Source organism: Callospermophilus lateralis, unplaced genomic scaffold (genome assembly GCF_048772815.1).
Source record: "Callospermophilus lateralis isolate mCalLat2 unplaced genomic scaffold, mCalLat2.hap1 Scaffold_113, whole genome shotgun sequence".
Taxonomy (NCBI): Eukaryota; Metazoa; Chordata; class Mammalia; order Rodentia; family Sciuridae; genus Callospermophilus; species Callospermophilus lateralis.
The window spans coordinates 4,241,254-4,385,432 of NW_027511570.1; the positions used below are offsets into that span (position 1 = coordinate 4,241,254).

Below are 144,179 nucleotides of genomic sequence, written 5' to 3' on the forward strand. Positions count from 1 at the left end.
TTGATGCTCTCAAGTAAGGTTTCTCCTTTTTTAGGCTTCCAGAAAAGTCGCTCATTGCCTGAACTGCTGTGCTTCACAGGCAATGTTTTTCAAGTCAAAAATAGGAGAAGAAGAGGGAAAAAAATTCCCTACGTAAAAATGAGGACTGGTTTGTACAAAGAGTTGACAGGAAGGATGTATTTAAAGGAGAGATGCAAACTTTCCACTCCTTCCCGACCGTTGCTCTTCCTACCCGCTCTGACCTTCTCCCTCCGCTCTGGCTACAATCTTAAAAATGAAAACTCCTTTCTCTCCTTCTGTGAATGTTTTTGGCTACTTGCATGTTGAGATGCCTGGTTTTCTTTTTTATTTTCCTTTTCAAGTTGAAAGCAAATTGACATAAGGTTTCTCTGGGTTGTTATTTCCACTAGTATTAAAAATTCCCCTTTTTTCTAAAGGATTTCTTGGCTCTGCCACACACCCAGACAGGCTCCCTCAGGCTCTTTAAGAAGCCACTCTGGGATCAGCTTTAAGAGGGCCCTGGAAGGCTCCACCTGTCCCCCAGATTCTTTTGGGGGCACATTGGAGAGTCAAGTCTCACAGCTACAGATGATTTCCTGCCCATTCTAGACATTTTCCAACAAATAGGTGGGGTAAGAAATGATTTGACATAATGGCCATGACTCTGAAAGCATAATTTGACCACATGTAATTCCTACCAATGACATGCCAGGTGGCCTGGACTAAGTCATTAAACTGGGCCCTTGTTACAAAAGTAAGGGGCTACCATTTAACTATATCACAAAGCAACCCAAGAACTTAAGGCATAATTTTCCCTGCAATTGTCAATCTTTTATGTCTCCTAAGGGCTTTCCTTAAATTAGCTCTGGGTGAAAAATCAAATGAGGCAAAAGACAACTCCAAGTCCACATTTTGCAGGTTCTAGCCTGTCAACTTGTATTCTTCCAGCAGAACCTCTCAAAAGGTTTTGCATTGAAACCCATAACATCAAGAATCAGTTTTGTGTTGACATTCACTCAATGATGTCACAGCAGAGCAGTAGAAGAGAGGAAATATCCAACTTCTCTGGAAGAATGAAATATCCTTAAGAACAAGAATAACAGGTTCATTTGCTTTTGTCCTAGGTGTGTCTTGTTGTAAGTCCTCAGTGTGGATTTAGCAAAGACTGGCCCATTGTTCATGTTTGTACAATGATCATTGCTGTTGCTACTTGGATTTTTCAGAGCATATCCTTCCTCTGGTTTTTGTATATTTATTGATGGACCAATAATAATGAGGAAAGCATGACATGTATTCTGCCCGGTTGAAAGCACTTATTGGAAAATATTAAAAGGCTAAAATTAAAAGGCAAAAGGAAATGGACTCAGAAGTCTCTAATTCAAGGGAAATGGGAGGCTGGGAGGGACGAGCTGTGGTTGTCTCTCTGGGTAAAATGGAAGCACAAAGTCAAAGGTTTCTGAGGTGGTTGAAGCCTCACACTCATCTTGTGTTTTTTTCTAAAAGGAAAAACTACATGGTTTCCAACACTCAAGAGTCTTTTATTGAAGAAAGTTTGATTTTTTTCATAGGAGGTGTTTAGCCTACATTTTTCAAACTAAGTGAGATTCTGTGACGTATTCATTCTTTAAAATCAAATAGCTATTCTTGGACTCCGCACTGAAGAGAGGAAGGTGAACATATCCTCTTTGCCATTGACTATTGCTTTCACCTCCATGCCCTTAAGCAGGCCTCTAAATAAAGACAATGAAGAGATACTGATTAAAGGATAAAACAAATCAGAGATTGGAAGGAAGAAGAGACGATAGCAACAAAAATTTGAAACTAGATCAGAGAAAAATATTCAGCCTTTGGTTTTTGAGGATTGGCTTATTTTACTTAGTGTGATATTCTCCAGCTCCATCCATTTACCTTCAAATGCCATAATTTCATTCTTATTTAAGGCCGAGTGATATTCCATTGTGTATATATTTTATCTACTCGTCTGTTGAAGGGCACTTAGGTTGGTCCCATAGTTTAGCTATTGTGAGTTGAGCTCTATAAACTTTGGTGTGGCTGTGTCACTGTAGTATGCTGATTTTAAGTCCTTTGGGAAAAAACCGAGGAGTGGAAGAGCTGGGTCAAACAGTAGTTCCATTCCATGTTTTCTGAGGAATCTCCATACTGCTTTCCATAGTGGTTGCACCAATTTGCAGTAGGGACAATTAAACACATATCATTTTCATAGGCATCATTTGCTACTGGCACAAAAGAAGCATTTTATTTTGTTTTCAAATGAGGCTGCACCAGGGAGGAAACATCTAAGCTGAAAAGTCCCCACAGAAGATAAATTTGCCAGGCAATTGTTTGCACTTCACACAACTGCAGCCTCCCGGTGGCCTGGAACACAAGGTTTATTGCTCATTGGTGCTGAATGCTCATCACAGGTCCCAGGCCGGCTCTGTCTTCTTAGTTGCTCAGAGACACTGACTAATGGCACAGTTTTCATCTCGAATGTTTCTATTACCTTCTAGAGGGAAAAGGAGATTCTACAAGTGCAAAAACACAGAATTGGAAGACGCTACTGCTTCTCAATCTCAAACAGCCCGAGATAAGATAGATGCTTCTTGCAATAAAAACACTTTAGCTTCATGGGCAAAAGCAATTCCAGGGCCTGATCATCCTCTCTATTGCTGAATCCCCTGCATGGATTCATGTGGCATCCAGTTTATTCTTTCATTTAAAAAATAGCTTAGGAAAAACAAATGCAAGGATGTGGTTCTCTGCCATAAGCCTGGGCTCAAAGTTCCCACAGTAATGAGACAGGGGCTTGCTTCTGAAGTGCTGAGGCGATGGCTGTTGGAATATGAGGCTGCTGGCATTAGACTATCACTAGCAGAGATTTTTAAGAGATGTAATATCAAGGAAACCACAGACTTTACTTATGAAATTCTTAACTGTTCAGATTTCCACCCCTGAACCCAATTCCAGGAATCAAACCCAGGACCTTGAGTATGTTAGGCAAGAATTCGATCACAGAGCTATACCCTCAGTCCTGTTCAAGACTTAAAAGAAACCCTAAACTCTAACTTTTGGTGAGCAGAAAATAGAAGGTGTTGCTAAAGGAGCAACAGCAAGTTGGTACGGTGGAAAATGACTTTCTAGAAAGTAGAATGAAGGGCTCTGGGGTGGGTGGTGGGGAATGGACTGGAGAAGCCCTCTCAAGGAGCCAGATCAGGATCTAATCAAGAAAATGTCCTTATCTATAGTGCAGGGGCCCTCTAATGTCTGCCCATCAGGATTTCTGAAAAGGGATGGCTCAGCCCAGGAGTTTAAGTCCAAACTGGGTAAAGAGAACTCCCCGCATCTGAAAAGAAAAGAACACGGTGACTTGTAAGTCTTCCAGTGGTCCATTTCCAGATGGGAGTGTCTGCAGGGCCTGAGCTATCTCTGTTCCAAATGGCAGTGTGTGGGCTTAGGATGGAGTGGACGGGAAGAGCTGCAGAACATCTGTATGATTCCACTGTCATTGGGATCTATATCTGGACAATACCTAGGAACTTCCGCACAGCACACTGAGATCCTGGATTCTGAACCTGATGCCATGACTGGATGAGACTTTTGTGTATCTCCCTTCAGAAAGAGCTGAGTGCATTTTGTATGTGGGGAACAGAGTGTATCAAATATGAGGTGACCAGAGAAGTGGAACAGGGTTATGTATTTATGCTGTTTACCAAATGTTTCTGGATCTCCCCTCCCCTTCCTGTTCTGAAAATATGGTGGTATGACATTTCATTCTCTCTTGGAGCCAGATGGGAGTACGTGGCTAGTTTGGGCCAATAGGTTATGAGATGGGGTGACATTTAACCTCCATGTGAGGATCTTCCTAGAGCTCTTTTCCCTACTGGTGTGGCAACAAAAGCCTGCTTAAGATAGTGACTGGTCAAAAAAGCAATCCTAGAGACATTACCTGACTTCAAATTATACTACAGAGCTATAGTAATAAAAACTGCATGGTGCTGGCCTAAAAACAGACACATAAACTAATGATACAGAGTAGAAGACACAGAGACAAACACACAGAGATAGTCACCTGGTCCTCAACAAAGGAGTCAAAAACATACATTGGAGAAAGTGTCCTTTTTAACAAATGGAGCTGGAAAAACTGTTTATCTGTATGTAGACAATGAGACTAGACCCTTATTTCTCACCCTGCATGAAAATCAACTCAAAACAAATCAAAGACCTAGGAATTAGATAAGAAATTATGTAACTCCTAGAAGAAAACATAGGGTCAATACTCCAACACACAGGCACCGGAAACAACTCTCTCAATAGGATCCCCAAAGCTCAGGAAATTATGTCAAGAGTTAATAAATGGAATGGCATCAAATATAAAAGCTTCTGCACAGCAAAGGAAACAATTAAGAATGTGAAGAGAGAATCTCCAGAATGGGAAAAAAAAATCTTTGCCAACTACTCTTCTGACAGAGGATTAATATCTAGAATATATAAAAACTAAAATACTTTAACCCAATTAATAGGTGGCAACTGAAATAAACAGATACTTTTCAAAAGAAGAAATACAAATAGTCAACAAATATATGAAAAAATGTTCACCATCATTAGCAATTAGGGACATGCAAATCAAAACTACCCTGAGATTTCATCTCACACCCATCAGACTGGCAGCCATCAGGAATACAAACAAATAAATGCTAGAGAGGTTGTGGAGAAAAACGAACACTTCTCCACTCTTGATGGGATTGTAAATTAGTACAACCTCTATGGAAATCAGTATGGAGGTTCCTCAAAAGATGGGTCATGGAACCACCATATGATCCAGCCATACCACTCCTCAGGATTTATCCTAAAGAATGAAACTCATTCTACTATAGTGGTACATGCATACCCATGTTTATAGTAGCATGGTTCAAAATAGACAAACTACGGAACAAGTCCAGGTGCCCATCAATGAGTGAATGGATAAAGAAAATGTGGTATATATGCACAGTGGAGTTTTATTCAATCATAAAGAAAAATGATATATCATTTATAGAAAAATGGATGAAACTCAAGAACATCAGGTTAAGCAAAATAAGCCAAACTCTTCTGAGGTCACGTGTCATATGTTTTCTCTCAAATGTGGAAGGTAGACAGGAAAAAGGAAAGAAAAGTGAGGGGGATATCTCATGAAATTTGAAGGGAGAGCAATAGAGTCAAGGGACGGAGGGAGGGAGGAGAAGAGGGAAAAGGGAAATACTGGGGAATGATATTGGACAAATTATGTTATATGTTCTATGAATAGTTAACAACAAATCCCACCATTATATACAATTATTATGCACCAATCAAAACATGGAAGAACAAAACACAAAAATGCAAATGGCTAAATAAGCAAGTTCAAATTATTTTTCTTTGCTAATAAAAAATAAATACTAATAAAAAATAAGAGGCATTAAAAGAAAAGAGAGTGGCTAGTTTGTCACATAAAGTCTCTGAACAATGACAGTGAGTGGAACCATCTACAGACCTGCAGTGGAACCATGGTGTGAGCCGATAATAAACTTATCTTGTCGCCATCACTGAGATTTCTGTATCATTCACCAACAGCATGACTCAGCCCATCCTGATACCATGAAAGATGGCAGATGTAAGACAAATGTCAATCATTCCTCTTTCCTTCTTCCTTTGCAGTCAATGATAATCAATTTTGATTCTTTCCTGGACATCCTGGAGAGTGACTAAGAATCCTCCTCACTCTCAGTAGATGAGAGTTGACATTCAAGATTTACACTCTTTGGCCCATTGACTTTCAGAGGTTTAGGGTAGAGAACTATTTGCTTGAATTAGTGGAGGCAACTATTACAGGTGCACCTAGAGACTCCAGGTTCCTTTGAGACAACGTCTTTACCAACCCTGGGTTTCATGATTCCGGAAGGCAATTGTATAGGTGATATATGACCCTATGGCATGACCAGCAAGACCAGTCCTCCTTGAGTGTCCTGAAGTCATGTGTAACTGGACTTCAAATTAGACACCAAAGTGGGTTGCACTCGGCACAGAGGTCCATACACTATAAGGAATGGGTAGCATCGGCACTATACTCACCAGGTTGTTTGGGGAAACAGAACAAATCCCGGGAAGCATTGAATCTAGAAAGACCTCTGAGCCAGCTTCTTTCTAGGTGTGCACATTTCCCCCTTTGAGTCTCAATTTCCTTATGAATAAAATAGGGAAAGTGATAGCATCTACCTTACAGAGTTGTGGTCATAACCAAATGACTGAGGTACATGAGAGTGAGCCTGCCACGTGGAAGGCATGTAGGGGATGAAGCGTCAGGAGATGCCATTGGTGCTCGGCCTGGGTCCCCTTTCCAGGCTGGAGCGCTCCTCCCTTAACTGCTGTGTTGACAGTTAATCACTAACAGCTGTTCCCTCCCATTCGTAGCCCATGTCTGACTGATAATGGTGCTCAGAGAAAAGCTTTGTTTCCTTGAGAGGAGAAATGCACAGACTTCTTCTAAAGCTGATTGCTTGCTCAATGTTCTCCATTCCATGCACGGATTCCCCATACCTTCACAAGTCTTCCTAAAAAATACACTCTCAAAAAAATTATTTGAACTGGAATCCTGCCTCAGACTATGCTTCTAGGAATCCCAACTTAAGACAATTAATAACTATGTTATTATTTTTAATATGGTGATCAATTGATACTTTACTATTAATAAAAAGTAGCAGACCCTTAAGACTGTGAGGGTGACATGAAGTTGGTAAAAACCATTGAGGGCCGTCATTTTGAGAAGATCCTGGCATAGCTGTGGATGAACTCCCCCAATCAAAAAGGTCTCAAAAGTTTCCTCTCAATCTCTGCCTGGAACTATTGGGGAGAAAGCAAACATAATGTGTGGGTGACACACATTATGATGGGTAAGGCAGCTGCTGGGAATAGACCCGGCCAAGGGAGTTCTGGATGGTTCTGCTAGGTTGGGCACATTCCACAGAAATGGCCTTTCTCATGACATTGGTCTCTACGAGTACATGCAACTCTGGGAACTAAGGACTCCCCAAGGGACTTTTCCAGTGAGGAAAAGACTTGCTTCATTTCTGAATGTCCTGTTTCCTGTTGGTAGGGCCAGCTCAAGCTCCCGTCTCAGTGAGAGGGCACTTTGGCCAGGCTGAGACTGACTTCTCCCTGAAGGAATTCTGGGCTTCTTGTGGCCAAGCATCAGAGCAAGAGAAGGCATTCAATAACACAACTTCATCATGACCAAGGAGCTTCCCTGGAGTAGAGGGTGGGTATCCCTTGCTCAGTCAGAAGAGACAAGGATCTGTCACTAAGGCTCAGATTTGGGGGGAGGGCAGTTGAACTGTAGGTTACATGCACATGTACAAATATGACATAATGCATCCCACTTTTATGTACAATTATAATGCACCAATAAAATTACTTTTTTTTAAAAAAAATTATTTTCATTATCTCTCCACCCACTTCTGAATCTATACCAACATGGTGACAGAAGCCATCGGTTTTGCTGACCCTGCTCTGAGAAAGGCCAATAATGGCCTTAAAATTGATGAATCCAATGATCATTTTGCAACAGGGACATTTTTTACTCTCTCTGTATCATGTGGTACTGGCAGCCACTCCAGGACACCTGCTCTGTTCTGACTCTCCTCCTTATGTCTCCGCATGCTACACATCCTGACTCACCTCCCTCTGCTCATCTTCATGGCCACAGAGCTCCCCTGGAACCTTCCCTCAGCCAGTTCTTTCTTCCAGCCTTCATGATTTGTCTGAGTGAGCTCATTTACTTCTACAATTATAACTGCCATTCTACCAACATTCCAGCCTCTCACATGAACATCTCCACCTCCTATCCCACATACACAAAAATCCCAACCCAGCCTACTGGACCAAATCCATTATCTCTTTCTTTTTCAAAGGTGCCATTTTGCTCCTGAATTAGTTTTCTGCACTCACCTCACCCCCTATTTACTTGAGCCAGCAACCTGTGAGATGGTGCTACTCCCTCCCTCTTGCTCACCCCACATGCTCTTGGGCCCTGAGTCCTTCTAATACCGCTGATATCTGGTAATGCATGTTGGTCACTGTCTCTAGTTCATACCACTAACTTGCAGTTAAATTATTGCTGCTATCTTTGGAACATATGCACCCCACCCCCTCTCCATCCATATTCTACCCAACATCATTATAATAATGAAGACTCGGTGATAACTTAAATCAAGGACTAATTAAGTCAATCACGAACTCTTTGAATCAATTATAATATACCCATACATATATGTTTTAGGTGTTACAAGTTCTACATATAAAATATATATGTTTAAATATTTATGCACATATTTATGCCACATGCTTATATACATAAAAGCATTAAGTGAAAGGCAAAATGTTAGGGTAGTCTATTGGAAGATGCAATTTGCATATTGAGATTACAATGTTTACATGTGCATAGCAAAATGTTTCACAGTGCAGACAAAACAAGAACAGGATTTCAGAAGAGGATCTGGTAGGAGACTGTGTGTGTGCATGGTACCTGTGGTACTGGGGATGGAACTCAGGCACATTCTACCGCTGATTTACACTTCCAGCCTATGTTTTTATTTTTTATTTTGAGACAGGGTCTTGCTTAGTTGCCAGAGTTGACCTTGAGCTGGCAATCCTCCCACCTCCACTTCCACAGTCACTGGAATTACAAGTGTGCACTACTACGTATGGCAGGAGACAGTCTTTTACTTCTTTCTGCCATTCCATAATGTAATAGGTTTATATTTTTATTTTTAAAAATGCCATGTTTTGTGTTATGGGAAGAGTCACTGGTCTAAAAGACATAAGGTTAAAACTTTTGTTAACAATTTTTTTCCAGTGAATAACAAATCCTTTAGAGTTTTTTAGTTGGCTGACAGTTATATTCTACGTGCAAAATGTATTTTCTAAATACAATTGAAAATAATCAGTAATATCATTATACAAATACTGGAAAAAAGCACAATATTCATCTGCCAAAACAATAACAGATTTCAATTATTAAAAACTGGTAAAGAAAGGAAATAAAAGAAATTTTAATGAAACTTTGGTTGGCTTGCTTTATCTTCTATTTCTCTACCTGGGCCTCTTGAATTATATTGTGCTAATAAAAACACAAACAACGGTAACTAGTGACCTGGTCTCAGAAAGCAGACTAAAGTGACAAGAGAAAATGAGGTGAAAGAACGTATAGAAGTATGATCTACAAGGCCTTGGATTAGGTACAAAAGTGTTCTTTCATCTCTGAACATACCTTAATATTTACCAATGAAATAGAGCAGAGAAATGTCAACATGCGAGAGCGCCGTTGGCCAGAGGCTGACAGAATGCCTGACTTCTCGAATCACAGAACAATACAATGGATATTCCAGAAAGGGCCATCCAGTCATTGCCCACTTTCCTCCCAGGTAAGGACTCCACAGAAAATAATAGTGGAATATAAATACAGCTGGAATACAAAAACAGGTGCTTTGGACACCAGAAATATCAATAATAGCTATGGTCTGATTCCCTCATATTTATCTCCTGGACTTTCTGACCCCTCCCATTAATTTCACCACACCAGATAGAAATCAAGAGTTGACTTTACTCACTAAGGTTAAAACCATCTTCTCTTTTAGACCAGGCATCCTCAGAAGGACTGAAGCAGAAAGAAGGGCTTCTGTCACCTGTCCTTATTTGCTCTTTGAGTCACAACTAAACTGGAGGAAGATGGTAATCCCTAATTCTTCCCCTCTTGCCTACAAGAATCTTACTTCCCTTTTTATTTTTTTATACAACACCATTATTTTAAGGTATAGCCTTATTTATTATTAATGTATAGAACTATGTATTTTTGATATACAACACAATGTTTCAATATATGTATACAGTGGAATAGCCAAATCAAGATAATTAATATATCTATTACCTTGAATACTGTGTGTGTGTGTGTGTGTGTGTGTGTGTGTAAACAACACTTAAAATGTACTCTCTAGCATGTTCAATTATATAACATGTTATTATTAACTATAATCCCTGGTTGTACAATAGGCCATCTAACTGAAATTTTGTACCCTCTAAATCATAAGGTATAGTACTTGTTACAGATGGTAACTTTGTGGCGGCCTCCTATTCAGATGGAAGGCAACTGTATTCCTTATTTTGTTGTCTTGCAAACATTGAATTTGGAGTCTGTGGATGGTGTGGTAGGCTGCCTAGAACCACAAACCTCCACACTTATGACAGAAAGAATCACTGGCTTCATGGCTGGGAGTGTTAGTAAGTGACAGCTCTTAAGAACACTCTCTCCAAATCCTTGCCTTATACTCACTTGGGCCATGGTCCCTGACTGAGCAGAGCTGCATCCAATGGCTGGTAAACACAAGGGTAGAAAGGCCACACACTTTTCCTCTACCAGGCACCATCTGAAGAACCATCCTTGCTTCAGGTCCTACTGTGGGTGGATTGTGACCTTTGCTGCGACTGTCCACCACTGCTTCCTTCCCTCCTTCGCAGCACTTTATGCCGAGTGCATAAACTGTCAAGATACTTCATACACTCAAGTCTCCATTTCAGAATCAAGTTTCCTGGGACCAACCAGCCATAATGCCCCAAGCCCAATGTATTAATTTCTACAAAAAAGGATCCAAATCTGAGTGTTCTCAGATGGATAAACTCCTACAAACGATTAGCTCTTCATTTGAAATGTTAGCAATTAATCATGATCTAAAACACAATGATTCTTTCAGTGCTATAATTCCATAATGATTTTACAAATCTGTGCTGATTGATGACTCTGATTTCCAGAAAGACACTGGGGAAATAGATTCCATCTATGATTGCATTACTCTCTAATCCATTCTTAGAAATTAGACCAATATTTATTTTTGACACTTTTTCTAGGCCATATGGGTTGCATATAAGTATAAAAAAATAACAGCTAAACCAATCCCCTGGGGACCATCATTCCCTTTGGGGTGTGAAGGTGAGTGCTGTCAGTCAATGCCCATCCATTTCACAGGTATATCCAGCTATGCAAGTTCATGTTAAGTTCCATCTACTCTCTCAATGAAGCTGGCCGTCAGATTCCAACTGTCCTTTTAAGTCAAGACCAAGGTGAAAACAAAAAACCAGGTTGGTCTGTAACAGTGGGTTTTCCCTGACACTAATAGAGAAGAATGCATCTCTTGTTTTATCTGTCCTCTTTTTCCTTGTTCTCCTTCATGCACAGCTGACCCTTCCATCTGAAGTTCTCTGATTTGAAGTCAACAAACTGAGCGATGACAATCCCTCTCAGCTGCCTAAATTTACTCCACCTTTTTTTCTTTTCTTTTCTTTTCTTTTTTGGTGGTATTTTCTTTTCAATGGCCCATCTCTGTTCAAAGATTAACTTCCTTCTGTAGCCATTGCTTTCCATCTTATATGTCACCTCTTCAATTCCTCATACCCTTTTCTCACCAAGGACAGGCTACCTTGCCTTCTCTGATCAAAATGATTGGAGGCACTCACTGGAGCAAAGACAACAAAAATAAAAGAAAGGTCTGTGAGAGTTTCAGGAAATGAGGATAAATTGCAAAACTTACACAATATGAATGAAGGACCACAGGATTAGATGGCACAGAAAAGTAAAGAACCCAGTGATGGCACAAAATCAAACATAGACTCCAAGTTTCAGTCTCTCCATCTATAAAATGAGCATAATATCCCCTAGGAGTTTTCCAAGAATTAAGTGATGTCACATATGTATTGTCACATATCCTTGGCATAAGTTCAAATAAATGGTCCTATTTATATCTGTGCATGGTGATATTAATGAACACTGTTGATGTACTGCAATTATCTTACTATTTCCAAATTACATATTTGGTGAAAAAAACAAAAAAAAATTATTAAAAAAATGCTGTGGAACCTGGGATTCCCTAAAAATGTCAGACCACCAGTGCCCACCTTTACTGCCCCCTGTTGGGTGGTCAGCAAACTGTGCTACTCTTCAATAGACAAATATGGCCTCTGAAAGATTTCTTCCTCCATTCAAAAGGTATCCTTAGGTCATCACTGTTTGCATCTGTTACAAAAAAAACAATATCAGCCCAACTCCCAGAAGGACAGGGTCAGTAGCTGTTTCAGAAGGATGGGTAAGTTAAATCACAACCCTAAAGAACTGCACTTGAAGACTGCAAAAGCATAAGTTCCAGGGGTGGCTGTATTCCCAGCCACATATGCCACCAAGAACACATACCCACAAGTCAATATTCCAAAGACTGGCCCATGTGGTCAGGCCCTGGCCTGTTTAAAAACACTACATCAAGATGAGACAATGCTATTAGCTTCCTGACAATCAATAATTATGAAAGAACTCTCTATTAAGAACAACCCACAGCAAAGATAAAGGAAACAACAAAAAGTGGTTACAAGGATACAAAGAAACAGTTGCAATGAATTACCTTTCATTACATAGAAATGGGGTTTTGAATAAGTCTTTAATCTAAAACCACCAGGCAGTGGCATACCCTAAGCATGGAATCCAAGCTCTCAGAACATCTGCCTTGGAGAAATAGTGGGTTAAATAAATAACACAACTGGAATGGTCCCAATGACAGTGCGCAACCTGGAAAGTATGTGCCCTGCCCCCAGACACAGCCATTCCTTAGCCTCAGCTACATGCTGCCCCATGGAACTAAAAGGCACAGCCAGTGGTCAGAAGCATAACCCCAACAGTCAGCATCCAGAATTAAAGGCCAGACTTTGCCACTCACTGGCTGTGAAATCTTGGGTAAGCTACTTAATCAGTGTGTGCCTTGGTTTCTATTCCTGTAAATGGGACTAATAATAGCACTTAGTGTTTCACACTGTTTCTGGGACTAAATAAATTAATGCATGCAGTGTACTTTTAAAGATCCTGGGCTGTGTAATTACTCAATAAATGGTACTAAGACAAAAAGGCAGGTTCTTGGTCATCAATTGTCTCAATTTTTAAGAAAATTCAGAATCAGAATTTCTTTTTAGGTAAAATATTTTTAAGTTAGTAAAAAATCTGAACATTTCAAAATCCTCTGAAAGCCAAAAAAAATAAATTAAATTAAAATGTTTAAAAAAGAATGTTTCTGTGCCCCCCCTCCCCGGCTTCCAACTCTGTCCCCAGCAATGGGATCCCTAGAGCACAGTGACTGAGAATTAGGAGTAGCAGTAGAACCTGATGGGAATGCCAAATTGCAAACAGCCAGTCACAGATGGCCCTCCTGGCCAAATGTAACAGAAGAGAGCACTCTCCACAATTTAAATGAAGTCCGTAATATACAGTGGAGTATGGGAACAATGTCTCCATCTCTGTCCCCATGGACTTCATTCAAGGTCTTTAACATTTGCCATCATCCATCCTAGACAGGAACCATATTGACACAGATCAAGTCTATATGCCAAAATGGCATTCATTTCCTTCCTTCCATTTTCGAAGGACAGTTCTTGCTCAACAAGTCTATAATCCACAGCAGCTGGCAAGGTTACCGAAACACCAGACAGTGGATCAGCAGGCACCAGTCACAGCTGCACATCTAAGTGAGACATTAAATAAATAAATGAAAGAAAAAATGAGTAAATATCAACATTGTTGAAAAACACCTTGAAAACACACCCCCCCCACACACACACAGAGCATTAAGAAAACGAGTTCTTCTCTTTAAAAGACTAAATGTCTACCCTTCGTTCTCCATTAATACTGTTGATCCATTGTCTTTTCTGCCATTACTTAAAGTCAAACAGACAGGTTTATAATGCAATGCCAGTTCTTTTCTATTCTACTAGTGAATATGCAGCCATCTGCCTCCAATCAATGATGGGGCACATGGAGATGGAGCAATGAGATATTTTTAAATTAGAATTAATTAATATTTTTAAATTAATTAATTCATGCCAAGGACTTGGCGTTTGGAGTATTTCAGGGTGAGGGGAGGACAGAGGGAGGGGAGAGCAAGCTTGCTCTCCTGGTAAATAAAGAGATTTGCCATAATCTGGATTCTAAAACAAACGCTTTCTATGAAGCATCCTGTCTGCCCCCAACAAGCTGTTAAGGGCATGAAAGCAAAAATTGCAAGGAAGATGATGTCTGGCTTTTGTTAATTATTTTTCCAGACTGTGAGGACATGTTCTTAAAATGCAAACAAAACTAAATTTTTACCTTGAGAATGATGTCTACAATTGCTAGAGGATTTTAAATTATTAGTGCTTTATTAGATTAAAATAATTATAGCAGGTTACTGAAATAAAGAGGAGATTTGGTTCATTCTGAGAGGCAAGCCAGTCCATTGGGGAAGAAAATTTGATATGGATAACAATTTAGTTTTCCTGTAAAAGGAGGAAAACAGACATGTGGGCATTGTATGTGTACAGCCATGAGGGAAATGTCAGAAGGGAATTTTCATTGAAATCAACCTGTGTTGAGCTTCAGACTGTGAAAGAGATTTGCACTTCTGGAACTGTAGGATTTATGGCATACTGACCCAGAAATCTCACACTTAGATGTTAAATGTTGCTTATTTTTGCAGCCAAAGTGTCATCTCTAGAGGACTTCTCCTTGTCTTACACATCCCTCAAAGCTAAAGCCAAAAGGAAGACATCTAATTGTGTTGCATAAAAGAGGAAAAGAAGCAACCATTGATATTAATGTGCAGACATGTGTTTTGGTTTTTAATAACCTGGTGTTTACACTTTGCAAGTTTCATTTGGATTTAGAAATTATTTCTTGATAATTAAGCTTTCGATTGCTCACAAGAGACTGTCTTGGTAAACATGAAATGGCTTTCTTATAGCTCTACTAATATCTGTTTTACCTAAGGAGACCAATTTCTATATTTCTAAAATGAGAAATGAAATCGCAGTGCAGCCTGAGACATACAATATGGAAACCCCACTAGAACTGAAGCCCCATGTCCTCTACTCACCCCCGAAATAATCCCACTCCATGGGCTCTTCCCCCAGCTGACCTCAACTTCATTCCCCAAGGAAAAAGGGAGAAAGCAACTGTTACATTTTGTTTTCTTTTGCTCCAAATAATAAATTCAGGGGTCTCTTCCACCAGGGTCTTTGCTATCAGCAGTTTTCTGTTTCACTCGCTCTCTGAGTCAAACTTAAACCCAAGCCCTCGTGACTGACTGTCTTTCGCCCTGACCCCTTGGCTCCTGGGAGCTGATCAGAAGACAGATCGCATTGAGTCTCTGATATATGTAGTGACCTAGCTGTCCCCCACTCCTAAGAATGTATTTCTAAAATGCCTTTCTCTTCAGCATCTGAACACTCCACCGTGACCCAGTCAATAAAGGACTTGAGCCTGTCTGCCACCAACTACTTGTAATCTCTTTGCAATTTGGGTCAGGGACCTAAAAGCCATCTCAGTAATTCTAACCATGACAGGGGACTCAGGGAGAAAAAAAAAGTTAAACTATCAAATTAGACCATGCTATGTAGGAAAGTACTTCTTAGTGCCATCAAAGAGTCACTGTTAGTTTTTATAGACACTAGATGCTAAAAAAAATCTCAATTCCAAATAATCAGAAAACTTGAATTACCAGACAGTGGTGAGGATGTTCCCCAAAAGACAAGTGCAAGTTATAAAAAGAACATTCTAAAAGTCAACTCACAGGACATGCATGCCAAAGATTTGATAGAAAGCCAATAATTAGCACAGCCATGCCTACACACTCCTTAAGGAAAACATTTTAAGATAATATTCCAGATGATAACTCCAAAGCTCTGCCACATCCTAGAATCTTCCTGGAAATATAGCATTATATTCCTTATAGTTTTATTCTATTTTCTTTGGACTACCTACTTCATAGAATTATTAGAGGAATCAAACCCGATGATGTACAAGAATGATCTTTGAAAGTGGAGTGATAAACATTAGATGTCACTGGTTCTAATAAGTCTTTAAAATTTAGTAATCAACATATGTTGTTGATGGCAACTACATCAACGCCTAAGCATTAACCAGAAATGTCAGCTTACCATATTGCCCCATTCCCCAGGCATTCCGGGTTAGAGTTGAACTGAAAATACATACATTGAAAGCGTATAATTATATCGCTATTTTCGCATCCTTCTCAGCAATGTGTGTTTCAAGGAAACAGCTTTAATATTGTTAGGGTGCAAAAGCTAACAAAGGAGACCAGCCCAGGGATTCTTCCTGAATTTTCCTTTACAAATACATTAACCAAATGTATCAGGAGGAGGAAAGAATTGCATCACTCCTCAAGAACAATTTAGTACTGAAAGTTCTCTGCTGGAACCAACCTTCTATAAGCCAGCTCCCAGTCTGTTTATGTCTGTGTCCCCCTCCCCAACTCCCAGAGATCCTAGGGTGTATGTTCTAACATGAAGGACTCAGGAAATGCTCCTAGAGTAAAGCAGAAGGACTTTGAGAATGTCTCCTGCCCATCAGTTACTGCTCTTAAATAACAATGGATCATAGATCTTTCTACATTTGTTTCCAGCCTTTCCGTTTTTTTTTCAATTCTTTCACTTCTTACATACAAGTACTTTTAGCGAATCTTTTCTTAAATACATACAACACATAAAGATAACATTTGTTATATATCATTTTTAAGGCTAAAAATCTCTTCTGCTCTATATTTAATGTACAATCATTTGACAGCTCTCATTTAAGACATAGGTGAGATAATCACCCTTAGTTTGGGGAGTTTTGTTGTTATCTTAACCTCTATCTCTTCTATCTGGCCATCAAAACCAGAAGAGAGCAGGATTCAGAAGACTACCATCACCCACCTACTACCAATATCATCCCAGGTATTTTCCAACCTCACCTTTAGAAGCAGGGGTAAGTCTAGAGGGGCCCTGGAGGCAGCCAGAAATGCCTTCACAGCTTTTCTAATATGAAAACCTTTTAAATTAAACATGGGGAGGCACTGATGTTGAATGATACAGGCTCTTAATATTTAATTCTAGAAATATGTTTTAGCACAAGATCCAGCCTTCTTGTACACAGGTGTCTTTCCAAAGCATCTTTTTAGCAAAATAATAATGATGATGATGATAACAACAATAATAATAATAATGAGGAGGAGGAGGAGGAGGAGGAGGAGGAGGAGGAGGAGAAGGAGAAGGAGAAATCATCCATGCTGTTAAACCTTTAGATAAAAAAGAAAGAAAAAAATGCCATGCCATGCAAGATGCCAGACCCCTTTGGAAGAACTCCAAAGGACTGAAAAAGGGTGAATTCCTTCCCCTGGACACCGACTGACAGTTTTAGAAATATTTTCTCTTCATTGGAGTCTAGAGATCTGTCTTCGGACACCAGCTTTTCACTTCTGCTCAGAGATCCATTGCCCAAAATAAGATTGTCAAGTTGGTTAGATTTATTACAGAAACTCTGAAAAGGACCAGCACCAATGTCTTTTCTACTTGGGTCCAAAGGAGCCCCTGATATTTTCTTTTTACATAATATGGAATCAGTGATCTCTTGCAAGTGGCTGGTACCATTTTTTTTAATTAATCCAAGGGCTGAGTTCCCCAACTAGTTTGTTTATTCCCACTTGGACTCCAGCAAACCTCAAAAGTTTCCTGGGAGATAAAGATTCAAGACCCTTCCTTTGACGTGTAGTTAACAGGCCCTTCTGTCCCTTGCAGCCCCATCTATGTCACAGGAAAGACAACTGCCCTTATTTATCATTGGAAGCTTCCTCCAGGCACATGTAACGTCAGGAGACAAGGGGAGACTCCAGGGCTGCAGGCAGAATAGAATAACCAACATTGATCCGGAGAGAGTCTGGGGACTCCTGCTCTGCCCCAAACCACAGGTTTTCCCGCCTTCCCTGGGAATCACCCAAATCTTTCCACTCTTCCTTAGAGTTGGCCAGGGAGATTCCGGTATCCAGAGACAAGGAGTGATCCGAGGGGTCCCAGCACCTCCACCGAGACTGCAAATCTGGAGTTCAAGGCCGCGGGCTGATCCTCGCCCGGCCCTAGTCCCAGTCCAGCTCATTCATTCCGGCAGGTCCCTACCTTCCAGCCCCTGTGGCGCTCCCCAGTGGCGTTCGTCCGCTGCCTGTCCAGCCAGTGTCTGCTCACACCGAGGCCGACCACTCATTGTTTTTAAATCTCAAAAGTAACCCCAAGAGATTTTTTTCTTCTTACTTTTTCACACTCCATCATATCTTATTCCTGTTAATTAAAACAACCCTCTGTTCCCTGCTTCCTCAAAGCGTTATTAAGCAGCAAGCTCCACGAAAGAAAATCAACCCCCTCCCCATCATCCCACCTACAGCCAAGCCACGGCTCAGCCACCATCTCAGAGGCCCGGCGCTGATATCTCTCGGTCCCCAACCCTGATAGGGGGGCACCACCCGGCGAGCGGCTCCCACTTCCCTTCCAGGATAAAGGCCCTCTCACCCTTCAGTGGATGCCATGATCTGGGGAACGCCCCCTCCTCTTCAGCACAGTCGGCAGCAGCTAGCGAGGGAGCGAGCCGGCGCTGGGGTGAGCTCCTGTGTGCGGGGGAGCGGTATTTAAGGGGGAGCCTCTCTCCGCCCTTCCACCCCCCTCCCTGGTAAGCCCTTTAGCGCCTCAACGCGCGCCGGAGGCTCCTGCGGGCGCTAATCCACGTCCTAGCTCTCCACTGCGCGCCTCCGGCGCTCCCCGCTGCAGGTTGCAGTAGCTGGGGTGTTTGGAGGGTTCAGAGAATGCTTTCCCAAAAACAGCGCTGTCCCCGGGGGCTACAGGAGTGCGCGCAACAACGCTGCGCCCCTGCCGCCACCGCTGCCACCTGTGCTTTGCTGCAGGGCAGGCTGGCGTGCCGAGTGGCGGGCACCGAGAGTGGTGGCAGGGGGGAGAACAGTGAATGTCTGTGCGGGGGAGTGTGTGCGTGCGTGAGCGCGTGTGCCGGTGTGTGCGTGCAGGGGGAGGTGGTGGAGGCCTCTGCGCCCTGGCTCGGTGCCTGCTGGGGAGGGATTGCAAGGTTTAGCCCCGCCAGAGCTGAGGATTTACAGGCGATCCCTCTCTATTTTCATCTAGAGCTGACATCAGGGCGCCGCAGCCTCAAGCGACTCCTTTAACCGCCACCCCCAGCCCCCATCTCGAGACGCGGTCCCCTCCTCTGCCATTCCGCCCCTTAGCCTCTGGTCATAAATTAGCCAAATAAGAAAAGAAGCCCGCAGGTCATCCATTTTCTTGGGCAAAACATCCAAGGATGAATAGACAAGTGAGGGAAATAACAAGAAAAGGAGGGGGAGAAGCTTTACAGATGTTAAAAATAAATCTCTCTCTCCATGTACCTCTTTTCTTCACCTCCCTTCCCATAATCTGGGTCCAAAAATCTTCCTCCATCTTTCCTCCCCTCTTCTCTTTTATTTCTGCATCACATTCACTCTCAGACTTTTCAGAATTCTTCAAACTCTGCATTGTCTTTCAAGGGGGAAAAGAGTGCTTTAACCACATCTTTATCCTTTATCCTGGAGCATTTAATTTTGGGTACTTTCCTCTCCCAAAGAATTTAGGTATTGTTTAGTCAATGTGTTTCTTAAAAATAATTTGTAAATGAAAAGGGCTTCTTGCACCTTGGTTATTATGCTTGACAGTTGCCTTCCCATAAATCCTATAGATGTGTGACTTTGTATCTGAAGTTGTCACGTGTGCATTCTGTCATTCTCCCTTCACCATTTAGGGATTTTCCTTCCCTTTCTGCTGAGGTGGCAGCTGGAGAACAAAGCCCTGAGGATCTCTCCCAGGAGGCCTAGATATTAATGACCCCAGCAGCACTACTCTGTGGCCAGCACCCCTTTAAATTGAGCCTGAGTGAGCCACTCCGTGTAATCCTTCAGTATCTGCATCAGCAAAGGGCAGAGCGGTGCCATTCATTAGTACTCCCTGCCCACAGCAAGACTCCTAAGGCCACGTAAACCCCGGGTAAGGAAAAGGACAGAAAAGGAAGAAGTTGAAGCTGTTTTCAATTTTTAAAACATCTGGTTGAAACCCACTCAATTACATTTTCCATGTTTGAGGAAATTCAGATATAGATGGGAGTAGAAATTTCAGCTTGCAACCTTCTCTATAGATGACAGTGTTTGGGAACCCTGACATCACCTCCTACATGGAAGAGACATTTGCATTCAGCTGCCCTGGGGGACCTGGTTTATTAAATCATATGGACTACACCACAAACAACTCTGGCTAAGAAGAAATTCTTTCTTGGTCCCAGAGGGCTCCTGCCATCGTTCACACCAGCTCATTTTTAACACAGACTGGAGCAGTGATTTCCAAAACTAGCTGCCCATTAAAATATTCTTAGAGAGTTTTTAGATATGTAACAAGGCTAAGGCCTCCTGTTAGAGATTTCTACACCATCAGAGGGATTCTGGCTTGGTTGTTTTTCAAAATATCCCCAGGTGATCAATTCTATGATGCAGTTAAAGTCAGGAATGGTTAGACTAGAAGCCTTCAGTATATTAGAGAAGAGTCCAAAAATAGGACTCCAAAAAAATAGTTGGAGCAAGTTGGTATTTAGCCTTTGAAAAGAGAAAACTCAGAAAGATATGCTACCAAGCTGAACTTCTTGTCTTCATATACAAGCTGTTAAAATCTTTTCAGTCCAACACTTGTGTGTTATTCTAGACAACTAATATGCAATGCTATAAAAACAACACAGACCTTTCTTCTTACGTGCCCACGGAACATGAAGGGTAAGCCATGAAGGGTAAGCCGCTGGGTAAGACTCAGCTCTGGGTTAGACAGACCTGCCTTAAATCACCCCCTGCCATGGATTAGACTCTGTGTCACATTAGTCTGGGCATTTCAGATTCTCAGCTTCCTCATTCTGAAACTGGAGAAGATAACAATTGTTGTCATGAGGATTTAACAGAATAACATGGGAAATGTTTAGCTAATATGTTGCCTGGCATGACAAGAGTGCTCAATGAAGGCCACCCTGGACACATGGGCACTGCAGCATGCACCCAACTTATCTACCACTTATCTAGCCACTAGCCTTCCTACCTGAAGTATGACCCTGCTGTCTCCTTCCAATCCCCACAATAAACTTTGAGTCTCCCAGCCAGCAGTAAGTGGATGTGACAACAGTAAGAGGCCACCTTTGCGCTTTTGAGCTTTCTAGCCTCTCTTAGTCTCCTCTAGGAACACTTATGGCAAAAGCGGAAGAGGTAAGGTGTTCTGACATTTGCACACAGATTTACCTAAATCTAGCTCACTGGTTCTCAAACATCAGCTTGAATAAGAACTACTCCACAGGACTGAATACCAAAAAGTCAATATACTCTAATCTGATAGGATTTTAAAAATGAATTTTGACCTTAGGGAACTTTTTCTTTTTTGTCTTTTTGATTGTTGACTTAACACCCAACCCAAGTTAAAAGTTCTAAGGGATGGTGCATGCCTATAATCCCAGCATCTTGGGAGGCTGAGGCAGGAGGATCATAAGATCAAAGCCACCCTCAGCAAGTTAGTGAAGCCCTAAGCAACTTGGTGATGAGACCCTGTCTCAAAATAAATCATAAAAAGGGCTGAGGATGTGGCCCAGTGGTTAAGCAACTTTGAATTCAATTTCTGAGGAAGGAGAGGAGAAGAAGAAAGGGGTGGGGGTGGGGGGTAGGAAGAGAGGAGGAGGAGGAAGTTCTATAGAGCTAAAGTAGTGTGTAAGCCACTTTGTGGATTTGTAGTATTACTATAACATTCACTGAATGCTCCCTATGTGTACAATGAACCTTATATACTTCACCCTGTTTGACTCTTAGAGTGACCTACAGAGAACAAACTTATTATCCCAGTTTACAGAGGAGAAAACTGAGGCCAAGGGAGATTAAGAAATTTGATCAACGCCACACAAATAGTGGTTTATCAATCAGGATCCCAGATAAGAAAAGATAATCTATTCAATTGTGGTAAATGTAATAAAATGACCATTTAGAAGAGTATGAAAAAGATGTGGGGAAACCCTACGGGATAGGGCAGACTTCCTGATTTGTTAACAGTGAGCCCCAGTACCCAGCCTGGACCTGAAGGGAAGTTATAGGAACTCAGAGGGGTCCTGCATGCAGAAATCTTATAACATGAGCTGAGACTTTAATGGCCAAAGCAACCCAGTGGAAGGGAACCTGCAAGTACCATAATCCCAGTTACCTCCTGTTCTTTGCCCTCCGGGGTTCCCTACTGGTCAAACCCAGCTGGAGGCTGAAGGACAGAAAACCCATTGAAACAATCCACAGGCAGCCCTTGCAAACTCCCCTTGCTGGAAATACACCAGGATGGGAAACAGTGGGAAGGGGACTCCAGGGCCAATAGCAGAGACCAGGGTTCAAGTGCAGGCCACCTTCCTTCAGGACCTTGCTTTTAACCTCTCCACTGTGTAACCTACAATGATAATAATATTGGAAGAGGTTGGCCCCATAACATGCAGGAACCTCTCCACCATGGGGTTCTCTGGCAGAGAAACAGACTTGGTCAGAACACCTACCAGAGATCAGAAAAGGGTTTATTTAGACCACGGAAGAAGTGACTAGGTGGTGTCTAAAGTTGCAGTTATAAATTCTGTAATTCTCAGTATTCTTCTCCAATTATTATGGGAACCTAGTTAAACCAAAAAGGAGACAAAATCTTTCTCTTCTTCCATTGTTTCAAATCCATGCCCTGCCTTGGTTCTCCCTCAGATGGCTTGAGATTGCTTATTGAAACTCTAAAGGGGAAGGATTTGGGGGACTCCTAATATAGCAAGGGGGAAAAGCCCTACACTGCTTTCCCATAAAAGGCTGATAAATAAGACCATTTCCCCCCTTGTGATGACAACAGAGGAGAAATGTTTCAATGTTCAAAATTTATCAGAAGAAAATGACCTAGAGAGAGAAGTTAACGGCCAAGTGACCCCAGGGTTACCCGCTCAGAAGGGACTGTCATTTGTAATGTCTGAGAAATACAAATTTGACTTTTCCCTCTAGCTGCAATTACTGTTTCTTCTGCCTTGCTCTTCAAGATGACAGTCATTCTCCAGAACTCAGTAATGAGAAAATCACCCACCATCAGCTCATTAGTTAAGACATCCATGTTTGTGGTTCTTTGCAAAGTCAGAACCACCCAGGGAGCAAATTAAGTCTTTTCCCAGTTTCCATCCCAGCAGGTGTCCTGGTAAAGCAAGCCTGGGCTTTGGAGTCTAAGCAGTTCAATATTGAATCCCAACTCCTGCACAATTGACATTGAATGGATCACCAAATCCCATTGATCCTAAACTCCCTCCTCTGTAAAATGGAAATAATTCTTATAGCTTTGAAACTTACATCTGTAAAACAGACATCATGGGACCTAACATATAGTTTGGGCATACTAAAGATCTGTGCTCTGGCCTTCCCAAATAATTGAGAATCTATAAGTCACCTGGTCACCTGGACTACAAGACTAGACACATTTCCCCACCCCACCCCTAACAGAGGGAACTGTAGGAGCCCTTTCATCTAAGACAATTGACGCAAGTATGTTAATTTTAAAATATCTGAAACCATTTTGGGATGCATGAAATACATGAATGAAAATTATAGTACAGTGTTGCTGTTTTAGAGGAAAGATACTGAACTGTTCTCAGATAGCATTAGCTCTGAAGCCAAGAGCATGCAAGAGAGAATCTGGATATGTCTGAAATTAAGCTGAAAGTGAAAAGGATTTAGAAAGAGAAAAGAGTTCAGAATGATAATGAGTAGGAGAATTTTAAGTGGTGACACCATCATCATCATATTCAGGATGCTCAGGTGGACACAGAAGTTATAATATGATTTTCAGAATTAGACCACCCTGAGAACAACCAGCGTAACCATGTGTGGAACAATGAGATTCAAGCTGACCTCATCATTCTCTCTTTCCATTTTGAAGTACCTTGAATACGTCATTTGATCCTCTGGGCATCCGTGAGTACAGTAATGACCCTATCCACTGGGATCCTAAAAGAACTAAATAAGGCAATGTCACCCAAGGCATTTAGTACAGTTCCTGGTACATGTGATACTCACCACCACCTTCACTATGTCAGCTTCCTGGCTACCACCACCTTCTCTCAGATGACTGGTGGCGCTGCTTTGCTCACAACCACATAGTACAGCTAGGCATTAGCCAGCCTGTACCCATTTGTCTGCTTGTGGTCACTGAATAGGAATAAAGGAAATCATCCATGTCATGTGTGTTTGGAGCTTTAAGATATAAGGTGAGTTCATTCACTCTTTTCTTGTTAAGATGCATTAGCAAAAGAAAAGTAAGGATGTTCTATTTTTACCCCACTTTCTAAGTGATGAAAAAAAAGAGAGATGTTACTTCATAGAAATCTCAATTCAGACTGAGAACTTGGTCTAAATATAATCTCTTCAGGCAGAAACCATTTCATTAAGCAGAGAGCTCCAGAACATTAAAACATTCGATTGTTACGCTTAGTGGCTGATTAATTCTAATAGAGTGTGGATTTGTTTCATTTACTCGGTTTAGATGAGGGAGGAGAGGAGACAATGGGAAAAGATGAATTGTGAGTTCTCAGCCGATCATTCCATACGTCAACATTTCTAGTACAAGATGGCTTGAGGTTTGATGTCAGGGTTAACGCAAATTCTTTAAGCCCGCCATAAAAAAACCACAACATTTTGAATTAGAGTGTCTTTTTTACAGTAGCTTAATTCTTATATAATGTGGGATGAGTGTTGTTGCTGGCATTTTAATAAGTACCCCTATTTCCTCCTCATCATAGCAACCATTATTGGTTTAGCATCCTTCCTTCCTCTTCCCTTTGTCCCATGGGAACATCACAGTATTAGTTAGTGACATCCTCATGATGAACAAAAGGGTGGATGGTTTATCTTGGGGGGGGATTCCTTTGCTTGACAATAGCTCACTGTTAAATGCTAGGATATTTGGATAGAAGACTGAATCAAGGACCCAAACCAGGCTCTGTTGACCTCAGAAAAACCAATGACATGATCCTTGTTCTTTCTCTGTTCACTTCTTTATAAGATGACTTGGTGATATCCAGAGAGATTATGTATCCAATCCCAAAAGGATCATCCTTATAAAGTTATTTTCTTTAATAAAAAACAGAGGGAGAAGCCAGTCAATTTAGTTCTAAATTGAGATTATAGAATCAGAGATTCTTTTTAAATCAAAGGCTGAAGAATTGAAGCTTGTATTTACATAACTACAGTAAAGAGTTATGTAAATAGGAATTTATCCCAGTAAGTAGGAACTTATCCCAATTCACTTCAAAGTATCATTTATTAGCACCTGAACAGTATTTTATTTGTAATGCTCTGACTCCCTTTCCACTGAAATTAAACACCTTTTCCTGAACTGGGCATATTTAAAGATCAATAGCATTCTTTCTCTTTTGTGTGAAATCACCTGGTTCTAGAAGCCCTAAGTGCAGGAATATAACAACAGTTTTTGTGTCCCCCAATAATTCAGTCTTTTATTTTATTCTTCACCTGAGAAGCTGTTCCCTAATTTTATCTACTGATTCCTTTTTTTTTAATTGACAAAGGTCTCCATCAAACCTAGCCCAAGCCACTGGATAAACACTGAGTGAATTGGGATACAAACGTGAAGTGAGCCCTAAAAACTTAGCCATTGAGACAGTCTTCTTAAAATGCTGGGCCTCCGCTGCACATCCAGGCAGAGCTCTGCCAGGGAAAGCAAGCCCTTCTGCCAAGAAAAGCAAAGAGAGACCACAAATTGCTACCAAACCACTCCAAAATGTTCTCATCTTTCCAACAGCGCTGAAAAGATAAACTTCCCCAAGCCCTAGGGATTCAAAGTATTTCACTCAAAATTTTCACAGGATCCTAAAGAAGGAGAAAAAAATGCAGGCAGGAGTGAAGATAAGTGTCTTACTTTGCATCTGACATTGACCCTTGGCTTTCTTCCTGTCTCTCCTCTCTGCTTCATTCAAGATAATTCCCTGTTAGAACAACATGCATTTGGGTCGATGCAAGGAGTCTTGGTGGTCTTCATTCATGTTCCAGTTTAGAAAATAGCAAAACCCAAGGTCAAAGCCAAGGGCTATCCTTGATGACTTGATGGCCTCACTAATAATTCCTAGTGACATTCTAGGAATTCACAGGGTTTGATATGCACAGTATGGTCCTAGCAGTGCCTTCTCATCTGGTTTTCCCAGCTTCAAACCTGGCTCTTCACCAGTGGCTCCATCTCCAACCTCAGTCCACTGAGGAGGTCACATTTTACCCCACAGCCTTATTAGTTTTCTTTCTTTCTTTTTTTGAATATTTAGTTTTTAGTTGTAGTTGGACACAATATCTTTGTTTTATTTATTTATTTATTTATTTATTTATTTATTTATTTATTTATTTTTATGTGGTGCTGAGGATTGAACCCAGGGCTTCACACACACTAGGCAAGTGCTCTACTGCTGAGCCACAACCCCAGCCCCTGCCATACTGGTTTTCTAGATAATCCTCAGACATGCAAGGAGCCCTCCTTCTCAAGATCTTTGCACATGCTCTTCCCTCTGTCTGGAATATTCTTCCTCACTTCACATCCTTGCTAGTAGTTAACTCCCCAACCCAGCCATCACCTCTTCAGGGAACAAACCATGTGCATTCCCTTCAGATTAAGTCAGTTCCCCTGGGATACATTCTTTAGGCATACTCTACTTTTCTCCCCAGTACTTACCATGCTTTCTAACTCAGCACTAAATCTGGAATTATGTGACTGATTGCAAGCACCTGCTTATGTTGTTGGCCACCTTCAATGTCCCCAGTCCTTGGTGCACAGAAGCACTCAATTTTTTTGATGAGTGAGTGACAAACAGGTGGAATGTCAATGAAATCACAATTCTTGGTTAAATTCAGGATGGGAGAAGTTTTTATCAACTAACATTCTGATACATAAAGTCAATGTTGAAGGTCATTAAGTTTTGAGCAGATGATGAATTTGACAACATGAAAATCCTTAAATCCAAAAGGACTGGGAAGATTCATATTCAAACCCTAAACTCACAACTCCATGGTATAATGGATACTGTACTATGAGGGAGGATTAAAGGCTGCAAATATCCTACTTGTTCAGCTGAGCCTGGTCCTTTTTGATAAGTTCAACCTGTACCACCTTTGCCCAATCCCACTCAAGTGCAGATAGGAAAATGTATTTTAAAAGTCACATAGGCCCTTTCTCTTTGTCTCAGAAGTGTATCCAGAGGACTCTCACACAATCCACCCTTGCTCTTAATGTTCTTGGTTCTTTTATCCCTTGGTCCCCATTTTTCTGTGCCCATCCTTTCCTATGGCTAACTGCACTCCAAGCTTATTTCTACAGGCTTGGACCTGAACAACATTCTAGAACTCTCTTTTCTCTCTCTACACCTCATAATATTTCTTATAGCTGGCTCTTGAACTCTTGTCTTCCCCTCCTGGAGAGTACCACACACAGCAGCCAGCAGAGTATGTGGGCCAGGTACTGCTCACAGGCTTGGCTACCAGGTGCATGGTCCTGCTGGAGCATCACATCATTGCACTCCATTTGCAGATGAGGACCAACTGGGGGATTGACACTGTGGGGTAGTGACAGAGCTTAGACTTGAGCTCAGGCTGGGTTTTCTGATTGCTGCCATATGTCCAATACAGTCCTCCTGAACTCCTTTTAGAATTCCATTTCCATTTTTTCATTGTCCTGACAACATCAGCTGAATGTTCACAAATGAACAATAAGAAGCCACATTATTAATATTAGCATGTGAAATCCACCACCAATGGCCTCCCACTTTGATGGGCCTTGCCTTGACTGACAGGCCTGACCTGTCACTGTAATGAAGGTTTCATGGTGAAGAATGATTAGTCCCTATCCAACACAGTCCCCTTTATGCTTAATTTCCCGAGTTTTATCCTTACTTACACTACCTTTCTGTCTGCCACTCGTCTGGAGATTTGAAGTTTTAACTGTACTGTGACAGGTTGAGTCTTTGGGAGACACTGCAAATAAAAAGTGGACTAAAGATTCTGTCTTTTTAGTCCCTTCCTCTTGATTCTGTTGTCATTTATGAATACAATGCGAGTTGGTTCCTCTACTACCCATTAAAGATAAAGACCACCTCAGGTATAAAACCTATCCATTCCCAAGGAAAGTGAAGGTCTTGCTTAAATTGTAGTGTATCTAAATTTTAGGTGTCATTTAAATTGTATCATATGGGACACAAAATATAAGTAAAATCTACATGATTTAGGGAGGACATTTATGCACATATATATGTACACAGCCTCCATCCAAAGACCACTAGAAACTCCTGAGGTTGAATGAGCTTCTCAGTCCGTACAGTGAGGGACAGTGTGTGTCACAGAGAACTGAGAGGGATATCATCAAAAGTGTCTTGGAAACAACTTACAGGATTTTGACTTCTAAATGATTTGGGGGAGGTTTGAAGGAGGAGTGGGGCTCAGTTCTGGATTGGAAGCTGTCAGAAAGTAGGGGTACTTCTAGAATTGGCCATCTTAATAGAAGACTGAGACCAAAGCTGTAATTGACAGAGAAGGAGCAGTGACTCATGTTAAATCCCTGGAAAGGGAGAGAACTGGTATTCGTAAAGTTTGCATCGTGGTTACACAATATATGAAAGTGGTATTCTTTATGTCTTGATCAATCCCGGTCACAGAATGACCCAGAGGGATATTGGCATGAATGAAGGTTTGCAAATGGATACTAATATGTGCTAAAGTATTTACCTTCAAGAGGAGAACACCACAGCCTAACGAGGCCTGCCATGGACACCTAAACACCAGAGCCTAGCTGATAGAATGTCACTGGTCAGGGGCCACAAGTGTAATATGCAAACAAAACAGCCACAAGAGGAATTATAAACAAACTCTTCTAGATGAAGCACAAGCAGCTAGTCCCTGGTATTTTCTGTTGTGTCTCCTGATGGCACCTATTCAGATTCTCTGAATCTCCCCAAAGGCCTCCTCAGTGGACAAGCACTTCCCCAGCACTTGCAAGATTTCTTCCATGTCAACTTAGGGACACTGGACCTATGCTGAAAAATTTCCTCCCCAATATGGTTCTGGATTAGGGGTGGGGAGAAAACAAGAAAAACTCTCATGAGATTTGGAATGGAAAGTGAAATAACCGCTGTTTTCACACTCTGGAAGTTGGTAGAGCTCATCCAACACCAAGGCAGTTCATACACATTGTCACTCCATGTCACTCCCTCTGCTGGGATGGGACAGCAACAAAACCCACAGCTTTTCCAGCATCCTGTTCTGGCTTTTAGGAATTTGAATCAGGTGAGCATTCGGCCACATGCTAAGGATACCAACTTCTCCTGCAAGTCACTCACACCAATGAGGTTGGGGGCAGCAAGAGACACACATGGGTTTCTGTTTGTCCTCACAGGTTCTAGTTTGTCCTTGCTGTGTCAAGTTCACATCCAGTTTTCATTCCCAACTGCTGGCCTGGTGGATTCAGGACCAACCTGGAGCAAAGTCTTCTCCACAAGTGCCTGGTGTTATGTGGTGAGTATAATCCCTTACTCTCTGTGACTCTTAAGAGTTCTGGTTGACTGACAAACCTCTGGCTGATGTCCACACCAGATTTCCAGCTGTGAGTCCTATCCTAGAATGCAAGGTGGGTGTTATAAAGAGAGATGGAGAACATTCCAACAGCATTCAGACACAGCCAAGGGACTGGCCCATTATCTGGTTGTTTTGTTCTGACTTGAGTCTTATGAGATACAATACTCATGGCTGGGGTAGGAAGATCTAGGGGTCATTGCAAATGGCTATGGGGATATTAATCACATTCCCAGGATTTGGGGCCAGAAGAAGCATCTAAGAACATCCAAGTCATGGCAGAGATGACAGTTCTGCGAACCAGAACTGAGTGGTAAGGCAAGAATGGAAAAATGATGCTATGCAAGTGAAGGAGGTGTCAAAAAAAGTGGGGAGCATGATGGTTAGGTGGGGAGTCAGAACAGTCAGGCAGGAGAATGTGAGAATGGACCCCCATGTGTGCAGTGTCCATGGAGGCAGATGTGGAGGCTTTGGGGTGCTGTGCTCAGCTGGATAACTCAGGCCCTGCCAGTATTGTGGGAACCCAACCACATGCCATGTGTGTTAGTCAGTTTTCCATCATTCTGACAAAATACCTGAGACAGATGGCCCCTAAGGAGGAAAGATTTATTTTGGCTCCCGTATCAGAGGTTTTAGTCATGATCAGTTTGCCCTGTTGCTTTGGTCATGACAGTATGGCACATCACGGCATGAACACATGGCAGAGAAAGCTGCTCACTTCACAGTGGTATGAAAGCTGGGAAACAGAGAGAGGAGAGGAGGGGCCAGGATTCCAATATTGCCTTCAATGACCTGAGGTCCTCCCACACCACCTCCCAACAGTGCTGTAGGCTGGTGGCCAAGCATTTAACATGTGGGCCTTTGGGAGATATTTAGGATCCCAACCACAACTCCATGTATGAGTCCATTGGTTTCTACAGTATCTCCCTATCATGCAGCTACCAAGATAAAATACCAGGACCTTATCATGCCGATTTAACATCTGCTGAAGGGCAGGGAGGGAGGCTTAAGCAATTTGCCCAAGATCACTGAGGAAAAAAAATGTTAAAAGACAGGAATTTGAATTCAGATCTCTTTAATTCAACTTCCATTACACCTTTCAAGGCCCAGGTCTTCTGGGCTTAGAACAAAGTCTTTGGGTGACCTGATAAATATCCGTAGAATCAAATCTTCCTGCCTCAATCAAAGATTCACTTGACTGCAACCTCAGATCAAGCCTCTGTCTAATTCCACAAAAACTGTGAGAAGATAAATATTTTTTGTTTTAAGCCATTAAGTATTGGATAATTTGTACTCAACAATGGATAATGTATTGCTCTTGTATGAAGCCGTCAAGATGGAGGTGGGGGTGGTGAAAGGAAGAGAGTGTGACTCAGAGAAAGCCCTAGGAACACCAACCAAAAGACAAAGTAGAAGTAATTCCCTTCTGACTGAGGGGTTATGTATAAACAAAGAAAGGGAGGCAGTTTGGGAGGCAAATATGTCCGCTATTCCAACCTTGGGGCCAAAGTCCTTGAGGCTGAAGTTCTCTGAGACAAGTAAAAAGAACAGTAAAATTCCTGTTTGGATCTACAGGCAGAGAACATATCCTCAGATGCCGTGTAACAAGTCTGGGTTCCCCATTCTCATGTGGTACAGAAAAGACTGAAAAGTTCCCACAAACCCCCAAGGGAGGAAGAAAGGGTCACTAAGAGTCTAGCTGCGCAATCACCATAGAAATCATCTCTGTGGCCATGAGGCCAAGTAATCCAAGCCAGGATCAAATAGGAATCACCACCATATCTCAGGAGTGCCAGTCCCTACAGAGCTAAGGAGATGCCAATCAGCACCTCCTCTGAGCCCCCATGGAAGTCAATCAGCACCTCCTCTGAGCTCCCATAGAAGCAGGAGAACACAGTACAAGTTAAGCTAGTTATAGATCCTAACACTAAATATCAACAAAATGCCCAGGATGGGAAAGATATGCCACATGCACCCAGGAACCATCATGAAGTCAGGAGTCCCCTCGATGGTCCCAATGTTCAAAGGCACTTGAGCTTCCAAGTCACCATCTTGTAGAAGAGAAAAATGGAAAGGAGGAGTGTGCTACTTAGCTTTCTGTTACTGTGACAAAAAGCCTGAGGAAATTAGCTTAAAGAGGAAAAATTTATTTTGGTTCAGGTTTTCAGTCCATAGTCAACTGATCCAATGGCTATGGGCCTGTGGTGAAGCAGAATATCATGGCGGAATGACATTGTGGAGTAAAATTTTGTACTTTATGGTAGCCAGGAGGAGAGAAGGGAAGGAAAGGGCCAGAGACAAAATACATTCTTCAAAGTCATGACCCTGGTGACCTGTTTTCTCTAATTAGACCCCAAATCCAAATGTTCCTGCCTCTTCCCAATACACCAGATGTAGGGGACCAAGCCTCTAACACATGAGCCTTTGAGGGGACATTTAAGATCCAAATCATAACAAGGAGAAAAGATAAAAGAGTAAGTCACCCCCCAAAGAAGGTGTTAATGGGAGGATCACATAAAGAATCTACAGGATTGAATTCAACTTTTTCCTCCCTTATCCAGTGGGAAGCAGGTCTGGGGCTGAGGAGGAAACACCCATGTATTATGGAAAACAGGGAGGCTACAGGTCCTTGGCAAACCTAAATCTGATGTAAGCGAACATGTGGCTTCAATCCAACTACTCTAAAACAAACAACAAAGATTTATTTTATTTACAAAGAAGGGTTTTAGACTGGATCTAGAACATGAGAACCAAGGGCACATGGAAGTCAGCTAGTCCCTGGTGTTTTCCTGTTTGTGTCACCCGATGGCACCTCTGTCTTTTTTCTCCTAATCTATGACTCACCAAGCTCCAAGAGTTGGTCTTGAAAAGACAGCGTGGTCTTTGGCACACACATTATTTGGTACCCTTAGTTCTATATTAAAGGACTACAGGGAGACATGGCTCTGACACACGTAGCCCAGAGACACAGTACGCAGGAATGAGAGCACAGCACACCTGTTTTGTAGGTCAGAAGCCAACCCTTGTTTTATTGAAATGTGTACAGGAGATTGGAAAAGAAAAGGACCAGACTGCACTGTAGCAAGGGACAAAGCATGTGCCACATCCTAACTCAGCCGTGCCAGATGTCCTGTAGGCAGCTCTTTGGAACTTGGTTTGGCTGCAGCCTTCACAGAGGCTTTGTGAAGCCCAGAACTCCTCAGGTCAACCCTCAACCAGAGGTGACCATGACATTCACCTCACTGAAAGGTGGGGAAGGCCAGTCAAACCAGAAGGTGTTCTTTGAAGAAACTCAGGTCTTGAAAGCTCTAGGATCTTCCCAGTGGTTTCCAAGCAGGCAGGAAGAAGGCAGTGGCTACCAGAAACTGAGCTCTACTCACCCCCCACTGAGTTATGTCCATGAAATCAGAAGCCCTGGCAGAGCCAAGTTCATGGGCAAAATCCACACTTCAGATCCACACTGAGTCCTGTAGCCCAGGTACAGACAGGTGCGTGGAAAAGCTCCCCAACAGGCCTGCAGCTGGCTCACTTCATGTTCCTCTCAATCCAGTCTTTGAAAGGCAGCACCTTGGTAAACGCTGTGGAGAGGCTCTGACTACAAGATTTATCATAGCTCCAGCTGACCAGCCCCACCAGATGTCAGCATGGCTCAGGTGATGCCCGGCCGGGGAAGGACATAGCTGCAATGCCCCCGGTCTCCGCCATGCAGATGTCCGAAGGGGCACTGGAGTCCTGGCTGGCACAGAACATGTTGTGGGTGACACTCACGGGGATGCCGTGGTCTTCATGCTGCTCCTCACACAGCAGTGAGTCCACCACCCTGACCACCCCAGAGCGCAGCGTGTCGTTCTTGAAGCCAGGGCTCCTCACATCTGCCAAGATGTTCCAGCCAGCCACAGTGAGGTGGGACTCCTGGAAGGAGATGCTGAGGTCCCTAGTGGCAGTGAGGCAGATGGGCTGGATATGGGTGCTGATGCGGGCCTTGTCCAGGAGCTTCAAGATGGCGATGTCAGCATCCAGCAGTATGGGGTCGTAGTTGGGATGCAGAATGATGGCAGAAATCTATCAATACAAGGAATGGATAGCAATGGTGAGCATCCAGCTCCATGGTGAACAAGGACAGTCAAGTTTGGGGGCTAAATTATTGGGAGAATTGTTCAAAAACCAGGTACCATTATTTGACATACTTTGCTCAAGAAATCTTAAAAAGTAATTGCTCTGTTTCCAGGACTGCAAACTGAAATGACTACTGGAGTCTGTTAGATGACATTAAATAAGTGGAGTATTCAGGTGAAGCTACAGAGAACGGGAGCACACACACACCCTATCTAAAGTGGACAGAAAGCTGGGTGCAGCGACCTGTGATCCCAGTGACTCAGGAGGCTGAGTCAGGAGGATTGCAAATTCAAGGTCAGCCTCAGCCATTTAGCAAGACCTGTCCCAAAATAAAAAATGAAAAGGACTGAGAATGTATTTTTGTGGTAAAATATCACTGGATTCAATCTCCAGTATGTATAAATGAATAATAAATTAAAAATAAATAAAATAAATGGGCAGAGGCCACTTCATTCCAGCTGATCGCTGCCGTACAGAAATGGGCCAGCATTCTACATTTGCCAGAGCATGGACTTCAGATCTTTAATTGAAACATCTTAATTTTTTAATGGTGGTAAGTAACTAATGAAGAAAATATACATCAGCATCATCATGTTCTGTTACTGGAACTGTGTTTGAGCACATTTCCGTGAGAAACTCATGTCACACTCATCATGATATATGGGTCTCTCTCCCACTAGTTTCAGTAAAGGGCAAACTGTTGTATCCCCCAAATAGATGGATAGATAGATAGAAGGATAGGACGAGAGATGGATGGATGGTTGGACAGATGGGTAGGTGGATAGATAGATGGATGAATGGACAGATAGATGGGTGAATAGAAGGCAGGGAGGGACGCAGGAAAGAGAAAAGCATTCTGTAAATTGATGAGAAATGTCTTGGATAGGATTTGTCTATGTCCTCAAAGCCTACCAGGTAGTGCCCAAATGCATTGGGTGATTAACTCTCTTTTATCCTCGAACTATTTGTTAATCTACTTTGAACTTGACTCTGTGCTAGTCTGTGAGGGTCTCGTGACATAGAATGTTTATGGAAAAGATGGTTTTAGGCCAAGCAGGTATTAAACAAATAATTTCACTAACTTTTAATTTATTATGAGCTACTAGACAAATTATATGTGTATTTTACTTGGAAGTAATTGAATTCTTTTTTTAAATATTTATTTTCTAGTTGTAATTGTACACAATACCTTTATTTTATTTATTTATTTTTATGTGGCGCTGAGGATTGAACTCAGAGCCTCACACGTGGTAGGTGAGCCCTCTACTGCTGAGCCACATCCCCAGCCCAGTAATTGACTTTTGATAACCATGATGATATATGGAGGTTGTCTTTTACTTTTAAAAGAAGCAAAGTGGGGAAGGACAGGATGGCCTTTCTAAATGCCCCTGGTATGTGCCAGGCCCGGGACTGGTACTGACATGCTAAGTTGACAGGGCTGACATGGTCCTGCTCTCCTGTGCTTAGAACTGGTTTAGTCAAAGCCCTGGTTTCCAAGTTGAGCCCTCCTCTCTCACCTGTAAGCTTTGGATGGTCTTCTCATCCCAGTCATCATCCCGGTAAAACTTCCCCAAGACGCATTTGAGATCTGCTGTCTTGATGACGGTGACCTTCCCCGGGTCAGTAACACAGTGGATGGCCACCACCATGGTGCGCTCGTTCACCAGGGCGCTGCTGCAGACCAGAAACCATGCGCCCTTGTGCAGGCCCCCATCGTGCACCCCACTGGTCCTCCTGTAGATGGCTGCTTGCCATGGCCAGCGTGTCCCTTGGGTCTTCAGAGAAGTGACGTTCTCGATTTTCCCACAGACTATGGAGAAAGCACCAGTTCAGTAATACCAACTTAGATATTTCCATCCAAAGGGGAATGCATCTCTCTGCCAGGAGAGCACCAACTGGAAAGGTGGTCCCATGGGTCCAATGACCACTAAGCCATCTCACCTGGATTTCTTCTCCCTTTAAATATTGATCTAAACACAGTTGGTTATAAAGTCGAAGGTTAAAATTGGAGGTTTTATAGTAAAATGAAACCAAGATTATGATCCCAGGCACTTACTATCAATAGGACTTGGGTCAAGTGACTTAATCTTTTAGAGTCTCAGTTTCCTCACCTGTAAAATGGATAGAGCAATATTAATGGTCTCATAGGGTTCCAGAAGACTGAATGAGATGATGTATGCAGACCCTCAAAAATATCATGACTGTCATGATACACGTGAACGCCATGATCTAAACTATGCTGTTCTCCTTTCACAAAGAGAGAATGGAGAAAGGAGCTGGGTCCTGTTCTAGACACTTCCATTTATTATCTCAGTAATCACCATCTTAACAGAGGAGGTAATTGATATTTTATTAATTAATAACAATTACCTAATTAAAATCACCGCAGGGTGGCTGTGAAATGGAGCTTAGGGTAGCCAAGATGACGTAACTAGAGGCTGCCTAGCACCTCTAACCCCCTCCCCACTTGCTGTTTAGATCCTGCTCTCTTCCTCTTCTCCCAGTAAACATGATAGAGTTATCCACAGAAAGTATGCCCCTAGAAGTTCATGAATCCGCTTCTCCTGGGAAGTAAGTTCAAGCCAAATGAAGACACTTCTAACAAAGGGGTTCCAGGTATCAACAAACTAGGGAAAACCATGCAAGTCCACTCCTTTGGACAATGGGACTCTCTGCAGACAACAACGTGAATGGCTTTACACAGGCCGCTTTGGAAACTGAAAGATACGGTCACTCAAAGATGAGCCTTGATTCACTAGGGATGCAAGATGGGGCCCGCCCACTCCACTTCCCGGTCCTCAGACACATCCTCCGGCTGCTGCCCAGGCGGCGGTAGAAGGGTGAGAGGCACTCATACTGGAGCTGGGTGTGCAGGTGCTGGTACCCAGCGGGCAGGTCTCCAAAGGGAAGGGCTGGCTTCTTGGTAGGGGCACCCTGCAGCTTCTCCTTGCTGAAGGCCGATGAATAGAGCTGGTGTAATGGCGTCTCCCTTGGTCAGAGCACATGGGGCCAGAGAAAGAGACTGTCATCCTGGTCCCTTTAGCACCCATGCCAGGTCCCATGTAGATATGTGTTTACAGAAGAAGAGGAAAATATCCTGTCTCTGTCTCTATATCTCTGTTCTTTTGCTTCCTTTCTCTTCTCTCTCTCTCTCTCATACACACACACACACACACACACACACACACACACACACACAGAGTACCCTTCACCTCTACCACTGAGCAAATTCTCTCGTACGTATGCCGCAATCTTTTGATTCCTCCATTTCCATTTCTGGCATGCTTCCAACTGCCTCGGATTTTAACCAAAGAGAACTACATCTGACATAATAGCTGCTATGCAAAGACACTACACAGGCACACAAACAAATTTAATTGTGAAACTAAATAGAAAAGGGAGTTAATTTGAATGAGAGAATGCAGGCGTACTTTTTTTTTCCCCTGCAAACATTATCATAATGGGGCAATATTAGGAATTGACTTGAACTAAACTGTGTTGATACAGTAGCTTGCTTTAGCAATTAGCAGATGTAATTAGTTCACCTCACAGAATAGAAATTTCTCTCAGGGTACATTGATTGGGAGAAATATTAAGTGTTGTGTGTAAATGTGGAAAGGGATATTAAATGATCCCTGAAGGTGAAGGCCCCAGAGACCACTCTGGGGTTCTTGGGGGAGATATACACACATTGTTCTGCTTTGTGTTCATTTTATATTGGTGCCCACTGAGTGACAAACTGAAATTCCTTTAGGAATCAATGTCTTCATTCCCATTTGATGAATGGAGAAGGGAAGCCCAGATAGGTAAGTGAGAGTGCTCACAGGCACACAGGAAAGGAAGATGGTTCCTGAGACCACCATGCTTAGCTGTCATGACTTCCATGTGGTGTCGCAACCACATCAATTTGATATCACTGTAAGAAATTATTTCATGCATCTCTATAGAACTTGGATCTGAGCAAATATTCCACCTATATTGATTTCACTCAACAAATATTCCTATCATGGTTCTAACCAGGTCTGTAATTCTGGGAGCTTCTGCGCTTGCAAACAAGTTTATCTCTAGGCCACTGAAGGTTCACACTGCCTTTGGGGGCTCCCCAGGTGAGCCTGGCTGTTGGAGATAAGTAGAACCCCCACCCTCCACTTCAGCAGCCTGCCTTCCAGAAAGGTACTGAAAAACCGAATTTCAGGTTTGCTTCTCATTTACATGAGACAGCAGGCACGTTGCCACCTAACCTCCCATTAAAATTGTCTTAAAAACTGCGTTTTTTTTGAGAGGGGTTCCTCCTCGAGATGTCTCTTTGGAAAGAACAGGGGGATTCCACTTATTGGAGAGTCCAGCCCAGGGAATCACAGAGACCTGAAGACAGGGCTGAGTTTGAATTCCATTTGCCACCATTCCAAAGGAAATGTCTTGCCTAAAAGGAAAAGACTTGAGAGAGAAAGAGGAAGGGTCAGATGCTGACGGGCATCCTCACCAAGGAACACTCCAGGGCGAGCCTGGTCACTCGAACTCATTATTACTAACCCTGACAATAGCTGCCTTTAACAGGTGCTTGTATGTGCAAGGTGTTTTGCTAAGGGTTAGTCTAGTGCATAAGGGAGCAGACCCTGGAGCCAGATGCTGAGTTAATGTCCTGGTTTTGCCACTTCTAGCAGTGTGACCTGGGGCAAGTTACTTTACTTCTCTGAGCCTTAGTTTACCCATCTATAATAAAAATGGTAATAAAAATCTGTAATAAAAAGAATAATGCCTTCCTCAGAGGCTATAGTGAGAATTAAATGAGCCTAGACATGTGAAGTACTCAGAAGAGCAGCTGTACACAGAAAACATGCAATAAGTGTTAGCTATTCATGTTGGATTTAATCCTTACAACAATTCCCAGAGACTGCTATAATTATTCCTGCATTTCAAGAGAAGGAAAAAAATAAAAGGCTCAGCAAGCTTAGGAACTTTCCTAGGCATACGTAGAACTAAAGAGGGGCAGAACCAGCTCAGGAACCCTTGACTGTTAGTCACTCCAATGTTTTCATTCAGTAAATATTTATTGAGTGTCTTCTACATGGCAGGCACTGTCTCAGGCACTAGAACAAAGCAGACAATGCTCCTGTACTTGTAACTTCTGTATTTGGAATGGGGAGACAGAAATTGAACACGTAAACCAAGACAACCGGTAGAGTGGGAGCTAAGATGAAAATGGCCAGAGAACACCAGGTAAAAGAGTCGGAGGGCAGCCTGGGGTGGTAAACTTGATAGTTTTAAAAGGGCAGCCAAGGGAGGTCTCTCTGTCAGGTAAAAACTGAGCAGAGAACTGAAAGAAGGGAGGCAGCGAGCCTCGATGGGATCCTGTGGAAGAAGTTTCCAGACCAAAGGAGGCACAAGAATAAAGTTGTACAGCAGAACTGTGCTTGGAGAGAGAGAGAGGAAGCCTTCCTTATTGGAGCAGACACAGTGAAAAAGAGGTGAATAGAACTGGGCCTACTGCCCCTGCACCCCAATGTGGTCTTCAGAGCTCACATTCCTGATGGCGACTGGCCATGCATCTCTAGTTTCTGGACTCCACCATCTCCTCTCTCCATTACAAGAACCTCTGACTGCCAGCTGGGGTGTAGGAAGGTGTTCTTCCTGATGCCAGCGCCTAGAAGCTGCCACAATTCACACATAGTAATTTAGGGAAGACTCAAGTATGACAACCCAGTTCCTCAAAGACCATCTGAGTGTCTTGTTTCTCACCAATCATCTACTTTCCCATGATCCAATAAAATTTGTCCATCTTCCAACCTTTGCTACCTCTTGGCCAAAGGCAGCTGGCTAATGAGCTTCCATGGAACAAGCCCTATTCTTTCATGACCATTTAGCACTAAATGTCCCTAAGAAACCCCAACACAAAGTAGAGAAAGGAAATAGGAGAGGAAATCTCCATTACCCTTCCTGACAGAGTCTCACCTTGACTGGACCTGCATTGGAAGAACTCTCCTTCTCACCAGGTCTGAGACCTTTGGCTCTCGGCAGGCTGGAAAAAAAAAAAAAAAGCAGACAGGGTCGCATCATCTGTTTTCAGACTCACTGTTCACATGGCTCAGTTCAGATTCATCCCTAACCCCCTTTCTGGATACCACGTGCTCATTCCCCAGACTCAGAAGCAAGACATGTCAGCAAAGCTCGAACAGTTCGTTTAGCAAAAAAAGCATGCTGCCTCTCTCCTAAATGGACAGCTTTCTCTGAAGAACTCTGATGCCTCTGAAAAACTCCTCCACCTAGGTGATTTGGGGCCTTGACGATTAAAAGATAGGACTATCTGCTTATGCATCTAGCATTAGCACACTTGATCAGAATGGAATAAAATTCAAATGGAGTCCTAATATATTGCCCATACTGGGAATGAGAAGGTTCTCATTTAAAACCAGGCAGCAATGTCAATCATAGATAAGTCTTGTGTAATTGATTTTTTCCAAGTCCTTTCTCTGCTATTAAGGACCCCAAAAAATCTCTAGAAGACAACTCAAAGCTCAGTTTAATTTTTCTGAAGTCTCCTTTTTTTTATTTTTCCACGAGTGAAAAGGAGTCCTTCCCATCTCACTTTCCCAATCAAGAGCAGCCAACATTTGTCTAATTAGTGACTTAGAGTACTTTAGTTGTATTAATTTGTAAGAGTTGACAAAAATCTCCAAGGACATATGTAACACCGTTCCCATACTTAATGAAATAAAACATCAGAAATCTATGCTGGTGGGGATGAAAGTCATTTCTGGCTAAAGTCTAAAGTGATTTATTCCTTTCACAAATCATTCCCTTTCATTCCTTTTCCCATGATTCAGGTTGTTGACAAACACCCAGAAGGGAAAGTAGAGGACAGAGGCAATTATCTGGATAATCTAGGACAAGAACCCGCTTTTCTTCCCAGTAAACAGCCAGATCATTGTGACTGTCCCCCAAAACAGAGGTGCCGCTAACCAGAAGCAGCTAGAAACTATGCACCCCCACTGCAATAGAAATGGTTGCAACCGCTCTCTATAACATTTCATTTCTCTGCCTCCAACTTACATTTTGCAGTTTACTACCTGGGTTGCCTTCCTTTGCATTTACCAATGCCTGGTAAGTTACACCTCTGTAATTTCCTTCTGTCTTCCATCTGAAATGTCATCCCGACTCCCATTTACATCCTCAAATCCTCCCCAGCCTTCCAGACAGGCCCCAATTCTACCTGCTTCATGCAATTATCTCTCTTTCAAGAAACTCCCTCTCTCCTTTCCTGAACTATCCATTTAGTTCCTACAGCTGTCTGTTGAGTGTTCAAAGATCTACTATGTTAGTCTTGAAACATCTTAACGGGTCTCACTTCTCCCATCATAGGCAGCCAGGGAAGATGAGTCCATTCAGTTTTCACCTTGGATCTGCATATATAAACCTCAGCCCTATTGTTTTTCCTGAACTGTTCTGTTAACTATATCACTCTCCTCCATCACCTCAAGATGCTGTGATTACAGTAAGCATGTCCTCCCTAAGTCCAGAAAAAAAGAAGCAAATATTTTTAGGGATGGTTTCCAATCTAAGAGATAATGTAGTTCAGGAGAAAACTTAAGAGAGGAAGGGACCCCCCACCCTCCAACACACACATAGGGGCTTAAAAGAATGTATTAAAGCTATCAAAAAGCACAGTAGCTCCATCTACCCCTATAGAATCCTGACATACCCATAAGTTACCTTTTATGCAGATGAGCTGTTTCCCTGACCACTCTCCATTCTGTTGGCAAGTTCTCTTCTCATTGCCACTAAGAACATAGGAGTTATTACAAAAGAATGACACCACAGTGCCGATTTTTACAGATCGCCCATTGAGCAGTCCAGGACCTCCTGTTATTTTCTTGTACCCATTGACTGGTCCCCCAAGATCTGAGCAGTTTCTTTCTTCAAGGACTAAAAGTGAAAAACAAGAGAAAAGAAGAACTGTTAAAAGTCTGAGTCATTTAACTTTAGAATAGAATCTTTTCATTATTTCATTGAATTAAAAATACAGTGATATCAAGCCTGCTAACAGTGTGCGCAAAAGAATTACCAAGAGAAATCTCATAATAGCAAATGCATGTATTAGACACGTCTTTCCTTGTTTTAATGATTTATTCTCAGATGGAGAAATATTTCATTCTAAATGTAAACAACTTTGACACAAATCTGACTCTTACATGATATCGTTCTTTTTTTTTTTTTTCAAATTATAGGAGCTGGGCAAGACAGGACAAGAAAAATATTTCACCTAGATTTTATGATCAGGATACAGGCATTATTAGTTTTCAGTGTTGTATTATCTCCCTCATTTCCTATTGCTTGAGCAATTAAATTAGACTGTTCAGTTTCCTATTTATGTTGTATACAAAAAGTAGAACTGCTTAACAAGAATACATATATGAAATAAATTTAAATCTTATATTTCATATCAAGAAAAAAAGTGTTTCAAGTTTTAGTTAAAACTACTAGAGGACAATATCATTGCAAAAATATTAAAAATTCCCCCTGATGCCCAAATGTAACTTTTTATCTGTATACTTAATATTCTTAATGACTTAAAGTAAAAATGGCATCCCCAGCCATTCTGAGCACTGAACAGGATTTTAGATTTAATCTGGAAAAATTCTGTTAAATAGGTAACATATTTTTCTCATACAGATTATGGCACAATACTGAATATGACCTGTCTAAGGAAAGAGAATGAGTCCTCCAAAGAATTCAACTGAATTTGGGCACTAATCTATCAGTTTCCCTGGTTTCTTTTTAATCATTTCTTCTAAGACACAGGCTCATTCCTATAAAACAGTTCTTGGGTAATGCAGTTATGCATTTGACGTACTTTCCTTCCCATAACTGTCCCAATTATCTTCCAAGCAACTTAACTTGCTTGCCTCCAGGCAAGAAAAGAATCTTCTTTCAAATAGCGCTTTTAAAACATTCAAGAATTAAAAATAAACAACTTTACCGGGTGCAACTTGGCAAGATTGCTGCAATTAGCCAACTGACTGGTTTGTCTCCTCTAGGATTATCCATAGCCCATGTGGCAGATGATCAATAACACTCTGTGTGCTTTGGGGGATTATGTAATATGAGTGATTTCCCTGGTGAGTGAATCCAAAACTCCTATTTTTAAGTGTTAAAAAAGGGACCTCACTGAGCAAGACTGTTTAAAATACTAAAATGGTATAAAGAGGGCAATGTGGCTTTTTTATGCTTCAAGTGGTCTCAGAAAACCCTAGTACTTATATTTTCAGGAATCCCTCTCTGATGGGAGGGAGAGGGAGAGGAAGCAGTACATGTCACCTCCGTGATGGTGCCAGCTTCTTTTAGGAGATGCGTTCAGTCTGAACATATATCCCAGAGGGTGACCACTGGAGCTCAGAGACCACAATAAAAAACGTAGTGTATCCTGCCTGTACATTTAAAATAATGGAACTTGTTGCCAACATAAAACTTGGGAGAATTCATACAAAAATAGGTCTCACTGGGTTCTCACACAATTCAGATCTTCAGTCTCCCAGCCTGCCTCCCCCAGAGTGACAATCACCTGGAGCTGAGAAATGGCTCTCTGCTCACCTGGGAGCTGCATTCTTCACCAGGCTACCTGGCTCTGGCAAGTGTTTGAATCTGTGGCTAGTTGCCTATTGAGTGGCTATGATTTATGCAGTTCAAGCGTAGGTCCTCGTTTGTTTTGAGCTTTACTACAGCTCGTGGTCAAAAAAGATTGGGTGATATTTAAGGCCATTCCTGGAATACTGGGAGAAAATGAACGAGACTAAAGCTACATCAGCCTCAGCAAAAGATAAATCTTTTCTACTGATGGTTTTGATAGGTGAGCCTGATAGTGGGGTTGTCTTCCCCTTGAAAGAAAGCTCTTTCATGGTTTGCTAGTCTCTCATGCCCTGGGCTGCCACAGCAGGGTTCTCATGAAACACATACACACACACACACACACACACACACACACACACAGAGTATTTAATGTGGGCTTAAATACTAGGAATTTGGGAAAGTTCTTGAGCCCTTGGAGATAAAGATTTAGGACAATCCAGGTCCTTTGTTTCTCTTACTCAGGAGGCTATAAAAGAAGACTTAAAGAGAAATTAACTTGGAATACACAAATACCTCTGTTCAAGGGAAAAGGATGCCACTAAACATCTGCAATTCTTAAATGCAAACAATTTTATAACTTGACATTTTTGAAATCAGATCATAAGTGTAGTTTTCACATGGAAATTTCTGTACAACTTAAATTCAATATCTTAGAATGGAGAACTATGACAACTATTATTTGGTTTTAAGTTATTGCTTGTGGAATGTCATCATTAGGATAGAGCAAGTAATGCTTCTATGTTAGGATCCAATGGAGTGTTCAGGGGACTGAATACTTGTTTCCCCCTCAAATTCATATGTCGAAATCCTAAGCCCTGATATCATGGTATTAGGGAGAGGGAGTCTTTGGGAAGTGATCAGGTCGTGAGGATTGAGCCCTGGTGTGTGAGATTTTTGCCCTTATTGAAGGCAACTCAGAGAGTTCTCTCTCCCTCCTCCTCCATGTGAGGATACAGCAAGAAGACAGCCCTCTATGAACCAGAAAGCAGCCCTCACCAGACAGTGAATCTTCCAGCGCCTTGATCTTGGACTGCCCAGCCTCCAGAACTGTGAGAAATAAATGTTTGTTGTTTAAATCACTCAGTCTATGGTATTGTCTTGTAGCAGCCCCAACTGACAAAGACAGAAGGCAAGACTACGGCTGAAAATCAAGGGAAATATAGACAACAGAATCAGATTTATAAAGGGTCCAGCAAAGTGATCATCTGACACTACTTAAGAATATACTTTGTATACAACCAGGGATATGAAAAATGGTGCTCTATATGTGTAATAAGAATGGTAATGCATTCCGCTGTCATATATAAATTAAAAAATGAATTAAAAATGTAAAAAATAAATAACTCCACTGATACATTCCAGAAATAAAAGACAAGATTGAGAACTTCAGCAGAAAACCAGGAATGCTGAAAAAAAATAACCTAAGAAAAAAATAAAAAAACTGAAAAATTTAGTAACAGAACTCAGTGGATGGATTTAATAGCAAACTAAATAGAACTGAAAGATAGCTTATAAGAAAACTTTCAGAATGAAGTTGAAAGAGACAGGAAGGTGAAAATGTACTCGAAAATCTAAGAGGTTCATAGGACACAGTGAGAAGGTAAAGAAATACATAATTAACATTCCAGGAAAGGAGTCAGAGGGGAGAGGGAGGTGGGGGGAGAGGGAGGTGGGGAGGAGAAGGAGGTGGGGGGAGAGGGAGGGAGGGAGAGCAGGAGGGAGGAAGAAGAAAAAGAAAAAGAGAAGGAGGAAGAGAAGGAGAAGAAGGGGAAGAGGAAGAAGATGATGGAGGAGGAGGAAGAGAGATGACAATGGTCAGAAACAATGTGCTAGGAGATAATAGATGAAAACTTTCCTGTACTCATGGAAGAATTTGTCCTACAGATTCATAAAGCCCCAAAACAGACAAAAGTGAAAAAATAGATATATGGGAATGTTTTAAAGCAACCAAAGTGGAGACAGACCAAGGGACTTGAAAACCATACTTTCCGATATTTGAAGTCATTGCTGGGCATGATGGCACACACGTGTAATCCCAGAGACTCAGAAGGCTGAGGCAGGAGGATCATTGGCTCAGCAACTTAGTGAGGCCCAAAATAACTTAGCAAGACGCTGTCTCAAAATTTTTAAAAAGGGAAGAGGAGCGGTGGCTAGCAATGTAGCTCAGTGGTAAAGCACCTCTAGGTTAAATCTCTAGTCCCCCAAAAAGTGAAAATTAAAATAAAATAACAATTGTAGTCATTATCTTTACTGATTTTGCTTCTTTATACTTTTATCAAGTTTTACAATCATAAAGTAAAATCATAAAAGTTTGTTTTTTTATTATTTTTGTTGTTGTTTCTGTTTTTATTTTTTTTTAAATATTTTATTTTTTAGTTACAGTTGGACAAAATACCTTTATTTTATTTATTTATTTATTTATTTATTTATTTTTAGGTGATGTGGAGGATTGAACCCAGGGCCTCACACATACTAGGCAAGCACTCTACCGCTGAGCCACAACCCAAGCCCCGGTTATTATTGTTTTAAAAAATCAAACAAAATATTTTTGAGTGCTGTCCATTAAACATCTAAATCTAGCATAAGTGTTTTGTGCCTTGTTTTTTGGTCCAACTGTCTCTCAGTCCATGCAAATCTCTTTAATATTTTGTATAATCACATTATACAATTTCGCATGAAATCTCTTAAATAAGTCTTGTAACTAGATTCTGGTAGAAAAAATACTGGCCTCTAGGATCAGATAGATATGAGTTCAAATATTCATCTGGTTCCCCAGAGTCTACAACAGCAGGCACTTAATAAATATTTGTTAGGGGTAGAAGGAACAAAGAGTGAAAGTTTTTCAATCTTGTACTTAAGAAACTAAGAGCTGGGAACCATTTAACCTCCCCAACCATTGCTTTTCTTAACTATAAAATAAAATAATAACACTTACCTGGCTGGGCTGGTTTTGAGGAGTCACAGAAATAACACAAAGTTTCCTTTTCCCTCATTTGCCTTTGTTTACAAAGCACTCAATGTCTTTAAAAGCCAGTTCCCCAAATTTAATACACCTTAAAGAGCACTCCAGAGAGAAATCTTAATAGCTCATTATTAGACCTATTCAAGCACAACACAGCCTTCCGCTCTAATTCCTGGGCTTTTGGTAATGTTTACCCGTGATGAACATCCAAAACTGTGTTGATTCAGACTTCTGGGTACCAACCAGGGTGTCTGTTCATTTATTTTGTTTAATCTTACACAATAAAGCCTTAAAATTATGTTCCTATATCAAACAACCCGCGAGGGTTATTCTTTCTCTTTCATTTTCTGTACTTTCCAAAGCTTGCATACTCCCTTGTGATGTTTTTTTGAAGAGAATTCTAAAACTTTCTCCATCCTTCCTTCTCTCTCTCCCAGTTGACATCTACCTGGTGGGTACATAGACTATCTTCATCTCATCAGAGCTCCTCCCTGCGGTTAGGTTTCAAAATGATTTTTTCGCCCCTATGTGTTCTCTTTTTAGAAACTTTTGTATCTCCCCATTGAACAGATTCATGATTCTTTCTGTTTGATTTTTCAAGGACTTTAGGTTTCATTTCTCCTCAGCTGGATGGATATTTTCAGGCAAAGCCAATTGAGAATTTAAAATATCTGCAACCTTGGCCCTGAAGGAGCACCAAACTCCTGCTTTGTGAAATAAAAGATTGCATGATTAGTAATAAATAGCACATTGCCCTGTTACTTTTGGAACTCAGCCTGGGGACATTAACACACTAAGTTTAGCATGCCCCCACATGCCACTGCATGAACAACAGCAGTCATCAGAGGTACATTTCTCTGGGGTCTTGTTTCAAATAAGCATTTCAAGAAAGCCTTCTCTCTCCCTCTTTTCTTTCCCAGGGCCATAGAATGAGGAAGTTCTCTGAGTTCACTTCCCATGTGATTTCACACATGACTACTACGTGAAGGTTTTGTGATGGCTCTTGTCATGACCATTACTGGTGTCCCAGCCACGTCCCCTCATACTCACAAGTCACACATCCCTCACCTTTGACATGTGATAGCTGGGGCCTACAGCCTTCAGAGGGTGTCCTTGGGCATGGCCATCTGATTATCCAGATGGGGGGGGACTAAAAAAATACCTAGAGTTCTGTCCTCCTCCCAGGCCCACCCCAGGCTCACCTGTAGCCAATATGTGGAAATAGAAGAATGCAATCCCTGTTCTTTGAGGTTTGATTTAAATTCCCAGAACCCCCATGGGGGATGGGCTGTGTAGAAGATTACTTGAAAATATTCTTGCTTGATGTCTTCCTCTTACTTATCTTGACTCTTCCACTCCTTGCTGGTTAATCACAGGAGTAATCCCTTTAGTGAATCACCTGGGCCCATAGGCTTGACTCAGGTTCTGTTTGAGGGAGAAACTAACCCAATACCTATCTGTTAATTTCTTAGCTGGGCATCAGGGCCTCTCAGGTTTCTTCTCCATGGCACAGGTGTCTGTGATGAGGCCCCAGAGAGGCAGTGGGCTCAGCGCCAATATGGAGCCTACATGCCTTTCAGCATTCCTGGGTGGTGACGAAGCCTTAAGAAGGCTGTTGGGCCAGGCAGCTACAGGCTGGTCCTTAAGACAGCCCCCAGCTTCCATGCTTGCTCCTGGGCTCCAGCCCAGCCCCACAGCAGCCAATCTGCTGTACCTGAAGGGAATAGGTGATCTGAGGCAATGAGATTCCTCAGACCAAACAGTGCAGACCAGAATCTACCATCAGAGGAGTCTCCTTGAGGATTTGGCATGGTCCATGTTCAAGACTCTTTTCACAATCCTGGGGTACCAAAGACGATTCAACAATAATTGAAATTGAATCTCTCATGATTCCCTGAATTATGGGGCTTAGAGTTGGATTTAAGATGATTTAAAGCAAATAAAATGTTATCTTTTACTCCCCTGAATGGAACAGTGAGAGGCAATACCTGTTACAAAGGCACCAAGTGAGAAGGCTAGGTCCAGAGGTCGGTGAGCAGGGGACATGGCGATGGAGACCTCAGAAGGCCTGTCAGATCAACATGCAGATGTCTTCAGGAAAAGTGGTTCTTCAGGGCACACAAATAATTTAGCTTTTCTGTACCCTCTAGTCAGAAAAGTAATATTGAATGTGACAAAAGGAAGTCCACATTTTTCATCCCTAACCCAGGGAGTGGACCCACCTTCTGGCTGTGGAAAGACAATAGACCTCTTTTTCCATGATGTCTCTGTTCATCAGTATATTCCCGTCCATAAAAGTGATACATTTTCCTAAATGAATCTAAAATGTTAATATGATACACTAGCCCCCCACCCGCAAGGCATATTTGTTTTCTCCTTTTACTTAGGTCTGCAAGCTGTAAGATCATATTTGGAGACAGGAGCTGTTTATAACCTCTTAGGAACTAAAGAATCCAGTTGCTGCTTTGCCTTTTGGAAGCCAACAGGTTCACCTTTCAGAGAAGGACTGGGGAGGTGCTGCTGCCTATTGATTTGACTGATCCCTTTGCCTTCACATGAAATGTTTAATGAGTACCTCCTCTATTCCCGGCAGAACAGGACATGGGAAGAGGTTTTTCTTTATCTTGAACATAGGACTTTTTCATTTAAACCCAGAAATACAAGTGACATCAGTCCAGGATGATTACACTAAAGTACTTTAGATATCTCAAGGCTTTCCTTGGCCTCCTGTAAGCAGTTATAGACAAAAATGGTTGGATACTTTACTTCCAGCAACTTATTCCTCAGATCAGAATCTTACCAGACAATATTTCTCAATCAGCCAGGTACGGTGGTGCACACCTGTAATCCCAGCAGCTCAGGAGGCTGAGGCAGGAGGATCACAAATTCAAAGTCAGCTTCAGCAACTTAGTGAGGCCCTAAGCAACTTAGTGAGACCTTGTCTTAAAATAAAAAGATAAAACAGGCTGGGGATGTGGCTCAGTGGTTGAGCACCCTGGGTTCAATCCCTGGTCCAAAAAAACAAATCTTAATCAAATAAATTCCTCATGGTTTAATTAGAATTTTAAGGAATGTTATTATAAGAAATCCAGTTTTATTTCCTCAGGCTGACTCAACTCACTCTGACACACACACACAAAAAAGAGAGAACCCACAGGGTGGGGGTGGGGAATGTACATAATGTTTTTCATTAGCATTAATTTATCCTTACTAGTGCCTTTCTTACCTGTGCTTCTAAAAGTACATCAGAAGATAGGACCCTAACCCAGGAATAAAATAAAGGTGATCACAGGGTCCTTAAATAAATTAAAATAGGGTAAGGGGGGGTCTCAGCAAATACTAGTCAAGCGTGAAATTTGACTGTGGCCTTGGTTGCAATGAAGATGTCCCTTGGTGTGATTGATTGAACTGTCTGATCCTGCTGTGTGGTGTGACAGAAAACCACTTATCTATAGATAGGAAGCCAGGTGAAGTGGAACCAGGTTCTAATCTAGACGCTTCTGCTGAGATTAACCACGGGGGCCTTGTTGGAATTGGAGTTCCCAGTTTTTATCACATTTGTGTTCTCCCTGAGTCACTAGACAGAGATCACCCCTCAACCAGGGCACATGGTGAAGCTATGGCAGTGTGGCCAGTACATCAGGGCATACAGCCAAAGATGAGACAATTAGAAGAGAGATGCTTCTTCGTGATGGAAGCAGCCATGCTCCAATTGCTGTCTAAAAGGGCTAAATGAGCATTCAAACAAATCTTTATTATTGGCTTCTCTCCAAACATCCATGGTATCTCCACTCACTCCCTGACCCTAGAGAAGAGGTGTGTGTGTGTGTGTGTGTGTGTTTGTGTGTGTGTGTGTGTGTGTGTGGTGGGGGTGTATACAGATTATAAATAAATTCCTGAGTCTAACACTGTTTTTTAATCAGAAATGCAAATGATTCATATTTTGAGAAACCTTCAGATAAGGCTAACCCTTAAAATTTATGTTATTCATCATTGATCAAAGATTTATCTAAAACTTTAGAGAAGCCACCAAATAGTGATTTAGCTGAATGTGATCACTGATCTTCTGGGAGAACATGACTAGATCCTGGGCTCCCCAACACCTGCCTAAGCATTATATCTGGACGTGTCTCCCAAGATGTTTCCAGAAGAGACCAGTGTTTGAATTGGTATAATGAGTACAGGGCTTACCCTCTCCAATGTGGGTAGGCAGCATGCAATCCACTGAGGGCCTGAATAGAACAAAGGAATGAGATGGAGGAAGGGAACATTGTGTTCTCTCTCTGCTTGGCTGGCTGAGCAGGATATCCACACTTGGTCCTCAGGACTCCTGATTCCCAGGCCTTCATGCCTGAACTGGAAACTACACCACTGACTCTCTACATTAGAGCCTTCAAATTACTAGCTCTCCTGTGTCTCGGTTATGGGGGTTCTCAGCCTCCATAATCAGGTGAGCGAATACATAGATGAATCTCCTATTGGTTGTACTTCTCTGGAGAACCAGGGCTAACAGAGCTCTCGAGGCTCTACAAAGTTAACTCTTCAAGAAATACACTTTCAGAGAGGTGTCTGAGGTTAAGTTCCCCCAGAAGTAGCATGTGAGACTAGGTTTTGAGTACAAGCAGTTTATCTTGGTGGCAATCCCAGGAAGGGCCAACATTGGACTAGGGAAAATAAAGACCATGAATTTCTTAAGTTATCAAGCAAGTTATCACTGGGGAGCAACTGCGAATCAGTGCCATTTAGCAACTCTGGGAAACAATGGGACATGCCTCATTGTTATCCCACTCAAGGAGCAAGATACCAGTTCTCACCTATGGAGCACCATCAACCCTTTGTTGAAGGATGATGGGAAAAGTACTAACTCTACACGCCTCCAGGATGCCCATAGGCCAGAGGATCTTCCCAGCTGGAGAAGGTCTCAGGCAGGGTTGAAGAAACATGAGGGCAGGAGCCAGTTGAGCTGGCACCCACTGGAATAGTGTGAGCATAAACAAGACCAGTCACTTTTTTTTTTTGTATGAGAAGGGGAATGATCTAGTTTTTAGAAATATCTAGTAACAAAGCATATTAATATTTCTGTAACTTACAAAAAAGAAATGTTCAGCGTTTCCCCAGTACTCACCCTTAGACACAGGAGAGCAAGGGAGAGGTCAGAATAAAATTAACAATCTTTGCAACTCTAAAGGGGCCTGTGTTTGCTTTCTTTCAATCTCTATTCCATCTGCTGGTCTTCTCTTTGGGATTGTCCTATTTCTACTTCTAAATAATTTTAACCTAGTTATGATTGCTGATGTCCTCTTGGACTTTGGAAATGGTTTAGCAGCGATTTACGAAACTGTGAGTAAAAAGCATACATTTCTGTGGGCAAATTGTATATTGATGAAATATTTATGTCAGCCTGATAACCAGCTGAGCGGAAAAAGTAAGTCAGGATTCTATTCTGCTTTTTTAGAAAGAGCTGAGTTTCGGAGCTGTAAGATTATCTGAGAATTAGCTAGGGAAACAGGGCCAAAGTCAACAGAGCCCATCACCCCATGATGGAGCTGGTGGCAGGGGCTGGGGACGGAGGGACATTCGTCTCTATTCTTAGCATACTCTTGGGATCTACTCATTCTCACTCATCACCCAAATCAAGGGAACCACTTGTGACAGAATTTTGGTTCTGTTTGGAAAAGGCATTAACTTTCTCATTGGGGCTTTGTCCTTTCTGGAAACCTGATTGAACGTGAGGCCAGTGCTCAGAGACAACCTTCAGATGGCCTTTTAACTCTTCCTCACTTTCTCCTGTTCAAATTATATTTGAGTTCAAATTGTATCTAGACAAAACCAAATACTTTTTACTCACAAGAAGGTCTTCACCAACGAGGAATAATGACACCCACTGATGATGTCGTCTGCACTGAAATCTCTTTTCATCCCTTTCCAGCCAATGGCATCCTGCCTCTGTGATGCTTTCCAGCCCTTTGCGGGTGTGAATGAGACACTACCCATGTGAAATTATGCTTGGATTGCACACACTGCTATTTATTCATCCCGCAGCAATTTGGAGGCTGAGGCTTACAATTAGCTATTTGATCTTAATCAGGATTGTCTTGGGCCTCTGGTACACTGTGTCTTTTGATCACTACTTTTCCTGTGTTTGGATGGCCTATTTAATTGGATAGCTAACACTGCCTGTGCCTAAGAGATAGGTCAACTTTGACAACTTTTCAGAAAGCTCTAGTCATTTTATTCCTTGGTCCCAGTCAACCTGGCACAACCCTGTTTGACAGAGTGAATGGGTAGGATAGGTAACATACCTGAGTGTTAGAAACCTAGTGGTTCTCCACCTACTACATTTGCTTGGTAATAATAGTGATCCTGGGGTTTCTTCAAATCTCAGAAGGTTTCTGAGTCAGCTCCAGGGTAGAGGGCAACTCTAAACTACCGGAAGAAATGTCCCTCTGTGGTAATCATAGTTAACATTTTGAAATATAAGAAATGTTTGCTATGGAAATGGTTGTGGCTCAGTGGTAGGGCGCTTGCCTGGCACGCGTGAGGCACTGGGTTCAATCTTCATCACCACATAAAAATAAATAAACAAATAAAAGCATTGGGTCCATCTACAACTAAAAAAAATGGCCTGAGCTACACAACTCTGTTTCAATTTGAGGTTCCTTGGCTGCTGGGCACATCCAAGTCCTTTGAGGAGATTCTTCTGAATGTCTGGCTTACAAGATGCACTCAGTAATCCTCACCACCCCTGTTGCCACCACCAAAGGCCTTCACTTCAGGAAGTTGTAGCCAGAAACTATGCAACATGTGACCCTTTCCTCTACTAAAACTAGGCTCAGATTAGGCTAGTTTTATGGCTTTGCCCAAAGGCAGAGAAAATATAGGCCATGCAGCTCTGCCATGTTTCCCCAGGGCCTGGTACACTTCATGGACACTCAGAAGTGTTTGGCTGGATGCATCTGTACAGTGGAGATGACAGAAGTACCTACCATGCAGGAAGTTGACAAAATGAGCAGGCAATGTCCCATGAAGCACGGAGCCTGGTCTATATTAGGAATGGAGAGAATAATGACTATTGCTGTTCTTTGTACATGGATACCAGCAAGAACATCCTGTTCTTAAAGAAAAGGAAGCTTTTGCCTTCTGGAGCAAGAGAGAGAGAAGTAGTGAAGGATCCAGGAGGCAGGAGCCTTTAAGGAAAACTGGGGGATCCCTAGCCTCTGTCAAAGGGCTGGGGTTCATCTCAGGGTCAGTGATGACTGGAATGTGTTATGGTTTGGATGTGAGGTGTCCCCCAAAAGCTCAAGTGTGAGAGAAATTAAAGAAGGTTCAAAGGAGAGATGATTGGGTTGTGAGAGTCATAACCCAATCCATGAATTAATTCCCTGATGGGATTAACTGGGCGGTGAATGAAGGCAGGTGGGGTGTGGCTGGAGGAGGTGGGGTATTTGGAACTTGGCTTTGGGGTATATATTTGTATTGGCAAATGGTGATATCTCTCCCCCCCCCACTGCCTTTCTGGTCATCATGTGACCTGCTTCCTTCCACCACACTCTTCCGCCATGTTATTCTGCCTCACCTCAAGCCTGTAGAAATGGAGCTGGCTGTCTATGGACCGAGACTTCTGAAATTGTGAGCCCCCAAATAAACTTCTTCTCTTCTACAATTGAGCTGGCTTGGTCTTACAGTCACAGTGGCAAAAAACAACTAAAGCAGGATGTTTGTTTCCATCAGAAGTTAATTCTGCAATGCTCTCATCCTTCATCTACAACTTGTGCCCTCTTCCGAGCCTGAGGTGGGCACACAGCCCCTCCCAGCTCTAATGGATTACCTCTTAAACTGGGACCCAATTAAAATCGGCTTCCTCCATTAAGCCGTGCCTCAGTGACCTCATCTGCTAAAGCAAAGCCAAGAAGGCCTTGACCAGGAGCAGCAGATGAACACAAAACTGAGTAGAATTATGGAGGCTCTGGCCCTTCCATGCTCCAGGGGGCTCCCTCTCATGCTCTGAGAGGCATGCAGGCTAGAGAACAGTTTACATGGCCTTTTCTGCATTCTTGGGAGAAATGCTGCTATGCTAAAATACTCACTGACTAGCCAAATGCACCCTTGACAAGACAACCTCAAGCACCTTACCCTGCATCCAACAGCAATGCTTTGGTTAAGAGGCCACAGAGTCTCTGCAGCCCAGCAGAGTTCATAACTTAGATGTCACTTGGTCTGTGTAGACTTAGGAACAAGCATTGATCCAAAAAAAAGAAAACTTTCCCTCTGAGCTACACACATACACACACACACACACATACACACACACACACCTTGACAATTGTTAAAGGGCAGCTTCTACTGTGTTCAGTAACAGTTCTTATGTTTTGGATCTAAATCCAAATGGATGGTGTCCCTCTGAATATACCAAAAGGAGTTCAGAGGTTCATTGCCTTGTTAGGAAGAATGAGTGGGTGGGAGCCCCAGATACTGTGTACGAAGTCAGCAGTCTATCAGCTAATTGTCTTCCTGGGGCTCCTCCAGTCTCAAGGCTCTGGATCATTAAGTGCTTGTGAATAATAACTATGGATCCCTGAGACCATTCTCCATAGAATTACACTCATAACTCTTATACCCTCTTATGCCAGGTTATTCATTTCCTTTTTCTTCCCCATACCTCTAACAAAACTGATACTCTAAAACCCAGGTCTCCAAAATAACCACAGGGACAGGCACACATCCCACCGTGTGTTAAATGATGACTACCAAAACCCCATGAGAGAACAGAGGCTGGTCATATAACACAATGCTTTGGGTGACCTTCCTCGGAGTACCCAAATCCAGTTCCTTCATGACATTCTTGCATTTATCATGTCTGAAAATCCCCTCTCCAGGCTATCCTGGTGGCAAAGGCTCCCCAGTCATCACACTCAATGGGCATATCTACCCCTGGGACCCAGGATTTCTTATGACAATAACACCAGCAACATCTACTTGTCCTTTTAAAACCAGGTCTTTCTTGCCTGTGGGCTGATGCAGTGGTAGCAATATTAAGGGTCCAGCAACGACTCGTGAAGGTCAACTCAAGAGGAAACTCAGAAAGTCTTTAGGGAATTTTCTTAAACCACTGGAGCAGGTGATGAATCCCTTGCTCTCCACTTTTTCATAATCATCACCTTGTAGAAACTAGTGTTGTTGCCATAATGCCTTATCTGGAGAATCCTCTGCTATCTGCCAGAATTTCAAACAACTTTAAGACAGGGCCAGAAGCAGTCATAAGATTCACAGCTCTTATTCCTCAACTCTGCCTTTTGTGGGTCCCACAAACACCCTAAGAGGTATTTGGTATTATTTTGCTAAACTTTGTAAATGGGAAAATTGAGGCTCATGGAAGTTAAATGACTTGTTTAAGACCATCTGGCTGGTCAATTTCAGATTCAGTGTCAATCCAAGATCTTTCTGACTACACATTCCAAGCACCATCTAGCAGAAGTCAGAGATGGACCTGTCTTCCAGATACTGAGGCTAAGAGAGGTCTTTGGACCTGAGACAAAGGCAGTTTTTCAATACCTTATTGGAAAAATGTCAGAACCGTCTGCATTAATCCAGTGAGCACACAGCACCTTATTTACCTGTCAGTCGGGGAAGAGATGATTGCTACCCACTAGGGGTCTCCAAACAATCTCACTTGCATCAGCATTAATGTTTCCATGAAAATCTCAAAGTTCCCAAACACTTATTCCAATGAGAAATGTGGGGCACCTCTTTGAAGCAGAAGGAGACAGTGTGCCTCTCATTCTGGCCTCCTTTCTTCTCAGTCCTTGGGACAGGCCAGTGGGAAACCTTCTGGGTCTCCAAACCCAAATGAATCCAGATTCACCATTTTCCCTTAATTGGTGGAGCCCGGTTTGTTTTGTTCAAAGGCGCGTCAGAGCCTGCAGTGTGAGCATTGTGCCCCCAAGATTTAGCCCGTTTCATCGTCCTTCATTAGGATGCACAGGGGAAAGCCCGGCCTCGTCAACTGGGCCAGAGGAACAAAGACAACATGGAAACTGGAGCAGGCGATGAATCCCTTGCTCTCCACTTTTTCAAAACAAGACTCTGACCATTTTCTTGAGGACTTATTTTGTCGTTGTGTTCCATACAAAGAAACAGGAAACTTCAGAGGAAAGAAGGGGTCTCAGTTTCTTACATGGTGGCCCAGGGAGGCTAGAGGTCACTGAGGGTGTTGGCAGGGGGTAAGTCTGGCCTCAAGGCTAAGGAAGGACCACTCCCCTTGTCAGGGTTCTGAGGAGGTCACTCAAGAGCAGAGGAAAGTTTTACCTCCTTGGAAAACATTTTAGGGAATCTGAGGTTGGGGGGTGGGGGTGTAATAGCCCTTGATGAGTGTCCCAGGCCTTTCACACCCTCTTGACCACTGGGACGAGGCCAAACCTTGCTGATTGTTTCTCCTTTAATCCACCACTTCCCAAAGTCTGAACAAGAACTCTCTCTCCTCAGACCAGTGGAGCCCCCTGAAAACACACCCATTTCCATTTTGACAAGAGTAGACCTTTGTTTCTGAAATGCAGATCCAAATTCTTATTTCTAGGTCTGGTGCTTATAATGAATGGCTCATCTCGTAGATTGGTAAAACCTTTTCATGACCTTCTTGGCAATCATTCTCAAATCTTTAAATACAAGTACCCCCACTCGTACACTGCTAATGGAACTGCAAATTGGTAAAACCACTCTGGAAAGCAGTATGGAGATTCTCAGAAAGCCTGGAATGGAACCACCATTCGACCCAGTTATACCACTCCTCAGCATATACCTAAAGGACCTAAAGGAAGCATACTATAATGGTGAAGCCACATCAATGTTTATAGCAGCTCAATTCACAATAACCAAGCTATGGAACCAACCTAGGTGCCCTTCACCAGATGAATGGATAAAGAAAGTGTGGTTTATGTACACAATGAAATATTATTCAATCATAAAGAATTAAATTATGGCATTTGTGGTAAATGAATTGAAAACTATCATGCTAAGTGAAATAAGCCAATCCCCAAAACCAAAGGCCAAAATGTTCACTCTGATATGCAGATGCTAACACACAATAAAACAGGGTGGGAAGAGAGAATAGAAGTTTATAGGATTAGACAAAGGGGAATGGAGGAAGGAAGAGGAAATGAGAATTGGAATGAAAGTAGAATGAATCAGACATAATATTCCTATGTTCATATTCGAACACATGACCAGTGTAACTCCATATTATGTACAACCACAAGAATGGAAAATTGTACTTCATGTATGTATAATGTCAAATACATTCTATTATCAAGTATATCTAAAAAGAACAAATAAATAAATACATGTACCCTTTGAACCAACAGTTCAACATCTAGAAATTTATCTTACAAAAATTTTTTGTTCACATGTAGAGATATCCATTGCAGTTCTCATCATAATAGCAAAAAAAAATTTAAACAATATCAAATCCATCAATCCATCATAAGAATGTGATGAATATTTGATAGCGCATTCATGCATACAATGAATACTCAGGAATCGTTTCATGGACCCATCTGGAAAAAATATCCATGACATGGGTATTGAAAGTGAGTTGAATGATTGTATGTATTCTTGAATGCACTTTGGTAAAATGGTCTCTTGACCTTGGCACCACTGGCTCTGGGCTAGATAACTGTGGTGGGGCTGTCTTGGTTCATGTAGGATGTTTAGCAGCATACTGGCCTCCACCTTTTAGAAGCCAGCATTGTCTCCTTTACCCCCACAATTATAACCACCAGCATTGATTAAGGCATTGCCAAGTGCCACCCAGGGGTGGAGATGAAGGGCAAAATCACCCCTGGCTTAGAACCACTGGCTTAAAATAAGGATATATGAAATCATAGGTTGGAGCAACATAGAAAGAAGTTCACAGTTTCTACCAGTGGTTTCCCTGGAAACCAGGATTGGTCAGGGAAAATAGTATTCTCTTTTTATTTCACACACCTCTGTATTATTTGACCTTTGGTTTCTTCTGCAAGGAGGTAGAAAACCTATTTCTATTGGACCCTACTTAAGAACATGCACATGTATAAAGTTAGTTTATATCAAGGACTTTCCTGAGAATAGAGAGACTGATGAGCCATATCAGGAAGGAAAGACCTTTGAAATGACTTGATCATGGGACACAGTGGTCACCAGAGCTCACCACTCAATCACCTGGAGTCCTACCAAGCCACACTGCAAGAGCCACCATGAGACATGATGAATTACATGGGAAATGTGCAATTCTCACTTCTGGTTTTGGATCTGATGAGGAATGGCATCTTGCATCCTCTGCTTTGAATCTTTCATATGCAAAAAGGAGCATCTAATTTTCCACAAAGACTTGAGTGCAGCATCTAGAAGTGGTTTCCTCTTATCAAGTTTGATATCACATAAATCAAAGACAGAAATCTTGTGCATCCTGAGCTCGGTGCTCTTAAAACTAATTTTTAAAAATAATTGCCTAGTCCAATTTGAGCATTTGAGAGTTTGGGGGAATCTGAGAGTGCTTGGGTTTCTTCTTCACTTTGAAAAAATTCCTTCTAGAGAGATTGTTCCAGTACATTGATATCCTCATGAGGAAAACAGAATTAATATTTTTTCTCTTTTCTGCTTTTCTAACTGACAGATTGCTCTGAAAAAAAATGACGAAGATCTGTTCAAAAATTATAAGGTAAACTGCCACAGCTAATTTTTGTGATGTTTCCCCCACAGAGTGCATTAGAACTCATGCCAAACTTCCTAACAGAAAAAAAATAAACCTGCATCTTATAGAAAATAATAAACATTCAGACCCCCATAAGGATGCTAGCAAATGACATATCAGATTTCCACTGTGAATATCTTCACCCAGCTGTAACTGCGCCGTGCTGAGGAATTATGGTTTTTGAACTATATATATATAAACTGGCAGGGGAGAATTCTCTTGCCCATCTATGCTGGTGTTTTAAAGTGATTTCAGATACTGTATGAATCAAGTTACAAATCAGTACCAAATGCCTTATTTTACATTCATTTTTCATGATGTTTATTTTTTCTTGGTGGAATAATCATGCTGAGAAATCCATATTTGATTCACACGCTATCCAGGCACATTTTAATCATAACTTTGGGAAGAATTAAAACAGCTTCTTAAAGGCATCTGGTCTTATTTGGTGATGTTTCACTTCTTTGCAATTTTACCTGTTTATCAAAGCCCTCATATTGTGCAGTCAGTTCCTTGAATTCATTAAACATTCCCTTTAAGCTACTCTAGCTGCCACCATGTCCCTTTGAATCTAAAGGGTCAAGGTCCAGCACTGCCATGAGAAGAATAACACCACATACAATTTCTTGATGTAAAGAGAAAGCCTTGGTTCCTTGATTTGCCTGCACACAACACAGCAGCCTCAAATGAGGCGGGGACCATGGAGCATCATTTTCTAAGCCTCTCCCAGAGTCCCACTCAAACCTGCCATGCCACTCCAGAGCAAGGGATGCTTTCAGCAGAACTCAGTGGCATAGTCAGGGACCCCTCCCCATTCTGCAATATTGTCTGCACCTGCTACTTTCAGAGAACTGCCCACAGGGATGAGAACCACATTATCCACCTGCACAGAAAGCCAGCGGGCCCAGTTCATGTCCCCTAGTTCCCCATGGAATTTAGCCAATGACTCACTGTTGTGTGGACAGGACAGCCCAGTCCCCTAGCCTGCACTTCCTTTATATTCCAGATTTCACTACCACTCAACACTGGGGCTGGTATTTCACCTGAAACCTGACACTTACTTAGCTTCATTCCCTTCCTGATTCCTTGTCCCCTCCCTTATGAGCTTCTCTAGGGAGCTTGACCTTGAAACCTCACTTGTACACTCATTCTCGTCTCAGGATCTGCTTGGAGGAACCCTGCCCAGGGTAGAAACTGTACTCCTTCAGCTCTTCCCCAAATTTTGACTTTTCTTGTTCTGCACCTCTCATCCCAGGGTGATGGTTTCAGTGCATGACAATTTTGGGTCTCAAACTTCTATTAGCACACAGGACATACACACGGTTTTAGTTATCAGATACCCCAACCAATTATTTCTGGTTACTGGGATAAAATGTCACAGTCCTTGGGACCACACATTCATGGTGCTACCACATGCAGCCGTCAGCATGACACATCCTAAGGATAAGGATTAGATCTGTCAGAGGCTTGTTCACACTCAGCACATTCAAGTCTCTCTTCTCTCTTCTTGGGTCTAATAGTGGAGGAAAATCACATGCTGATTTCATGTTTTGGAAGTGCATTATTTTCTTGAGTTGGTTTTTGCTGTTTGGATGACTGGGGGTTATTATTGCACAGCTATAAGACTAGAGAACTTGAGTGGTTCAATGTTACAGTCATGACATGACTCAGGAGCTGGGAGTATAGGTCAGTGGTAAATTGCATCCTTAATATGCTGGAGACCCTAGGTTTTATCCTAGAACAAAGAGGAAGGGAGGGGAAGGGGAAAGGGAAGGGGTGAATTTGGCTCAGGCAGAAGGTTGGGCCAGGGCTTGAATGGTTGAGAACAAGGAGAGCTGTCCTGGATATAACCAGCTGGATCCTCCTCTCTTATGTCCCACCCCCTGCACCCCCTTTCTTTCCAGACCTGCCCAAGAACTACTAAAGGAGGTTGAAACAGGTCTCACCAACTCGGGAGAATCTGCTTCAGAGAAAGACAAGGCGTCCTCTTTCCCTGCCTCTCCACACTCCCAATGCACAGCAGTCCTTCAGAAAACATTAGTTTGTGCCTCAACAAACCTCATCTCATCCTTATAGGATACCCATGTTATTTGCCGCCCAATTCAGGAAGCTTTAAGTGTGAGTGAGGATCTTATTATATTTAGACAAAATGCACACACTGAGACAGACTGTCCACAGAAAACTGGAGCTTGTGGTCACCTTACATATTGACCATGCTCCATGTAGGGTTTCAGACTATCCCACACCACATCGGACCCATGAATGGTGCCCTGGAGGACAATTCGAAACTCCAGACCTTAGGATGGACAGGGAGCTCAAACCCTGAACCACAGGAGAGCTGACAAAGGTGGCTTTCTACAGCTGACTGTTTCCTCGGTGTTCCTGAGCTCTGAATAGTATGTGAGACTGCTGTGTCTTTTTTGAGAGGTATTTGCAATAGGTTTGGGCTAGAAATGTCAAGGGGCAAACGTTGGTACTCCAGCAGCCCTGCCCTTCTGAGGCCACTCAGTTGTATCCACACCCTGCGCCATCTTGGACAGAGAGTCCTAGACACCAAGAAACAGCAACCCCGAGAGCCCCAAAGCCCTCCCAGGCCCACCCACGAGGGTCCTCAGCTCCACCCAGGAGGCATACTCACGGTTTTCACAGCGCTGCCCGGTGTAGCCTGCCAGGCAGGCACACTTATAAGATCCAGCTTTGTCAGGGAGGCAGGTGCCGTCATGGAAACAAGGGGACGAGGAGCACGCTGTAAGACATAAGGCGTCCTAAGTGCCACTGTACATCCCTAAGTGCCTCCTCTCCAGGCCTGGAGGCTTCTTGACGTCTTGGTGGTTTTCTATTCCTTATACGGAATTCATGTTACCCTGACCTGCTAATGCCTAAAACACGTAGGTACTCGTTACATGTCAGAGGTTGCTGATATTATTCGATCTTTCTGAGGCCCCCAGAAGGCGACGCTAGTCTGAGGGGCATAAGACAAAAAATAAACAGGAGCACTGGGTTCTGTGGCTCAAGCCTGCAAACCCCAGTGACTAAGGAGGCTGAGGCAGGAGGATCCCCAAGTTCAAAACCAGCCTCAGCAACTTAGCAAGACCCTGTCTCAAGATAAAATCCAAAAGGGGCTGGGAATGGGGCTCAGTGGTTAAGCACTCTTGGGTTCAATACCTGGTACCAAAAAAATAAACTGGAGCATTAAATAAATGAAAGCAGAATCATGCTTTGCATCTCTTGGATGGGTAAGCATCCTTGGGTAGCTTTAGATCACCCTTAAAAAAAAAGAGACAGTCACTGGAAGATAATCTTTATGACACCATTAAAGGTGTACTTGAGAATCTCCAAACATATGTTCTGTAGCCATTAGTCCTTGTGATGTTGATATAAGTTCAACTCAATAAAGGTTCTGGCCTCACATGTACTGGGGAACTGCTCCTGGCATTAATGGTAATTAACCAAACTGCTTTGCTGTAGAACCTCTCAGTTTAATGCCCTATGCATTATGAAGTTCTAAGAATGCACATAACATTCAGTCTTCCCCAAGCTTATCTGACCTCATAACCTGCTCTTTACAGAGCACCTTAAGGACTATATTTTCTACAAAAAGACATTGAAAACCCCTATGCGTGTGTTATCACCATTCCTACGTTGACAGAAGAAATGCATCCCTCGATTCAGTGGAACAAATCTGTACTGAGAGCTTGCTCTGTGAAAGGTACCAGAGAGACACAAAGACAAATAGGAGATTCTATTTACCAGGTCAAGGTGATGTAAAGAAAAATATACAATTGTAACCCAAAGCATGGTGCAGTTAGTGTATTATCAAAAAAGAACAGAAAGTGCTACAGAGTGGTCATAAAAGGGCAAAGTCACAGCTCACTGAAGCAAGAGAAAGGGTTTAGCCAAGGATGGACAAGGTGATAGGGATTCTGAAGCATGGGTTGTGATATGCAGGTTTGAGACAGGTGACCCTAGCCAGAGGCAATAATGGATATAAACTGACAAATGGAGTATGTGAGGAGCAGAAATGGTGCTGGCTCTTTGCCAGGGCAGGCCAGTGTTCCCTAGATTCTTAGGGGAGCAGGGAGTCGAGGAGACCATTTCATAAGAGGGAGACCCTCCCTCCATCACAGGCACACAGGTTGGTGAGCCACCACTGCCCCCAACCAACCTCCCTTAAAGCTGGCTCTGCCTGACAGACCACCTCACAGGGGACCAGCAGGGTGTCATCAGGGACAAGGACCGACCACCCACAGCAGCAAATCATCTGGAACTCCCAGGCCCTGCACAGCCCCATGGGGCCCGGCATGGACTGGAGACAAGAACAACTGCTGAGAGCTGCTGTGGGCATCCTGCTAAGGGACAGGCAGATGAATGGAGGGGACTGCAGAAACCCTGACTCTACCACCACTACCACTACCCCCCACCCCACCCCCTTCCACCACCACCCCACTCCCCCACCCCACCCACCCCCGCTTACCTAAGACTCACATCAGAACTTTCATCCTAAGGGAGCCATGATGAGGAGAAGGCCATCGCTAGTTTGTTTTTATTATTATTCAGTATTTTTAAAAACTTAACCTTTGAGCCTGAGCTTATTTTGTAAAACCGGCTGCAATCTGATCTCAGAACAATGAGAACCAGGCTGATTCCTTAGGACTGAGTACTTCATCTTGGCCAAATCCTACTTCCAAATACGCCAAAAAGAGCAGGATTTAAAGTCAGGCTTGAGCTCCTCATCAAGTTTGTCAGATTAGTTTAAGACTTTCGAGACCTATTTTACAGATGACTAATGGAGGCCAAGGGTACACTTGGGTTGGCAGCTACTGGTGCTTACTGTGCATTACACTGTGCTAACCACTTCCTCTATTCTAGAGTCTTCTTAAGGACCAGCATCTATTACCATCTCCTTAACAATAATTAGGAAACAGAAGCCCAGAGAGAGAGAGAAGAATTTTCCCAAAGTCACACGGCTTGATCTGCCAAGGATCCAAGGACAATATTCTTTACCATAGTGACCCCCCACCCCCGTAAGCTGTAGCGTCAAACTGCTTGCGTACAAATTGCTGATTGCACCATTATAGCTGTGTGACCTGGACACATTATACAGTCTCTCTGTGCTCTACCCACATTATTTATATGAAGAAGATAAAAATTTCTAGTTCTGGTTCCAAAATACGCCTTGCCATTTCTCTCTCTCCCTTTTTTTTTCTCAGTGTGTAGGTTGCTTCCAAGAATGCAACATGCTAGGTTTTAATAAGTCTGTGCAGGGAGAAAGGACTTACCTGGAGCAGATTTTACTGGAGCAAACCATAAAACGCTACACAGTTGTCTCTGTGGTCTTTACCTGTGATCTCCTCGTAGATGGCATGGAAGCCATCAAAATTCTTGGAGCCATCCGAATGGAAGAGGATATGGAGCGAGGAGCCCATGCTCCTGATGGGAGCCGGCCGCTCGTTGCCACAGAAAAGCTTGATGATGGGGCTGTCGCAGCTGTCTCCATCACGGACCTCCACATAGTTGTACTGGCACATGTAGTCAAACTCCAGGCTCAACATGACAAACCTGTGGGTGGAGAAGATGACAGAAGAAACAGGTGGGCCCTGGGCAGTGCTAAGATCCTGGGGCCTCTTCAAGACCTGCCCTTATGGAGATGGATCTCTGCTTTGGAAGACAGACAATAAGCAATGAGAGAGCAGAAAAAACAAACAAACAAACAAACAAAAAAGGCAAATTCAGTGAATGCTAAGCGCCATGAATACAATGAACCAGATAAGAGCATGAAGTGAGAGTCTCATCTCTGACACTGTGGTCAAGGAAAACCTTTCCAAGGGACTTAGTAGACCCTAGTAGAGAGGAAGCAATGCGATGAAGCTAGACCTGTAAATGTCCTGCCTAAGAGTGGTCCAGCGGGGGAATCTGTGAGTGCACTTGGCATGAAGAACTGAAGGAGAATTCAGGATACCGCCAGGGGACATCCTTGAGTGAAGGGGACAGTAGCATGCTGCCTGGTGAGGGGTTCAGATTTGATTCCAAGCTCAACAGGAAGCTGCTAGAAGGTTTCAACACGAAGGTGCTGTTGGAATTTAGGACCTTTAAAGACCACTCTAGCCACTCTGAGAGGAGGAGACGGTAGCAGGCAGAAGCAGAAGCAGGAACCCCAGTCAGGAGCCTGGACAGAATCCCAGTGAGACACGTGGTCTGAGTAGAAGGGGGGCTCTGGGGACAGAGGGAGATGGGTGGCCCCGAAATTATTTTACAGGCAAGAAAATAGATTTTGTGGTAGCCTGGCAGGTGACAGAAAGGGAATGACTGATGAGCTTTTAAGCTAAATATTGTGTATATGCTTCCAAGTGTTTTCATGATTATCATTACTTGGGGCCAGAAGGCCCAAGTTTAAATATGGAAAGAAATCAGGCCTCTCTCCTGGGCTGGTAATGTGCTTCTTAATCCTTCAACATTTTATTTTGGGGGCTATTTCTTTTTGGATCTTCTCCTGGATCTTGGAGAAGCTTTTTAGAGGCTCTGAGAGAACATCTATCTTGGTCTCTCAGCTGCTGAAATGTTAATATGCAGCATTTAACACCTGCCTTAGCATCCTGGGAGACCCAGTCCTGAGCCCCTTAAGCAGAAGACTGTGACCCCCTAAGTTCCTCCTAGAACCAGCCCTCCTCTGAGAAAGCCCAATTAATCAGCTCACTCCCAATCCCCAGGTCCTCATGGTGTGGGACACCAGCTACCAAGGCCTGCTTTGATAAGGATGGAGAAGGTTTTGCTGGGTCCTTCCAATTCAGGGAACCATGTTGCTCCTCCCGGATGGCAGAGCTGGCCTGCGGGAACTCAGGGTACATTCATCCCCCCAGAAAATGTTTGTTGAATGTTGTACCCTACAGGATCAGGAATCTCAATCACCTCCGGCCTCACCACAACTAGAGAAGGGAAAAACTAAGTAGAAATCTTAGGGGTGATGCAGCCACTCTGCTACCCTGGAAGAAAAGAGGGAGGTATTTTTCAGGGGTGAAGAGTAAAGTGTTAATGGTGAACTTGGTCCATGCCACTATGGTCTCCTTGATGCTTCTCAATTGTGACCCCAACCCTTACCTCAGTTGGATGATAAACCCAGGTTTGGCATGAATGGTCCACTCGCAGTGAGCATTTAAGGGGTAACTCTCCAACAAAATCTGACCCTTTGGGACTCGAAGAACCTGGCCACATCCTGAGAAGAGAAAAAGGATTGGGATGGGGAGATTGGGGTCAACACAAAAGAGATGGAGAAAGGAGCCTTTGAACTCATCCCACACCCCTTAGAACAGAACAAAGAGGGAGAAGGGAGAGGGAAACCAATATTTTTTTTAAGCATCTATCCATGTATGAGGCCAATTGCACAAATCAATTCATTTAATCCACCCAACAGCTTGGGAAGGGAAGTGCTATCATCCCAGTTCTCCAGTTGGGGAAATAGATCATCAGAGAGTTAAATCAATCACTACTCTAGTCTATAGGTGACTGAGTGGAAACTCAACTCTAACTGAATATAAAGTCCAAGCCACTGTATGGTACCACCTCTCCAAGACTGAGCATGACCTACCGCCTAGCTGCCTCCGCTTCAAAAAGCAGACTCTCCCTCTACTCCTCTCCCTTGCCCCCTGCCATCCAGTTAGAAAATCTCTGTGAACCTCTCTATGACCATCTATGTAACAAGTGCCTCTGTAATAAACATGTGGAGGGAGAGATGATCTTCAACCACTTGGACAGTATTGATGGTTTTCAGGTTGGTTTTTCTCGCTCCCAAGTACTTTTGCTCAAACTCTTCTGAAGAATACCAATTTTAAAAATGAACATTGAAAACATGGATCAAAGAAGGGCTCCTGGCTTAAGAAGAAGCGGGGTCCCTAGGCCCTCCACCCTCACCTCCTCTAGTCCCTTGAATTACCTCCAAAAGAATCCTTAAGATTTGAAAAACACTAATTTTCTTTTTTTAAAAAAATAATTTGTATTGTTGGCTGTTCAAAACATTACATAGTTCTAGATATATCATATTTCACACTTTGATTCAAGTGGGATATGAACTCCCATTTTTACCCCGTATACAGATTGCAAAATCACATCAGTTGCACATCCATTGATTTACATATTGCCATACTAGTGTCTGTTATATTCTGTTGCCTTTCAGATAAGCACAGATATGGAAGATGCACTCTATTTTTACAAAAGAGTGAGGAAAATGTCTTCAAGTGATTTTATAGGAAAAAATTATTTGGGTCATGTGCATAAATTATATTCCTTAACTGAGGTTGGCAAACCGTGAGGGGGGTCAAATCTGGCCTACTCCCTGTTTTTGTAATAATGTTTTATAAATAAAGTTTTATTGGAATACAGAATATACATTCATTCATGCATTGCTTATGGCAGCTTTTGCTTTACAGCAGCAGAGCTGAGTACTTGTGACAAGAGGTAGGAGGCCCACAAAAATAATTTTTTTTATCTAGACAATTACCAAAAAACAGTTTATCTATCCCAGTTCCATACAGAAATCCAGACTGACGTCATAAAATAGAGATATGCAGTTATATCCCAACCCTTCCTCAAAAAGGTATAAAATCTCATAGCTAAAAAGAAACTGTTAATATCAGTGGACATTGCTCCATGTCAAGATGGCAGAAGAAACATGCCCACAGTGTCAGGCAGAGAGCCTACACTTCACTTTTGGAAAGCTGGAGCCCTGAGTAAGGCTTAGTACTTCTGTGAAAACTACCACTAGGTTGCATAACACAATAGCTAAACTGTGGAACCAACCTAGATGCCCTTCAATAGATGAATGGATTTTTTTAAATGTGGCATATATCCACATTGGAATTTTACTCAGCAATAAAAGAGAATAAAATCATGGTATTTGCAGGTAAATGATGGAGTTAGAGAAGATAATGATAAGTGAAGTTAGCCAATCCCCAAAAACCAAATGTTGAATGTTTTTTCTGATATAAGGAGGTCGATTCATAGTGGGATAGGGAGCAGGAGAATGGGGGGAATAGACAAACTCTAGATAGAGCAGGGGGTGGGAGGGGAAGGGAGGGGGTATGGGGTTAGAAATGATGATGAAATGTGAGGGACATTATTATCCAAAGTACATGTATAAAGACAGGAATTGGTGTGAACATACTTGGTATACAACTAGAGATAGGAAAAAATGTGCTCTATATGTGTAATAAGAATTGTAATGCATTCTGCTGTCACATATAAATAAAAAAATTAATTAAAATTTTTAAAAATAAGAAAACCATCTGAAACCAAAGTGTGCATTTAGAGAAGTGTGGTTTTACTACTCTCTTCTGGCTCTAGCCTGCCCGCCTCTCCCTATAATCCTGATCTCCTGGCGTCAATCCTTGCCCCCCAATTCTATTCCCCACACAGCAGCAAAAGCTGCATGTAAGATAAATAAATGAATCAGGTGGCATTATGCTCTCTTGATCCAAGTCCTCCAAAGGACTTCCCACACTGTCCACTGCCCTGCCCCATGGGCTACCCAGACCCATGCTGGGCTCAGTCCTGTCTACTACCAGCTTACTTGCTCTGCTCCCGTCACGCCAGCCTTCTTTCTGGTCCCAGCTTCAGGCCTTGAACTTGCTCTTCCCTTAAACTAGAAGACTCACGTTCTTTCACCTCCCCTCCCTCTGGGAATTAGACTCACTGCAACTTCTTCAATGAGACCTTCCACTTCCAGCTGAGGTAGGTCCTCAAGGTTCTACAGTCGCCCTCCTGACCCATTGTGTTTTCTTTTTAACACACATCACTAGCTGAAATTATTTGAGACTATTTTCTTGCATCCTTTTGGTAAAGCTAGCTTGTATATCTAGCATGGTACCTGGCATATAACAGGTGTTCAATAAATATTTATTAAATGAATGAGTGATGATCTTATTATAAGCCATTCACTGGCTAAAATCTTTACCAATGTCATTTCATTTAATCCTCCTTAGAAACCTGGGAAAACAACGTTCGGTCTCCCATTTCCCAGGTGCAGAACACTAAGGACAGAGGAGTTAGGTGACTTCCCCAAATTCAGATGGCCAAGAAGCCAGAAGATTTTATAAACTGCTGCACTCGTTGTAAAGTGAAGAACAGAATCTTTGGAGTCTGACTATCTGTTATGGCTTACATATGAGGTGTCCCCCAAAAGCTCACGTGTGATTCAATGCAAGAAAGTTTAGTGGTGAAATGTTGGATTCTGAGAGCCTTAGCCTAATCAATGTATTAATCCCCTGATAGGGATTAACTGCATTGTGACTATAGGCAGGTAGGGTGTGGTTAGAGGAGGTGGTCATGGGGGACATGCCTTTGAGATTATATTTTGTGAGCTAAGCTTAGACTTTCTCTCTCTGCTTCATGATGGCCATGTCGCAAGTCACTTTCCTCCACTTTCCTCCACCTCCCGATATCTTCCGCCATGATATTCAGCTTCATCTCAAGCTCCGAGGAATCAAGTCAGCCATCTTTGGACTGCGACCTCTGAAATCATGAGCTCCCCAATAAACCTTTCCTCTTCTAACTGTTCTTGTCAGTTCCTTTTGATCCCAGCAGCAACCAAGCTTATTAAAACACCACCCTCGGTTTGAAGCCCAGCTTTCTCTCCACTAGCTGTGCAGCCTTAGGCAAATTATTCTACCTCTCAGAATCTCACCTGAGTCACATGTGAATTGAAGTGGCACCTCCTTTCACATGATTTGCAAAGGGCTTGAATCAGAGTACGCATGAAAAACCCATTATAGAAAAATCAGTAAATGTTAGCTTTTGCTACAGGGTGCAGAGCAGGGGGGTTGAACCTTGCTCTGTCTGGTCCTGATGCTGGGTCTTGGCTGGTACGATGAGCTGTCTCAGGGACTTGCTGACCAGCCCTCTCCCTCTCCACTGGGAAGCAGGAAGATTTTTCCTCCTCTTTCTAAAAGAGACACATGATATCTTGCACCCTCCCAGCTTCTGCTTCTTCCTGCACACCTCACGCGTTTCATCGCCCACATCTGCCCATCTGCTGCAGGGCTATGGAAGTGCTATGCTGGGTGTGAGAGACAAAAAAAGAAGTCCTCCCCCACAGCCCCCGCCCCTCCAGGACTGGCAGCTTCCCTGGTGGCAAGGTGTTAAATTCCAGCCCCTAAAGGGGAAAAAATATAAGGGGGAGAAATGAATTACAGTAGAGGGGGTAGAGAGAGAAGAGGGGAGGGGAGGTGGGAGGGGGGATAGTAGAGCATAGGAAAGGCAGCAGAATACAACAGACACCAGAATGGCAATATGTAAATCAATGGTTGTGCAACTGATGTGATTCTGCAATCTGTATATGGGGTAAAAATGGGAGTTCATATCTCACTTGAATCAAAGTGTGAAATATGATATATCAAGAACTATGTAATGTTTTGAACAACCTACAATAAAAATTAATTTAAAAAGAAAAAAGATAAATAAATACATATGATAGTATAGTATAGTATATTTTGACATATTACACATACCTAGAAAGTTCCCTTTCTATATATTTTGTCATATATAGTCTTTTTATGAGGTAAGTTCCTTCTATCCCTAGTTTCTCCAGCATTTTTAATATGAATGGACATTAAATTTTATCAAATGCCCTTTCTGCATCTACTGAGATGATCATATGATTTGTGACCTTAATTCTATTTACATGATGAATTACATTTATTGATTTGTATATGTTGAACCAACCTTGTATCTCTTGGATTAAACCCCCTTAATCATAAAAAAAAAAATTCCAGACCCCACCCCAAGCAAACCTACTGCTGGGAACCCCAAGTTAGAACCAGCAGCCAATGCTGCCAGTCTGCTTCTGGTTTCTTCCCTCCATATGGGAGCTGGAATCAGTTAGCCATGTCCCTGGGTCCCTCCCCAAATCTAAGAGAAGCTGGTGGTCTTCCATTCAGGTCTCCTTGGCAAGTTCATTGGGCTCAGTTCCAGGGTTCTGTGTTGTCTCTGGAAGGCTCAGAGCCCCCAGCCCCACCTGGCAGCCGGCCAAGTAAAAGGCTGGGATTCTAGAACACAGGCTGCACCTTGGTGCTTCATCATATCATTTCTTCTCAGTCTGAAGAGGAGGGCTGAGTTGTCCCTGAGATGGGGAATCACTTCCAACTAAATGGGGACAAAGTGGCCACTTCTTGGAAATGGGCTTGGAGGAAGGGGTATTAGGCCCAAAGACAGAGGAGGAACAGCCCCCTGCTCCCCACATCAAGGAACTCCTTAGACCCCCGCCTCCCCTCCACTCCTGCCTCTACTTGGGGAATTGGCGGGCCTAGGTGCAGAGAAGGCTCACTGCACCTCTCTGTCCAGGGCAGAACAGTGAACACAGCCCAATGTCCCTGCCAAGGAAATGCTTCTGGCCAACCAAGCAGGTGGTCCTGAGTCGAAAGACGAGAGTAGGCAAAGGGCCCAGAAGACGTGCTTGGATTCCCTAAAACAGTCTTGCTACGGGGAAATGGGTGTGTGTGTGTTGTGTGTGTGTGTGTGTGTGTGTGTGTGTGTGTCCACACGCACACACGTGCATGCACAAGGGGATCTGTCCATCAATCCAGACCATCCCCCAGGGTCCTCAAGTCCAGGACTCAGTCTCCTATTCTTTTGCTACAGGACCAAACAGGAGGGCTAGCTAGATGAAGCCTGCTTCTACAGAGTTGAAAGGAAATCTTCATAATCTTCATTAATTTCTAAACTAATAAGAGAGCTGGAAGGTTCCCAACAAAAATGAAGACCCCCCCCTCCTCCGCCTTCAGACACAAATCCCGTTATCTCCGGCATCAGGGGTGGGAGGGGATGGCAGGAGAGAGGTACCCAATGCTTCTGGGAAGTGGTTTGGGTTTGTTTTTCTTTAATGTCTCTTAGAAAGAAAAGAAGGACTTTAAAAAGCCATTCAAAGGGAGAGCCATTTGCATTTTTTTTCCTCTTTAAAAGATGACTCAGGAAGCAGATTCAGTCTATGAAGCCAGACAGGGGCTGAACCTCAGGCCGTTGCTTCCTAGCTGTGTGACCCTAGATGAGTTCACTGGGATTTTTTTTTTCTTTGAGCAAAGGTGTTTCATTTGGAAATGAGAATAACAGTAGGTCTCTGCCACGTGGCCTTATTTGCTTGTCTTAAGGATTAAATAAGATGCTCTATATAAAGCACTTCCCACAGAATGCTCAATAAATGACAACAAATATTGTTATTGTTCTTGAATCTTGATCGGAGACTCGGACGATTTTGGCACAGGAATCAAAGGGGATGGTCACTGCCCAGGCCCATCAGAGCTGTACCTCATCTCTGGCTGGAGGCCTAAACCCATCTGGCCCCACCGCCCAGACAGTACTGGTGAAGCCAAGGCCCGGACGATGACGTGGGATTGTCCCCTGCACAGGGCCAGGAGAAGGATGGAAGCCTGCCCTTCCACATGGTTTGGCTCGTCCTCCCATGACCTGCCAGCCCTCAGACAGGCACTCCGAGTGACCTAGGGGTGGTCCCACTGGGAGGGCAGAGAGGAGCCAGGGCTCAGCCTCTAAATGAGCACCTCGGCCCTGATGCTTACAAGCTGTGTGACAGCAGGAATGTCACTCAGCCCCAGTGTCACAGTGTCACCATTGTTAACAGGCTCTGACGGGGCTGCAGGGAGGGTTAGATGAGTCAGAAGGAAGGTACGTGAACCATGCTCATTTCCCAGTGAGCGCCAAGTGACAGCTCTTACCAGTTCCTTGCAGGGAATTAGCAGAGGTCCCGGAGTGACACAGTAAAAGGCTCACTCAAGGCTTGGCCTGAACCTCAATCAGTTGATTCTTTATAATGACTGATTATTAAACTGTTTACCTCCCCCATGACACAGTTCTTAGGATATCAGGGACATTGTCTTGTTCAAATATATGTATGCATTAAACTGATGTTTCAATTGTTGATTGAATGAATAACTGTACGAAATAAAGATCTCCCTGCAATCAAACCTTTTTTTTAACTGAACCCAGAAGCATTTTACCACTGAGCTACATCCCCAGTCCTTATTATAATTATTATTATTATTTATTTTACTTTGAGATAGGGTCTCACCAAGTGGCAGAGGCTGGCCTTGCATTTGCAATCCTCCTGCCTCAGCCTCTCAGGTCACTGCCAATTGAACCATTTTTAAAGCCCCTCTTCCCTATGTCAAATGATCCATCCATTCAATTGAAACAAATGTCCACCAAGAATATTGTCTACCACTCTGCTGCAGAAAGTATTTACTCCCCAAAGTGTCCTCGCACGTATATACACACACACACAGACACACACACAGACACACACACACACACACACACACACACAAATGCACATTAAGACAACTCTGCTAATCAAGTTCAAAAGACAGGGTCTGGGCAAGGGTGGTACAAAATGTCTGGTCTGCTGACTAATTGCAGTCTCTTTGCTAGGCTTTAACTTGGCTGATTTCTATCATCCTGTCTTTAGTTTTCTGATCCTTTCTTCTTTGGTAACCAATAGGTTCTTAATCCTTTCCATTTTTTTTTTAAATCTCAGATCATATATTTATCAGTTCTAGGATTTCCATTTGGTTCTTTATAATACTTTCCAAATCTCTCCTGAAATTCATTGTGTCTTCATTCATTATATTTCTCTTGTCCTAGAGATTCTTTCATACATTTAGTTATCCAAAAGCCTTGGTCTGAAAATTCAAACATTTGGTCACAGAGGGTCTATTTCTTTGGACTGACTGTTCTCTGGGTTATTTGTGGATTATATTGTCTTGCTTTTTCACAACTTCTCCTCTCAGCAACTTCCTGCACTCCATGACCACAAGACTGGGAAACGGCGAGCTTTTGCAATTACAGAAGTGTGTAATTCTGTAGGGCCACAAGTTCTTGAAGCTGTAAGATAGTCTTTATGCCAAACCTAAGACCTGCTTTCTAGTCTTGCCCCCACCTATGCTCAGAAAGATCCCATTTCAGAAAGTACGTGGTGGAAAGGATGGCTTTGCTGTGGGTTTCCTCTAGATTTCAGTTCCACAGGCCAGGCCAGAAGGGCAGCGAAAGTCCACTGGCTTCTCTGCCGGGAGGTGCCCTCCTTCCCTGGCTCTGCTGCTGAACCGCAGCAACTAAGCAGGGAGGAACCATCTTGCTCCCTCGTGCACCTAGGAAGGACGCACACCCCTGGATTTTAGATTCTTTCTAATTCCATATTCACAGATATTTGATGGTTTTAAAGAAAATTGTGATTTTCTTTGGTTTATGTAGTGATTTCTTACTATTGGAGCAGGAGGGGTCTGTCATGCCTCTACGTCCTCCCCAGAAACTGGGTTTTGACCCAGGAATTCTTTGACAATGTAAAATCTACAAAGCTCCAAACATTAATTCCCTGGAGTCAAAGAGTTTCTCAGACAGAAAACAAGGTATCACTTACCATATAATACTTGTCCTGGGAAGACTACCTCATCACGTTCATATTTAATTTTTTTTCCTTAGGTAGTTGTCTTTTCCTATCTTTCTTATCCAGCCCTATATTAATTTTTCCATCCCACCCCCCCCCCCTTGAGATAAAACTCACACCAGCAACAACAAAAGAGCAGCTCTGTTTTGGTAATAAGTACAGAATTCACCATTCGTTCAGCCTATTTAATAGGTAGTCTCACTACACACCAGACCCCATACTGGGAGACTTATAGACAGCACTCCTTCTAGACCTCACAGAAACCCTCTGTGGGGGCCACTATGATCATCCCCATCCTGCAAAGGAGGAAGTTGAGACTGACAAAGACTTAGTAAGTTCGTCCAAAGTCACAGAAGGCATAGAGATTCAAATGCAGGCCCTATGATTCCACACCCAACAGCCAAGGACCGCATATTATTATCCTCAATTTGGACCCAACTCTGTATTATTCTTTTCCGAGAAATCAGGTCACAAAAGGCTGGAGTGACATGAGCCAGTCTGCCTGACTTCACCCAGGTGGTTCCACAGTCTCCCTGGAGGATAGCCCCTTAGGTCTGTGACACACCACTCCCTGAGCCTTTAGCCCTTCCTCCCGTTCTCAAATTGGCTCTTCATCCTTCCCCAGGTGGCAGCTGGCACAAATTATCTTCTCTGATATTCTAACGACACAAACATTTGGGGGCTTGGCTTCCAGCCAATTCCTCTTGCTCCTCTGCCTCTGTCCAAAATATGACTAAGAAGATAAATGTATTAAGGGCCCTGTAATCTCTCCCCCTAAATCCCTTCTCATCCTTCAGGGACTGAACGATTGGGACCACTGGGATGCCAGCTGTGAGTGCAGCATCCTGGGTGGCCCTGGACCCTCACCCTGCCCATCTCTTCTGTGACTGAGGAACTCAGCCTGAAGGCCAAGTTAAATAAACACCCCTCCAGGGGTCAGCAGTGGAGGTCAGCAGAGGGGTTCACTTAAGAACTCAACTTTCCAGCCTGGGAAGCACTAAGAGGAAGCCTTGGTTTTGACTTCAGAGACCGGTACCTCTAATGGCCACATTTGGATCACAGACTCAGGAACCCAGATTTCATGAGAAAATGGCTGGTTCCAGAAGCTGGGCAACAGGGGAAAAGATGAACTTGCATTTCCAGGGAACAAGAAAACAGGGATGTGCTTAAAGAATGACATGGTTGAGCCGACTTGGAGGCTCTTCACTGGCCAAATCTGGGACAATTTGAACATCAAGACAAAAAAAAAAAACTTATGATAACATGATGAAACATAGAAAAATATGGTATAGTAAAAAAGAAAACCATACCTTGAAAACATGATAATCATTCATGAATCCAGATAGAGTATATGGAAGTATACCTTCCTGGAATCTCTCTGTAGATAGGAAATTTTTCGAATGAAAAAATTTGGAAAGGAAAGAAAAAACAGTTATTTCTTGTGATAATAAAATATCTCCAGCTCCTGGGTGTTTTGAGATCACTCAACCCACCCTTGCTGGGCGAGAAGATGTGATTGGTCCTCTGCTGGGCTCTGGCCTCAGGAACTCTGCCCATTTCCTTGAACTCGCTCTAAACTCCAATATAACTTGTGATCCTTTCTGGCCCTTGTCTGTCGCTCCTCCTTCCTAGTAAGTGAGGCTCTAAATGGTACTCAGGGAAAAAAAATGTCAGTGCCCTACAGGTAGACCTCAGCAAGGAGCCCACCTGCTTGTTACTGGGAAATGGAATTGACCAAATTATGTCATGTGCCTTTATGACTATGTCACATTATATCCCACTGCTATGTATAATTAAAATGCACCAATTAAAAAATATTTTAAAAAATTAAACAAAAATAAATCTTCCTCCTTCAGGATAATGGGAGGCCTGAAAAGATTGCTTGGGTGCCATCTACTGGTCAAATGCTTGTACTGCCATGTGATCCTTGCTGTGACTGAGCCATGAGTCACCCACGTGCTCAGTTGTCTTTAACACAGAAGGCACCACAATGCCCAGGTCCAGGCAGACATTCAACAAATAGTGAAATGAATAACATCTTCCTATGAATTCTCATACTTAGGCAGTGCCCATAAGAACCTCATAACCTTATCACACTGATGTCTTCTTGGGGTCAACCTACTTAGGTTTCCATGGATGGATTAAACATTCCTTGAGGGTTCATCGTATTACTTGGTGACCATCCCAGTACTTCATAGGAAATTTTCCATAAGCACCGTGACTGTGGCTTTTTATCTCCCATCTCGACCTTATTTATTTTTAAAGTTGCTTTTTAAATTTTTTTTAAGATATGGATCTTTATTTTATTCATTTACTTATACATGGTGCTGACAATCGAACCCAGCGCCTCGCACATGCTAGGCAAGCACTCTACCACTGAGCCACAACCCCAGCCCCTTATTTTAAAAGTCTTAAAAAATGATTGTAAAACTTGTTTAAAAGCTGTCTCTACCCTTGGCCTCCATTTCCTCCCCTCCCAAGTCGCTACTGGTAAGGTCCCCAGTCACCTGCCAGCTGTTAAATATAAAAACCTCTTTCCTATCCATGTCCTGTTCTCCTTCTGTCTTATTTGGAAACTCTTCTCCCAGCTTCCAAAACACGGCTCCCTCTTGCTTCTCCCACCTTTCTGGCTGTTCTTTCTCACCTCTTCTTATTTCCCTTCCGTTGGTCTCTCTTTCCTCTGTCAATGGCTCTCTGCTGTCTGAGGCTCCAGGGTCCCTGGGGGATCTCAGCTAACTCCCATGAGTGTGTCTTCACCCTCCACGGTTCTCTTAAGCTCCAGGAACCTGTTTCTAAATGCCTGTGGGGTCTCTTACAGATGCTCAGATTCCCACTGATCTCACGTGGGACTCCCCTTCTCTCCCCCACACACCTCTTCTCCTCTATTACCCACTCAACAGCACCCACTTCTACAGAGTTGCTCAGACTAGGAAACTCATGACCCATCGAGGTGCTCCACTCTTCTCTCAATATGTCAGTGAGTCCTGTTACTTCTTCCTTTAAGCTTCTCTCACATCTTGCCCCCCCCCAACACCCCATGTCCAGAACCACTGAAATAGCACTGCTAACCACCACCTTTGACATGCTCTTGACTCCACCCCATGAACTCATTATGTGCTCTAATGTCACTTCCAGGTCAAACCATTCAATGCACACCACCCGCCATCCTCACAATGAGCTCCAAGATCTGTGTCCAGCATCCTATGCCCTTTGCATCTTGTCTCACCTACCTTTCCAGTCTCACTTCCCACCACTCCCTCATACTGCCACACAGATCTAGGCACACCTGACATCACAGGCTTCCCTGAAGACTCATTTCCACACCCTGACCATGCAGCTCCCTCTATCTGGATATTGTCCCTTCTGCCAGCACCTGTGCAAAGGCATAGCCCAGAGCTTTCCCTGCCCCTCATTGTTCTCTGACTTTCTCAGAGCCCTTAATTCAAGCCTCCTTCACACCTCTTCCTAGGCTTCCAGCTGCACCTGAACAACATCTAAATTCTTTACCTAACTTTTGTCCCTACAAGGCCATGTATGATTGGAAACCTGCTGATCACCTCAGCTCCTTCACATCCTCCTACCCCATTCATGCACAAAAACAAAGAGCAGTCTTCTATCGGATCCAAAGCATGGAAAATCCTGAAGTTCTTAAAGACTCCAAAGATCAACAGAAAATCAAAAGCCAAAATAAGAACTCTTTCTTAAACTCCTTTTGAAAGTATTTTTATTTTGGACCTCCTATTAACTCAATAACTAAGGAGCATATGGAAAATAATGATAAGTACATTGCATTCATGGAGTTTTTGATATTGCTAGGAAGACAACTAATGTTTCACATGCATCTGTCTCATTGAATCCTTCAACCAGCCCTATTATTTCCCGTTTTTAGAGAGGACATTGCTATTACCAAGGTAACCTTTAGTATAGGCAAGGCTACTACTTAAGCCCAGGTCTGTGTCATTCAGATCTTGGGCTCTGATGGATGTTCTACATACACACCCAGAGCATCTGGCAGAGGAAGACTAGGGTTAAATCTTACAGCTAACCTACCTGGAAGATAGTCTACCAACTCCAAAATCAAGTTTCCTAAAACCACCTAAAATGCCTTCTAAGTTTTAAACCTGCACCTGAGATTAAATAGCACTTTGGTTTGGGGTTTTTTGTTTTGTTTTGTTTTGTTTTTTCAGAATTTCACTTTTTTAAATTAATTTTTTATGTTTTTATTTGTGCACAATAATTATGCAAAATAGTGGGGTTCATTGTGACATTCACATATGGTAGTCCTTAGCCTCCCTTGGAAGTCTCAATTCTGGTGTATGGACTGAGAGACCAGCACTTCAAAAGTTACTCATATTCTGGAATTCCCAAATACACCCTGACATTCTGACTAAGCCCTTTTCTTCTGACTGTGATTGAATTTTTCAGCCACAGACGGCATACTTCAACCTTTGCCCTAGACACTTGAAACACATAGTATTCTACTATAGGTGGGATCAGGCAAAGAATATCAATCCCACTCCAACCAGCATCTCTATAAACTGGCAATATAAGTCCTGGAAGTACAACTACTCAAAAGGTAAGACCATCCTAACTGCTTCTAATTCAAATAGGTAGCACAAAAAACAGGCTCAATGGAAGCAATGTGCACATTGTTCCAGATACAGACTCTTAGATGGACGTTCAGCAAAGGGCACCATCGAGGGAATTTTGGACAGAGAGAGAGGCTAGATTTCCAATCTATTTTCAAAGAATTATTGAAACTCAGAGGGAACTCTAATAAATATTAAGTAATTATTTGAGATGAAGTAGCTTCCAGAAAGAATCCCTTTATTAGGACAAATATTATACTGGCAATTTGTTGGTAGATTCCAGGAATTTAGACTTTGATTCAAAAAATTTACCAATGGAGAGACATATAGCCATCCCTCTCCTCGGTCTATACTCAAAGGACTTAAAAACATCATACTACAGGGACACAGCCACATCAGTGTTTATAGCAGCACAATTCACAATAGCTAAAGTGAGAAACCAACCTAGATGCCCTTCAGTAGATGAATGGATTTAAAAAAAAATGGCATATACACACAATGGAATATTACTCAGCGATAAAAGAGAATAAATTCATGGCATTTGCAGGTAAATAGATGGCATTGGAGAAAATAATGCTAAGTGAAGTTAGCCAGTCTCAAAAAACTAAATGCCAAATGTTCTCTCCGATATAAGGAGGCTGATTCATGATGGGGTAGGGAGGGGGAGCGTGGGAGGAATAGGCAAACTCTAGATAGGGCAGAGGGGTTGGAGGGGAAGGGAGCGGGCAGGGGGTTGGCAAGGGTTGTAGAATGTGATGGACATCATTATCCAAAGTACATGTATAAAGACACAAATTGGTGTGAACATAGTTCATATACAACCAGAGAAATGAAAATTTGTGTTGTATATGTGTAATAAAAGTTGTAATGCATTCCACTGCCATTTATTTTTAAAAGGTCAACTTAACTTAAAAAAATAAAATAAAATGCATTACATCCAGACAAAATAGTGCATGCCTGTAATCCAAGTGGCTTGGGAGGCTGAAGTAGGAGGATCACAAGTTCAAAGCCAGCCTCAGCAAAAGCCAGGTTCTAAGCAACTCAGTAAGCTCTTGACTCTAAATAAAATACAAAATATGGCTGGATGTGGCTCAGAGTTTGAGAGCCCATGAGTTTGATCTCTATACCCCCCCAAAAAAAATGCATTACAGATAATTTTTTTTTTTTTTTTTGGTACCAGGGATTGAACGCAAGGGCACTGAGCCACATCTCCAGCCCTTTGAGACAGGGTCTCCCTAGTTTCTGAGGGCCTTGCATAGGTGCTGAGGCTGGCTTTGAACACACAATCTTCCAGCCTCAGCCTCCCAAGCCATTGGGATTACAGGCGTGCACCACCGCACCCAGCAAAAACAACATTTTTGAAGGCTTATTCACATTTGCTGGCCATTGCCACCACCACTGCCTCTGGAAGGGACATGGGTCATGCTGTGTGTGGATGGCCTGAGCTTCATCCAGGAGAGAGGAGAGCTTAAAGGGCAGATAGAAACCTCCCGGGGTCAACAATCCGGAATGAAAAGATGTCCACAACCCAGCAGATGGAAACATAGCTTTGCTTTATAGTCTTGCCTAGAAAGCCCGCTGGCCCCACACCTTCCAAAACTCAGATTCCAACAAGATGAACTTTAGTCCCTTGTACAGTGAAACTGTAAAACCTTGTGCATTAGTGACAGAGCTGGTTCCGGGTCTACTTACGCATGCAGTCTCCTCCATACCAGCCGGCTCTGCATTCTGCACAGAAGCCCTTCACATAGAAGTCGTCCAGGGTGCCCCCCCCACGAGCCATTCCGGCAGCTCTTGCAGTTTTCAAAAGTGGTACAACGTGAAACATTTCCAAGAAGATTCTCAGACTCCATGCTTGCAGGTTCTGATGGTCCGCATGAGAGATACACCTGCTCAGAGACTGGCTCTAGTGGGGCATTGGGACATAGAAAGGTAGCAAAGTCCTTAGGAAAAGCTGGAAAATGCCAGGTTTATCAGGATTTAACTAGAGAGTTTAGGAGTGATCCCAACCGTCTTCCCAGTTAGTGGCTGATGTTTAAGGTAACATGAAATCGCTTAGAGTAAAAGAGAATCAATCAATATAGTGTTATTTTTCACCCTTGTATAAATACTTCACGTTTACTGTGAAATATTTAGAAAATTATGACAAATAAAAAGAATTCAATAATAATAATAATAATAATAATAATAATAATAAAACCCTTAAAATTCTAATATCTAGCCAGGTGCAATGGCACATGCCTATAATCCCAACAACTCAGGAGGCTGAGGCAGGAGGATCACAAGTTCAAGGCTAACCTCAGCAATTTAGTGTGACTCAGGAAGCTGGGCATGGTGGCAGCACATGTTTATAATCCCAGCTGCTCCAGAAGCTGAGGCAGGAGGATGGCGAGTTCAAAGCCTCTAAATAAAAGTCTCTAAATAAAATATTTTTTAAAAGGACTGGAGATGTTGCTCAGGGGTTAAACACCCCTGGGTTCAATACTCAGTCCAAAAAAATAAAAATAAAAATTACTAAGAGAGCTGAGGGATATAGCTTAGCAGTAAAGTGCCTCTTGGTTTAATCCCAGCAACACATAAACACACACACACACACACACACACACACACACACACACACCACGCATGCACACACACACACACACACACAAACAAATATCCCATGACCTAGAGAATTCTACCGCTAATACTTTCTCTGCCTGCATACACATACATCATTTTAAATGCTACACTTGTAACTACATACTGTCCATTCTCTTTTTATAACTCCCTTTTAATTGAATAACAGATAGTAAATGTCTTCTTGTGCCATTAGACACTCTTTCTTCTATCTTTCTATACCCAGAGTTTGCCCCCAGAAACACCCCAAGGCCTGACATAATTCTCACCCTCAAAAGTGCCAGGCAGCCCCACCAGCAAGCCACAGCACAGGGGCTGAGCAATTCCCAGGCATAAATCTTTTAAAATTATGGCCTGTTGAGTGGCTAGGGATAATGAGGAAAGGTATAAATAATTCCTACCCATTTATCAAAAACAGAGCTAATTTCTGAGTCTTCCATTGTCCAGCTTGGGGTTCTGGAGCCAATTCTTTAAGGTTCTCAGGCCTTAGAGCCCTCATCTGTCAAACTGGGATTAAAACTGGATCTGCCTCTTAGAATTGTTTAAAAGTAAATGAGCACAGGTAAAGCACCTGGCATACAGTAAGAATTCCCAAGGTGAGACCGTTACTATTCTGCTTCCCCGTGACCCCACCTGGCTTATCCCTGTGATGGCCAATGTCAAGCTTAATTTTCACTTCCTGTGACTCGTCTTTCTATAACAGAGTCAAATCAAGATCATATCTTGCTCAATATTGTATCCTCAGCACCTAATACAGTGCTGGCACCTAGCAAGTGCTCAATGAATATTACTTGAGTGGCTGAGTGAACAAATGAATGCCTCATGAACTGTTCCCGGTAGCCAGCATGTCTTTCAGCATCTGTGAGTTTCTTTGCTGTCAACTGAAATCAGGTTTTTATTGACCTGTAATGTGTGTGTGTGTGTGTGTGTGTGTGTGTGTGTGTGTGGGTGGGTGTATGTGTGTATGTAAGTGTGTGTGTGTGTTCCACAGAAGAGACTTGTAGCCCTCTTTCCACACTATACTGAGTTTCCTTTCCCTTCTTCTGGAGAAGACGAATTGCTAATATGATTCATCAAATTCCAGTAAGTCATAAGGCACATGACGGAGTCCCATGGGTACCACTGTGCCTTCCAAAAGCCAACCCCCCCCTCACGTGACAAGCTCCTCTTTAAATCCCTATTCACCATGCTACAGAGGAGGTAAATGGACTCAGAACCTCCCTCCTCAGTGGCTCTGCCAAGACTATTTCTTGGCACAGCAAGTCAGGGTCCTTAAGATACAAGCCACAAAAACCAGTCTAGTGATTAACATAAACAAGGCCATGATCAAAGACAGGAGGGAGCACACAGATTGCCACAGGACCCGCTGCAGGCTGCCCAGCCTAGAACCACATCGGCCCACTGAGGACCATGGTGCTGCTAGATGCTGCTGGATGTCACAATGCCAACCCTAACATTGGTGTCCCTCAACCTTTATGGTCCTGCACCACCACCAGCAGCAGAGAGATGCTCACTGTCTACCATAATTGTAGAAATGCCAACTAAAGCCACACTGGATTTCGTGTTCCACCTATGAGACTGGCAAAAGTCCAAAACGACACATTTTGTTGTAAAGCTTTGAAAAAAAGAAAAAAAAACAGCACCCTCACACAATGCTGGAGTAAAGGCCAAATGTACAGAAAACTATTTGGCAAAGGCCGGAAAATGACATATGCACTCCCAAGGGACCCACTGACCCCTCTGCTAGCAATGTACCTCCAAGATACACTTACAAAATACTAACTGATGTGTGCCAAGTGTATTCACTGCCCATACAGTGACCATCCCTAATCTGAAAACTGAGGTCCAAACTGCACTAAAATCCAAAATGTTTTATGCTTTGACATGGCACCACAAGCAGAAAATTCCACATCTGACCTCCTGTGACAGGCAGCAGCCAAAATGCGGGCATACTGAAAATATTTTGTAACATTACCTTCAGGCTGGGTAAAGGGTGTATACAAAACATAAATGAATTTCATGTTCAAATTTAAATCATGTTCAAGATATCTCATCATGTAGACCCAAGCATTACAAAATCAAAACAAATCGAAAATACTTCTGGTCCCAAGGGTTTTGGAGAAGGGATATACAACTTATAATAACAAAAGTTTAGGAACAACCCAAAAGTTCATAAATGATGGTCACCCATACAATGCAGTCATAGCAACTGTGAAAAAAAAAGAAAAAGAAAGAAAGAAAGAAAAGAAAAGTGAAGATGGCTTTATATTGATATGGAGTAATCTCTAGCTTTTCATGAGAAAAGGAAGATAGCATTGTTTATGGTAAAATATCTTTTGTGTGAAATGGGGAAAGATATATATATATACACACACACACACACACACACACACACACAGTATATATATATATATACACACACACACAAATACACACACAAACACACACACACAATATATATATATATATGTTTTTTCAAACATGGAAAACAGTAAGCCACTCTATACATCAAATAGGTGGTGATACTAGAGATTGAATCCAGGACAGCCAGGACAGCTTCATGCATGCTAGACTAAGGCTCTACCACTGAGCTACACCCTGAGCCCCTTTTTTATTTTATGGGACAGGGTCTTGCTAAGTTGTCCAGGCTGGCTTCAAACTTGTGATTGTCTTTTTTCTGCCTCCCAAGTAGCTGGGATTACAGGCACGCCCCACCACGCCTAGCTACCTCAATTGATTTTGATTGGGAGGGCATCTAGAGATTGAACCCAGGGCCTCGCACATGCTAGGCAAGCACCACCAAGCATAAATCCCAAATCCAACATAGATTTTTAAATGTAGTATTTTTACGGCACATACTTCATGGGACATAGTCTAAGGTCAATAGTAACCATAAAGAAATCATAACTTCATTCGGTGATCCTATTGTTAGTATTAATAGTGCTATTGTTAACTTTGCATAATTCTATTGTCATAAGATAAAGCCAATAAGTAATTAGGTTAGTATCAATAAGAAATAAGACTTAAGATGTGAAAAAAATTAAAGACATTAATAATCTTGAATATCACATATTTACTAGTTTTAGGTGGACACAATATCTTTATTTTATTTTATTTTTATTTTTATGTGGCACTGAGGATCAAACTCAGTGCTTCACGTGTACTGGATAAACCCTCTGCCACTGAACCACAACTCCAGCCCCTCACATAGATCCATTTTTTAAAAAACAGATTTGTCTGGGCTGGGGTCCTGGCTCAGTGGTAACGTGCTTGCCTAGCATGCGTGACACACTGGGTTCGATTCTCAGCACCACACACAGATAAATTAAAAAAAAAAAGGTCCATCAACAACTAAAAAATATAAAAAAAAAAACCGATTTGTTAGCTCCATCCACTGGGGGGAAAAAAAACACCTATTAACAATGACAATCCAATTATCAGAAACACTCCTGAGGTTCCAGACTGTGGTCTCGGGTCAAAGTTCCTTGAAGAAATGACTAATTCCAGACCTGGGCAGAAAATGTACAAGTCTGCAATGCCTTGTCTTGGGAGAATCAAAGAAGCCCACAAGTGTGGTTATGTCAGAAGCATACAGAAGGACATGAGGGAGCGCCCAGTGTCCTAAGACTGGAGGTGCCTGGGTTAAAATGGATACTGAATGACAATGATTCAATTGCACATATAAATAAAAATGGAGAATTTCTTAATGACACACAGAGAATCCCCTTTCATCAATGGTGACTGCCGAGGACATTCACACTTACTCTTCTATAATTTAGTTTTAAAAGACAGCCTTTCTTCTTCATCTTGCCTTTCCTTTCAGGGTAACCAAATGGTTAATTTGGATAGTCTTTCATTGGTTAGAACCAGTGATCAGTCCCAGCCTCAAGGTTGCAGATTTGGGTGCCTCCTACCTGATGGGTCAGGAGCCCTGCTGCACCATCTATGCGGTTCTCTTGCCTATCAGACGGCTGACCTCAGGTCATCTTGTAACAGCAGAGTCCATGCTAGTGGTCAGCCAATAGTAACCACAAGGCTTTTGAAAATTGTTCAAAGACCCCCATATCACTGCCAAGGACAACTAGTAGAGAGACCCAGGCTTTACTCTCAAAATTTTCAAGAAAATTGGAAGGCTTTACTCAACCATTTCCCTACAAACCACACTCACCCATCAGGAAATTGGGGCAGTGGATTTCTTTTCTGGAAACAAATATACAAAAGTTATGGTGAAGTCACTCCTAATTTAAAGCCCAGCATGACTCTCTTCCAAGGAGAAAGGACTCAGAAGGATCATTTGCAGACTTGAGCCCCATTTTCTTTCTTCTTCCATGGTTTTGCATAAAACGAAGTCCCTGGCAGAAATGGGCATCATTCTCTGTTTTTGAAAGAAGTGGAAATGCAGAAATAAGAGAAATTCCCAAAGCCCCCCCCCCTTTTTTTTGTATCCTTGTATTCGTCAGCCTTTGGAAAGCTCATTTGAAAATCTCAATGTCCAAGTCGAGGTGTGGCTCAGTGGTGGAGCGCTTGCGCAGCATGCATGAGGCACTGGGTTCCATCCCCAGCACCACATAAAAATAAAAATAAATAAAGGTATTGTGTCCATCTACAACTAAAATTTAAAAAAAAAAATAGAAAAGAAAATCTCAAGGTCCTTCTTCTGACCTGGCCTAAACAGGAAAAGGTGAAACTGCAGGAGGTGTCAGAAGCATAAGGCAGCAATACTTCCTTGCTTTTCAAGCATCAGGAAAATGCACAATGAGGTTTCCAATCACATCAGAAACACTATACACTATACGTTCAGTCCACCTTGGCCCCTACCCAGCTGAGAACTACAATGCAGTGATCAAATCTACAATCATTAAAAAGAACACCACACAGCCATAAAGAAAACTAAAATTATGGCATTTGCCAATAAATGAATGGAACTGGAGACGGTCATGCTAACTAAAATAAGCCAATCCCCCCAAAAAACCAAAGACCAAATGTTCTCTCTGATACTGCGGATCCTAACAGCCAATAAGAAGAGCGGGGAATAGAAGTTCCTTGGAATAAAAATTCAAGGGGAATGAAGCGAAGGGAGGGGAACGGTATAGGAAAGACGGCAGAATGAATCCGAGGTCACTTTTCTATGTTCACGTATGAATACACGACCAGTGAAACTCCACATCACGTACTGCCACAAGAATGGGAAGTCGTACTCCATGTACAGATATGTCAAAGTACACTCTACTGTCGTGTACATCTAAATAGAACAAACAAACAAAAAGAACATATCAGTCCCCTCTATGGTGGGGGCAGGAGAGTGGTGGTACAAAAGTCAGGTTCAGCTTTATGTAAAGGCAAAAAATGGGCGGGGGGGGGCATACACAAGGGCCTGGGAAGGTCCCATCCCACCCAAAGACACTCTCTTGTGACTGGACCACCTCCCAGCTGTCCCACTCAGAGCTAAGACCGTCCTCCTTGACTTCTGCTCTTTCCTTCCCCTCTCTCCTTCTCTACCCAGCCAACCCAGGATGTAGTCAGCTCACTTCCTCATGACCCAAATCCCTCCGCCTCTCTCTACCCATTGGACTTTTACCTTTATTAAGGTCCTCTTATTTCTCTCCTACCTCAAGTCATATCCCACCTCTTCTCTTAGAGATCTCCAATGCTGGTCAGGAGCATGGTGTAAGCCTATAATCCCAGCAACTCAGGAGGCTGAGTCAGGAGGATCATGAGTTTGAGGCCAATCTCAACAACTTAGTGAGTACCCATCTTAGAATTTTTAAAATGTTCCCTTCTCTTCTTATTATTATTTGGGCCATGTAATTCAGTGGTAAAGCACCCCAGGTTCAATCCCTGGTTACCTCCCCCCAACACACACAAACCTCCAAAGCTAGCAAAATGTCTTCAGGATTTAGCCTAAAATTCATAGCATGGCTTACAAAACCCTTCTGGATCTGGCCCCCCATTTTTCCTTCAGATTGCATTCTCCTCTTGTTATCTGTCTCTCTCCCTCTCTCCACATCTCTCATCACACACCGTTTCTCCTGGCTGACCAAGCTAATTGCAATTCCTGAAACCTCATGCTTGCTCTTGCGTTCACAGATGCACAACGTTAACACTGAGAAGAGTACGAACACCTCTACTCCCTTGCCTGTAGTGAGAACGGGCTGACTGGTGTCCTTTTTAATAATCCTGGTACCACCGAGGGCCGAGGGCTGCCTGCAGGACCCCGAAGGCCGCCTGGGCTCGTGGCTGGGCGCTCACCTGGGTGGATGAGGCAGGAGTCACATTCGTTCTCCGCGTTCCTGCAGCAGGGGGTGGTGTAGCCCACGACCTCCTTCAGGGCACACGCACTCGATCTGGTCATATTCGCAGCATTCGCGACACATGATATTCCACTCGGCTCCAGGGCAGGCTTCGTTGATGACCGTGTATTCTGAAATGGAAAAACAACTCGCGACAGTGGGTCCAGGCAGGAAGGGACAGACGTGGGAACACTCGGCTGTCAGGAGGCCACCGTGTCCTGTGTTCAAGAAGACCGTGGCATTCTTCCTGGGCCAGAGTCTCGGAAGTGAGACCACCTGCCCCAGGGGTCTTCAGAGCCATGCACTCAACACAGAGGAAACTTGCTATAACTGCTAATCAACTATTTTGATAGAATGGGGGCGAACAGGGTACTGGGGATTTTACTCAGGGAGACTCAAACACTGAGCCGCATCCCCATCCCTTTTTTGTATTTTATTCAAAGACAGAGTCTCACTGAGTTGCTAAAGCTGGCTTTGAACTTGTGATCCTCCTGCCTCAGCCTCCCCATCTGCGGGGATTATAGGTGTGGGCCACTATGCCTGGTTATTTTTATAGAATTTTTATTTCAAAAAATCATGTTCAGCAATATATAATCTAAATATATTGACAGTAGAACATGCATGCAATTTGCAAAAACATACACATTTCTTAGGTGTCTGTGTTCATTTTATTTATTTATCTATTTTCCAGTGCTGGGGATGGAACCCAGGGCCTCATGCATGCTGGGCAAGCTCTCTACCCACTGAGCTACACCTCGTTTCTATTTTTGTTGGAGTATTTTTATAGTTGCGTAGATTGTGCACTGAACAACTCCAGGGGAAATCATTCAACTGCAGAACTATAGGATGCAGCGCAGTCATGGTGCCATCATAAAAATTTCGGAGACTACTTTGTAGATGAGGCCGTTCAAGTGCAAGGCTGATGGCCAAGTATAGACTATGTTATTGCTTCCAAACTTGGCTCTTCCATTTTGCAGCATGCCAAGTTTATAGTATCTTCAAAGCTAAAACCAACAGAAAAGACAAAAGTACCTTAATTAGTATGTTTGGGAGAATTTCAATGTTTTACAAGGGTGAACTCATTAACCCAACTTCATTCAATTCCCTGAGTACAACTGAGCATTCTTCCCGTGAGAAAGCAATGTTCTCTTTGGGGTAGGATCTTTTTTCCTTTCTTGTTTTTTTATTTTCTTTTTTGATATTTATATACCTTAAGTAAAAAAGAAAACCATCTGGAAAAATCTTTCAGAGGAATCAGTTGGAGGTTGTGCAGAGGAAGTCAGACAAAAACCTTCTAGCTTTGATTTGCTTTGTTCCCCACTCTCCATTTCTAAAAAAATCCTCACACAAAGATGATGATTAAAGCAGAAAGGGGTCAGATATTTGGGGAAGATAGTGAATGTGGGCAAGGTCCTGTGAAGCCTTCCACAGAAGGATCAGGCAGAGATCCCTGAGATGCTTCACAGGCCCATAAAAACAAATCCTAGTGTCTGTGGGGACCTCTAAACCCTTGACTCCATAGTTTAGTTTTCTATTTCCCTCCCCTAAACTTGGAATTCTGACCCAAGGTTGATCACTCCTAAGTCTGCCAAGTGCAACCGCTTAAGGAACTATCACCATCTATCCTAAGACTCGGGTCATAAGAAGATTCTAATAGCATGAAAAGGAACCACCCAGATGATGGACAGTTTCTTAAATTGGATGAATGTAGTTTTATGAAAAATTTAATTTCTTTCATCATTTTGGACAAATATCATTGAACCAGCAATGACCCTCACCCTGGCTTTAGATTGGCACAGGTCACCACAGCCTGGTCACTGTTGAGATTTTGCTTCCCTCTCCATTCCATGAGCAACCTCAGAGAGTCCCCTGTAGTCACAAGGGACTTACTAGCTGAGCTTACAGGCTTCGTTACCTGCCAAAGTGGATGACCTCGAAAATCTAGCAAGAACTGAATATTTAAAAGAGAGAAAAACAGAATAAAAGCACAGATGTGAGTTCCCACGAGTCTAGATGTGTCAATGGGTTTTTGGAAATGACACAGAAAGCAAGAACAACAACAAAAAATTACATAAATTCAACTTCATCAAAATTAAAACCCCTTTAGCATCAAAGACATTACTGAGAAAGTGAAAAGACAGACAACAGAATGAGAGAAAATATTTGCAGATCATTTATATGATAAGTTTAGCATTCAGAACATTGCAAAAAACAACTCTTACAACTCAGCCACAAAGAGACCAATTTAAAAATGGACAAGTGGCTGGAACAGAGATACAAGGGGTAACAGCCCAGAAGAAGATGTTCAAACTTAACAGGTCATTTAGGAAATGCAAATCAGTGCCACAATGAGATAATACTTACTGTGATGGCTATAATCCAAAAAAAATTTTTTTAAGTGTTGGAAAAGACATAGAGATACTAAAACTCTCCTATATTGCTGATAGAAATGTCAATGATCCGATTGCTGCGGAAAACAATGTAGTGGTTCCATTAAAAGTTAGATCACTACATGATCCAGCAATTCTACTGCAAGATATTTATCTAAAACAGTGAAAACAGGGACTCAAATATACTAGCATGCTGATATTTATTCACAACAGTCAAAAGGTAAAAACAACCCAAGGGTTCACCAAGAAACAAATGGAGAAACAAAATAAGGTATGTGTTGCTGATGGACTATTATTCGGCCACAAAAAGGGAATGCAGTATGTACACACTGCAACACAGAAGGACCTTGAAACCATTCAGCCAAGTGAAAGAAGCCACACACAAAAGTCCAAATATTGTTCGATTCTATTTATATGAAATATTTATAATAAGCAAATTCAAAGAGACAAAATATATTAGAGGGATATTAGATTGGGGGGCTAGAAGGAAGGGGAGAATTATTGCTTAATAAAGAGTTTCTATTTGGGGTGATGGAAACATTTTGGAAATAGGTGTGATGTTTGTACAACAGAGTGAATATAATTAATGCTACTGAATTACACACTTAAAATGGATAAGGTGGCACTGTGTGTGTGTGTGTGTGTGTGTGTGTGTGTGTTTGGAGAGATGGCTCCCTCCCCTCTGCTCCATCCTTCTCTTGGCCACTGTTTCCCACTTTCTATCAGCTTCTCAACCCACCAAGCTTTTGCCTGCCCGAGGCAAAAGCATTTGCTTAGCCACAGCCTCTGTCCCAGCTGTTGGGCCCTCTGCATAAATGATACCTGTTCAGAGAGACCCTCCCTGGCCTTCTCTTCTGAATGCACACCACACAACCCCGACCCATGGTCTCTGTTATAACATCCTATTCACTGTCTTGTCGCCTTATCATAACAGACCATCATTTTCTGTGTTCCATTTATTAGAAGTACATTTGTGGAAAGGGCACGTTGGCCATTTGGCTTCAGCTGTACAAATTTCAGGGAATTTCAATATGGTGCTAAGGGCCAGTTCCAGAAACTAAGACGGAGAGAAACAACAACAGCTGTAAAAGTTATGGAATGTTTTCTGAAATGTATGCTAAAGCACTTTAATGTTTCAGTACAGAAAGTACTTTGTATTCTTTGTGCAATTTCATCTTCAAAATGATCCAATGAGGTTGGTAATACATTTTCTTCCCCATTAAAAGCATTCACTCCGACCCCTTCACTTTACCAGTGAGGAAAAGAGCTAAGTAGAAAAGAGCTGGCCTTTTTTTTTTTTTTTTTTTTAATGGAGGCAACGAGAAATGCCAATCTTTTTGAGGGAATTAATTCTGAGGGGGAAAAAAAGTGGTCCCCAGAATTACCAGGGATATGGGGAGGTGAATAAGCTTGCTCTTTGCAGGGAAGAGGCTAGACCAGCCTGCAGTTCTGCCAGCCACAGGAGCAGAGCAAACTTGCCTTGCTTTCCACATTTATAAACAGCCTTACAGACTGAAAAACAGCATACTACAGGGACACAGCCACATCAATGCTTATAGCAGCACAATTCACAATAGCTAAACTGTGGGACCAACCTATATGCCCTTCAGTAGAGTAATGGATAAAGAAAATGTGGCATATATACACAATGGAATGTTACTCAGCCATAAAAGAGAATAATATCATGGCATTTTCAGGTAAATGGTTGAAGTTGGAGAAGATAATGCTAAGTGAAGTTAGCCAATCACAAAAAAAAAACAACTGCTGAATGTTCTCTCTGATATAAGGAGGCTGATTCATAGTGGGGTAGGTTCGGGGAGCATGGGAGAAATAGACAAACTTGAGATAGGGCAGAGGGGTGGGAGAGGAAAAGAAGGGGTATGGGGTGAAATGATAGTGGAATGTGATGGACATCATTATCCAAAGTACATGTATGAAGACATGAATTGGTGTGAACATACTCTATATACAAGCAGATATAAAAAATTGTGCTGTATATGTGCAACAAGAATTGCAATGCATTCTGCTGTCATGTATTTAAAAAATAAAATCAATTAAAAATTAAAAATAAAACAGCCTCACAAAATCTGCCGGTGAGCCTTCTACTGTCAGGGCTTCCAGTAATAAGAGCATAAATGAAACACAAAAGCCCATGAACCTCACCCTGGGATAAACTGAGGCACTGAGCCATGGAGCACATGCTGTGATCATGTAGCAAAATCAAGCTTACGGAGGGAGTGCTGGGTGCCGCATGATCGACTCCTTGCCAACCTCTCCATTGGATAAAATATGTATTTCTTCTTTATCAAACACTCTAAGACCTCACTCGCAGAGCCATTTTAGGTTTGTAACAAAATTAAGTGGAAGGCAGAGAGACTTCCAATATATGCTCTGTCCCCATCCATGGGCAACCTCCTCTGTTACCAACAGCCCCCTCCACAGTGCTGTGGTTGTTACCATTGATGAACCTGGAGCCACACAGGGTTTTCACCCCAAGGTCACAGATATTAGGGTTCAACCCCAGAGGTGCACATTCTGTGGGATTGGACACCAGTATGTGGCATGTGTCCACCGTTACAGTATCACACAGAATACATTCACTGCCTTAGAAATCCTCTGCGTTCTGCCTGTGCCTCTTACCCAACCAAAGCAATGCACTTTTGAGGAGGAGGAGGAGGAGGAGGTGAAGAAAGAATAAAAAAAAGAGTTTTTTGTGAAAGCTTTGGAAAACGAAAAAAAGCATAAATAAAGAAATAAAAAGTATTCACAAAAATAGCATTTTGGCATCTAACCTCAAGTCTTCTGTTTCCAGTGGACATAATATTTATCTGTGCGTATCAATGGATGTGTCAACCCAGAGTCTCCCAGCCTCTCAAAATTGGTAACATGTTTTGTTTTAGAAATTGGGCTTTTCTTTCCCCTTCACTTTTATCATAGGTTATTTTCTCTTGAATTGGAAAGGTTTTCAAAAGTCTTTTTTTTTTTTTTGCAGAGAGGGGTGGGTACCAGGGATTGAACTCAGGGGCACTCAGCCACTGAGCCACATCCCCAGCCCTATTTTGTATTTTATTTAGAAACAGGGTCTCACGGAGTTGCTTAGCACCTAACTTTTGCTGAGGCTGGCTTTGAACTTCTGATCCTCCTGTCTCAGCCTCCCGAGCCACTGGGATTTCAGGTGAGCACTATTGTGCCGGCAAAAGTCAGTCATTCTAAATTGCTACATAATTACCCTGTACATGTGAGGGCTTCCCTAAACTCCCCTCTCCCACTTTTTTTTTAAAATCAGGGTAAGCAAATAATCGAGAGCATTTGGGGCACCATAAGCTTCTTCACCCAAGCCCTGACTTCCATGCTCAGGAGCAGCCATCCTGATATCTCTCTATCCAGAATGGGGAATCTAGTTACATCAGTCCAGTCCTGGTTCTTCCAGAATTCACTTTGAAAAAAATGTAAATCACTTAACCTCTTAGCCCAGTCTTATCAATGAGAATACCAAGTCAAGGAGACATGTCAAGGAGACATGCCAACGAATGGGCACGGGTTTCATGAACTTGATGAATGTACTTTGCTGTCACTGTCATTATTTTGCACACAGTTGAATTGCCCAGGGGACATGCAGACAGTTCATTTCAAGGCTTTCTGGCCCTGGTCTGTTTCAACTGTTCAGAGGATGCAGGGACAGTGCCTCCAACAGGGGGCTCACCGAGGCAGGGGCAGGAGTTGCCTCTGTGCCCCTTAGCATGGTTTCCAAGCCCAAGATCTTCAATATTATATATTAAGAAATATACTGCCACAATGGCCAGTAATGTCCAGCTGGAAGACTCGGGATTCTCTATGAGAACAAGGGGCAGCCTCTTCCATACCTGATCGGAATATCCCTTGCCAGAGCAAAGGCCCAAGTCAAGACCACCCCTGAGGGTGGCAAGGAAGGGCACTTGTATCATGTACCAGATCCTCTTCCTTGATGTTAGACTCTGCTTTTGAATCCACCCAAAATTCCACAGACCTCCCACTTAACCTCATTTAATTAGAATTTCTACTGAGGGATTTTTTTCTTTTTTAAACTATCTTGCATTTTATAAGTTTTCTGAGACCAGAGGGAGAGGAAAAAAGAAGCAAGAATCAGAGGGATATATAATTAGGCAGCTGGAGCTCCTCACTCATCCCTGCTCCCCCCACCCCTCCTCCTGAGCCGTCTGAACTCACTGTATTGATGTCCAACAGCACACAGCGGTCCTCACTGCTGGAGGGTCTCACCACCAGCTCGAAGGACTGATGAACACACAAAGCCCAGGACACACTCAAAAAGACTTGAGTCAGAGGTGATGGCATGCTTACTGGGGGCCCATCCTCCATCCTCCCCAATGAGACTTTGAGAGCCATCCTGTCACCAAGAGACCCTCAGCCCCAGCCTGGCTGGTTCTCACCCCTGGGTGATCTCAGTCTTGCCAATTATTATTTTAGCAAAATAATGACAACTAGAAAGCAAAGACCTTGTCACCCCACTTTAGACACCAGGACTGTCATTGGATTCCTTAAATATCTGGTGTTAAACATCCTGTACAAAGAGGATGGTGAGGGGAACAGAAATAGATTTGTGACTTCCTTTCTCCTTCCTCCTTTACCAAGCACACTGCGCGGGGTGACTCTGCGTCACGCGCCTCTGCTCCCTGATCCCACCTCCGTCTCCAAGGGCCGTCTCTGAGTCCTAACCGTATTGGTGTCCAGCTCATTGGATCCTCACAACCAGTTGGAAGTGGGTTATTATTTTCTTCATTTAATTAATGAGGAAACAGAGTAAAACAAATAAATTCAGGTCACACAGCTTTCAGGTAAAAGAAGAAAGATCAGAACCCAGCTCTTACTGGGGCAAAAGCCTTGTTCTTACCAATGCAAGGAAGGGCACTTGTATCATGTACCAGAGTTCACACTTCCAACTTGTAAGAAGAAAGTGGCACCCATGAAATAAAAATATTTGAGCATCAGATTCCCTGAATTTGAACCCTGGCTCCAGCAGTGACCATGTGACTTTGGATGAGCCACTGAATTTCTTTGTCTCGGTTTTCTCCTCTGGGAAATGTGGGCACTGATGGTACTCCTCTAGAGTTGCACTTCTCCATGGAACACAAGAGCTTACAATAATCCGATAGTATAGGGACAATACCTGCCTCTATTTTATAGATGAGGAAACTGAGGTACAGAGAGGTAAGAAATATGCCCAAGACTGCACAGGTAGTAAAGTGTAGAGACAGGATTCAAATTGAGGCCATCTGTTTCCACAATCAGAGCATTAACCATCATCCTGGCCTTGTTCTCAGAGATATCATTGGTAATTCTAATTGGCAACTAACATCCATAAACACCCTGGGAGCTTGCTCTGAGCTGGCACCCAGCCAAGTGTTTCCCATACGTTCCAACGTGGTGGTGGTGGTGGTGGTGTCGTTTTAATTCACAATGGCATTAGGAATGTGCATTCTGTAGTTGAAGAAACTGAGGCACAGAAAGATCAAGTATCTTGATTGATTTGCGCAGTAAGGGGTAGAGCTGACACTGTGTGCATCAGAAGCCCATGTTCTCTAGATCACCATCTGCATGGAAACCACCTGAGATGCTTGTTAATGAGCCTATTCCCTTAGAATCCCTGCAGCTGGAGGCAAAGTCTCTGCCTTCTGAGCAAGCATCCTCCTTTGAGGAGCACAGTCCTGTCCTGCAGCTTAAGCCAGCCGCCCTCCAGGCCCTGGGAAGCTGGGCTTTGCATTGGTTCTCCCTTCCCACTTAATAACTCGCTGCCTTCTTGGTGGCTATGAAAGGTACTCTGACCTTCTAGGCTCTACTCTGGACCCACATTGGAATTCGTCCCTCTCTGATGCTTCCAGAGAACCATAGACAAGACACCTTGACATGGTATTTCCCCAAAGCCTCAAGAGGAAGGAGACACAGTGATGAGATCATTGCTGCTGCTGCATTTGAAGATGACAATAACCATAAAGGTCTTTGGAGGAAAGACTCCTATTTGTCAGGCATTATTTTCAGCAGAGACCATTATTCTCAACAGATTTTTTTTTCTTTTAAATCACATCTTTGGCTAAGATGCAGATGGCTAAAAAAAAAATTGGATGAGCAATAATGTGTTCTCAGTGGCCCACACATCCAGAGAATTTTCAGAGAGGCTGTTTGTGTTTCTATGGTGAAATTCTGGGTTCTTCCCATTTGTTCTTTGGGGTTCTAATTTCTTTTCTTTAATCCATCCTATCTTAGTCTGTTTACTGTTGCTATAACAAAATACCTGAGACCAGGTAATTTATAAAGAATGGATACTTATTGAGCTCCTGGTTCTAGAGGCTGGGAAGTTCAAGAGCAAGATTTTGGCATCTGCTCAGTATCTGGGCCTTCTTGCTGCATGACATGGTGGAGGGCATCACGAGGCAGGACAGAATAAGAGTGCCAAAGAGAACTCACCTTTAAAACAAAGCTGCTCTCTCCATAACCCATCAATCTATTAATCCATGAATAGATCAATACATTCATGAGGGCAGAGCCAATCACCTTCCAAAGTCCCACTGCCACCTGACTGTGCATGTGGGGGTTAAGTTTCCAACACATAAAATTGGGGGAAGGGGGCTCAAACCTTAGCACTTCCTCTTCTGACACCATTTAATAGGACATACCTCACCTCCTGCTGCTTCTCTTCAGAAATAGACACACAACATCAGTAGCCAAGGGGAACAAAACTCAAACTCTATTGTCATGGAGGAGCCCCCAGTTGCTATTTTCTTTGACAGCTGTGGCACTGAAAATCCTTGAAGAACAGCTGTTTGTGAGTTATTTCACATATGAGAACATGAACTTAATAGATCTTATTTTTACCAGCACTAGCTGCTGAAAAAGTAATTGAATAATGCATCTCCACGTACGTGACAAGAGAACCCAGCAAACATTGCACCAAACAAAGAATGGTTACACTAAAAATAAGACCACTCTTAACATTAAACACCCAACCTAGATGTTCTCAGGCCCAGGCAGTCTGCAGATCATCCCACATGTTCCCAGTCTTCCACACTCAAATGTCCTCTGAGTCAGAGTACATCAGGTCTTCACTGGGGCCTGAGTCTACCAGGGACAACTTCTGCCAAGAGCTTCCAGAGTTTGCACTGCTTTCACATCCAGATTCTGCCAAGCAGAAACCAGATTCTCCTTCTCCTGAAGGCAGCTGGCCACAACAGATGTCAAGAGTGAAGGAATGCTCAGCAAGGGCTATTCACTCGCAATGGTATGTGCGTTAGGTCCCTAAACCCTGGACTGGTGGCATCTTAGGTCAGGCAAGTCTTCCCCACTATTACCTCCCCCAGCTCTGCAGGCTAGGTCAGGATGAAGGGGAACTTCCTTTCACAGAGATTTCTGCTGGCTCCACCCTTGAAGCACAAGTGCACCATCATTAACAACATCTCCTCTGCAGACTTTTAAGGGGGCCTCAGTGTTCAGGCGGCAACTTCACTGTCCCAGAACCACCTCCACTGTCCCACAGGAGACTGCAAAAGCCTGCCAGCGGCCCCATCTCAAACACAGCAGGTGGAAAGCATTTCCTCTAAGGCTGGAAGGCAGATGAATGATGTAACCAAGGGAAGGGAGCAAGCCTTGAGGGATAAACACAAGGTGAATATTGAGGGTTGTTGATAGGATGGGATCCTAGACTGATGAAGTAAGCCTCAAGATCAAGTCCATTCTCCTATGGATGAAACTCCTGGTACTGCTGCTGCTCAAATTCCTCGTGAAATGTGCTCGTAGGAAAAAACAGAAGAAGGAAGGAGAGTAGGAGACTTTAATTTCCTGAATACTCCCTTTCTATCAAGCTAAGTATTTTAAATGAATTGCCTCATTTAGTGCCTTCAATAAACCTGTGATGTAAACACGAATCGACTCAGCCTCCAGATTGGAATGTGATAAGGCTACATTAGAGAGGTCAATCAATTTGCCTCCGAGAAAACTCTCCATAAAAGACAGGTAGGATTCAAACCCTGGCCAGTCCCAGTACTCTATACCCTGTGCACACACACATTCATACATCTGCACAATATGTACACGTTCACATCTGCACCTGTATTCTCCTGCACATGTAAACACAATTACATCCATACCAAGAGATCACATCCAAGACAGATCCCACACATAGGGAAAGTAGGGCTGAATCTTTGCAGAGAAGATCTTAGGTTCCCATATTCTACGTAGTCAGAACGTCCTTCATAGAAACTGCTGGTTTTATTCCTCACCCACAGTCACTGTACTCATTCTATCTGAAATAAGACTGGGCAGAGAGACAAGGCAGGCCAAATGTGATGGCCAAGAGAGAAACTGTGATGCATGACAATGGAATGATATAAGTAAAGGCAGGAAGAAAGTGGGCCCCAGAGAGAGCAAACAGGGGCTCACTAAACACCTTTTTTTTGGCAGCACTAGGAATTGAACCCAGGGCCTCATGCATGCTAGACAAGCAGACTGCCACGGAGCTGCATCCCCAGCCCTCGACTTAAACTCATGCACACCTCTATGAGATACAGACCATTTCTAGGTTGGGCAAATCAGGGTCATGGTGACTGAGATACACCAGAACTGACAGAATAAATAACAAGAGATTAGAGTCAAGCCTCTGTGTGTAGGGGGAGGGGGCTAATTGGTGATAAAGGGACCTTGGACTCAGTGTCCCCAGAGATTAGAAGGAGGATCAAATATTCTCATTTTTGAAGGGAGGATACATCTAAGTGGAAGTCAATACACAGCTCTTGCCTTAGAATGGCCATGTCACCATGAGCACACTTTATCAGTCACAACTTCATCTGCCCAATGGTCCCAGGCCAATCGTGTTACTTTAGGCAACTTGAATACAGGAAATGAGTCTTCTCTTTTTTCTTTTAAGAGAGAGTGAGAGAGAGAGAGAGAAGAGAGAGAGAGAGAGAGAGAGAGAGAGAGAGAGAGAGAGAGAGAGAATTTTAACATTTTAACATTTATTTCTTAGTTTTTGGCTGACACAACATCTTTGTTTGTTTGTGATGCTGAGGATCGAACCCGGGACGCACGCATGCCAGGCCAGCTCGCTACCGCTTGAGCCACATCCCCAGCCCCGAAAAGAGTCTTCTCAATGACACATGCAGGTCAATGCTGGCAAGGACTTGCACACGCACAGCAACAGGGATAAGCCATCGATTCTAGGGTCTTTCCAACATATTAGCGCATACTGAATGACAAGGACAGCAGACTTCCGGGCCATCTCTTAGCAAACATCTGAAGAGAAGCTCATGTTTTACAGATTCCCAAATGCCCTTCTTACCCAGTCCTGTGTCTTTGTGAGGTATTCTTCAATGCTTTAAGAGAAAGAGACCAGAGTTTGTAAAACCTTGTTCCATGGAGCACTAATTCCATTGGATAGTACAGTCTTATGTCAAAAAAAAAAAAAAAGAAAGAAAAGAAAAGAAAAAAGAAAGAAAGAAAAGAAAAAGAAAGACTCTGTGATCAAATATCTTTGTAAAATGCGAATTACAGCTTTCTTTGTTGCAGAGCTTTGCAGATCTATATATGCTTTGTGTATAGTCAATCTCCACATCTCCCAGACTTATTTCATCATTATATCCTGTTTTCTGTTTGTTTTTGATTAAAATCTCCCAGGATTAGCAATCCCCAAGGCCCACTTTGGGAGGGAGATGCCAGGCTGGGCCTTAAATTCTCTCAATTGATTGCAAGCGCTTAAGGAAAAGGACTTTGTCTTCTTTTCACCAAGGCAGTGCAGTCCCTGGAAACAAGCTGAGCACCTGACAGGTGCTTGGTAAATACTGCTGCATAGATACCTGGACATGGACTTGGGCGGCATGTGAAGCCAAGATGAAGGCTACCTGTGGCGAAGACTGAGACGTGTGAGCATCCTCTCTTGCTGTGGCTTTTCAGTCTCAAGTGTGCAGAGTGAGTAGACCTTGGGGTTCATTATTGCTGGATTTTTTTTTTTTTTTTAGAGAGAGAGAGATTTTTTTTTATATTTATATTTTTAGTTTTCGGTGGAGATAACATCTTTATTTTATTTTTATGTGGTGCTGAGGATTGAACCCAGTGCCCTGTGCATGCCAGGTGAGCGCGTTACCGCTTGAGCCATATCCCCAGCCCCTGGATATTTTTTTTTACTGCAGTTTGTAGCAAATTTCCACAAGGACTCAGGACCTACCCACTCTGTCCTACCACTGGATTTCCCAGGAGCCAGGCTTGCCATAAAGGAGGCTGAACACCATTTGGAAGCAAGCAGTTCACCCCCTAGTGGCAGAAAAACAGACCAAGCCTTTTGATCACCAGCAGTGTCTTTCCTTCTGAGGGCATCCAGGTGAGCCAGGAGCATCCAGGTGAGCAACGAGCAAGTTGGGAAACACGGGAGCAGATGTTTCCAACTAAAAGTTCAGCTCAGAAAACTTATCCTAAGTCACTTCAGGTGTTCTCCACCATCGCTGTCAACTCCTGAGGAGCGATCCCACGATGCTGGGGCTTATTGATAACTTTCAATGGAATCCTTTCAAGTACATGCAAGGGGAACTGGGTTTGAAAACATTTGACAGTTTAGTTTGTCAGAGTCCCCAAACAATTCATTTGATCTGAAGTAAATGCAGCCAACATCCCCCGCACACACGCACACACCCCACCATTCAGAGTTTTGGTGCTAAAATGGCTGGGATTTATTTTAAACCAAATGTGATTTCAGCTTATGAGGAAAATTGCAATCTCCCCATGAGCTCAACTTGGCAGTATGTGTTCCTCACTGTGTTCTAACAGCAGCAGTCCTGATTTTCCAATCACCAAACCAACTGACCAGACTGCTACTTACCCAGATGCAGGCTGCCAAACCACTAACTCAATACTGAGACAGCCAGAACCTCAGAGTGGCGGTGATCACAACTTCAAGCCTGCAGGAGCTGAGGCATTGAGCCAACTCCAGAAACCAAAAGGTGGCAAAAAGAGGCATCTTCACTCACCACTCATCCAAGGGTGGCACTGATCTTACCTACTTGATATAAGACCCAGGTCATTGGTATCTGCAGATAGTAGGTCCTCATTCAAGGTTGAAATGAATTGGTTAAAACCCATCCTAATACTAATGAAGGGAGATCGAGTCTGTTCTCTGCAATATCCATCAATATGCCAAAAAAAGAAGGAAGGGGATAGTTTTCTCTTATTCATTCCGGACCTGTTCCCCACAATCCCATGGCTTAAAAGTGCACACATTGATGAACTTGACAGAACAAATCCATAAAGGAGCAGTGATACGTAGTGTCATGGCCAGACTTTAAATATGTCTCATCCTTAATTCTGTTTCTATGTGAATGGACGCATGACTTGAATTATAAAATTTGACCATGGAACAAAGAACTTTCCATGTCCAGAGTTTAATCAGAGTGAGATGCATGATACTGGACAGTTATCCCAGAAACTGGTTGGATTTGGGGTCTGCTTAGCATCTTGGTTTCCTCAAGCAAATGTCTCCTGTTAAGATCCATATGGCCCCACCATGGCTACTGTTTCTTTTCCTTCTGAGCATCAACCAGCACCCTCCCCCCCATAATGGCACACATAACCTTACCTAGGCCAATCTGAGCACCTGGAAAGTCCAAGGGATAATCAAACTTCTCTACCTACACTGGGGTCATATTTAGCCAAAATACAGCCAGCATATCTGCCACAATTGGTCCAGCCACTTACTGTAGCAATATTGTGCAGGGTGTCAGGACATGTCTTATGGAGTCGGGCTGCCTAGACTTAAAACACAAACATCTGACATGTGACCTGATAAGTACTGAACCTTTACCTAAGTTCTCTTGTGTGTGACCTGGAGCTCATGATAACAGTACTTACCTCCTGGATCTGTTGTAAGGATCAAGTAAATGCATGTAAGGCATATAGATGAATGCTTGGCACTTATCACAAACTCCATCAACTAACTATCTGTGTGACCAGTCTTGGGATTAGATCATTAAGGTGTGCTTCCACCCTTGGAATTTCTATCATGGATGTGAAGAATTTGATGTGCGACTCCTACCTACGTCCCTCTCAACCCACACGGGCACTGAGTCTGTGCCACACAGGTAATTGTAACATAAAAACAAATATAAGAAATAAACCTGGGGAGAAGGCAGAAAGTATCAGTTCCTCAGAGAGTGTACCATCTCCAGCCAACTCTTAATCCCCTGCCTTCTTTGAGTCATTTTGTTCACAGTTATGAAACCTGATCTGTCCTGCATTTTTTTTACTTCTTTCTCTCCATTCTAAATGTATGGTTTTGGCCTACATCTTGTGAAGGCTGACAAACAGTTTTCCTTAAACATAGACCAGGCTTGGAATCTGGTAGCATTCAATGTTCCAGCTGGCTTCTGGGTCCTCTGCCCTGGAATTCAGGAACTGGAAAGTATAAACACAGTATTTCTCTCCTCTTTAAATTAAAATGAGGAGGGAAGGGCTTGTGACTTTCAAACATCCCTATGGTGTGGGTGACAGTTCCATTGCTCACCCCTCTCCCTTAGAGGACAAGGGAGGTGCACACCTTCCCTCATTTATCATGGAAATGACAATTTCCCCAATGTGCACAGGCCTCAAATCAACTGCCATTTCTAGAGTTGGGATCAGGGGAGAAGTGTTCTACTGTATCAGGATTGTTCACCCTCATTGAGGCAGGTGGAAATCATTTTCTAACTCAAGGCCAATCATTAGGTCTCTCAGACATTATTATCTCAGCCAGTTCTAACTCCTCAGTGCAACTTAGATGTAGGGAAGATTAAATCAAACCCACAGTCTGTGCCAGTGACATTCCAAAGACCTCCCCAGGACTTCTGGCTATTTCCAAAGGACTTACATGCTCAAAGTCACCTTTGCTTCTGGGCTTCCATGTCCAAAAGTGCTTGACTCACAGTTTATGAAGCCCAGTTATAGCACCAGCTTTGTCCTCAGTTTCCACCAAAAGGTCACACTGGTGGTCATTCATGAGAATAAAGCATTGAATAGGAGGTCACAGAGAGAGCTGAGATTACATTTCACGAAACACACAAGTTCAAATATATTCCAGTCTTATAAAAATCTCCTGTAGAAGATGCTTTTAAAAGTCCTGTTGGTCAATTATTCCTAAGCAGTTTTATTCAACTTGCATGATGTCCCCATTCAGCATGTGGCCTTCCTCCCCATCCCTCTCAGAAATGGAGGTCATAAACTTAAATGCCAGTGGAGACTAGCAGATGAGTGTTAGGCCATAGAGAGGACCCAAACTCCCTCAAGGCATTCAGGCTCACACATTTCCAAGCACCGTGTCCTGCTAAATACTTCTGCAGGCCATGTGACCTGAAGCTTGCCAGTTTGCAGTTCTCAGCTCTGAAACATTCCTCTTTGCCACAGTCAGCCAAGACAGAGCAACGGGAGCTAGCAAGGGCTTTTCCCCTCTTCCTGTGTGTCCTGGAACTTTGTCAAGGTTAGATGTGCATAAGCACCATCTACCCACATGCTAAATGTGTGAGTGTAAGTCAATCAGCTAACGGGCAAACTTGGGCTCAGACATTGGACAATGGGGTTCACCATAGGCTCCCCTAATCTGCTTACGTAGACTTTAATTTTTTTTTATTGTGGCAACATGTATATAACATAAAACCATCTTTCCAACTATGTTTATATGCATAGTTTATATACATAGTTTAGTAGCCTTAAATACATTCACACAGGGGCTGAGGTTGTAGCTCAGTGGGTAGAATGCTTGCCTGGCCTATGTAAGGCACTGGGTTCAGTCCTCAGCTCTACATAAAAATAAATAAATGAAACAAAGGTCTTACACCCAACTAAAATAAATTTTTTAAAAATACATTTACACAATTGTACAACAGTCACCCATATCTATCTCTAGAATTTTTACATCTGAAATTCTGTACAATAACATCTGTTCCTTCTTCTCCACTGCTCCTGACAACTCCCATCCCACTGTCTCTATGAATTTGACTATTCTAGGTGCCTCACATAAATGGAATCATGTGATGTTTGTCTTTTTTTGTGTCTGGTTTCTTTCATATAGTATATTATTCTCAAGGTTCAGCCATGTTATACTATGTATCAAAGTTTCCTTCATTTTTAAACATGAATGATATCTTATTCTATGCCTATAGCACATTTTATTTTTCCACCGACCAACATTGGGTTGTTTCCATCTTTTGACTTTGGGGAGTAATATACTAGGACCATAAGTTTACAAATACCTGTTCAAGTCTCTGCTTTCAATTCTTTTGTGTATATGCCCAGAAGTGGAATCATTAGATCAAATGGCAATTCTAGGTTTAACTTTTTTGAAGAATCATGCATGTGTATCCTTGAACCAATCACAGAGCCTCTTTGAACTTCATTTGTAAAGCAGGGATGGCAATAATACCTACTTTATCAAGTGGGGAAATCTCATAATTAATGCACTAAAGCCTTTGGATCATAAATGTCACTAGATGTCAGCTAGATGTCCAGTCTCCTTGTCTTTTGAAAACAAAGGACCCAAACTAAACTGACCACTAAAGTCACTCTCAGCTCCAAAAATCCATGATCCCACCACAAAATTATTTTCCTTTTGGGGTGCCAGAAACTTTCAGAGTATATTAGGATGAACACCCTCTTCCTCAGTTTTCCTAGCTCTGACCCTGGAATGTGCTAACACATCCCATTATATAAAAAAAAAATCTCATTTTTTCTTACCACTCCTTCTCCCTAGCTTCCTCTCCACATTCCCCTTCTCAGCGGGCTGCTCCTACCCACTGAATATCTGCGCTTCAAATTATCTCCCCCACTGACGTTTGTGTTCATTCCCCACAAGCTAATGTCTGTTGGAAGTAACACTTGTGAAGTTATCCATATTAAGGTTTCATTTCCCAAGAGACCCATATTTTAAATGAGGTTTTCCTCTTAGGCAGAGTCACTCTGGCAGAGCTCCTGCTGTTGGTGAAGTCACTGGAGTTGGGTTTCCCTTCTCACATGCTATTTATGTTAGGTTTATCACTTGGCCCAGTGTCTGGATGCTCATCCTCCAACATGTATCACATGCTCATGAGCAACAACAATCACCCATTCCATCCCAGTGGATGTTTACGTTTTATCCAACACTCTTTTCAGCAAAGGAATTAGAACAAACATGCTTCCAAGCTTTTCTTGTCAGGGGCCAGATTCAAAATTCCAACAGGGAGTGGACTCGTTCACTACATGAAGAAATATTTTCCTTCCCCACTCTATTCCTCTGCCTTCCCTCCAAATGTGAACAACTGAAATACCCTTGTTAAACACATGGAACAGCTCTCCAGTTCCATCAACAGATTGGCTGACAACAAATCACACACCCTCCCCAATGCTTTTCCATAGCAAAAGGTAAAAGAGATTCTCAGGTCGGTAAGAAGTGGGTTTTTCAGATCAGTGGGCAGCTGAGCTTTGTTTTGTTTGTTTTGTTTGTTTTGTTTTATTTGTTTGTTTGTTTGTTAATGAGCAATCTCATCCACCAAGCCCTGGCACTCAGACAAGAACCAGGGTCCTCTGGAGTTGGTCTAAAGAAGGCTACCACAGCCTGGAAGTTTGGAGATCGAGGAGGGAGGAGTCCTCAACTTATCCCTGGTCAAGTGTTTAGGCTTATGGGTTATCAGCCACTGCTGAAGAACTCCTCTGTCCTTCATTAGTCTTTGGGCTGCTCCAGATAGTTTGGAGGTAAAATTCAAATGAAACACTCTCACCATTTTGATGATACATCACTAAGGAAGATTTACCTGGGGGCAGGCAGGCTCCAAGTAAATGAAAAGGATCAGCCCAAGTGGGGGAGAGGTTTTTTGTTGATGATGAGGGATGTATCTTAGGCTGTGTCCCCCTCCCTATCGCAGACCATAGCACTCAGCATCCTCACCACCCCATTTATTCTGTTTGTTACTTGGACCACCTGCAGAGATGGAGCACAGGGAACAGGCAGCCAGGTTCACAATACCTGCTCCTGCACAAAGCTGCCCTATTTTGTCACGTCTGTACATCTCAAGCCTTTACCTCATAAGTCTCACCTGATGTGACACCTCATCCCTGGAGCCATATAAGAATAGAGGCTCCTAAGAAGCCCCTGCTTCCCTGCCTGGCAGCAAGCCATTAGAAGATCCTCCACTCCCTGGCTTTTGTCCTTTGCTAGGTCAACAGGCTTCCAGGAGGTCTGAGTCATGTCCCAGCCTCACTTGTCCTGGAAGCCCATTTGACCTGGGAATTGTGGCTCAGAAAAATGGCATGTGAAAAACAAAGAAACCCAAATTCCTTCAAAACAAACATCCCAGAAACAGCTTGCACTTTTAACCACAGCTTTCTTTCTCTTCTTTCTCTTTCTTATCAGAAAGTGTGTCTATGATGGATGAAGAAATCTCTTGTGTTGGAATTCTGTTCAGATACATTGTTGTAAGACAGCATTAAGCAAGATTCACTAGGAGGAACACCCAGGCAAGCCCTGCTCTTTATTCCCCTCTCTTTCCAGCTCACCTCTGCGGGAGCTCTTTCCAGGGGAAACTTTGTTTTGCAAATCAAAGCTTGCAACTCACTCTGAATTGATTCCCCAAGGTAATTTCATGTTTTAAAGCAGATAAACTAAAATTGAACAGATCATACTGGAGCTCGTCCCCCTTCCTGAGGCAGTCCAGTCTCACAATTACGCATGACAAAACTGTATCCCCTACTAAGCGAAGGCAACAGACCCTCCGGGGTCACCAGTAAAGCCCCGAGATTATCACCAGAGAAAGTCCCCCGCCCAGACTCCCAGTCCTGCTCTGGGTCAGCCCCCTAGAGGGAAATGTCCCCTTCTCGAGGCGTCCTGGACCCTTGGCAGAGAGGAGATGAGAAGGAGCTGCAGGAACGTGAGCCCCAGCTGCGTCCACGGGTCCAGCTCCATCTTTCCCGTGGTGGTGCCGAGCCCAGTGACTGCGGGGGAGCAAGAGGAGGGACACGGGAGGCCGGCGGGCTGGCGGCTCTTCCAGGGACCTCCCCAAGCTCCGGCTGAGCGGCAGCTCGGGTTTCAGCTCGCCGCCGGGCTCTCCCATCCTCATCCCAGGGAAACCACCTTCAGCCAGAGCGACGTCAGCCCAAACCTCTGCTCTCCGCTGCCTTAAACCTTGCGGGTCCCGGGAAGGTGTGGCGGTGCCCCGAGGCCGGGGACCGGGGCGGGCGGGGACGCTGCGGGTCCTCTGGGCTCCAGATATCCCGCACCTGGGTGGAGGGTGCATCCCGCAGCACCTGGACGGGTATCCAGGTAGGCGGGGCCACGGGGCCACTCAGGTGAGGCAGGGGTGGTTTCTCACCCCACTGCCCCACCACCGTGGACGCCTGGCACACGGGTTGGCTGCGGCTGCCCTCATGGCACACGTGGAACCCAATGGCCTAGGGAGAGGGAATCGGTGATGGGAGGAGAAGAGACGCCCACCCCTCTTCCCTCCCAACACTCTTACCTCTAAGTTCTTTCCCCTCCCTCTGCTCTAAGAATCCTAGTTTGGAAACAGATCCTAGTCTGGATCTGTAGGCTGCAGGGGGCAGTTGCTCATCTTCTTATGATGGTGAGTAAGTTCAGTGGTATAAATGACTCCTGAGCACATGTCAGGCAGGTCATGGAGCTTGGGGACACTGTACGGGTGAGGAAGCTCAGTTTAGGTACCTGCACTGCAAACCACATCTTGAAGTGAGTAAAACGAATGGTTTACAAGATGTCTGATTTTTATCAGCTTCTCTGTGCCAGGTGCCTTCCCTCCTGTTTTTTCACAGTAAACCCATCTTTTCGTTTCCTACAAGAGTAGGAAAATTGAGCTACTGAGTTCAATAACACATGTGAGGTCACACAGTAAGGGGTAGAGCTAGAATAGGAACGCGCAGGGCAACCAGATCCAGAGGCTATTGTCCAAGCCACTAGGCTATACAGACTCTTACAATGTTGCCCTTATAAAATTGTATTTAAATATTTTAGGTACACTTCTGCCTCTACAGAATTGTATTCAATCATTTAGTCATGATGTACAGTAGGTGGTATTATCTACATAATATGGATGCAGAAATGGAGACTCAGAGGATTAACTAACCTGCTCAATATCACTCAGCTGGACATGGCAAAGCAAGATATGCCCAGGTCTAATGTGGAATTGGGCCTTGGACCATAGCTGGTCCCAGTTTGTACTACCAGATTTAAAAGCCAAAATCAGGAGAAACAGGTGATCATTTCAAGCCAGGACTAGTAAGAAAGCTTCCTGGAGCAAAGAGGCTTGGCCTGAAGTCTAAGAAAGACCTATCACAAGCCAGAGAGGGGAGTATAAAAAGGAGTATCTAGGAACTTGGCTGATGCCATAGGAAATGGTGGGTGTTTATATTGTAGGTCATAATTTGCATTTGTACTTTCCCCCAAAAGATCCATGGCAAGACCTACCACTAAAATGCCTTTTAAGCAATTTTGATAAATAGAGGAGACAGATAGATGATAGAAGATAGTTATGTAGAGGCATACAGAACAAAACCAACCATAGAAAAGCCAACTGAAGATTAGAGACAAATGGATGTAGAGTTTGAATGTAGCAAAGATTCTGAGTGCCACCAGAGTGTTTCAATTTTATTCTTTAAGTTGTTGGAGCGTGCTGATGATTTGGTACTGGAGGGTGCTGAGCGCAAAGCAAGCCCCACAAGAAGGTAAGTGATCCTCAACTATTGTTGAAGGCCAGAAGTAAAGAGTAAGCATTTGAAGTGGAAGGGAAAAGAAAGTGAGAAAAACCTGAGGGAGGGTGAAAGCCCAGGGCTCTGAGCAGGTTTGGAAAGGTGGGAACCCTGACATGAATGGCTTCATTAAAGAGGAGTTTCTAAACTCCCAGTCCTGCTAGGAGCACCTTGCAATGAAGTGACCAGAAGTGAGCACTCAGCACTCAGAGCCCTGGGTTCAAATCCTTCAGTCGTGACTTTCTGACTGCTTGACTTCAAGCAAGCTAACTAAATCTCTGAATCTGTGTTCTTCTCTACAAAATGGAAATAATAAACAAGCCCACTTTCTTGGCCACTGGAAGAGTTAAATGAGTTTATGCATGGAAGACCTATAGCACAGTGCCTAGCACATTCTAGCTGCACAATTTTTTTCCTACTACTAGAGACTGAACCCAGGGCTACTCTACCACAGAGCTAGATCCCCAGCCATTTTTATTTTTTATTTTCAAACAGAATCTTGATATATTACCAAGACTCAGCTCAAACTTGCAATCCTCCTACCTCAGTCTCTTGAGTCCCTGAAATTGTGGCATGTGCCATCACAATAAATATTAACTATCATCTGTATTATCTGTCCTAAGGATGCCCAGAGAAAACCCTCACTGTTTTAGTCAGCTATTTCACTGCTAAGACTAATGGAACCAACCAGAGTAATTTTAGGGGAAGAAAAGTTTAGGGACTCACAATTGCAGAAGTCTCAATACATAAACAACAGGCTCCATTCCTCTGGGCTGGAGTTGAGGCAGGACATCATGGTGGAAGAGAGTGGCAGAGGGAAGCAGCTCACATCATGATCAGTAAGCTGAGAGAGACCACTCACCAGATACAAATATATACTCCAAAGCCACGCTCCAATTCCCATTTCCTCCAGCCAGACCCTATCACTTCAGTTACCAGTGAATCCCTGTCAGGGAATTAATTCACTAATTGGGTTAAGACTCTTACAACCCAATCATTTCTCCTCTGAACCTTCTTGCATTGTCTCACATGTGAGCCTTTGGGGACTTTTATCAGCCCAGGAAGAATCTACACAGCAATCCTTATTTTCCAAGAGTTTTCCATATATTTGTCAGGAAGTTCAAAATCCTTTTCCTTCTCTTACTACTTCTCTACAAATGTTGTTATTTTGTTAAGATGCTATTGTTAATCTAAGATGCTACCCCAAATCCTCACCACCCTTTTAAGTTATTCATCAATACTTGTTCCCATGAATAAAAGTCTTTGTTTTTCTCTAAATTAATGTCTTTCGTTTTGTTCTCTTGTTAATCTGTCTTTTGCTAGTCTAATTTACAGGATTCCAGTAAACCTCAGATGTTTAAAGATTTTTTTTCCTCCCCTACAAAGCTGATTGGCTAAGAAAGTCCCAGGTTCAGAGACCTAAAAACAGGCCCTTCCTGTGTTCCTAGAATCTCCGCAGGAGTCTGCTTGCTATTTGTGTCACTAATTTGAGTTTGCAAATTTTCTAGGGTTAGGTAACCTGGAAACTGTCAGAAAGATACTCTACAAAGGAGTGAACTCATCTCTTCAAAGAACTCAAAGCAATAAACTACAATTACTTTGTGGAAATCCACAATAATCCCTGAGCTGGGAGAAGGTCAGGGAAGCTATTATCTGAAACAGGAAAGTCCACCTGAGGCCATATAATCCTACACAAATTTCTATTTTCCTACCTGAGTTTAGCTTCCTCTGTTGCTATTATATCAAGTCAGTTTCTCATATTGATCAAGTTTAATATTGCTCCAAGTCACAGTTTCTTAATCTGGGAGTTCCATGGGGTCCCTTAGAATAAGTACTTTAGAGGGACTTTGAACTTCTCAAAATTATATGCAACATTTTTGCCTACAGTTTGTGGAGTCAGAGGCATCCCCTAGCCTTGTTCGAAGTCTCACTTGCAAACTCCCAACTCTTTTAGATTCATTCATTGTCATAAGATAAAATTGAAAAATTGACCAAGTATTTCTTAGATTTGGGGAAAGTGATTTTGTACATACGTACAGTTGTTGGCTCTAAGCTATAACCTGCACCGTGCACACTTGCAGGACTCTCCCGAATGCTGAGTTAGCACATGCTAGCTAGTTCTGAATCCAGATAGACCCCTTACCACTTACGAACACCTGGGCATGTTATTTCACCTATGATGGACTTAGTTTTTGCATTTGCTAAGTGGAAAAAAATAAGGGTACCTGCCTGTATAATGTTGGAGTAAAGAGCTCAGAACAGTGCCTAAAATAGAATAGATATTCAATAAATGTTAGCTGTTTCCCTGATGCTGGTCTCCTCCTCTTCCCTTTACCTCTTACAAACACTCCAGGGAAGAGTGAATCACATGAAAGCCTATGGGTGGGAAAGGCTAAGAAGCATACTGGGAAGCAGAGACTGATACCTGGAATTAAGAATTATCCCTTACTATCAGCAACTAGAAACCAACAATTTCTGCAGTCGATGGAGTCAGGACACCCATTTAATTCAAGCTATAATATGCACTAATTTTCACTTGAAAGGATGAGACTCTTTCACAAAATCTGTCCTCTTTTCCATTGCCACCAGGGAGGCTGGTAGCATGTGGCTTCACAGGGAGAACAACAGAGAAGGCGGTCTTTGTGGATGCCAACGGTTCCCAAGCTGTAACTTCTGCAGATCAGCAGCTAGCAGCAACCGCACACTGGGAGAGCCAGAAGCAAGAGTCTGGGTAGAGGGGTCTGCGAACTGAGCGGCGTCCCAGACGTCTGGTAATTAAGTTCGGTTTTCACCAACAGCACAAATCACAAAGCTCAAGTCAGGCAGTGCCAGGGACAGAGAAGGGTGGCACTGTGAAAAAGACAGAAGGGCTGTGGCCCTTCCACCACAGCCTGCCCTAGCTGGCCCCACGGAGGTAGTCTCCAGCCCTAATGAATTCCGGCTGTTGACCTACATATCAGGCAACCATGTTCAGCCTCCAGGTCTGGGTCAGCTCCGCTCTCTTTCCACTGTGGAACCATGCAAAGGGGTAAGGACGTCTGTGGTTCTTTCTCTGACCACATTCTTCTGACTGTGTGTCATTCTTCATGCAAATTGCTAAAAGTGGGTGAGCTTCTATGCTTCACAGTCAATGTGCTCCTGAATCACCAGGGGAAACCTGGTCTTGGCTTTCATATGGATATTTATGAACTTCATTTTTTTTTAAACTATCTGTTATGCAACTGAACTGCACAGTTTTATAAATAACACTGGCAAGCCCAAGAGTTAAAACCAGGAGGAAGGAAGGAAATAAAAAATAAAATAATTCCCAGAGAAGGCAATCCTGCGGAGGTGGGCATGGTGATACAATAAAGGACCCTGTAGTCCCAGACCCAGTATGGATCAGGGCTCTACTCCCTACTGGACATGTGGACTCAGGCAAATTCACTGGCCCCCTGCGTCCCAGTTCATCATCCATAAAAAGGATAGTAGCCACCTTATCATTTCGGTGAAAAGATTAAAATGAGGCTGGTATATACAGGAGGAGCTCCATCAATGTTGACTATTACTGTTATCTATGCACATCTTATCTTGGGGTTTTCAAAAATACTCTCCCTTCAAGTAGTTGGTCAAAATTAATAGATACTGTAAATTAAGTTAGGTTATGTTTCTATATTGATTTGAGGCAAATGCACATTTAAAATATATATTGCCTCAGACATTTATGCTTCCAGCTGGATGTCCAGAGGCAGAGGGGGGAATTTACTTGAGGACGAAACTGAGAAGCCTGTTCCAATTGGAAGCTGCCCAAGATCCAGAAAATCCCCTGAGGAGATCTCACATTGAATGTCTGGTTCAATGGAGTAAGAAGGGTTTGGAAATAAAGCAACTCTTCTCTATCTATGGAAGGAAGTAAAGGACACTGAGAAAAACTTAATCAAGTAAACATTATTCATCTTCACTTAGTATAATTTACTGCATACCTACTGTGTGCATCATTTCAGGTCCAGGGGATAGGGCTCTGAATACAATCTACATGATCCCTTACCTTGCAGACTTACAGATTGGATGGGAATTATACATCAAGCAAATGTGACAAGTAACACAAGAGAGGAGAGAACATTCTGGAAGGTGGTAACAGGATGTGAGCGTCAGAAAAGCTTCCCTAAAAAAGGGACATTGAACTTCAGACCTAAAAAGAACAACAAAGGGAAGAAAGTAGAGAATAAAGAATTAGAATAGAACATGTTCTGGAGATGGGCTAGTGATATATGCAAACCTTGAAAACAGTAACTTTATTCTAAAGGCCATGAGAAGCAATCTGAGGGGAAGACAGTGGTGGGTCCAGATTGTATTGGGGGCTGAGCCTCCTCTGCATCCTCCATTCAATAGGGTGGGGAGAAGTGACTTGATCTAAGGGGCACTGTGGAACATGACAGTGAGTGTCAAATACCTCCCAGTGTGATGGCCACATGGGTGTGGGCGGGTGCACAGTGACATGCTCTGGGGAAAGCCAGCTGCCACATTATGTGAGCTGCCCTATGGAAAGGAACAGAACTCTCCTGAAAGCTGTCACATGAATGACCATGTGCCATGGCTCTAGCCAGCAACATACTTCATGAGAGATTGCCTAGCCAGAACCATGCAGCTACAATGCTCCTAGATTCCTGATCCTCAGAAACTGGGTGAGATCATCCACTTTATTTTATGCCGCTAAAATTTGTTACACAGTGTCTTAGTCCATTAGGTTGCAAAAACAAAATACCATAAATAGGTTGACTTATAAACAACAGAAATTTGTTTCTTACAGTCCCAAAGGCTAGGAAGGCCAACATCAAGATTTAGTGTTTGATGAGTGCTTACATCTGGTTCATGGCTGGTCCCCTCTAGGTATTTCCTCATGCAGCAGAAGGGAGGAAGTCTGATCTCTTCAACCCCTGTTATGATCTGAGTGTTTGTTTCCTCCTAAATTAGGTTTCTTAGGTTGAAACCTAATTTCCAATGTGGTGGTGGTACAAAGAGCTGGGGTCTTTGCGCATGATGAGGTCTTGAGAGCAGAGCCTTCCTGAATGGATTGGTGCCCTCTCAAAAGGGCCAAGGGGGCTTGTTCACTGTCTCAGCAGAGAGTGGGCCCCACCAGGCCATGAGCCTATTGGCACTTTGATCATCAACTTCCTGGACTTCAGCTCTTTGAACAACAAATTTTTTCTATTGTTTAAAAACTACCCAGGCTAAGGTGTGTTTGTTCTATCAGTCCAAATGGAACAAGACAATTCCTTATAAGGGCACTAATCCCACTCATGAGGGCTCCACCTTCATGACCTAATCACTTCCCCAAATCTCCACCTCCTCCTGCCATCTCATTAAAACCACTTCAACACGTAAAGGGGCACAAACTGTCAGATTATAGCACACAGCAACCAATTACAAATACAAAAGCTTCTGAACTGGGAAATGTGGAAGAAGAGAAAAGAAAATTGTCTAGGCCTGGGTAGACCCACAGTCAAATCAAAACTGCTAGCCTGGCTACAGCTTAAGGACACAACCCTGGGAAATGTTAGTAGAGTGAGACTATCACAGTTAGGAGGCTTCCAGCTATACATAATGGCAAATCCAATTCCGTGGTTGAAATAACAAGTAGCTTTATTATGTCCTATAACTGTAAGTAGGTAGGTTGGTTCCAGCATTGTTTAATTCTGTGGTTCAGCAGCACTGTTCAATACCCGAGACCAAATGACCAAAAGATAATGCATGCAACAATTTATCCAAAAGCTCAGAACAAAGAAAAATCACATTTATGTTTTATGAACACAAACATATCATTAAACTATTAAAACATATTTTAAAATGGCATTCTTTACCTTCAAAATAGCAGCTACCACTGAAAGGAAAGGAAAGGACAGAGCTAAACACAGGGTATGAAATTTTACTCAAAATATAAAAGAAACATAGGATAAATCTGAAGTTACTGAAGCAAAATTTTAACCTCTGTTTCATCTTAGAAGCAAGTATATAGATCATTGTCTGAACATTTTTGTATGTTTGCATTGTCTACATTTTATAAGGCTATAAAGAAGACGTAAGAGGGATATGTAAGGGAAAATATTTTGCAATGGGTAGAGAAGACAAGCACTTATTCATGTATTAAAGTAAATATTTTGAGTATTTGCCATGTGCCAGACACTCTTCTAGGCAGTGGAAATAGCATGGTGAAAAAGGCAGAATGGGTCTTGTTTTCATGGTGCTTACACACTACTGGACAAAGATGCATAGCAAAGACAGACGAGATGGTCAAAGTGCCATGTTAGAAATGAAACAGGGTGTATTAGTCAGCTTTCTGTTACTGTAACAAATGCCTGAGGTAAATCAACTTACAAGGAGGTAAAGTATATTTTGGCTCACAGTGTCAGAGGTTTCAGTTCATGGTCACTTGGACAAGTATGTCTTGTTGCTTTGGGCCTGTGATAGTGCAGTATATTATGGCAGGAACATGTGAAAGAGGAGAACTATTCACCTTATGGTGGCTAGGAAACAGAAAAGAAAGGGATGGGGTCCCACCATCTCCTTCACTCACAATAAACTAATTTCCTCCCCCTAGGCTCCACCTCTTAAAGGCTCCACCACCTCCCATTAACACCATGCTGCATGAAAATCAAGCCTTCAACACAAGGACCTCTGGGGGACAGTGCAGGTGAAAACTGTAGCACAGGGGAACATGCTGACAGGTGATCGAATCCTATAATTGTGGAATCAGGGCAGGCTTCTCTGAGAAGGTGACATGGAAACTGAAACTTGAGATTAAAAAAAAAAAAAGACAGCCACTGGGGCTTCTGGGAAGGATGCATTCCAGGCACAGGAGACAAACATGCAAAGACCCTGAGCCTGAATGGCTTTGGTGTGCTTGAGGATCACAAAGGAGGCCAGAGTAGCTGGCAACAAGTGCATCATCGCCAAGCGGAGAAACTCTGGAAGATCTGTGAAGCTGCATATCAAGTGCAACATCACCTTCGGGGCATCAGAGAATCACCTGAGAATTTAGTGAGCAACTGTGGATTCTAGAGAAATACACACACACACTGATTTTTGCTTACAATTCCAAGGTGTGTGTGAGCCCTCTGAAACCAATGCCAAAGAGACCTAACTCCTGCCTTTAAACTGAGGCCACATTCTTCCCAGGCAGCCCCCACCCCACCCCCCACCCCCAGCCCGTGCTAGTTACTGGAGGGCTTGCAACAACTCATTTGACCCAGAAGATCCCTGTTCTGACTTCATAGGGGTCAGGAGCCTGACCAGAGGAAGGCAAGAGACTTCATCCAATAGTACACTTCTTTTTCAACCTTTTGGATTTGGATGGACAGATGGGATTTTTCTTGAGTTTTCTGGGGTGCTGAGAATGTAATTCACAGCCACACACAGGGCCAAGAGTCTGATTCAGACACAGCTTTTACAAAGCACTTTACTTCAAAGGCACAGATTAGGCCTCTTCATTTCCATTTGAAACTGTTTTCTTGAGGATTCCCAAAGGAGTGCCCTAAGGCAAACACCTCAATGACATTCAGGGGAACAGAACAATAGGGAAGAAAGAAGCCTGGAGAAAAACTTTTCTTTAATTGAACACTGTGGCATTGTCAGCTCCTAATCATGCAACTTGGGTTGCTATCTATCCAAGCAGGGATTCTCCAGAGAGATCCTTACCAGTCATGCTAATTTTTGAGTTTTCTGAGATGCTTGGAATGCCCTTCAGCAATCCAGTCCATGGCCATGTCACAGAGCTTGAATGTGGTACACATCTTGGACACAAAGCCAGGAACCCCTTCAGAGAGTGGCCAAAATTCAGAAAGAATACAGGAACTTAGGATCTTGGTAGGTGTTGCCCATCTGCAAGGCAAGCAGCAGTCCATTCATAAATTGGCCATGAGGAGTCCTGCAAAGATTTCCACTAGACAGGACACATTAACGGCTGCATTCTCTCTACTTTCTTTAACCACAAACCTAGTGGGATCCACTGACATAAAAAGACTCATTAGTTAACAGTCCATTTCAAACCAACAACAACAAAAAAAGATTTTCCTTCATGTTCTCAGAACATGAGAAAAAAACGACAAATTGAAACACACACCCACTGAGACACACAAACCACCCCTGTATTTGGTCTGCTTGTATCCACCCTCTCCTCTGACTGATGGGTGAAAATATGTTCCCCAGCAGTGGCCTGTCCTGTCTCAGCTCTGTTCTCCTTGGCCATTTCTGTGTAGTTGTCAGGAGCCAGCAATGAGCCAACACTTCTTTCTAAGGAAAGGCCCCTGTTGAGACCATTCAAGGCATTTGGCTATTCACACATCACTAAGTACCAACAAAGAATGACTCTGGCCTTGGTACAAACAAGTGATCCCACTGGGAGTGGAACTGCCTCTGGATGCCTCACCTCCTGGATCCCAAGTTCAGAGAGTTCCATCACCAAGGAAGTGAGGTGAGGTCACTTCCTTCAGGGAAGTGAATGAGGTCACTGCCTTGGCAACCACTTTGTCCTAACAGTTGTTTCCAAGGGTCCCATGAGATGGAGGCTGCCCCACCTTCCTGTGATATTTTCACAAGACATAAAGGTCTATATATCCTAGGAGCCCGGGATCAGCAATCCACACAGACCTGATTGTGCCCAGCTTCCCTGCATTGAGAAGAGAGAGGCTGATTCAGCCTCATCCCTTCATCCTGACTGGGTTGTTGGTCATGGAAGATGACTTTAGACCTCACAGGTCCTACCTAGCTGCCTACATTTGCTCCAGGGATCATTTCTGCATCTACCCTTGAGCTTCTCAGCAGCTGGAGGATTCCCTACATACCTGTATGGCAAGATCAACTCAGGACCTGCTGTTATGTGAAAATAGATTGAGGGAACAGAGTATGGTTAAGGGTCATATCATGTTCGATTTGGGTTAGGAGTCATTCTGCTGGATGAATACGGGTATTGGGCAACTGGGATATTTATACAAATGTAAGGTGAAATGTAAGTATGAAAATAGAAAATTAGGTAAAATCTGAAGCACACAAGTTTGTTGGGCCCTTGATTTGGATACATAGTTTTGAATTATGTTCTGCAGAGATGAATCCTCTAAATCCATAGACAATGGCCTAAGATCTTGTACCTGGGACTACTGAATGTAAAAGAGAACTTGCAGTGAAATAGAGATAGCAGGCAGGATTCCAGTGTAGGGTAAGGAAAAAGAGTGAGTTTAGGATTTGGACCAAAGGCCCTTTCTGCAATCCAATGAATTTCTATTAAAGTGTAAATGGGAATGTAGGCACACATGAAGAGTCAGTCACAACAAGGCACTTGGAGAAATAGATATCAATAAGGATGTTAGGAGAAGAGGCAAAGTACAAAATGAGTGATAAGATCAGGGATATTTTCAACAGGGGGGTGGATGAACACACTATCCTCGAAAGAAACAAGTGTATACTCACCATAGGATTGAGATTTGAAAACAATAGGCAATGCAGACGTAGATGATTTTAGTAATTCATGCTCTCATTAAAATGAGGCTTTGGTAGAAGAATAAGATAAGTGTCAGTTTTGCATTTTGTGTCCAGAAGATGATGTGATGAAAGGAATACATAGAGCAGGTGACATGTGTATTTGTTCCACCATTTCTGGAAGCATGTTTTGAATCCCTATCATTTAGAGTTTGGGGATAAAAATAGGTGTACCCTTGGTTTATGTATATAGAGATGATGCATGAATAGACCATATGGTGAATAAAAAAATATAACAGGTTACTATTTTAAATAATGGAACCTGTCTGTTCACTCCTCAGTCACACAGAGGAGGCAGGTCATGCAGAGGTCAAGGTGCTGGCCAGGTACTCAGGAGACCAGGATTGTTGCAAACAGCAGCAGGTTTGATGTTTATGAGTTGCAGCATTTTATAAGATGGACACATAACTTTGAGATATTTTTGTGTCTTAAACCTGGTGATATGTAGTGTCCCCCCCCAAGTAAACTGTTAAAGTTTTATATCACTAAAATCATTCCCTGAAATACTCAGTATCTGCTTGGTACAGTGGGTCACAAACACAGCTACCTGGGAGACTGAGACAAGAGCATGGAAAGTCTCATGCCAGTACAAACACTTTGAAAATGTCATTTGAAACCTTGTGTAACAGTCCAAAAATAAATAAATATAAAACTTTGGAAGAGCATTTGCCAATGTTGCAATATTCTGAGGTTAAATCACTGAGTACACACAAGTATACCTCACTAATAGAGTTAAAAACTAATATCATCTAAAATTCAAGCTGATTATTACTTTTTATTTTTGATAGACAATCATTCTCTAAATGTTCTAAGTAGTTTAAGTAAATCTACATACACTTTACAGCTGAACCTCTTTGGTTCCCATCATCTGAAGAAGAGAAGGAAGGTCTTGATGACACCAAAAATAATCAGCCACAGGTGTGTTTATACATATATTTAAATTTCTGATTTTCCCCTGTATTCCTTGTTTTAAGTAAGTAAATACAAGCAAATTCAATTATCTTTCATAACAGTGTTTTGAAATCTAAAGATGATTTTCAAGCCTAAAAATTTTTAACTGATTATGTATCTGAAAATGGCATTAGATTTCAGCATAACATGTAGGTATACATTATCCTTGTGATTGAGGCAGAATTTTTTTCTGAATATTGTTTGGACTTCCATTTTTCTAACCCCCTTAAATGATAAAGAAGTTAAAATTAGGTGGATTTGTGAATACCCTTTTTTTAAAATTTTTTTTAAAGAGAGTGAGAGAGACAGGGAGGGAGGGAGGGAGAGAGAGAGAGAGAGAGAGAGAGAGAGAGAGAATTTTTTTTCGATATTTATTTTTTAGCTTTTGGCAGACACAACATCTTTGTCTGTATGTGGTGCTGAGGATCGAACCCGGGCCGCATGCATGCCAGGCGAGCACGCTACCGCTTGAGCCACATCCCCAGCTCTGTGAATACCGATTTTAATTAATGAACATATATAGTGGTGATTGTAATTCAATGCATTTATGGTAAAAATGATTCATCCCAGTGGTTCAGTTTTAGTTAAATATGAACAAGTTTTCATTCCAAAGTGAAAGATTTTCATATAGCCTAAATATCAGTGTTTCTTTCAATTCAAATAGTACCCTCAAATACGATACACAATGGCCCATTAAGGAAATTAAATTCTCCCAGAATGAACCATTGCTTTTGGGTAACAGGAAGAACTCCCTAATTTTTTTTTCTTTCCATACCATAAAGCAGTCAATATTATTAAACATTTTTATCCAACTTCTTTAGTGAAGGATAGGAAAAGAAGTCTTTGAATGCTGTTATTGGAGAATTAAGAAATTTGATGTGTTTTTTTTTTTTGCATTTTTTATGTTGTCTGTGTTAGTAAGGTCAAGGTATTTTATGCATTGTCATGTATTTCTCTTCCTAGTATATTTGTGTGTCCTTTAATGCAAAGCTTTCCCTTTGGAAAGCACCCTGGGCAGGGGTGATATCTCAGCATCAACTACCCAACTTGACATGACTGAGTTGCTAGTTTTTCCCACCAGGACCTTTCTAAGAGTAGAGAATAAGCTCCAGTAAGAATGACAATTTAAAGCAGAACATATATCACTTATTAAGAAATTCTTGTTTAAAAGTGATCTTTTAAGTCCACAAATTGGTGAGTTATGGTGCAAAATAGCAGTATACACCTGGATGAAAAAAATAGGCAATAGTGTTCATAAAATTATTTGGGTGCAATTCAATAAGAAAAAAGAATAAAACTGATGTCACTAAAAATAGCTATAGGAGGAAACAAGGAGAAAAAGAAACAAAACTGAGAAAGTATTGGATTTGAAGTGACAAGAAGAGGTGATTTAGGGGAAAACATACAAGAAATAATACAAAATCTTAGAAAATGAGATGGAACATGAAGAAAGAAATAATGAGAAAACCCCTTACACAATGACAGAGCAGCAAGAAAAGCATAAAATTTTTCCTTGTTAATAAAATTGGGGAATTTCTGTTCAGAATCTTCAATTATAGAAACCAAAACCATGGTGTGATTGCTTCAAGGCAGATGTAGGCCAACTCTTTCCTGGTCTTTCCAGCTGAAACACACCTAATCTGGTAGTGATGTGATGGTGAAGTACACAAGCTGATCTTCTCTCGGTTATGCCCAGATACTTGCAGAGGGCTCTTAGGGAAGATTTCCAGTGCAAATGAAAACCCACCCTCAGTACTTTTTTTTTCACTCAGAGATGGAGTATGTCTCTCTGATAAACCCTTTCACCATGGTGTCAGGGGACTGGCCTGTCATACCCCAGCTGGAGACTCCTGCAGTCAGTTATCTCAGGGGTATGCAAGATTCCCAGTGTCTTGAGGGGTTTTCTGACACTTTCTTTGAGCATGATAGATGAGGTTTGTTGATGGAATCTGTGCTTTGTTCTGGAAAATGCAAGAAACTATCTTCTCACCAGAACTTGCCCCAGGTCTCCTGGATCCTTCTGTCTCTTGAATTACTACACAGGTTTTGTACCTCACAACCACTATTCTCAAAGTACCTATTTGAAATGTACAGTGTCCCTGTTGGCCTCTACTGTATAGATTGTCTAGTTGGCACAACAAACCTCTTGCTAATGAGAGTATTCAGCACATTCCCTTCAGTCTCTGTCATAAACCCCTAGTATCAGGTAGAAGAGCTGCCATCCTGTGAGGAGAACTTTACCTGGATTCTGTGTGCTGCTTTCTAATATAATGATAGAAACATTTCTTCACCCTACTTTGTCATTTTTATTAAACTGGATTTCCTCTCAGTGAAACAAGACAGGCAGTTCTTTTTGATGTTTCACACAGAGAGATACTTCCAAAAGGAGGTGGACCACATGAGTCTATTGAAATCACTCTTTTCTTTTAAGGGAAGAGCTTAGAACCACCTCTGTGGCAGAAATGGGAGCAAATATTCCAAAAGCCACTGATCATGGTGGGTTGATTTTACCTGGGATATCTGCTCACATATATGGTGATGCATGGTGTGAGTTTTATACCAGAAACATCCATTCCTGAATGTTTCACATAACTGCAAACACCTACATCAGAATGAAAGTGCCCTGGGTTTTTCTAGTTCTTCCATAGACCACAAGACATGCTGTGGCTTCCCAGAGCTTTCAGTTTCTCTGCCTCTCATTTTCTCTCTAAAAACCAATCAGAATAGTGTTGGGATATGCCTCCAAAGCCACTGAATTAATGATAGAGTAAAATCTTGAAAATATTTAAAAAAAATTCTGGGGATTTTTATCTCCTATGATAAATAACTAGAAAAATGACCCTGAGAAAATATGGCTTCTTTCCAGCACCCTGATGCTGCTAGCAGAAATTTTTAGTCCATTCATTTCACTGGGCTTGTTGTATAACTTGTGTACTGTAAATTGCACTGCTAAAAACAGTGATGTTGATGTGTCTAAATTACTTATAAACTGATTTTTAGTTCCTCATGATAAATATCAAGGTTTAGAATGACTTGAGGTTGAGGTGGTTATATTCCTAGATATCTTGAGGAAACTCCACACTGCTTTCCAGAGTGGAAGTTCTTATTTTCAGACTCACCAACAATGTAGGTGAGTAAGTGTTTACTGTATCCTCTAATAATTAATGGGGTTGGTAGAATTCTTCTTCTCAGGTTAGTAGAGAAGAGATTCCCTTTGTTTACACCATGGAATTTTCCTCTAACACTGCATGAGAATATTTCTCCTATTGTCCTGACATGTGACAGAATTTGCCACAGTCTCTGGCTGGGCACAAATCATGAGTCTCCACACAGCTTGTAGATTCAAACAGCAATTCTTTATTCCCGGAACTCACACCAGCCGTCTACAAATACGTTCTGGGGGAATCCATGTTCTCTGCCCAAATCCACTCTCTCCCAAATCCACTCTCTACCCAAATCCACACCACATGGGCTTCTGTCTCCCAAAATATACTGTCTGACCCTAAGCACTCAAGAGGAACTCAGCAGCAGGATACACCCTATTCTAAAGGGGGAACACCCTAATCTCCTATTATGCTAAACTGCCCTATTCTAAAGGGGGAACACCCTAATCTCCTATTATGCTAAACCGCCCTATTCTAAAGGGGGAACACCCTAAACACGGATCCTGCCCTGGTCCTTGAGCAAGGTCACCTTTCAGAAGTCCTTCCACTAGACAGCATGAGAGTAAGCTGGCAAGGAATTTGTCATACCTACTTGGCTGATGGCTCCCAGCAAGAATTATTATCACTTAAGGTGAATTGTCCTGGCACTAAATAACTACCCAGACACAGAAAATACTTTTCTATGAGTGTCAGGATGACTCCTCATCAACCTCAGCTCATAAAATGGAGCTAGACAAAATTAAGAGAGGCATGCAAAAGAGAGCATGCCTGAAATCCACCTATTTATTGGGGAGAAGCCAGTTATAGAATATTTCACCCAAATAAGGCAAGGGGTCAGGTTGCAGAGTGTGAAGTTTTGCTTGGTGATGTGTTGGTCAGCATTTGAAATCTTGGAAAATCACACCCATCTCAGGTGCTGTGTGGGGATCACAGGCAGGGAGAGTGAAAAGACACACACACATTGCAGAGCCCAATCAGGCAGCAATTTCAGACCAGTTTTCCTCATATATTCCAATGTGCATAGCTCACACACAAAGCCCATGGATGGCTGGTTACATCCCATAAATTCATTTACAATTTTAAACGCCAAAATTCTGGGTTTCATTCGGTCTGAGGCTCTCTACAGTGCACCCCCACAGATCCTGTTTTTCATCCAGAAAACACACATGAGCCAATATGACTCAAGCTCTGAAAAATAGTCAGGAAGTGCTGTACATTTTTTTTTGCTGTCATCTTTCTTCACTGGTGTACTTTTTAGTTCTCTCTTGGAGCAAAATGTTGTTTACTCTACCCAAATTCTGTGTGCTGCTTTCTAACTGTATGATAAAAACATTTCTTCACCCCACATTGTCATTTTATTAAACTGAATTTCCTCTCAGTTAAACAATTACTAAAATATGTTTAGATCCTGTGAGACTGTGATGATCAAAATGAAGTAAGCCCACCAAGGGTTTGTTCCTGCTAAACATCATATAATTCCAACTCTCTTATCAAACCAAGTTTCATATTTTGACACTAAAGAATTCTGTAGGTCTATTGTTTAAAACATGTAATGCAACATAATATTAATTATATTTCTCAAGAATGTCCGGCTGCAGCAAAAGAACTGGGGGGTGATGAGCAACTTGTGTAGATTGATACAGCAGGAGTGGAAGCCGTTTATTGTAGGACAATAGAGGTATTTGTACATTCCACATAGCTTGTCTAATTAACATAAACTCGATACAGCGGTCAAACAATAAGGAATCTCCACACTTAATGGCTTGCTGGCATTACTTCGCAAGCCACTCCCTCTGGCAAAATGCCAGGCACCATCCAGACTTGTTTACACACTCTAACATTTGCCAGGCGCCATCCTGACTTGTTTACAGACTCTAACAGAAAGCAGCACACAGAATCCGGGTAGAGTAAACAACATGTTGCTCTGAGAGAGAACTAAAAAGAAATGAACCTAATAAACAGGGAATAATGAAAAATCAAGAAAGATAAGGAGTTGTCTATCTTAAGACCAAAGTCCTGCTGCAGGTTATAGAGGGAGTGTCCCCTTCATTTCTATACAATACATGCAGAGACCAAAGGGAAGTTGGAAAACTTGAATTTTTATGTATGAAAGAGTACTCTTCTTTATATTCTACTTGTTTTCTATTCATTTCTCAGTGTATTCTCATTTTCTTCAGGGAATCTTTTCTGTAGCTCAGATTCCTCTATTAAATCAGAAACCTCTTTTCTAAAATCATCTGTCTGAAATTATAATGATCTTTTTTATGTGTCTGTCTTCTCCATTAGACTTTAAGCTAAATAATAAAAGGGGACTAATCTCATCTGCTATATGTGCAGAGTACACTGCTGGGAGCCATCAGCCAAGTAGGTATGACAATTTCCTTGCCAGCGTACCCCCATGTTTCTTTAGTGGAAGGACTCATGGAAATAGGACATTTTGCAGGACATTGCATGTAAGGTGACCTTGCTCAAGGACCAGGGCGGATCCGTGTTTAGGGTGTTCCCCCTTTAGAATAGGGCGGTTTAGCATAATAGGAGATTAGGGTGTTCCCCCTTTAGAATAGGGCGTATCCTGCTGCTGAGTTCCTCTTGAGTTCTTAGGGTCAGACAGTATTTTTGGGAGACAGAAGCCCAGGAGTAGTGGATTTGGGCAGAGTGTGGATTTGGGCAGAGAATGTGGATTTCCCCAGAACGTGTTTGTAGACGGCCGGTGTGAGTTCGGGAATAAAAAATTGCTGTTTGAATCTACAAGCTGTGAGTGGCTCATGATTTGTGCCCAGCCAGGGACTGCGGCAGTACACCATATTGTATCACATGTTTTATGCACTCATTGGTTTAGTGTATAAATAATGCATGTGAAATATATAGCATTCATATATGTAAATTAGTCAAGTATTTTACTTCTATCTTCTTTTATTTCTGACAGATTTTGTTAGCCAGTCAAAAACCCAGAAAGCAGTTTCTTTACTTCAAAAAATAATAAAACGCAAAAAAGTCACTGCACACAGTGTTCACTACATGTTAAAAAAATGCACAACTGGAAAATGAGATTTGTGAGCTTAAAAACAAGGGTATCAGAGTTTAAGCAAGAAAATATAGAATTAAAACAACTCCACAATTTGGGGTATTATATACTTCATTGAAAGAATGAGTGGAATCTTTCCTTTATTCCAGTAGAAAAAAGGAGATATTTTTTAACTGCTGACTTATCTGTTAGCACTTTGCAAGGGAGAAAATTTGAATAAATTATAAAATTCTTACAAATATAATAACATATTATTAAATGTGATTACTAAAAACTAAGTGCTTATTTTTCCCCATCACAATTTTAATGGCTCCATGGAACCCCATCTGTTAGAAACCTACTGATTTAACAAACAGAATATGGGATTGTTATTTGTTTATATTTTAACTTTTTATTACAATTAATGTTTCAAAAAATTTCTTGAAACAATTAATGTTTCAAGAAATTTAGAAAAAATTCATTTTCTTCTCAGATACCATGGCATGTGCCTATAATTCCAGCAGCTTGGGAGACAGAGACAAAAGAATCAAAAGTTTAAAGCAAGTGTCATCAACTTAACAAGCTCCTTAGAAAATAAGTGAGACCCTGTCTTCAACTAAAAATAAAATGAAAAAGGCTTTGAGATATTGGTATGTGATTTAGCTTCTGTGGGTTCAATTCCTGGTACCAAAGATGGGAATGAGAACAAAAGAAAAAATAATTTTCTATATTTCTGTTTACTTTTGAAAAAAATTTAATATAGAGTTATTTGGTTAAAGTTGGGAAACTTTAAAAAGATTTCAGGATTTATAAGTTGCTCTCAAGAAAGTTTGTATTCCACCAATGAGGCATTTTTCACTGCCCTAAAACATGTTTTTATACATTTATAGATTTTATTCTGATGCTTGGGTACAAACCAGGGTTTTGTGGTAATGTGATATGCTAGTGCTGAGCTAGACCCTCAGCTATACTTTCAACAATAACATTCATTAAACAATGAAATGGAAACTGATTATAAGTTATTTTATTCAAATTCACTCTTGTTCATAAATTAAATTTGTTCAGATTTCTATATTGAATGGACATATACTTTTTTATGTTTTTTAGGTGTACATGACAATAGACTATATATTGTTATGGCTAATACTCTAGTGTGTGTGTGTGTGTGTGTGTGTGTGTGTGTGTGTACACACACAGACATATTCTTCATTCATCTGTTGAAGGATATTTGTCTTCATTATTAGATGAAATACTAGGTCCTTTCTTGTTCAAAAGTGGATATTAAGCTGTTTGTAAAGTACATAGTGATCACCAAGGTAAGCTGAAAGTATTCCATAAAAGAAACATAAAAACCGTATAACAGGTTTTAGATTTCTTATCAGAGTTTGAGGTTATGGTAATACAAAAGATAAATTTCTTACATCTTTATTTTATTTATATATGGTGCTAAGGATTGAACCCAGCACCTCACTCATGCTAGGCAAGCACTGTACTGCTGAGCTTCAGCCCCAGCCCCAAAAGATACATACTGAAAGAAGAATTTCTGAATATGCTTTTACTCTGTAAGCCAGTTTTAGGTATACCCGACACATTTTATGAAGATAAATCTATTACTACTTAATTCATAAATTTGTATATAAACAATAAGTCTTTAAAACTTATTTGACTTGAAATTATCTTTTTAACTGGGGAGGATCTAAGAGAGGGCAAAAAAATCACCTTAAACTTGTAAATTTACCAAATTATTTCAAAATTCCTTTTCTGTACGATCTACTTTCAATTATGTTTGTTTTAGACAAGATTAAAGGAGAAATTAAAAGTGTTAAACTAGAAAAGCTTCAGAGAATATAGAATTTTCATTAGGATACTAAAACAGTATACAAAGAGCCAGAACATAAAAATACATTTTTGTTTTCTAGGAAAAATAAATTTAAAGGTAACCATATTTAACTTCAGATATACCTCAAAAGAACATGCAGTAACTCAAAAAAAACATGCAGTTATCATGGGTGTGAACACCCACACACTTCAGATCTCTCGCAATGCCAAGAAATACAGACTTACAGGACCTCTGTTTATATGAAGTCTGCTGTTTTCCAAAGCTTTGGTATGTGGGGTGTGAACTCCTATTTTGATTTAAAACACAATGTTATCTGACTCTAAAATTAAATGATGGCATTTATGACAAAACTAGTTACAGCAAATCCTAGCATCTGATAGATATTCAGCATTTGTTTTCTGAATGAAGAAATTTAGTTTAATCACTGAAAAAAATACCAATTTAGGAGTTTTTTTTTAAAGAAAGAGAGAGAGAGACAGAGAGAGAGAGAGACAGAGAGAGAGAGAGAGAGAGAGAGAGAGATTTTATATATATCTATATATCTATCTATATATATATATATATATATATATATATATATATATATATATATATAGATAGATAGATAGATAGATATGTATGTATATTTTAGTTTTTGGGTGGACACAACATCTTTGTTTTGTTTGTGATGCTGAGGATCGAACCTGGGCCACACGCATGCAAGGCAAGCACACTACTGCTTAAGCCATATCCCCAGCCCCCAATTTAGGAGTTTTTATGTTAAGATACAGACTAAATAGCTCTCCAACTGCTTTAAAAGTTTTTAAAAGGTTTCATAATTACATATCCGCCTGTATTAAAGAAATGTTTTCACTCACCCAAATTTGTCTGTCATTTGTGCAGTTGAAATTTAAGATAATGACTCATAAAGAATAAGTCTTTTTTTGTTATTTTTTAACCTTGAAGGTACCACTCTTAAATTAAGCTTTTAGACTTCTATCACCTTCTGATATACAGCCAAAACCTTGCTGAAATAAATTTGTAGAGTTTAGCAGAACAAAATGAAACCTACAATTTTCATGAGACCAGAATGCCAGAATTTATACAAAGAAATTTCAGTAATACACTTTGGCAAACAAAAAGAGATAGATATGTGCAGAAAGAAAATGTTTCCTCAATTATTTTCTTCTGTTTTCAAATGTGTGTGTGTGTGTGTGTGTGTGTGTGTGTGTGTGTGTAACATGGTTAAAGAGTAACTCTATTAAATCATGGGAAAGTATAGGGTGTTTTAAATCTATATGTTTATAACCATAATGTACGTATTTTGGAGGTGAGGGTGGCATTGTTTGTCCCATTGAATTAAGTAAAGTTCTTAATTCAACTCTATTTCTCTGAAGCAGTCCCATGATGACTTTCAGAGTAGCCTTATAAAGAGAAAAGACTTTTAATATTTTCCACAGGAAGAGATGATTTTTCTATGATCTCAAAACCCTTGCTTCTAATAGTAGATCTTATAGTTTGGGAAAGTGACTTCACTCTCTTGTTGTGTTAATGTGTATTACTACTCACACTGTTAAATAAAGAGGAAAAGTGGGTACAGCAAATACTCTGGTTTTGTGTATCATTTTCTCACTTTTGAGAAGAGAAACAAACACTTTGCTCCAACTAATCTCCTACTTCAGTACAAAACAACTTTGGAAACAGTGGCATACCATAATGTGTTCTTAGAAATAAGTTACTGGTAAGTATTTGTCCCTAATACATATGATCCATTTATTTCCCTTATTTTATATTTACTCATGTTTTAAACTTCACTGAGATAAAACAAATGCTAATGAGTAGCAATCTCAGGATTTTCTGAGTAAAGTCTTATACATTTTGCACATTCTTTATTTCTCCCCTTGACTGCATATGTCACAAATTTGCCCCCTGAAGACAGTTGTTATAATTTATACGTATCAAATTAAGAAATTCTTATCACTAAAGATTATTTTTATCTTCAATTCTAAATGTTGATTTTATTTTTGGCATTATATCTGTACTTTGACTGTTATTGTTACCGCTGTTTACTGGTAATGAGGCCTTGCTTCCACAATGCTGAAGTATAACACCAGAGAAGTAGGCCAAGGCAAGTTTAGAGTGGAAAGTTGAAGCTTTATTAAAGGACAGCAGAAAAGACATCTCCCTGGAGAAAGAAGGGGACCCAAAGGAGTGGCACCCCCTTTCTCCACAGATTCCCTCTTCTCTATGGCTGATTTGGGGACCCTCAGCCAAAGAGTCTCTGCAAAAGAGATCAATGTAGATAAACTTCCCATTTTCATCTTGCCCTGTTTACTTAGCCACTGGCTGGGAAGATACCAGCACTCGAGGTGCTGGACACCCCTTTACTAGTTTTTCACAAACGTATCCAGTATAGTACTTTGAAGAAATGTGCAAACAAGGACTCTGGCCTTGATCTGGGCTTCACAGAGATGTCTACATTTTTGAGATAAGTTACAAATGGGCTCCATGGTAACCTCTGGCAGGGGGAGAAAAGCAGGGGAGAAGAAGCTCTCCTATTCTCAGGTGTTGTCCGTGAAGAGTTAACTTTCCCAGAACAGTGAAAGAAAAAGCTGCTTTTATGTGAACTTCTGCGGACTGTGAACTTCTAAGCCTCTCCCCTTACATGCTGGGTATAAAACTCTGAAACTCCCTAAACCCAGGGTTCAGAAAATTGATTGATTACAAACAAACGCTGTGATCTCTGAACCTGGCTGCTGTCAAATAAAACTGTTTCCTGCTATGTTCAATGCCTTGATTCATTTGTCCCTACAACAAACTGGGACACATTGCGGGAAGGAGTTCTCTCACATGTGGTGAGTCAGGGTCTACAAGAGAAAAGACCAACTGGGCTGCTATCCCATACATCTTTCCCACTTGAGCATAGCAACTGATTCGGAGCATCACCCCAAAACCTCTCCTCACAAAAAGATGCCTTTATATATAAGGGTCTGATGGCTGCCCCATGTCAGTCACATGTCATTTGGAAGCCAATGGCAGATCCACATGGCCCCATCACAGATGTTTTATCACATACCTGCACTCCACTGCTCCAGGCCCAGTTCCCAGCAGAATCCAACTCAATGGAATCTCTGTTCTAAACCTTTTTCATGAATTCGAGTCAATAAAGGCACTATCTGGTTCAGTCATGATGAGCAACAAGAGATCCAAAGGTTCTCCAGTGCTTCCTGGTCATGGGAATTTCAAATATTTCATGCTATTGGTCTAACCATCATTCAAGAATGAAGGAGGTGGCACTGTAGGTTTTGATTCTTTTAGTAACCATTAAGTGGTGAGGAATATTCTTTCAAAGAAAGCTCTGTACAACTCACACAGGGAAGTCTTTCGAAAGAGTGGTCAAAAGGTCACAGGAAGCCAGGCCCATTGGGGTGCAAAATGTGAGGTCCAGGTGTGTTTTGGCTCTCAACTATGGCTGACAAGGCTTTCACAAGAAAATCATGTGACATCATGGCTGAGATTCCCAGTGCAGTGGAGAAAGCCACCCTGGGCTTAGATCTCAGTTTCCAAGGGTGCCTCTTATGCTTGGCCTCCTTAAATCCCAACAGTCTTCATGGCAATACTTTCTAAGGTCAGTTCCAGAACTCAGTCTCTAATGGGAATCACACCAGAGTTCATGCTGAGATTGACCCAGTTATCTCTTCCAACCACCTCACAAATGACCACAATTGCAACAAAAACACTTCTACATGGCCCTCATCTTCTTCCATATAGACACTCATCATAACCTTCTCTCTGGAAGTTCCCATATGGGAGCAGTCCTAGATGGTGTCCAAAGTAAGCTCCCATGCCTCTCATTTGCCTAATGTCATGGTGGCCTGGACAACCTTCCTGAGAACCAGGATAGATAAAATGAGCCTGCAGTTAATACTGCTCTGCTTCTCAAATTAGAGGCCTACTGACTGCCGGGGGTAGATTCTTTGTGTCCTGGAGTCATGAAAAAACCCAACCACACCTGTGCTAGCTACTTCAGGGCTTGGAACAACTCATTTAACCCAAAGGATCCCTGTTCTCACTTCATGGAGTCAGGAGCCTTACCAGAGGAAGGTGAGAGACTTCATCCAAAATTACTGTTCTTTTGGTCATTTTAGTTTTGGATAGACTCATGGCATCTTTATTTAGTTTCATGGGGTGCTGAGAATCTAAGGCACAGCCTGACACAGGGCCAAGAGTTTGATTCAGACACATCCCTTTACAAAGCACTTTACCAAAGAGCCACAGTGAGGCACCTTTATTTTCATTTTGAAACTGTTTTCTTGAGGTTTCACAAAGGGGTGGCCTGAGGCAAAGACTTTCCTGACATTCAGAGGAACAGAACAATAGGTAAGATAAAAGCCCTGGGGCAGACTTTTCCACAAGGTTAACACTAGGGCACTGACAGATCTTGATCATGCTACTTGGGTTGCTATCTAGCCACGCAGGATTTCTCCACTCAGAGCCTTACTGCTCACACTGATTTCTGAGTTTTCTGAGATGCTTGGCATTCTCTTCAGCAATCAAGTCCATTGCCATGTCACAGAGCTTGAAGGTGGTACATATCTTGGATGCAAAACCACAAGCCCCTTCCGGAGAGTGTCCAAAATTCAGGAAGAATACAGGAAATAAGGACCATAGTAGGTGTTGCCTATCTGCAAGGCAAGCAGCAGTCCATTCCTAAATTGGCCAGGATGAGTGCTGGAAAGCTTTCCATTACACAGGACACATCCACTGATACATTCTTTTTTCTACTTTCTATGACCACAGACACACTGGGATACATCAACCTAGAAACACTCGCCTTGAGCAAAAGGACTCACTAATAAACAGTCCACTCCAAACCGAACAATTCATATTTCCTCCATATTCTTAGAACATGAGACAAAACCACAAGGACACACACACACACACACACACACACACATTCACACACACACACACCCCATCTTGAGTTGGTCTGCGTCTATCCAAAGTGTCCTCTGACTGATGGGTGACACTGTGTTCCCCAGGAGTGGCCTATCCTGTCTCAGCTCTGGTCTCCTTGGACAACACTGTGAAGTTGTCAGGAACCAACAATGAGCCAGTACCTTATTTCTCAGAAAAGACCCCTCTTCAGAGCTTTCCTGGCATTTGGCCATACCCACATCAGTAGGTGCCAAGGAAGAATGACTCTGTCCTTGGTAAATCCAAAAAAGTGAGCCCACTGGGAGTGGGGCTGGCTCTGGGTACCTGGATACCTGGATCCAAAGTTAGAGAGGAAGTGAGGTGAGGTCACTTCTTTCAAGGAAGGTCACTCACTTGGCAACCACTTTGTCCTAATGTAGGTTTCCAAGGGTTCCAGGAGATGGTGGCTACCCCATGTTCCTGTAACCTTTTCAAAAGTTAGAAAGGTATACATACCATAGGCGCCCCAGGATCAGCTATCCACACAGGCCTGGTTTGGTCCATTTTGCCTGCATTGAGAAGAGAGAGGCTGATTCAGACAGATCCCATCATCCTGACAGGTTGTTTGCCATGAAAGATGACTTTAGGCCTCTCAGATCCTACATAGTTGCCTACATCTTCTCCAGGGATCATTTCTGCGTCTATCTTTGAGGTTTTCAGCAGGTGTAGGATCTTCTTCATACCTGAATTTCAAGATAAACTCTGTACCTGGTCTTAAATGAAATGAGATACAGGGAACAGAGTATGGTTAGGGTTAATATCATGTTCAATATGGGTTAGGAGTCATTCTGCTGGATGAATACTGGTATTAAGAAACTTTGATATTTATAAGAATGTAAGGTGAAATATAAGTATGAAAACAGAAATCTAGGTAAGATTTGAAGCACAGAAGGACATTGGGCTCTTGATATGGATACATAGTTTTGAAATAGGCTCTGCACAGATGTATCATATTAATCAATATACAATGGCAAAGAATCTGGTACCTCGGATTTTTGAATGTAGAAGAGAAATCCTGAGAAATAGTTAGTAGGTAGGATTGAAGTGTAGGTTTAGGAAGATGAGTGAGTTTAGGATTTGGAAAAAAGTCCTTTTGCAATAGGGTTTCTGTTAGAGAGTGGATGTGAATATCAGCACACTTGAAGAGTCAGTCACAAGAATGGACTTGGGAAAATATGTAGAAAAATAGATATCAATATAGAAGTTAGGAGATAAGGCAAAGTATAAAGTAAGTGATAGGATTAGAAATATTTTCAAATATGGGCAGTTGAATATATAATCTTAGAAGGAATCTAATATATAGTCACAAATAGGATTAAAATTGGAACACATGGATGTTTTAGTTATCCAGGCTCTCATTAAAATTAGGCTTTGGTAGAATCATAAGTGTGAGCTTTGCATTTTGTGTCCAGAATATTACTGTGATGAAAGAGATATGTAGATCAGGTGACATGAGTATTTCTTCCACTATGTCTAGGAGCATGTTTTGAAACTCTTAAATTAGTATTTGGGGATACAAATAGGTATAACCTGTGTCTATGAATATAGACATGATGCATGAATAGACCATACTGGGAATAAATAATATAACTGGTTCCAATAGTAAGTAATAGATTGAATTGGTATTTTAAAATATACATGAAATCTGGTATTCACATACATACATTCATTCGAACTAGTTATACATCTTGTGCTAGTATTAGGGTTACTATTTATACCGAAATGTGTGTGAGTTTTGCTTTGAAAACAATTATAAAAATAGAAAACTGTGTTATGAAAGAAGTCTCATGAAAAAGCAAGTAAAGAAACATGGAGGAATACATGTGTTCTAATGCAGGAAGTGATTGAATGTGAATCATATGCATAAAAATATGTGAACTTGTAGATGAAAGGATATATCCTATGAAGTATATATACTGAAGAAATCCTAAGGTACCAATGTTGAATGAAAATTAATGTCAAAATAAACATCATGTCCCATATAAATATGCTTGCGTTGATGTTAAATGGGGGTCAGTTACAGTAGAAATATTAGGATTAGTACTCAATATTCACTGAAGTTAGTTTTGAGTACTAGGAAATGAATATGTATGTCGGGAAAATGAATATTTCTGAGAATGATCTTGTGAAAAGTTGATTATAAATCCACATACATGAATATGAAAGAATCAAGGTAGTGTATCATATGACACATATATTTCATTTTGGGAAAAAACATGAAGAGTAATTATATATATAGTCTGACCCAGGCTACAGAGAAAGGGAGTTATAAAGTTACAAAGTGTTAACTTTGAAAATTCATGGAGAAGTATTAGAATAAAAAAATGACTAGTTTTATAACACATACCCTTGATAAAGCAAAAGGAAAGTGCAAGTATACAACATGCCTCCTATAAACTGCCTGTACTTCTTTTCATTTAGGTTATTTTTATCCATAATGTTAGGATTAGTAGTCAGAGTCTAGTAGGGTAAGGGTTAATGTCAGAGATTCAATATGTTGAATGGAAAATAGGAAAATGTATGCAATGTGTATGCGAATATGTGCTACACAAAAAACTTCCCACAGTCATCCAGAACAATGCCTTGACATTACCATCACCCCAAGACACAATTAGAGCAAAAGAGGAAGAAAACCTGTGAATACATATCGGGAATGAAAAATCCTCAGGAGCTCACAACTGGAGGTGGCAGAGGAGATTACAAAAGTAGGGGAAAGGGTAAATATTCCACAAACATGGCACTGTGCTGTCCTAGTGACTTCTTGACAACCTGCCTCTGATCTTTGGGCTCTTGAAATATATGTTCATATTAGGAGCATTAGCTTCCTTTGTAGTGAGACCATCAAAGCTGGTTTGCATCTCTGTGAACTGGAGGACGTGGTTTAATATTTTCCAGTGAAATTGAGGCAGCAGAGCTAAATCCTTTCTTTGTAGATAAATGGTGTCCACTGTCGGTTTAATGTTTCCCTGGGTGAATTGTGAAGCCATTGGGTCATCCTCCAATGGCTTTTATTTCAGTTTCACTGGGAATTTGGTAGTTGCTTCATGAAATACAAGACTATCAACTGGGACACAGCACTGGAGGAAGTTCTGTCACGGGTGGTGAGTCATGGTCTGAAGGAGAAAACACCAACTGGGTTGCTATCCCATACATATTTCCCACTTGAGCATAATAACCTGATTCTGAGCATCACCCCGAAACATCTCCCCACAACAAGATGCCTTTATATATAAGGGTCTGATGGCTGCCCCATGTCAGTCACATGTCATTTGGAGGCCAAAGGCAGATCCACATGGCCCCACCACAGATGTTTTATCACATACCTGCACTCCACTACTCCAGACCCAGTTCCCAGCAGAATCCAACTCAATGGAATCTCTGTTCTAAACCTTTTTCATGAATTCTAGTCAATAAAGGCACTATCTGGTTCAGTCATGATGAGCAACAAGAGATCCAAAGGTTCTCCAGTGCTTCCTGGTCATGGGAATTTCAAATATTTCATGCTATTGGTCTAACCATCATTCAAGAATGAAGGAGGTGGCACTGTAGGTTTTGATTCTTTTAGTAACCATTAAGTGGTGAGGAATATTCTTTCAAAGAAAGCTCTGTACAACTCACACAGGGAAGTCTTTCGAAAGAGTGGCCAAAAGGTCACAGGAAGCCAGGCCCATTGGGGTGCAAAATGTGAGGTCCATGTGTGTTTTGGCTCTCAACTATGGCTCTCAACTATGGTCCATTTCACTCACCATCTTTCCACCCCAATACCCACTTCCCTACCCTCACACCATTCTGCTCAATCCAAAGTTCTTCCAATCTTCCCTTGCCACCCCATCCCATTAGGGATCAGCATCAACATATCAGAGAGATAATTTGGCCTTTGGTTTTTTGGAACTGGCTTATTTCACTTAGCATGATATTTTCCAACTCCATTCATTTAACTGAAAATGCCATAATTCACTCTTCTTTAAGGCTGAATATTCCATCGTGTGTGTGTATATGTGTGTGTGTGTGTGTGTGTGTGTGTGTGTGTGTGTGTGTATCCATATATTCATATATTCATTCTACAGTTTATTTATCCATTCATTTATTGAAGGGCATCCCTGTTGGTTCCATATTTTAGCTTTTGTGATTCAGCTGATACAAATGTTGATGTGGTTGTGTCACTACCGTATGTTGATTTTAAGTCCTTTGGGTACAGACTGAGGAGTGGGATAGCTGGATAAACGGTGCTTCTATTCCAAGTTTTCTAGGGAATCTCCATACTGCTTTCCAGAGTGGTTGCACTAATTTGCAATCCCAAAAGCAATCCCCACTTCCTTGCCAACACTTATTGTTGCTAGTATACTTGATAATTGTCATTCTTACTAGAGTGAGATGAAATCTTACAGAAATACAAATCAAAGTTGCTCTAATTGCTAGAGATGTTGAACATTTTTTCATATATTTGTTATAGATTATATATATTCTTCTGTGAATTATCTGTTCAGTTCCTTAGACCATTTATTGATTAGGTTTTTTGGTTTTATATATGAGTCTGTTTTGAATCTTATTGTTTGGGTGTATATTCACAGATGGTTTAATTAATAACTGAGCATTTTCCTGTTTCATTGGCTCTTTTTCAACAAATTCTTCCTCTTTTTTTCTTGCAAGAAAACCTCTGGTTCGTACCTCCTATTTATATGCTGCTACTTGATCTCATAGAGGTACTATTCTCCTCAAAAATGACACATTCTCTTGTCCAAAGCACATTCTAAGTTCCTACCTTTTATTTAATTGCACTCTTAATCAGATTTTTTCATAATCAGCCTCACACAGCACTGACTGACATGATTCAAACTGCATTCACAGTGGTATTCCCCTCTCATCCTCTTTTCCTCTGTTCAATCTTTGATAATTCTCTGCTTTCTTGAAAGGTTCAGAATGTTGTTCTTATTTTGAGTGTTGATTTACTCAATATGTGTGAGTTGAAAATTGCAGTCATCTCCCTCTAGTTAAATCTAAACATAAGCTATGGATAATGCTATTTCCTTTTCTCTTTCTTCATGGTTTCTTGGAGACTTTGTGAAAAGACATGACTTTGGGATTCAGCCATTATCTTAGAAGAATTATGAAATGCCAAGTAATAGAGCATTAGTACTCAACTAAAATAAAGGCAATTAAAAATCTTTTATTAGAAGAATTATTAGAGAGTCAGAATGTTAATTGATTTACATTTCAAACTATAAGAAGAAGTGAAAGATCTAACATTTTGTGGTACTACGAAAGAAGTTTGAATACAAAATTAGCTTAAAATAATCACTTTTTCCACAACTCAACAGATGAATGCATAAATAAAATATGTGAATTTGGAAAATTGTGCCAACATTTTAATATCATAAAAGTTAATAGATCAAAATGGTACACAATGTTGTCCCTATTCAGTAGATTATCAAATAGTATCTATTAAAACATTTGCTCTCAGTGTATGATACTAGACATATTTCACAAAAGTTCCCATCACCACATAGAAAATGTGGTAATTTATAAATGTACTTACAATATAATAAATATAGATGATATTTAAAAATTTCTTAAAATATTAAATATAAACTATCTAAGTACAACATTATATTTAAGCCAAGGAACATTATTTCTTTTCATCTTTTCTAAAATATTAGATTAATAGTGATGAATTGTTGATATTTCCTAGTTACTGTTGCTAAAGTCTTGATGCATAATTTCCACCTCATGATCTGTCTCTTTCCCCCATTCCAACTTTGAAAAAGAACATACTCTGACCATACTTTGTATTCTCATTTCCAAGACTCTACTTATGGAATTCCTTCTTTCCTGAAAATTAGTTTGGGACTGGCTTATTTCACTTAGCATGATATTTTCCAACTCCATTCATTTATTGTTCCTCATTTCCTGGTAAAGTCTCATTTATCCACATAATTTTTGTTTATTTTTTTCCATAGAGATATCTTTCATGTCTAATCTCTAGAGCTCTAAAGTTTTATTTCTCTACAAGAATCTTAAGGCTAACTGTAGAATATATTAGTCAGCTTTGCATTACTATAATGAAATGCCTGAGACAATCCTATACCTAGAAGATAAAAAAAAAATTCCACCAGAAGACTTCTAGAGCTGATAAACTAATTTGGCAAAGTAGCAGATTACAAAATCACAGACAAAGATCAACAACTTTCCTATATATCAACAATGAATCTGCTGAGAAATAAATCAGGAAAACAATTCTATTGAAAATAACCTTTAAAAAATCATAGGAATAAATCTAACCAAGGAGGTGAAAGAACTTGACAATGAAAACTATAGAATATTGTACAAAGAATTTTAAGAAGAACTCAGACAATGGAAAGACTTCTCAAGTTCATGGAGAGGCAGAAATAATAGCATCAACATGGTCATACTATCAAAACTATATATATATATATATATATATATATATATATATATATATATGTGTGTGTGTGTGTGTGTGTGTGTGTGTGTGTGTGTGTGTGTAACAAAACTATATATTTATATATATGTAACAACAAATATGTAAAATGTATATGTAACAACAGATACCACCATTATGTACCATTATAATGTGTGTGTGTATATATATATATATATATACACAAAAGCAATCCTTTATCAAAATAACAATGATATTCTTCATAGAACTACAAAAAAGGCCTAAAATTCATTTTGAAGGAAAAAAGACACCCAGGATAGTCAAAGCAATTTTAAGCCAAAAAAAAAAGCAGTAATAGAGGCATCACAAAACCTTCAAATTATACTATAGAGGTATAGTAACAAAAATATCATGGAACTTGCATAAATACAGACATATATACTAATGGTACAGAATAGAATACAAAGAGACAAACCCATGCATCTTGCTATATAACCCTTGACAGAGATGCCAAAAAACATACACTGGAGAAAATACAGCCTATTAAACAAATAGTGCTAGAAAACCTGGTTATCCATATGTAGAAGAATGAGAACTAGGAATTAGATCAGAAACGATACAACCCATAGAGGAAAACATTGGTTCAAAACTCTAGGGTGTAGAAACAGGCAATGATTTTCTCAATAGGACCCTTAAAGCTCAGGAAATACTTTTAAGAGTTAATAAATGAGATGGCATCAAATTGAAAAGCTCTGAAGAGTAAAGAACTAAGTTCAGAATGTGAAGAAGTAACATATAGAAAGGGAGAAAAATCTTTGCTAGCTACTCTTCTGACAGAGGGTTAATATCTAGAATATATGAAGAACTCAAAAAAATTTACACCAAAAACTGAAGTAATCTGATTAATAAATGGGAATGAATTAAACAGATACTTCTCAAAAGAAGAAATACAAATGATCAATGAATATAGAAAAAAGTGTTCAGCATCATTAGCAATTAGAGAAAATAAAAATCATAACTACACTGAGATTTCATCTCATGACAGTCACAATGGCAGTCATCAAAAATACAGATAACAAAAAATGATGAAGAGAATATGGAGAAAGGGAACACGTTTACACTGTTGGTTGGATTATAAATTAGTACAACTACTATGGAATCAATATAGAGGTTCCTCAAAAGACTAGGCATAGAACTACCATATGACCCAGCTATACCTCTTCTTCATATTTATCCTGAAGAATTAAAGTGATTATTCTATAGTGATAAATGCATACCCAGCTTATAGCAGCACAATACACAATAGCCAAACTATGGAACTAGCCTAGATTTTCATCAATGGATAAATGGATCAAGAAAATGTGGTACATATACACCATGGAGTTTTATTCAATCATAAAGAAAAATGAAATTACATCATTTGCAGAAAAATGGGTGAACGTAAAGGCCATTATGTTAAGTGAAATAAGTCAAAATCAGAAGGTTATGGGTGGTATGTTCTCTCTCATTTCTCTAGTGGGAGCAAGAGAGGAAAAAGGAAAAGAAAGATGGGGGTGGATCTCATGAAAATTGAAGGGAGATCAGTAGAGGAAATGGACCAACAGGTGGGATGTGAAAGGTTTGTGGGATGGAGGGGGAAAGTACTGGGGTGTGTTATTGGCCAAATCATATTATTATATTGTGTGCATTTATGAATATGTAACAACAAATACCACCATTATGTACCACTATAATGCACCAATATAAATGTGGGGAAAAATCTATTTTTTCATATCTAATTTCTAGAACTCTAAATTTTTATTTCTCTACAAGACACTTGAGACTAACTGAAGACTACAACTTCAGACTACAGCTTTTCATTGCTGTAATGAAATGCTTAAGGCAACTTATAAAAAACAAAAGGTTTATTTAACTCAACAGTCCTTGAGTTTCCAGTCCAAGAAAGTTTGGCTCTGTCACTTTGGGCCAGATGGGGATGCCAGATGGTAATGGTGCAAGTCACATTACAGAGTAAACTTCTCACATCAGGAGCCAGAAAACAGAGAAAAATTAAATTGGGGTCCCACAGTCCCCTTTGAAGGCATACTCCCAGTGATCTAAAGACCTCCTATAAAGATACACACCTCCCAAAAGTCTACAAAACCATCTAAACGCACATCCCTGAGATCAAGCCTTTAACACGTGGATCTTTGGGAGATAGGCTTAGACTGTAATAAGTTATTATAAAATCTTCTTAAAGATAATCTCAGTATAAGGTTTTATGTAATAATCCTGATGTTATTTTATTAAGCAATATTGCAGAAAAAAAATCTAATAAAGAAAAATTGATCATTTAATGGGTACCCATGAATCATGAAACTCCCTTAAAAACTTCACAAACTTAAAGTAAGACTTGCGGGAAGTAACAGAGATGTCAATAGTGGCTCACTACAAACCTTGAAGTTATAGCACCATATTTCATAGTAGTGGTCAGCATCAATCATTAATTTATTAGCTATTTTAAAATATTATCTGTACTGTGAAACTGAAGATATTCTTTAATGTTCTGACAAAAGCCACATCCATCCCTTGAGCTATGTTACTACCTCCTTTTTTTAAAAAAAAATATTTTTTAAGTTGTAGATGAACACAATATCCTTATTTATTTATTTTTATGTGGTGCTGAGGATCAAACCCAATGCCTCACTCGTGCAAGGCAAGTGCTCTACCACTGAGCCACAACCCCAGCACGTGTTACTATCTCTTTCCATCTCCTCCTTTCCCAACTCTTTCCCTATCCTCACCAAATAACTCAAAGGCCAGTATAGATATTGAGATAGTTGTTTCCATTCTTCTTCTGACAGTGTCATAGAACTAGCAGACTTTCATTCTCTTCTCTTCTATGTATGACATACACTTCTTTTTATATTGCTTTCAACACCTGTTCACACTCAGTTTCCTTACTGGAATCATATCAAGTCACATCCCAATAATTTTACACCTGATATTGTGTAAGCATGTAATATACATAATGTGAGATGGGAAAGAGTAAGGACATTGTCTAAGCTTTTATAAATGGAAGTTAAAAACTAAGGGTTATAGGAAAAATTCTGTTTATATCAACAAACATCAAAAATTCAAATGCTCCACACCAACAAGGAAATCAAAGATCAGGGAATCTGGGATCATAGAATGAGAATAAAATGCAAGAGACATTCCCGCTTTCCAATAGTTTAATTCTGATTTACCTATTTTACAAATGTAACCACCACACTTCCCAAATACAAAATAAAAAAAAATATCTGAGAGGTGGTATCAGGTGAGGAAAAAACCATCCTTCCTCTCCTGTGTGGTTTTGCTATGCTGTGTCCACTCTATCATAATGACCATGTTAGTTTCAGAATCAATTAGGTCCAAATAATATTTTAATAAATTTTAATCTACTACTATTAGCTGAATTGTGAGTTAATGATAGGAAAAACTAAAATGGAAAAATAAGAACTGTTTCATCAAATATACTAAAAATATAAAGATCATATTAATAAAAATCAACTTAAAAACTATTTAAAAAAGGCTAGAAGCATGAATCATTGATAGAGCACTTGCCTAGCATATTCGAGGTCTTGGGTTTGATTCCCAGAACTGCAAAAAGAAAAAAAAAATAAAATATAATATGATCATGGGGCTATGGTGTTCATTAAGAAAAAGGTAAAATGGATAATACAACTACATAGGCAAAAAGCAAATATCTGAACAAAAATGTTTCTGTGGTGTATAATAATTAGTAACATTATCTAAACTAAATATAATCAAAACTCAACATTTGAGATATAAAGTAGTTTAACCCTTGATATAAATACATAAAAATTAGGACTTCCTCATTTTGAAACATTCTAAGAAATTATGGGGCTGTTGTGTGACTTAATGATAAGACATTTGTCTAGTATGCTCTGGAGTCAATCACCAGTACCATACACATACACAAAATCTTCAAAGAAAGATGTAACAGGGTTAATATGAACTTTGGATATGAGTATGATGAAGACAAATATAATTAGAAAATAGTTGATTTTTATATTTAATATTAAAAATGAAAAACTTACAAAAAGCACAAAGACTTATGTAACTGGAAATAATTCATTCATAGTGCATATTTTCATTGAGAGGATTGTTAAAGCAAATAACATTAGTTTTATCATCTCAGAACTAAATGCTAAATAGCATTATATTTAGTGAATAAAATGTATCTAGTTCACAGTTTAATCATATCAACTCAAAGAACACTATTGTTTTGGATATTTTCCTAATGTCAAAGATTACTAGCTAGAATTTTAAAGTCTTATTTGTTAAAAACCTTTGAAGTCTTTGAACATTCATTTTATCAACTTTGAATATCTTATATAGTAAAAAGTGGTTATATACAAATTTGTTGCCGATACAAAGAAATGTAAGGACAAGGAGATCAAAGAAAGAAAAGTCTCTTGCATCCCATGTAATGCAACTTCTTCAAAATGAAAACAATAGAACTGTTTTCTGTGAATATAACAGTTACTTTTAAGTAAGTGATTCTTACAAATAAAACTACTGGTGAAATAAATTATCAAAACAAGTAACCTTCTACCAAATATTGCCATGACACCATGCACTGTGGAGTGTTTCTTTAATTATTATTCTTTGGACAGAAGAATGAAATGCCATACTTTAAAAGGGGAAAAGAGTGCTGTAGTTTTCTTCTTAATACTACAGTGTGAACTCATGATTCACACTATGCTTAAGTCTGTTGTTGACAATATGTGCAAAGCTGATACTTCTTCTCAGATTGAGGCCACTTAAGCAGGCACCATTGATACTTTTTATTAATCTACAAGAAAGTATTTGTAATCTAACATTAGAAAAAGCCTAGAATAGAAGGAAAATATACACTAAAATAACATTTCTAAGCAAAGTCTATGAAATACTGCAAAATATATGAGAAATTAAACAAATACAACATTAAATTACAAATGATATGAGTGTATCAAATCTTGGATGAATTGGGTTATGGTAGTTGTTTTTAAAACTTCACTTTGAAGAAGTTTTCTAGTTTTGTGTATGTGTACATGATAGCACTTCCTGAGCTTCCTTTCATAACACCTTGGTGACACTCCCCAATCTGAACCCAAACATGAACTAAGCACTCTAATAGATGATTATCCCCTGTTAAGAGAAGTTCCCTGGAACTTTTCAAACCTCCAAACTCACCTTTGTCTTCCATGTTCTTGTTAAATTTTGTAAGCACTCATTTTTATTATTGTACATTTAGCAAAGTTAATCAAATCTCACATATATTACATAGATTCTA

General features: G+C 41.7%; 1 pseudogene; it reads right to left on the minus strand.

Annotated features, from left to right (window-relative positions):
- Nucleotides 1–33,083: 33,083 nt before the first annotated feature.
- Nucleotides 33,084–88,041, minus strand: LOC143386142 (inactive serine protease PAMR1-like; annotated as a pseudogene).
- Between the last annotated feature and the right edge of the window lie 56,138 nt (nucleotides 88,042–144,179).